This window comes from Oncorhynchus nerka, linkage group LG19 (genome assembly GCF_034236695.1).
Source record: "Oncorhynchus nerka isolate Pitt River linkage group LG19, Oner_Uvic_2.0, whole genome shotgun sequence".
NCBI lineage: Eukaryota > Metazoa > Chordata > Actinopteri > Salmoniformes > Salmonidae > Oncorhynchus > Oncorhynchus nerka.
The window spans coordinates 37,858,704-37,973,330 of record NC_088414.1 but is presented as its reverse complement, the minus strand read 5'-3'; the positions used below and the strand labels follow the sequence as shown (position 1 = coordinate 37,973,330).

The following is a 114,627-nucleotide window of genomic DNA, read 5'->3' as shown; positions in this document are numbered from 1 at the left end:
ACCTGGACAAGGTAAAGGTGATACATGTTGTAAACACCTGGACAAGGTAAAGGTGATACATGTTGTAAACACGTGGACAAGGTAAAGGTAAAGGTGCTACATGTTGTAAACACCTGGACAAGGTAAAGGTGACCTGGACAAGGTAAAGGTGATACATGTTGTAAACACCTGGACAAGGTAAAGGTGATACATGTTGTAAACACCTGGACAAGGTAAAGGTGATACATGTTGTAAACACCTGGACAAGGTAAAGGTGATACATGTTGTAAACACCTGGACAAGGTAAAGGTGATACATGTTGTAAACACCTGGACAAGGTAAAGGTGATACATGTTGTAAACACCTGGACAAGGTAAAGGTGATACGTGTTGTAAACACTTGGACAAGGTAAAGGTGATACAAGGTAAAGGTGATACATGCTGTAAACACCTGGACAAGGTAAAGGTGATACATGTTGTAAACACCTGGACAAGGTAAAGGTGGTGTAAACACCTGGACAAGGTAAAGGTGATACATGTTGTAAACACCTGGACAAGGTAAAGGTGATACATGCTGTAAACACCTGGACAAGGTAAAGGTGATACATGTTGTAAACACCTGGACAAGGTAAAGGTGATACATGCTGTAAACACCTGGACAAGGTAAAGGTGATACATGCTGTAAACACCTGGACAAGGTAAAGGTGATACATGTTGTAAACACCTGGACAAGGTAAAGGTGATACAAGGTAAAGGTGATACAAGGCAAAGGTGCTACATGCTGTAAACACCTGGACAAGGTAAAGGTGATACATGTTGTAAACACCTGGACAAGGTAAAGGTGATACAAGGTAAAGGTGATACATGTTGTAAACACCTGGACAAGGTAAAGGTGATACATGTTGTAAACACCTGGACAAGGTAAAGGTGATACATGCTGTAAACACCTGGACAAGGTAAAGTGATGAGGTGACATGTTGTAAACACCTGGACAAGGTAAATGTGATATGTGTTGTAAACACCTGGACAAGGTAAAGGTGATACAAGGTAAAGGTGATACAAGGTAAAGGTGATACATGCTGTAATCACCTGGACAAGGTAAAGGTGATACATGCTGTAAACACCTGGACAAGGTACAGGTGATACAAGGTAAAGGTGATACATGTTGTAAACACCTGGACAAGGTAAAGGTGATACATGCTGTAAACACCTGGACAAGGTAAAGGTGATACAAGGTAAAGATGATACAGTGATACATGTTGTAAACACCTGGACAAGGTAAAGGTGATACGTGTTGTAAACACCTGGACAAGGTAAAGGTGATACATGTTGTAAACACCTGGACAAGGTAAAGGTGATACATGTTGTAAACACCTGGACAAGGTAAAGGTGATACATGCTGTAAACACCTGGACAAGGTAAAGGTGATACATGCTGTAAACACCTGGACAAGGTAAAGGTGATACATGCTGTAAACACCTGGACAAGGTAAAGGTGATGCATGTTGTAAACACCTGGACAAGGTAAAGGTGATACAAGGTAAAGGTGATACAAGGTAAAGGTGATGCATGTTGTAAACACCTGGACAAGGTAAAGGTGATACATGTTGTAAACACCTGGACAAGGTAAAGGTGATACAAGGTAAAGGTGATACATGTTGTAAACACCTGTGATACAAGGCAAAGGTGATACAAGGCAAAGGTGATACAAGGCAAAGGTGATACAAGGCAAAGGTGCTACATGCTGTAAACACCTGGACAAGGTAAAGGTGATACATGTTGTAAACACCTGGACAAGGTAAAGGTGATACAAGGTAAAGGTGATACATGTTGTAAACACCTGGACAAGGTAAAGGTGATACGTGTTGTAAACACCTGGACAAGGTAAAGGTGATACGTGTTGTAAACACCTGGACAAGGTAAAGGTGATACATGCTGTAAACACCTGGACAAGGTAAAGGTGATACATGCTGTAAACACCTGGACAAGGTAAAGGTGATACAAGGTAAAGGTGATGCATGTTGTAAACACCTGGACAAGGTAAATGTGATATGTGTTGTAAACACCTGGACAAGGTAAAGGTGATACAAGGTAAAGGTGATACATGTTGTAAACACCTGGACAAGGTAAATGTGATATGTGTTGTAAACACCTGGACAAGGTAAAGGTGATACAAGGTAAAGGTGATACAAGGTAAAGGTGATACATGCTGTAATCACCTGGACAAGGTAAAGGTGATACATGCTGTAAACACCTGGACAAGGTGATACATGCTGTAAACACCTGGACAAGGTGATACATGCTGTAAACACCTGGACAAGGTAAAGGTGATACATGCTGTAAACACATGGACAAGGTAAAGGTGATACATGTTGTAAACACCTGGACAAGGTGATAAAGGTGATACATGTTGTAAACACCTGGACAAGGTAAAGGTGATACATGCTGTAAACACCTGGACAAGGTAAAGGTGATACAAGGTAAAGATGATACAGTGATACATGTTGTAAACACCTGGACAAGGTAAAGGTGATACATGTTGTAAACACCTGGACAAGGTAAAGGTGATGCAAGGTAAAGGTGATACATGCTGTAAACACCTGGACAAGGTAAAGGTGATACAAGGTAAAGATGATACATGTTGTAAACACCTGGACAAGGTAAAGGTGATACAAGGTAAAGGTGATACATGTTGTAAACACCTGGACAAGGTAAAGGTGATACATGTTGTAAACACCTGGACAAGGTAAAGGTGATACATGTTGTAAACACCTGGACAAGGTAAAAGTGATACATGTTGTAAACACCTGGACAAGGTAAAGGTGATACATGTTGTAAACACCTGGACAATGTAAAGGTGATACATGTTGTAAACACCTGGACAAGGTAAAGGTGATACAAGGTAAAGGTGATACAAGGTAAAGGTGATACATGCTGTAATCACCTGGACAAGGTAAAGGTGATACAAGGTAAAGGTGATACATGTTGTAAACACCTGGACAAGGTAAAGGTGATACAAGGTAAAGGTGATACTGTGATAACATGCGTCTTGGTGAGAGGTGTAGGAGTCAGGCGCAGGAGAGCAGGGATGTCTGAGAAGCGTGTTTAATAATATAGTCCACCAATACAAAACGGCACAGAAAAAAATCCCAAAACTACGCTCTCGAATAATCAGAAACTCACACAGTTCCGACACTTTACATACACGTGCATAATAGCGAAAAACCAACAAACATCAAACACATTCGAGCGCAATACACACAAGTCTAATCCTGCACGAATATTAGCAGGTAACAGGTGCCCTATATACCTACAGAAATCAAAGCAATTGAAAACCAGGTGTGAAAAGGAACACAGACAAAACAACCAGAAAAAGAAAAAGGGATCGGTAGTGGCTAGTAAACCGGCGACGCCGAGCGCCGAGCGCCGCCCGAACAGGGAGAGGAGTTACCTTCGGTAGAAGTCGTGACAGTACCCCCCACCCCGACGCCGGCCTCGAGGACGACCCGGAGGACGAGGCGCAGGGCGATCCGAATGGAGGCGGTGAAACTCCCTTAGCATAGGTGGATCCAGTACGTCCTCCACCGGCACCCAGCATCTCTCCTCCGGACCGTACCCCTCCCAGTCCACGAGGTACTGAAGACCCCCCACCCGACGCCTCGAGTCCAGTATGGACCGAACTGCATATGCCGGCGCCCCCCCGATGTCCAGGGGGGGGGGCAGAGGGACCTCCCACACCTCATCTTCTTGAAGTGGACCAGCCACCACCGGCCTGAGGAGAGACACATGAAACGAGGGGTTAATACGGTAATAAGGGGAAGCTGTAACCTATAACACACCTCATTTATTCTCCTCGGGACTTTGAATGGCCCCACAAACCACGGACCCAGCTTCCGGCAGGGCAGGTGGAGGGGCAGGTTTCGGGTCGAGAGCCAGACCCGGTCCCCCGGTGTGTACACCGGGGCCTCGCTGCGATAGCGGTCGGCACTGGCCTTCTGCCGCCCTTCGGCCCGTTTAAGGTACCCGTGGACAGCCTCCCAAGTTTCCCTTGAGCGTTTCACCCAATCGTCCACCGCAGGAGCCTCGGTCTGGCTCTGATGCCATGGTACCAGGACCGGCTGATAGCCCAACACACATTGGAAGGGCGACAGGTTCGTAGAGGAGTGGGGGAGTGAGTTCTGGGCCATCTCCGCCCAGGGGATGTACTTCGCCCACTCCCCTGGCTGGTCCTGGCAATACGACCGCAGAAACCTACCCACATCCTGGTTCACTCTTTCCACCTGCCCATTACTCTCGGGGTGAAACCCAGAGGTCAGGCTGACCGAGACCCCCAAACGTTCCATGAACGCCTTCCACACCCTGGACGTGAACTGGGGACCCCGATCAGAAACAATATCCTCAGGCACCCCGTAGTGCCGGAAGACGTGAGTAAACAGGGCCTCCGCCGTCTGTAGGGCCGTAGGGAGACCGGGCAAAGGGAGGAGACGACAGGACTTAGAAAACCGATCCACAACGACCAGGATCGTGATGTTGCCCTGTGACGGTGGCAGATCGGTCAAGAAGTCAACCGACAGGTGTGACCAAGGCCGCTGTGGAACAGGAAGGGGTTGTAACTTCCCTCTGGGCAGGTGCCTAGGAGCCTTACACTGAGCGCACACTGAGCAGGAAGACACAGAAACCCTCACGTCCTTGGCTAAAGTGGGCCACCAGTACTTCCCACTAAGACATCGCACCCTCCTACCGATCCCCGGGTGACCAGAGGAGGGGGATGTGTGAGCCCACCAAATTAACCTGTCTCTAACCTCCAGCGGAACATACACCCGTCCCGCTGGACACTGTGGTGGAGTGGGCTCAACACGCGATGCTCGCTCAATGGTAAACCCTAAGAACCGCTGCACCTCCTTTACCGTGGTTGGAGTCGGCCAATTACTCACGGCTGCAATGCGGTCATCCTCCATCACCAACCCAGATGTGGAAATGCGATATCCAAGGAAGGCCTGTTGGAAGAACGAGCATTTCTCAGCCGTACAGGTCATGCTCCAACAGTCGCCCAAGTACCCTGCGCACCAGAGACACATGCGCGGCCCGTGTAGCGGAATAGACCAGAATATCATCGATGTAAACCACCACACCCTGACCGTGCAGATCCCTGAGAATCTCATCCACAAAAGATTAGAAGACTGCTGGAGCATTCTTCAACCCGTACGGCATGACGAGGTACTCATAATGGCCGGATGTGGTACTAAACGCTGTCTTCCACTCATCTCCCTCCAGGATACGCACCATGTTATATGCACTCCTGAGATCCAGTTTTGTGAAAAGCCGTGCTCTGTGAAATGACTCAATCGCCGTGGCAATGAGAGGTAGCGGGTAACTATACCCCACCGTGATGGAATTTAGACCTCTATAGTCAATGCACGGACGCAGACCACCCTCCTTCTTCAAAAAAGAAACTCGAGGAGGCAGGTGAGATGGAGGGCTGAATGAGCCCCTGCCCCAGAGATTCCGATATGTATGTCTCCATAGCCACCGTCTCCTCCTGTGACAGGGGATACACGTGACTCCTGGGAAGTGCAGCATCTACCAGGAGATTTATGGCACAATCCCCTCGTCGATGAGGTGGTAATTGGGTCGCCTTCTTTTTACAGAAGGCGATAGCCAAATCGGCATATTCTGAGGGAATGTGCACGGTGGAGAATTGGTCTGGACTCTCCACCGTTGTAGCACCGATGGAAACTCCTACACACCTGCCTGAGCACTCCTCTGACCACCCCTGTAGAGCCCTCTGTTGCCACGAAATCTTGGGGTTGTGACGGGCCAACCAGGGGATCCCCAACACCACCGGAAACGCAGGAGAATCAATGAGGAAGAGACTAATTCTCTCCTCATGACCCTCCTGCGTAACCATGCCCAGTGGAGTTGTGGCCTCCCTGACTAGCCCTGACCCTAATGGTCGGCTATCTAAGGCGTGCACTGGGAAGGGTTTGTCCAGCTGAACAAGGGGAATCCCTAACCTGTTCGCTAAACCGCGGTCAATAAAATTCCCCGCCGCGCCTGAATCTACTAGCGCCTTATGCCGGGAAAGAGGGGAAAATTCAGGAAAAACAATCCATACATACATGTGACCAACAGGGGGCTCTGGGTGAGCCTGGTGCCGACTCACCTGAGGTGTCCGGGCAGTGCTCGGCCTGGCGTCTCGACTCCCGGGGGGACCCCCCCAGCACCGGTCAGCAGTGTGCCCTCTGCGACCACAGCTGGCACAGGAAAGGCCCCCTCCTCCGGTCGCCCTCGCTGAAGCACCTCCTAGCTCCATGGGTGTTGGAGTGGTGGTGCTGGGAGATGGAACTGACAGAGCCCGATCTGGACGTCCGCGGGTCGCCAGCAAGTTGTCCAACCGAATGGACATGTCGATCAATTGGTCCAAGGACAGGGTGGTGTCTCTACAGGCCAGCTCCCTACGGACGTCCTCACGCAAACTACACCTATAGTGATCGATCGAGGCCCTGTCGTTCCATCCCGCGCCAGCGGCCAAAGTCCGGAACTCTAGAGCAAAGTCCTGAGCACTCCTCCTCTCCTGCCTCAGATGGAACAGCCGTTCACCCGCCGCTCGACCCTCAGGTGGGTGATCGAACACGGCCCGAAAGCGGCGGGTGAACTCTGGGTAGTGGCCCCTCGCCGAGTCAGGATCGTTCCATACCGCGTTGGCCCACTCCAGGGCTTTACCTGCGAGGCAGGAGACGAGGGCGTTCACGCTCTCACCCCCCGAAGGAGCCGGACGAACGGTCGCCAGGTATAGGCGAGTCGAATTCCACTGTGCTCAGGCAATGAAGGAGAGGGTAGTGGTACTGGTTGGGGTGTAGCTGATAACGGTGTGGGAAGGCCACCTCTCTCCCATCTCTCCATCGTCGCCATCACCTGATCCACGGCGGTCCCCAGTCGGTGTAACACTGCCGTGTGGTGTTGAACTCGCTCCTCCACCGACCCTGGGAGTGCGTCCGCTTCTGCTGACTCCATAATTATATTGGTGCAGGATTCTGTGATAACATGCGTCTTGGTGAGAGGTGTAGGAGTCAGGCGCAGGAGAGCAGGGATGTCTGAGAAGCGTGTTTAATAATATAGTCCACCAATACAAAACGGCACAGAAAAAAATCCCAAAACTACGCTCTCGAATAATCAGAAACTCACACAGTTCCGACACTTTACATACACGTGCATAATAGCGAAAAACCAACAAACATCAAACACATTCGAGCGCAATACACACAAGTCTAATCCTGCACGAATATTAGCAGGTAACAGGTGCCCTATATACCTACAGAAATCAAAGCAATTGAAAACCAGGTGTGAAAAGGAACACAGACAAAACAACCAGAAAAAGAAAAAGGGATCGGTAGTGGCTAGTAAACCGGCGACGCCGAGCGCCGAGCGCCGCCCGAACAGGGAGAGGAGTTACCTTCGGTAGAAGTCGTGACAGATACATGCTGTAAACACCTGGACAAGGTAAAGGTGATACAAGGTAAAGGTGATACATGCTGTAAATGTGATATGTGTTGTATACCACACCATCATGTTCATGGTAAAACCACTGATACATTCAACTACTCCTTCAGAATAAAAATAAACCAAATGATACTGAACAACATGATCAGATGTGACATTTGAACCAAAACGTTGACATAAAGTGCATTCGGAAAGTATTCAGTATGCCTGTTTTGCATGTTTTTTTGGCATTAATAAGTGTCACAAATCAGTTGGCAAACAATGTCAAAAATATTATTAATTGACTTAATAAAGCCGCATACAAACAAGGTCTATTTTTGTTTTCTTGAGCAAGGCATCTCCAAAATGCAGGTGTTTCAGACTAGCTCAGTGCTTTCTGTGTTGGTGGGGCAAGCCAGCAGAAAATACGGAGCAGTGCGCCGTGATTGGCTCAGTGTTCTGTCAGTCATGGGGAAACTACGCCACTGCGAAATCTGAGGGGAGACCTTAGAAAATTCTAGCCCTAGGGTGCTGAGATGGAATTACATAGGAAGTGCCCATCCAAGAAGACTGAAGGTCATTGGCCACAGATAAAATTATGTCAATTCACATTATATGTACAGTAGTTTTGATTGGACTGAGCATGTCAACATCATGAATTAGGAAAAATAGGAAAAATGCCAAGGGGGGTGAATACTTTCACAAGCCAATGTATGTGTACTGTAGCTAAGAAAGTAATACTAAGTATTGTGCAGAGAAAACACTGTGCAGAGAAAACACTGTGCAGAGAAAACACTGTACAGAGAAAACACTGTACAGAGAAAACACTGTGCAGGGAGAACACTGTACAGGGAGAACACTGTGCAGAGAAAACACTGTGCAGAGAAAACACTGTACAGAGAAAACACTGTGCAGGGAGAACACTGTACAGGGAGAACACTGTGCAGAGAAAACACTGTGCAGAGAAAACACTGTACAGAGAAAACACTGTACAGGGAGAACACTGTGCAGGGAGAACACTGTACAGAGAGAACACTGTACAGGGAGAACACTGTGCAGAGAAAACACTGTGCAGAGAAAACACTGTACAGAGAAAACACTGTGCAGGGAGAACACTGTACAGAGAAAACACTGTGCAGAGAAAACACTGTGCAGGGAGAACTCTGTACAGGGAGAACACTGTACAGGGAGAACACTGTACAGAGAAAACACTGTGCAGAGAAAACACTGTACAGAGAAAACACTGTGCAGGGAGAACACTGTACAGGGAGAACACTGTGCAGAGAAAACACTGTGCAGAGAAAACACTGTACAGAGAAAACACTGTACAGAGAAAACACTGTACAGGGAGAACACTGTACAGGGAGAACACTGTACAGAGAGAACACTGTGCAGAGAAAACACTGTGCAGAGAAAACACTGTACAGAGAAAACACTGTGCAGAGAAAACACTGTGCAGGGATAACTCTGTACAGGGAGAACACTGTACAGAGAAAACACTGTGCAGGGAGAACACTGTACAGAGAAAACACTGTGCAGAGAAAACACTGTGCAGGGAGAACTCTGTACAGGGAGAACACTGTACAGGGAGAACACTGTACAGAGAAAACACTGTGCAGAGAAAACACTGTACAGAGAAAACACTGTGCAGGGAGAACACTGTACAGGGAGAACACTGTGCAGAGAAAACACTGTGCAGAGAAAACACTGTACAGAGAAAACACTGTACAGAGAAAACACTGTACAGGGAGAACACTGTACAGGGAGAACACTGTACAGAGAGAACACTGTGCAGAGAAAACACTGTGCAGAGAAAACACTGTACAGAGAAAACACTGTGCAGAGAAAACACTGTGCAGGGAGAACTCTGTACAGGGAGAACACTGTACAGGGAGAACACTGTACAAAGAAAACACTGTGCAGAGAAAACACTGTACAGGGAGAACACTGTACAGGGAGAACTCTGTACAGGGAGAACACTGTACAGGGAAAACACTGTACAGGGAGAAGTCTGTACAGGGAGAACACTGTACAGGGAGAACACTGTACAGGGAGAACACTGTACAGGGAGAATACTGTACAGGGAGAACACTGTACAGGGAGAACTCTGTACAGGGAGAATACTGTACAGGGAGAACACTGTACAGTGAGACTACTGTACAGGGAGAACACTGTACAGGGAGAACTCTGTACAGGGAGAACACTGTACAGGGAAAACACTGTACAGGGAGAAGTCTGTACAGGGAGAACACTGTACAGGGATAACTCTGTACAGGGAGAACACTGTACAGGGAGAACTCTGTACAGGGAGAATACTGTACAGGGAGAACACTGTACAGGGAGAATTCTGTACAGGGAGATCACTGTACAGGGAGAACTCTGTACAGGGAGAATACTGTACAGGGAGAACTCTGTACAGGGAGAATACTGTACAGGGAGAATACTGTACAGGGAGAATACTGTACAGGGAGAACTCTGTACAGGGAGAATACTGTACAGGGAGAATACTGTACAGGGAGAACACTGTACAGGGAGAACTCTGTACAGGGAGAACACTGTACAGGGAGAATTCTGTAGCTGTACATTTCAAAAGTGCTTAACAAATAGTTATATTGACTATGTCCGTCCTAGCTCGCTCATTAATGTCTTAATCCAAATTACGGATTGCCTCTTATCCACTTGTTGTTCTCTTATGCCATAGTTTGTACATCTCAGTTGTCAGTAGAAACCACAAGTCAGCCATATCAGATACATTTTTTTAAAAATAAGTAAATGAGTGAAAACAGGTTTCTAAAAAAAAATATGTAAATACTTTATTTACATAAGTATTCAGACCCTTTGCTATGAAACTCGAAATTGACTTCAGGTGCATCCTGTTTCCATTGATTATCTTTGAGATGTTTCTATAACTTGATTGGAGTCCACCTGTGGTAAATTCAATTGATTGGACGCGATCCACACACCTGTCTATATAAAGGTCCAACAGTTGACAGTGCATCTTAGAGCAAAAACCAAGCCATGAGGTCGAAGGAATTCTCAGAGACATGATTGTGCCGAGGCACGTACCAAAAAATGTCTGCAGCATTGAAGGTCCCCAAGAACACAGGGGCCTCCATCATTCTGACGGAGCTCCAGAGTTCCTCTGTGTAGATGGGAGAACCTTTCAGAAGGACAATCATCCCTGCAGCACTCCACCAATCAGGCCTTTATGGTAGAGTGGCCAGACTGAAGCCACTCCTCAGTAAAAGGTCTATGACAACCCGCTTGGAGTTTGCCAAAAGGCACCTAAAAGACAAGATTCTCTGGCCTGATGAAACCAAGAATGAACTCTTGTTCTGAATGCCAAGCGCCACCTCTGGAGGAAACCAGACACCACAACTTGCATCTTCATCTTCTGCACATTCTACCATTCCAGTGTTTAATTGCTAAATTGTAATTACTTCGCCACCATGGCCTATTTATTGCCTTACCTCTCTTATCTTACCTCATTTACACACACTGTATATAGACTTGTTTCTACTGTATTATTGATTGTATGTTTGTTTATTCCATGTGTAACTCTGTGTTGTTGCAAATATGAACTTGTTCTCAACTAGCCTACCTGGTTAAATAAAAGTGAAATAAATAAAACATCGAATAAATAAAATAATGCCAAGTGTCACATCTGGAGGAAACCTGGCACCATCCCTACGGTGAAGCATGGTGGTGGCAGCATAATGCTGTGGGGATGTTTTTCAGCGGAAGAGACTGGGAGACTAGTCAGGATCAAAGGGAAAGATGAACGGAGTAAAGTACAGAGAGATCCTTGATGAAATCCTGCTCCAGAGAGCTCAGGACATCAGACTGTGGCGAATATTCACCTTCCAGCAGGACAACACCCCTACGCACACAGCCAAGACAATGCAGGAGTGGCTTCGGACAAGTCTCTGAATGTCCTTGAGTGGCCCAGCCAGAGCCCGGACTTGAACCGGATCTGGAGAGACCTAAAAATTGTTCTGCAGTGATGCTCCCCATCCAACCTGAAAGAGCTTAAAAGGATCTGCAGAGAAGAATGGGAGAAATTCCCCAAATACAGGTGAGCCAAGCTCGTAGCCTCATATCCAAGAAGACTTGAGCTGTTATCGCTGCAATGGTGCTTCAACAAAGTACTGACTAAAGGGTCTGAATACTTATGTAAATATAATATTTCAGGTTTTTCATTTTTAATACATTTGCAAAAAATTCTAAAAACCTATTTTTGCTTTGTCATAATGGGATATCGTGTGTAAATTGATGAGGAAAAAACAAACAATTTAATCAATTTTAGAATAAGGCTGTAACGTAACAAAATGTGGAATAAGTCAAGAGGTCTGAATACTTTCTGAAGAATGCCCAGATGACAGCTGGTAGGAGTGAGCTTCTGTCCTAACATAGCCTTTCCACACAACACTTAAGCCCCGTTTATACCTGGTGCCCTTTGTCCTGATTGTGTCCACATTCTGCTAGTGCCCACATTTGAAGACAGGTGTCGACGATTCCAAGACGCTTTGTGATCTGATTGTGATCAGATCTTCTTGACCTCCTCCAAAGGTAGTCAGGAACACATTGTGTCTGGATATCAAGCAAGTGTAAATAGATCTGGATGTTCAAAGAATTTAAATCATAATTTATAGCGGCCTCTTCCAATTTGTAAGTCGCTCTGGATAAGAGCGTCTGCTAAATGACTTAAATGTAAATGTAAATGTAAATCATTGATAGGTAGCACCATTGATTTATGTCATTAGTAATTTTCTTAAAATACATAAATTCATTTTATTTTGAAAGAATATCTGTCAAATAAATTGCAAACTACTTTTACACAGCAGCCCAGTTCTGATATTTTTTCCACTAATTGGTCTTTTGCTCAATCACATCAGATCTTTTTCAGATCTGATTGGTCAAAATACCAATTAGTAAAAAAAAGATCTGAATTGGTTTGGCTGTGTAAACACAGCTATTTTAATACAACATGTAGACTTCGCAAACTTTGATTAGATAGTTATTGAATCATATTTATCAGATCACTAAACTCACATGTTACTGCAACGTGTAAACGCGGCTTAAAACAGGTACAAGTATAATGGTTAATTTATCTATAGCTCTGTCAGATGCAGCCCTCTGCTGCCACACAGTGGCCAAGTTATGAAAGGTACACACGTAAAACATGACTATTGGGAAGTGGTCTATTCATTCCCTGGAAAAACAGAACTGTTTTTTTTGTTTCTATATATATAAAAAAAGATTTTATTGCATAACCACAGGTTGATTATGTTTATACAGACTACATATCTTTATTTGAATGTTACCATCATTAATATTGCTGTTTTTCTTTCTTTTTAGATTTCTCTCTGTGCAATACATAAACATATTTTTTGACATTTATATAATCTCAAACAATGGAGGCTGGTGGGAGGAGCTGTAGGAGGATGGGTTCATTGTAATGGCTTGAATGGAATAAATGTAACGGTATCAAACACATGGAAACCACGTTTGACTCTGTTCCATTTATTCCATTCCAGACATTAAAATGAGCCTGTCCTTCTATAGCTCCTCCCACCAGCCTCCATTGATCGCAAAACAACAGGTCTCCAAACCACCAGTGCTGATTATTATATACGCTCTCTCTTAGCCCAAGTACATCCCCTTTACCAGGTTGAAAAATATATGACAGAAACATTTACAATATTAAAACTATGACTAATATACATACACATTACGATTAGATGCTGGTGTCAGGGACCATAATGGCTTATAACAATCATAGACTAATGCACCAATGGGCCAGAATGTTCCTCTGCAATCACATATAAATATATTTAGATATCTGAGACAGCAAGATGACTTTGAGTGTGAAGAACTACACTACATGGCCAAAAATATCTCTACATTATAGCAGCCTAAACATGTGGTATTGAGAGCGAAAACACTTCAACGATGAAAAGACCTCTGCAAACGAATATACTTTGACTTGAACACGTTACTGTGTGAAGAACAGTATGTATTTCAGAGTAGCAGTACTGATTAGCTCCATCCTGTCCATAGATCAGCCTCTCCTACTCAGAGACGCTTGATGTCCCCAGGCCTCAGTGAGTCATGCAGTCCTATGACAAGCAGTGTAAAAGAGATGAAACAGCTCGGTGGTGATTATGGCCACGTGACCTTGTATTTGCATATTTATGACCAAATATTCCCCTCTGCATTCTGATTTGATTAATAGCTGGAATAAATAGAGAATTCAGTATAAATCTGAAAGTAAAATGTGACAGTAGTTCATACACACAGTACACACATTTAAAATCAAGGCCAAAGGAAAGGTTGAATTGATTTGAACCTTCATCCGCCAAAGGAAAGGAATACTAAAATAGCAGCTACATGCATATTGATGTAGAGGTAATGGAATATATATTTTAGTATAAATATTTGATCTGTCCTGGTCTGAGCGTGTAGTTCATCATAAAAGGTTGCTTCTCTTCCTCTGCCCTATAGCTCGTTCACTCCCCTAGTCCGTCTCACAGATCTAAGACATCTGACTGGGCCCGTATTCAGTCTAGGATCAGCACCCCCTCCCTGTCTATATAAATCTTAATGATTATGATTTAAAAGGGAAAACTGATCCTCGAACAGCCGTCATACTCTGAGATGCTTTGTGAATATGGGCCCTGGTACAGTAGGTGGACTTTCCAAAATGTTGCTTTCATCCATCCAGTCAGATTGGAGATGTTTAATTCATCTATCCAGTCAGATTGGATAGGAGGTGGACTTTCCACCATGTTGCATTCATCCATCCAGTCAGATTGGATATGTTTCTTTCATCCATCCAGTCAGATTGGATAGGAGGTGGACTTTCCACCATGTTGCATTCATCCATCCAGTCAGATTGGATAGGAGGTGGACTTTCCAAAATGTTGCTTTCATCCATCCAGTCAGATTGGATAGGAGGTGGACTTTCCACCATGTTTCATTCATCCATCCAGTCAGATTGGATAGGAGGTGAACTTTCCAAAATGTTGCTTTCATCCATCCAGTCAGATTGGATAGGAGGTGGACTTTCCAAAATGTTGCTTTCATCCATCCAGTCAGATTGGATAGGAGGTGGACTTTCCAAAATGTTTCATTCATCTATCCAGTCAGATTGGACAGGAGGTGGACTTTACACCATGTTGCATTCATCCATCCAGTCAGATTGGAGATGTTTAATTCATCCATCCAGTCAGATTGGATAGGAGGTGGAGATTCCACCATGTTTCATCCATCCATCCAGTCAGATTGGATAGGAGGTGGACTTTCCAAAATGTTGCTTTCATCCATCCAGTCAGATTGGAGATGTTTAATTCATCCATCCAGTCAGATTGGATAGGAGGTGGAGATTCCACCATGTTTCATCCATCCATCCAGTCAGATTGGATAGGAGGTGGACTTTCCAAAATGTTTCATCCATCCATCCATCCAGTCAGATTGGATATGTTTCATTCATCCATCCAGTCAGATTGGATATGTTTCATTCATCCATCCAGTCAGTCCTGTCAGATTGGATATGTTGCATTCATCCATCCATCCAGTCAGATTGGATATGTTGCATTCATCCATCCAGTCAGATTGGATATGTTTCATTCATCCATCCAGTCAGATTGGATATGTTTCATCCATCCAGTCAGTCAGATTGGATATGTTTCATCCATCCAGTCAGATTGGATATGTTGCATTCATCCATCCAGTCAGATTGGATATGTTGCATTCATCCATCCAGTCAGTCCTGTTAGATTGGATATGTTGCATTCATCCATCCAGTCAGATTGGATATGTTTCATTCATCCAACCAGTCAGATTGGATATGTTTCATTCATCCATCCAGTCAGATTGGATATGTTTCATCCATCCAACCAGTCAGATTGGATATGTTTCATTCATCCATCCAGTCAGATTGGATATGTTGCATTCATCCATCCAGTCAGATTGGATATGTTTCATCCATCCAACCAGTCAGATTGGATATGTTTCATTCATCCATCCAGTCAGATTGGATATGTTTCATTCATCCATCCAGTCAGTCCTGTCAGATTGGATATGTTGCATTCATCCATCCATCCAGTCAGATTGGATATGTTGCATTCATCCATCCAGTCAGATTGGATATGTTTCATCCATCCATCCAGTCAGATTGGATATGTTTCATCCATCCATCCAGTCAGATTGGATATGTTGCATTCATCCATCCAGTCAGATTGGATATGTTTCATTCATCCATCCAGTCAGTCCTGTCAGATTGGATATGTTGCATTCATCCATCCATCCAGTCAGATTGGATATGTTTCATCCATCCAGTCAGATTGGATATGTTGCATTCATCCATCCAGTCAGATTGGATATGTTGCATTCATCCATCCAGTCAGATTGGATATGTTTCATCCATCCATCCAGTCAGATTGGATATGTTGCATTCATCCATCCAGTCAGATTGGATATGTTGCATTCATCCATCCAGTCAGATTGGATATGTTTCATTCATCCATCCAGTCAGATTGGATATGTTTCATCCATCCAGTCAGTCAGATTGGATATGTTGCAGTCATCCATCCAGTCAGATTGGATATGTTTCATTCATCCATCCAGTCAGTCCTGTCAGATTGGATATGTTGCATTCATCCATCCATCCAGTCAGATTGGATATGTTTCATCCATCCAGTCAGATTGGATATGTTGCATTCATCCATCCAGTCAGATTGGATATGTTGCATTCATCCATCCAGTCAGATTGGATATGTTGCATTCATCCATCCAGTCAGATTGGATATGTTGCATTCATCCATCCAGTCAGATTGGATATGTTTCATTCATCCATCCAGTCAGATTGGATATGTTTCATCCATCCAGTCAGTCAGATTGGATATGTTGCAGTCATCCATCCAGTCAGATTGGATATGTTGCATTCATCCATCCAGTCAGATTGGATATGTTTCATCCATCCAGTCAGTCAGATTGGATATGTTGCATTCATCCATCCAGTCAGATTGGATATGTTGCATTCATCCAACAAGTCAGATTGGATATGTTGCATTCATCCATCCAGTCAGTCAGATTGGATATGTTTCATCCATCCAGTCAGTCAGATTGGATATGTTGCATTCATCCAACCAGTCAGATTGGATATGTTTCATTCATCCATCCAGTCAGATTGGATATGTTTCATCCATCCAGTCAGTCAGATTGGATATGTTGCATTCATCCATCCAGTCAGTCCTGTCAGATCTGTGAAGGCGAGTGAACGTGGGGCTGAGGGGGGAAAACAACAACTTTCTGGAATGAAAAGCAATTTTACATGACCTGGTCAAAGACATTTCAGACCACAACCTTATTATTCATGGACCAAGAAGGCCAGGTGGTTCATGTTCCTTTGGGGACAGTTGACACAGAACACCGCCCTATGGGCATGACATACGGTAAATACTGTACATACATACAGTTTAAGTCACATGCAGTGCATACAGACAGACATAGAGACAGACAGACAGTCGACTATACTGTAGCAACATTGTGAGGGAGGGAATGTCAGGTGTAGAATGATGCCTATGTGATTTAAGACTATGGAAGTCAGCTGAGCTAAAGCCTAGGGGTTTGTTCTGGGAGCTAACACGAGTTTGTCCTCAAGTCGCGAACCATCTCTGTTACAATGTAAACATACATTGGTATAATGTCCACAGGTGAGTGACTATAACATGTAAATATAAGATAGTAGAATAATAATAAAAAATAACAGATTAACACGTTTAGATACAGTTTAAAACATTAAACAGTAGGAGCGCTAGTCAGGTAATGTTTCCCTCCTGAAGTAAACCCAGAACCAAAAGTTCAGTTAAAAATTAGGAATGGCTCAAAGCACCTGATGCATGTTCAATAGATTGCTTTTGATTAGACAATTGATCTTTTAAATAGGAGGTTAAAAAAAACGTTTATTTTAAAGGGGTGGTTAGAAAATCATTCTTAAAGGGGTGGCCTTCTCTGATACAGAAATGAAAGGAATCCCTTTATGCCCACAACATATAAAAGATTGCTTTGTATCATGTCCGGTCTGTTCATCAAGTCCTCTTAGTGTTTTTGATTTGATTTGTCTTTTTTTCCACTGAAAACGACATTTTCCGTGTGCGTCCTTCAGTACTTGCACTCTCTTGTCTGTTTACTGTTCATGATATAAATCAAAACAAACGTCATTAAAATAACAGATAGTTGTCCTTCACAGAGGTGTTTGGGTTCTGGCTGGTCTGTCTTCCTGTTTTTGCTGCAGAGAGAGGAAGTGAGGTCATTTAAATGTAAGGCCCACTCCCCAGGCTCACAGTGTGATTGGCTTACTCCATGCCGTTTCGCAGCATCTGATTGGCCGCGATGAGCATGACGCTGATGATGAAGGCCATGGCAAAGGCGCAGATCAGGCTCTTCCTCACGCATGTCTGTCTGTTCTTCTTCTTAGGATGGACTGAATAAGAGAAGAGATGAGAGGAGAGAAGAGGAGGGGAAGAGGAGAGAAGAGGAGGGGAAGAGGATGGGAAGAGGAGGGGAAGAGGAGAGAAGAGGAGGGGAAGAGGAGAGAAGAGGAGAGGAAGAAGAGAGAAGAGGAGGGCAAGAGGAGAGAAGAGGAGGGGAAGAGGAGAGAAGAGGAGGGGAAGAGGATAGAAGAGGATGGGAAGAGGAGAGAAGAGGAGAGGAAGAGGAGAGAAGAGGAGGGGAAGAGGAGAGAAAAGGAGGGGAAGAGGAGGGGAAGAGGAGAGAAGAGGAGGGGAAGAGGAGGGGAAGAGGAGAGAAGAGGAGGGGAAGAGGGGAGAAGAGGAGGGGAAGAGGGGAGAAGAGGAGGGAAAGAGGGGAGAAGAGGAGGGGAAGAGGAGAGAAGAGGAGGGGAAGAGGAGAGAAGAGGAGGGGAAGAGGAGAGAAGAGGAGAGGAAAGAGGAGAGAAGAGGAGGGCAAGAGGAGAGAAGAGGAGGGGAAGAGGAAGAGAAGAGGAGGGGAAGAGGATAGAAGAGGATGGGAAGAGGAGAGAAGAGGAGAGGAAGAGGAGAGAAGAGGAGGGGAAGAGGAGAGAAAAGGAGGGGAAGAGGAGGGGAAGAGGAGAGAAGAGGAGGGGAAGAGGAGATGAAGAGGAGGGGAAGAGGAGAGAAGAGGAGGGAAGAGGGGAGAAGAGGAGGGGAAGAGGGGAGAAGAGGAGGGAAGAGGGGAGAAGAGGAGGGGAAGAGGAGAGAAGAGGAGGGGAAGAGGAGATGAAGAGGAGGGGAAGAGGAGAGAAGAGGAGGGGAAGAGGGGAGAAGAGGAGGGGAAGAGGGGAGAAGAGGAGGGAAAGAGGGGAGAAGAGGAGGGGAAGAGGAGAGAAGAGGATGGGAAGAGGGAGAGGAGAGGAGGAGAGAAGAGGAGGGGAAGAGGAGAGAAAAGGAGGGGAAGAGGAGGGAAGAGGAGAGAAGAGGAGGGGAAGAGGAGATGAAGATGAAGAGGAGGGGAAGAGGGAGAAAGAGGGGAAGAGGGGAGAAGAGGAGGGGAAGAGGGGAGAAGAGGAGGGAAGAGGGGAGAAGAGGAGGGGAAGAGGAGAGAAGAGGAGGGGAAGAGGAGAGAAGAGGAGGGAAGAGGAGAGAAGAGGAGGGGAAGAGGAGATGAAGAGGAGGGGAAGAGGAGAGAAGAGGAGGGGAAGAGGGGAGAAGAGGAGGGGAAGAGGGGAGAAGAGGAGGGGAAGAGGAGAGAAGAGGAGGGGAAGGGGAGAGAAGGGGAGGGGAAGAGGAGAGAAGAGGAGGGGAAGAGAGAGGAGAAAAATAGAAGTATAACTTAAGTCACTTATTACATCAAATTATGATAATTTCATATTATGCCTCCCCTCCCATTCCCCATGCTGGTAACATCACAAACTGGTCAAATACACTTTCCGTTCCCCCAGAGACATCAGCCTGGAGCAGCCCAGACATCAGCCTGGAGCAGACCAAACATCAGCTTGGAGCAGCCCAGATAGCAGCCTGGAGCAGACCAGACATCAGCCTGGAGCAGACCAGACATCAGCCTGGAGTAGACCAGACATCAGCCTGGAGCAGCTCAGACACCAGCCTGGAGCAGCCCAGACACCAGCCTGGAGCAGCCCAGACATCAGCATGGAGCAGCCCAGATATCAGCCTGGAGCAGCCCAGACACCAGCCTAGAGCAGCCCAGACACCAGCCTGGAGCAGCCCAGATATCAGCCTGGAGCAGCACAGACACTAGCCTAGAGCAGCCCAGACATCAGCCTGGAGCAGCACAGACACCAGCCTGGAGCAGACCAGACATCAGCCTGGAGCAGCACAGACACTAGCCTGGAGCAGCCCAGACATCAGCCTGGAGCAGCACAGACACCAGCCTGAAGCAGACCAGACATCAGCCTGGAGCAGACCATACCAGACACACAGAGACAGTAACCCAGACACACAGAGATGTGTCTAATGGAGTCCGACAGACTGAATTCTCACAGGGTCGGAGAAAGAGAAGGAAGAAGAAAGGGTAGGAGGATAGAGACATGAGAGGAAGGGAGAGAGAGAGAGATAGGAAGGATTGAGGGAGAGGGCAGAAGGAGAGGAAGATAATCTTTGGTTTAGCTTCCAATTTCACTTTTGGTTTCTTCTCTCTCTCCCTTCCCCTCTTCACTCCACTCCTGTTTCTCTTCCATTATCTTCTCTCCCAGACCCTCCTTTTCTTTCCTTCGCTCATTTACTGGAATCCCTTCATCTCGCTCTCTACATTTACATTTCAACCATTTATCCTATCCAGAGTGACAAGACGAACTACAGTTACATTTCTTGTTCAAGGGCACATCGGCAGATTTCTTACCTAGTTGGATCAGGGATTCGAACCAGCAACCTTTCGGTTACTGGCCCTACACTCTTAACTGCTAGGCTCTCTCTCTGTCTCTGTTTCTGTCTCTGTCTCTGTCTCAATTGTTTTCCTCAAACTTTGTCTGGCAGTGGCAGACTAGCAGTCTTTCTCTCCTTCCTTCCTTCATCATCTCTCACTCTCCTCACTTCCTCTTCTTTCTCTCTGAGAGTTACCTATCTAATAGAACACAGAGGGTTTTCTTTAATGGAAGCTTAACTAATGCAAATTTGGTGAGTGTGGTGTACCGCAAGTCAGCTGGCTAGGGCCATTATTGTTTTCTGTTTTTACTAATGACCTTCCATTGACCTTGAATAAAGTCTGTGTGTCAGTTGGTCCTGAACAGAGCAGCACGTATTGCACTTAGATGTACACGGAGGGCGAATGTCAGCAACTTCGTAAACATTAACATGCATGTCAATCTCTCCTGGCTCAAAGTTGAGGAGAGATTGACTGTATCGCCATTGGTCTTTGTGCGAGGTATTGATGTGTTGAAGGTACAGAACTGTCTGTTCAAACAGTTGACACACAGTTTGGACACTGATCTGTTCAACACAAGACATGTAATCAGAGGTCTCTTCACAGTCCCCAGGTCCAGAAAAGAGGCTGAGAAACAAACAGAGCCATGACTACATGGAACTCTCTGCCACCCCAGGTAACTCAAGAAAGCAATACATCCAGATAAAAAAACAGATAAAGAACACCTTACAACACAACAGGGATTGTGAACAGACACAAACATTTTAATATATCTTGCATTGTAATTTGCACTGTGTTATTGTATCATGTAGGTAAGAGGCCTTGAACGAATCTTTAGCTTGTGTGATCCGGAACGGGTCATCGGGCAGGAGCCATCACCTGTTTCTGAGACGTGAGGCAGAGGCAGAGGCAGAGGCAGGAGATTATGTATATTATGTAGTGTTATGTATATTACGTATATTATGTAGGATTATGTAGTATTATGTATGTTATTTATATTATGTAGTATTATGTATGTTATTTATATTATGTAGTATTATGTATGTTATTTATATTATGTAGTATTATGTATATTATGTATGTTATTTATATTATGTAGTATTATGCATATTATGTAGTATTATGTATATTATGTAGTGTTATGTATATTACGTATACTATGTTGTGTTATGTATATTATGTAGGATTATGTATAATATGTTGGATTATGTAGTATTATGTATGTTATTTATATTATGTAGTATTATCTATATTATGTATATTATTTATATTATGTAGTATTATGTATATTATGTAGAATTATGTAGTATTATGTATATTATGTATTTTATGTAGTGTTATGTATATTATGTTGTGTTATGTAAATTATGTATATTATGTAGGATTATGTAGTATTATGTATATTATGTATTTTATGTAGTGTTATGTATATTACGTATATTATGTTGTGTTATGTAAATTGGGTATATTATGTAGGATTATGTAGTATTATGCATATAATGTATGTTATTTATATTATGTAGTATAATGTTGTGTTATGTATATTATTTATATTATGTAGGATTATGTAGTATTATGTATATTATGTATGTTATTTATATTATGTAGTATTATGTATATTATGTATATTATTTATATTATGTAGTATTATGCATATTATGTATATTATTTATATTATGTAGGATTATGTAGTATTATGTATATTATGTATGTTATTTATATTATGTAGGATTATGTAGAATTATGTATATTATGTATGTTATTTATATTATGTAGGATTATGTAGAATTATGTATATTATGTATGTTATTTATATTATGTAGTATTATGTATATTATGTATATTATGTAGTATTATGTATATTATATTATGTATTTGATTTGTTGTTTTGTTTCCTGTTTGGACCCCAGGAAGAGTAGCGGCTAATCAGGGATCCCAATAAAATACTAAATACTAAACTCTTTGTCTCTCTCTCTCTTCTCTCTCCATTTCTTTCTCTACCATCTCTCTCTTTTAGTATTATCTCTCTCTGTGTGTCTCTCTCTACCCTGCTCTCTGTCACCCCCACCCCCCCAACTCCCTCTCTCACCTCCCTCGTACTCGGGGCAGTTCCCTGTCTCGTTGAGGCTCTCCTCTTCGTTGATGATGATGTTCTCGATGTCCTTCATCGTCAGGTGGTCTCGGAATGCGTGAAACAGAACCTGCTTCAGCTCGTCCAGGGACATCTGCTGGATGTCAAACTGCAGGGGCAGGACACACACACAGATACACACCAAGGTCAAATCATATCATTTTTTCCCCTTCTCATTTTTGTGTGTGTGTGTGTGTTTGTGTATATGTGTGTGTGTATTTGTGTGTGTGTGTGTGTTAGTGTGCGGGCGTGTGTGTGAAAGTGATTTATGACGCTCTGAGCGGAGCAAGTCTCATTCCAATCAAAAGTCAGTCTGAGGTCTCTGAGGTTTTCATTTCTAAATGTATAATTCATTTTACTTTTTGGAGTGTTCTACTCTGCATCTGCCCCTCCCACCTACCCGCCCTCCCTCCCACCCTACCTCCCTCCCTTCCTAATACGGGAGAGGGAAAAAAGGAGAGAGATAGAAAGAAAGACAGGGAGTAGGAGAGAGAGAAAAAGAAAGGGATGGAGTGAGCGAGAGAGAAAAAAGAGAGAGAAAGAGAGAAAAAGGGAAAAACAAAGAGGGAGTAAGAGAGAAAAAGGGAAAAACAAAGAGGGAGTAAGAGAGCGAGAAAGAGAGAGGAGGGAGGGAGGGAGAACTCTTTTGTTCCCCTGCCACTGTGGACAGAATTACCTGAGTAGCAGGTATACCTGTGGAGTGAATGAGAGGAGAGTAACAGGTATACCTGTGGAGTGAATGAGAGGAGAGTAACAGGTATACCTGTGGAGTGAATGAGAGGAGAGTAGCAGGTACACCTGTGGAGTGAATGAGAGGAGAGTAGCAGGTACACCTGTGGAGTGAATGAGAGGAGAGTAACAGGTATACATGTGGAGTGAATGAGAGGAGAGTAGCAGGTACACGTGTGGAGTGAATGAGAGGAGAGTAACAGGTACACCTGTGGAGTGAATGAGAGGAGAGTAACAGGTATACCTGTGGAGTGAATGAGAGGAGAGTAGCAGGTACACCTGTGGAGTGAATGAGAGGAGAGTAGCAGGTACACCTGTGGAGTGAATGAGAGGAGAGTAGCAGGTACACCTGTGGAGTGAATGAGAGGAGAGTAGCAGGTACACCTGTGGAGTGAATGAGAGGAGAGTACCAGGTACACCTGTGGAGTGAATGAGAGGAGAGTACCAGGTACGCCTGTGTAGTGAATGAGAGGAGAGTAGCAGGTACACCTGTGGAGTGAATGAGAGGAGAGTAGCAGGTACACCTGTGGAGTGAATGAGAGGAGAGTAGCAGGTACACCTGTGGAGTGAATGAGAGGCGAGTAGCAGGTACACCTGTGGAGTGAATGAGAGGAGAGTACCAGGTACACCTGTGGAGTGAATGAGAGGAGAGTAGCAGGTACACCTGTGGAGTGAATGAGAGGAGAGTACCAGGTACACCTGTGGAGTGAATGAGAGGAGAGTAGCAGGTGCACCTGTGGACTGAATGAGAGGAGAGTAGCAGGTACACCTGTGGAGTGAATGAGAGGAGAGTAGCAGGTACACCTGTGGAGTGAATGAGAGGAGAGTAGCAGGTACACCTGTGGAGTGAATGAGAGGAGAGTAGCAGGTACACCTGTGGAGTGAATGAGAGGAGAGTAGCAGGTACACCTGTGGAGTGAATGAGAGGAGAGTAACAGGTACACCTGTGGAGTGAATGAGAGGAGAGTAGCAGGTTATCACTCTATCCTGTCTGTCTCTCTGCTGTTATCACTCTATCCTGTCTGTCTCTCTGCTGTTATCACTCTATCCTGTCTGTCTCTCTGCTGTTATCACTCTATCCTGTCTGTCTCTCTGCTGTTTTCACTCTATCCTGTCTGTCTCTCTGCTGTTATCACTCTATCCTGTCTGTCTCTCTGCTGTTATCACTCTATCCTGTCTGTCTCTCTGCTGTTATCACTCTATCCTGTCTGTCTCTCTGCTGTTATCACTATATCCTGTCTGTCTCTCTGCTGTTATCACTCTATCATGTCTGTCTCTCTGCTGTTATCACTCTATCCTGTCTGTCTCTCTGCTGTTATCACTCTATCCTGTCTGTCTCTCTGCTGTTATCACTCTATCCTGTCTGTCTCTCTGCTGTTATCACTCTATCCTGTCTGTCTCTCTGCTGTTATCACTCTATCCTGTCTGTCTCTCTGCTGTTATCACTCTATCCTGTCTGTCTCTCTGCTGTTATCACTCTATCCTGTCTGTCAACATTCTATCCTGTCTGTCTCTCTGCTGTTATCACTCTATCCTGTCTGTCTCTCTGATGTTATCACTCTATCCTGTCTGTCTCTCTGATGTTATCACTCTATCCTGTCTGTCTCTCTGCTGTTATCACTCTATCCTGTCTGTCTCTCTGCTGTTATCACTCTATCCTGTCTGTCTCTCTGCTGTTATCACTCTATCCTGTCTGTCTCTCTGATGTTATCACTCTATCATGTCTGTCCCTCTGATGTTATCACTCTATCCTGTCTGTCTCTCTGATGTTATCACTCTATCCTATCTGTCTCTCTGATGTTATCACTCTATCCTGTCTGTCTCTCTGATGTTATCACTCTATCCTGTCTGTCTCTCTGCTGTTATCACTCTATCCTGTCTGTCTCTCTGCTGTTATCACTCTATCCTGTCTGTCTCTCTGCTGTTATCACTCTATCCTATCTGTCTCTCTGATGTTATCACTCTATCCTGTCTATCTCTCTGATGTTATCACTCTATCCTGTCTGTCTCTCTGCTGTTATCACTCTATCCTGTCTGTCTCTCTGCTGTTATCACTCTATCCTGTCTGTCTCTCTGATGTTATCACTCCATCCTGTCTGTCTCTCTGATGTTATCACTCTATCCTGTCTGTCTCTCTGATGTTATCACTCTATCCTGTCTGTCTATCTGATGTTATCACTCTATGCTGTCTGTCTCTCTGATGTAATCACTCTATGCTGTCTGTCTCTCTGATGTAATCACTCTATCCTGTCTGTCTCGCTGATGTTATCACTCTATCCTGTCTGTCTCTCTGCTGTTATCACTCTATCCTGTCTGTCTCTCTGCTGTTATCACTCTATCCTGTCTGTCTCTCTGCTGTTATCACTCTATCCTGTCTGTCTCTCTGCTGTTATCACTCTATCCTGTCTGTCTCTCTGATGTAATCACTCTATCCTGTCTGTCTCGCTGATGTTATCACTCTATCCTGTCTGTCTCTCTGCTGTTATCACTCTATCCTGTCTGTCTTTCTGCTGTTATCACTCTATCCTGTCTGTCTCTCTGCTGTTATCACTCTATCCTGTCTGTCTCTCTGCTGTTATCATTCTATCCTGTCTGTCTCTCTGATGTTATCACTCTATCCTGTCTGTCTCTCTGATGTTATCACTCTATCCTGTCTGTCTCTCTGATGTTATCACTCTATCCTGTCTGTCTCTCTGCTGTTATAACTCTATCCTGTTTGTCTCTCTGCTGTTATCACTCTATCCTGTCTGTCTCTCTGCTGTTATCACTCTATCCCATCTGTCTCTCTGCTGTTATCACTCTATCCCGTCTGTCTCTCTGCTGTTATCACTCTATCCCATCTGTCTCTCTGCTGTTATCACTCTATCCCGTCTGTCTCTCTGCTGTTATCACTCTATCCTGTCTGTCTCTCTGCTGTTATCACTCTATCCCGTCTGTCTCTCTGCTGTTATCACTCTATCCTGTCTGTCTCTCTGCTGTTATCACTCTATCTCGTCTGTCTCTCTGCTGTTATCACTCTATCCTGTCTGTCTCTCTGATGTTATCACTCTATCCCGTCTGTCTCTCTGCTGCTATCACTCTATCCCGTCTGTCTCTCTGCTGTTATCACTCTATCCCATCTGTCTCTCTGCTGTTATCACTCTATCCTGTCTGTCTCTCTGCTGTTATCACTCTATCCCGTCTGTCTCTCTGCTGTTATCACTCTATCCCGTCTGTCTCTCTGAGGTTATCACTCAATCCCGTCTGTCTCTCTGCTGTTATCACTCTATCCTGTCTGTCTCTCTGATGTTATCACTCTATCCCGTCTGTCTCTCTGCTGTTATCACTCTATCCTGTCTGTCGCTCTGCTGTTATCACTCTATCAAATATCCTGTCTGTCTCTCTGCTGTTATCACTCTATCAAATATCCTGTCTGTCTCTCTGCTGTTATCACTCTATCCTGTCTGTCTCTCTGCTGTTATCCAATATCCTGTCTGTCTCTCTGATGTTATCACTCTATCCTGTCTGTCTCTCTGCTGTTATCACTCTATCCCGTCTGTCTCTCTGCTGTTATCACTCTATCCTGTCTGTCTCTCTGCTGTTATCACTATATCCTGTCTGTCTCTCTGCTGTTATCACTCTATCCTGTCTGTCTCTCTGCTGTTATCACTATATCCTGTCTGTCTCTCTGCTGTTATCACTCTATCCTGTCTGTCTCTCTGCTGTTATCACTCTATCCTGTCTGTCTCTCTGCTGTTATCACTCTATCAAATATCCTGTCTGTCTCTCTGCTGTTATCACTCTATCCTGTTTGTCTCTCTGCTGTTATCACTCTATCAAATATCCTGTCTGTCTCTCTTGTTATCACTCTATCAAATATCCTGTCTGTCTCTCTGCTGTTATCACTCTATCCTGTCTGTTTCTCTGCTGTTATCCAATATCCTGTCTGTCTCTCTGCTGTTATCACTCTATCCTGTCTGTCTCTCTGCTGTTATCAATCTATCCTGTCTGTCTCTCTTCTATTATCACTCTATCTAATATCCTGTCTGTCTCACACAGGCTGTGTTCGAAATTGCACCCTATTCACTCAATGGGCAAAAGTAGTGTATTTTATGTTGAAATGGAGACATTACGGAGTGTCCTGCCAGTGGTATTATAGCAGAATGGAGACATTACGGAGTGTCCTGCCAGTGGTATTATAGCAGAATGGAGACATTACGGAGTGTCCTGCCAGTGGTATTATAGCAGAATGGAGACATTACCGAGTGTCCTGCCAGTGGTATTATAGCAGAATGGAGACATTACGGAGTGTCCTGCCAGTGGTATTATAGCAGAATGGAGACATTACGGAGTGTCCTGCCAGTGGTATTATAGCAGAATGGAGACATTACGGAGTGTCCTGCCAGTGGTATTATAGCAGAATGGAGACATTACGGAGTGTCCTGCCAGTGGTATTATAGCAGAATGGAGACATTACCGAGTGTCCTGGCAGTGGTATTATAGCAGAATGGAGACATTACGGAGTGTCCTGGCAGTGGTATTATAGCAGAATGGAGACATTACCGAGTGTCCTGCCAGTGGTATTATAGCAGAATGGAGACATTACGGAGTGTCCTGCCAGTGGTATTATAGCAGAATGGAGACATTACCGAGTGTTCTGACAGTGGTATTATAGCAGAATGGAGACATTACGGAGTGTCCTGGCAGTGGTATTATAGCAGAATGGAGACATTACCGAGTGTCCTGCCAGTGGTATTATAGCAGAATGGAGACATTACGGAGTGTCCTGCCAGTGGTATTATAGTAGAATGGAGACATTACCGAGTGTCCTGGCAGTGGTATTATAGCAGAATGGAGACATTACGGAGTGTCCTGGCAGTGGTATTATAGCAGAATGGAGACATTATGGAGTGTCCTGCCAGTGGTATTATAGCAGAATGGAGACATTACGGAGTGTCCTGCCAGTGGTATTATAGCAGAATGGAGACATTACCGAGTGTCCTGGCAGTGGTATTATAGCAGAATGGAGACATTACCGAGTGTCCTGCCAGTGGTATTATAGCAGAATGGAGACATTACGGAGTGTCCTGCCAGTGGTATTATAGCAGAATGGAGACATTACGGAGTGTCCTGCCAGTGGTATTATAGCAGAATGGAGACATTACCGAGTGTCCTGCCAGTGGTATTATAGCAGAATGGAGACGACATTACAGAGTGTCCTGCCAGTGGTATTATAGCAGAATGGAGACATTACGGAGTGTCCTGCCAGTGGTATTATAGCAGAATGGAGACATTACAGAGTGTCCTGCCAGTGGTATTATAGCAGAATGGAGACATTACGGAGTGTCCTGCCAGTGGTATTATAGCAGAATGGAGACATTACGGAGTGTCCTGCCAGTGGTATTATAGCAGAATGGAGACATTACCGAGTGTCCTGCCAGTGGTATTATAGCAGAATGGAGACATTACGGAGTGTCCTGCCAGTGGTATTATAGCAGAATGGAGACATTACGGAGTGTCCTGCCAGTGGTATTATAGCAGAATGGAGACATTACGGAGTGTCCTGCCAGTGGTATTATAGCAGAATGGAGACATTACGGAGTGTCCTGCCAGTGGTATTATAGCAGAATGGAGACATTACCGAGTGTCCTGGCAGTGGTATTATAGCAGAATGGAGACATTACGGAGTGTCCTGGCAGTGGTATTATAGCAGAATGGAGACATTACCGAGTGTCCTGCCAGTGGTATTATAGCAGAATGGAGACATTACGGAGTGTCCTGCCAGTGGTATTATAGCAGAATGGAGACATTACCGAGTGTCCTGACAGTGGTATTATAGCAGAATGGAGACATTACGGAGTGTCCTGGCAGTGGTATTATAGCAGAATGGAGACATTACCGAGTGTCCTGCCAGTGGTATTATAGCAGAATGGAGACATTACGGAGTGTCCTGCCAGTGGTATTATAGTAGAATGGAGACATTACCGAGTGTCCTGGCAGTGGTATTATAGCAGAATGGAGACATTACCGAGTGTCCTGGCAGTGGTATTATAGCAGAATGGAGACATTACCGAGTGTCCTGCCAGTGGTATTATAGCAGAATGGAGACATTACGGAGTGTCCTGCCAGTGGTATTATAGCAGAATGGAGACATTACCGAGTGTCCTGGCAGTGGTATTATAGCAGAATGGAGACATTACCGAGTGTCCTGCCAGTGGTATTATAGCAGAATGGAGACATTACGGAGTGTCCTGCCAGTGGTATTATAGCAGAATGGAGACATTACCGAGTGTCCTGCCAGTGGTATTATAGCAGAATGGAGACATTACCGAGTGTCCTGCCAGTGGTATTATAGCAGAATGGAGACGACATTACAGAGTGTCCTGGAATAACAGACAGTTCGATCTCATCAAACATAGACATTTAGGATTCTAAAAGTTTGTCTCATTTGGTCTGATTTACAGTTGTAGCGTGGTGGTGTGTGTGTCTGTATGTGTGTGTGTGTGTGTGTGTGTCTGTGTGTGTGTGTGTGTGTGTGTGTGTGTGTGTGTGTCTGTGTGTGTGTGTGTGTGTCTCTATGTGTGTGTGTGTGTGTGTGTGTGTGTGTCTCTGTGTGTGTGTGTCTCTGTGTGTGTCACATCCTGACCTTAGTTCCTTTTTTATGTCTCTAATTTAGTTTGGTCAGGGTTGGGGTGGGCATTCTATGTTTGTTCTGTGTGTTTATAGTTCTATGTGTTTGGCCTGGTATGGTTCCAGAGGCAGCTGTCAATCGTTGTCTCTGATTGAGAACCATACTTAGGCAGCCTGTTTTCCCACTATGGGTTGTGGGTAGTTGTTTTCTGTGTCTGTGTTTTCAGTTCTGTATGGTGAAACACACACACACACACACACACACACACACACACACACACACACACACACACACACACACACACACACACACACACACACACACACACACACACACACACACACACACACACCGCTAGAATAATACAAGGAATAGAAACATCCCAAGGAGGGGATAGAATGATTCCACCCCCTCACACCCACAGGGTCGATGAGGACAAGTCATAGTGGTAGAAGATGCTGTATATATTAGAAGACTCTCATAGCCTGCATCTGCATTGCTTTGCTCTGAGGGGTTTTAGGCAGCGTTTCTGTAAAGCACTTTGAGACTGCTGATGTAAAAAAGGGCTTTATAAAATACATGTGATTGATTGATAAGACATCCTTATTTAGCGGTTTAAATGAGATATGAAGATAAGGTCAATAATCAATCATCTCCAATCAATAAGTGACGTCGGGGGTCAAGGGTCATGCAGGGTCAGTCTGAAAAAAACACTCAGCATTCAGACTCACTCTACACAGTCTATAAGTAACTGTTGAATACAGTAATACAACACAACACTTCATTCAAACTACAATAAAACACAAAGCTTCCTGTAGTAAACAGTCAGACTGCTGTCATCACCACTATAGATGGCAAGCAAATCAAACAATACTTGGATGTAGCCATCTGTAGGATGTAGCCATCTGTAGGATGTGTAGCCATCTGTAGGATGTAGCCATCTGTATTGAACAAACAAATATGAAATACATTCATTAGGTCCTAATCTATGGATTTCACATGACTGGGAATGTAGACATGCATCTGTTGGTCACAGATACCTTTAAAAAAAAAAATTAGGGGGGTAGATCAGAAAAGCAGTCAGTATCTGGTGTGACAACCATTTGCCTCATGCAGCGCGACACATCTCCTTCACATAGAGTTGAGTCAGGCTGTTGATTGTGGCCTGTGGAATGTTGTCCCACTCCTCTTCAATGGCTGTGTGAAGTTATTGGATATGGGTGGGAACTCGAACACACTGTCGTACACGTCGATCCAGAGCATCCCAAACATGCTCAATGGCTGACATGGTGAGTGTGCAGGCCATGGAAGAACTGGGACATTTTCAGGTTCCAGGAATTGTGTACAGATCCTTCCGTAATGGGGCCGTGCATTATCATGCTGAAACATGAGGTGATGGCGGCGGATGAATGGGCCTCAGGATTTTGACACGGTATCTCTGTGCATTCAAATTGTCATAGATTAAAGGCAATTGTGTACTTTGTCTGTAGCTTATGCATGCCCATACCATTACCCCACCACCATCATGGGGCACTCTGTTCACAACGTTGACATCAGCAAACCGCTCGCCCACACGACGTCATTCACTTGTGAGGCCAGTTGGACGTACTGCCCATTTCTCTACAATGCTGGAGGAGGCTTATGGTAGAGAAATGAACATTAAATGATCTGGAAACAGCTCCTGTAGACATTCCTGCAGTCAACATGCCAATTGCACGCTCCTTCAAAACTTGAGACATCTGTGGCATTTTAGAGTGGCCTTTCATTGTCCCCAGCACAAGGTGCACCTGTGTAAGTATCATGCTGTTTAATCAGCTTCTTGAAATGCCACACCTGTCAGGTGGATGGATTATCTTGGCAAAGGAGAAATGCTCTCTAACAGGGATGTAAACAAATTTGTGCACAAAATTTGAGAGAAATAAGCTGTTTGTCCATTTGGAACATTTCTGGGATATTTTATTTCAGCTCATGAAACATGGGACCAACCCTTTACATGTTGGGTTTATACAACATTTTAATGTACAGACAGTGTCAGTCAGTTGAGGGCAGAGAGATGATGGTATTGTCTGTTTTCTCTCTACGTTGTGATGTCTCAACCACACAGTCTGTCTGTCTGTCTGTCTGTCTGTCGGTCAGTTGGTCAGTCTCATTTCAAAGGCAAGACAAGCCTGTGTTAACACACGCACGCACACACACACAGATTGGAAGAGAGGACGTGGCTGAGACCTGTCAGAGCCTGTTGTCTTCAGTCAACCCTGCTGTGTGATGTAGCATATGTGTGTGTGTGTGTGTGTGTCTGTGTGTGTGTGTGTGTGTGTGTCTGTGTGTGTGTCTGTGTGTGTGTGTGTGTGTCTCTATGTGTGTGTGTGTGTGTGTGTGTGTGTGTCTCTGTGTGTGTGTGTCTCTGTGTGTGTCACATCCTGACCTTAGTTCCTTTTTTATGTCTCTAATTTAGTTTGGTCAGGGTTGGGGTGGGCATTCTATGTTTGTTCTGTGTGTTTATAGTTCTATGTGTTTGGCCTGGTATGGTTCCAGAGGCAGCTGTCAATCGTTGTCTCTGATTGAGAACCATACTTAGGCAGCCTGTTTTCCCACTATGGGTTGTGGGTAGTTGTTTTCTGTGTCTGTGTTTTCAGTTCTGTATGGTGAAAACACACACACACACACACACACACACACACACACACACACACACACACACACACACACACACACACACACACACACCGCTAGAATAATACAAGGAATAGAAACATCCCAAGGAGGGGATAGAATGATTCCACCCCCTCACACCCACAGGGTCGATGAGGACAAGTCATAGTGGTAGAAGATGCTGTATATATTAGAAGACTCTCATAGCCTGCATCTGCATTGCTTTGCTCTGAGGGGTTTTAGGCAGCGTTTCTGTAAAGCACTTTGAGACTGCTGATGTAAAAAAGGGCTTTATAAAATACATGTGATTGATTGATAAGACATCCTTATTTAGCGGTTTAAATGAGATATGAAGATAAGGTCAATAATCAATCATCTCCAATCAATAAGTGACCGGGGGTCAAGGGTCATGCAGGGTCAGTCTGAAAAAAACACTCAGCATTCAGACTCACTCTACACAGTCTATAAGTAACTGTTGAATACAGTAATACAACACAACACTTCATTCAAACTACAATAAAACACAAAGCTTCCTGTAGTAAACAGTCAGACTGCTGTCATCACCACTATAGATGGCAAGCAAATCAAACAATACTTGGATGTAGCCATCTGTAGGATGTAGCCATCTGTAGGATGTGTAGCCATCTGTAGGATGTAGCCATCTGTATTGAACAAACAAATATGAAATACATTCATTAGGTCCTAATCTATGGATTTCACATGACTGGGAATGTAGACATGCATCTGTTGGTCACAGATACCTTTAAAAAAAAAAAAAATTAGGGGGTAGATCAGAAAAGCAGTCAGTATCTGGTGTGACAACCATTTGCCTCATGCAGACACATCTCCTTCACATAGAGTTGAGTCAGGCTGTTGATTGTGGCCTGTGGAATGTTGTCCCACTCCTCTTCAATGGCTGTGTGAAGTTATTGGATATGGGTGGGAACTCGAACACACTGTGAATCGATCCAGAGCATCCCAAACATGCTCAATGGCTGACATGGTGAGTGTGCAGGCCATGGAAGAACTGGGACATTTTCAGGTTCCAGGAATTGTGTACAGATCCTTCCGTAATGGGGCCGTGCATTATCATGCTGAAACATGAGGTGATCGGATGAATGGGCCTCAGGATTTTGACACGGTATCTCTGTGCATTCAAATTGTCATAGATTAAAGGCAATTGTGTACTTTGTCTGTAGCTTATGCATGCCCATACCATTACCCCACCACCATCATGGGGCACTCTGTTCACAACGTTGACATCAGCAAACCGCTCGCCCACACGACGTCATTCACTTGTGAGGCCAGTTGGACGTACTGCCCATTTCTCTACAATGCTGGAGGAGGCTTATGGTAGAGAAATGAACATTAAATGATCTGGAAACAGCTCCTGTAGACATTCCTGCAGTCAACATGCCAATTGCACGCTCCTTCAAAACTTGAGACATCTGTGGCATTTTAGAGTGGCCTTTCATTGTCCCCAGCACAAGGTGCACCTGTGTAAGTATCATGCTGTTTAATCAGCTTCTTGAAATGCCACACCTGTCAGGTGGATGGATTATCTTGGCAAAGGAGAAATGCTCTCTAACAGGGATGTAAACAAATTTGTGCACAAAATTTGAGAGAAATAAGCTGTTTGTCCATTTGGAACATTTCTGGGATATTTTATTTCAGCTCATGAAACATGGGACCAACCCTTTACATGTTGGGTTTATACAACATTTTAATGTACAGACAGTGTCAGTCAGTTGAGGGCAGAGAGATGATGGTATTGTCTGTTTTCTCTCTACGTTGTGATGTCTCAACCACACAGTCTGTCTGTCTGTCTGTCTGTCTGTCGGTCAGTTGGTCAGTCTCATTTCAAAGGCAAGACAAGCCTGTGTTAACACACGCACGCACACACACACAGATTGGAAGAGAGGACGTGGCTGAGACCTGTCAGAGCCTGTTGTCTTCAGTCAACCCTGCTGTGTGATGTAGCATATGTGTGTGTGTGTGTGTGTGTTTGTGTGTGAGTGTGCGCATGTGTGTTTGTTTGTGTGTACTTGTGTGCATGCATTTGTGTGTGTGTACGTGTGTTTGTGTGAGCATGTGTGTGTGTGTGTTAACAGCAATAAGTGACAGACTGAGGGTGTCCAGACACATCAATCACAGCCAGATAGATGTTCGACTCGCTGTCCTTCTCGACTACTTCAACCTCTCACAACTGATAACTCACGGCTGCGTTCAGTGTCCACCAGGCTTTCTTTTACCTCTTCCTGACTTCTCCCAGCGGTACATGTTTGTTTCCGGATCGACAAGCCCAGGGCCCATATTCACATCTTAGAGTAGGAGTGCTGATCTAGGATCAGTTTAGCGTTTTAAATCACAATGAAAACAATGCTATAGACATATTGGACCAACTCTGAGACTCTCTGTGAATACAGGCAACTATCTGTTGTCTCTGGACATGATTTTTATCAGTCGTCAGATTCTCCGCTTTTTTTGTTCTATCATGGGGGGGGGGAAGGGGTTAATTATGCAAATATCAACAGTGTTGCTGCTATGGGCAGTGGTCCACACCCCCCACACACACACACACACACACACACACACACACACACTGATCCCAGAGCTATTAATTTGCGGTGTGGTGGTGTGTTTTGCTGGCGAGGAGGGAGTGCTCCATTTTCCAATCTAATTTGCAGACTCTCAGCAGAAACCTGGCAACCTCACAAAACAGATCTGGCAACTCCAGGCAGAGATTACTCAGCAGATATCAGGACTCTGGGGTTCCATTCAGTCTCTCCAGGCAGAGATTACTCAGCAGATATCAGGACTCTGGGGTTCCATTCAGTCTCTCCAGACAGGGATTACTCAGCAGATATCAGGACTCTGGGGTTCCATTCAGTCTCTCCAGACAGGGATTACTCAGCAGATATCAGGACTCTGGGGTTCCATTCAGTCTCTCCAGACAGGGATTACTCAGCAGATATCAGAAGGACTCTGGGGTTCCATTCAGTCTCTCCAGACAGGGATTACTCAGCAGATATCAGGACTCTGGGGTTCCATTCAGTCTCTCCAGACAGGGATTACTCAGCAGATATCAGGACTCTGGGGTTCCATTCAGTCTCTCCAGGCAGGGATTACTCAGCAGATATCAGGACTCTGGGGTTCCATTCAGTCTCTCCAGACAGGGATTACTCAGCAGATATCAGGACTCTGGGGTTCCATTCAGTCTCTCCAGGCAGGGATTACTCAGCAGATGTCAGGACTCTGGGGTTCTTTTCAGTCTCTCCAGACAGGGATTACACAGCAGATATCAGGACTCTGGGGTTCCATTCAGTCTCTCCAGACATGGATTACTCAACAGATATCAGGACTCTGGGGTTCCATTCAGTCTCTCCAGGCAGGGATTACACAGCAGATATCAGGACTCTAGGGTTCCATTCAGTCTCTCCAGACAGGGATTACACAGCAGATATCAGGACTCTGGGGTTCCATTCAGTCTCTCCAGACAGGTATTACACAGCAGATATCAGAAGGACTCTGGGGTTCCATTCAGTCTCTCCAGACAGGGATTACTCAGCAGATATCAGAAGGACTCTGGGGTTCCATTCAGTCTCTCCAGACAGGGATTACACAGCAGATATCAGGACTCTGGGGTTCCATTCAGTCTCTCCAGACAGGGATTACACAACAGATATCAGGACTCTGGGGTTCCATTCAGTCTCTCCAGAAAGGGATTACACAGCAGATTACAGGACTCTGGGGTTCCTTTCAGTCTCTCCAGACAGGGATTACACAGCAGATTACAGGACGCTGGAGTTCCATTCAGTCTCTCCAGACAGGGATTACACAGCAGATTACAGGACTCTGGGGTTCCTTTCAGTCTCTCCAGACAGGGATTACACAGCAGATTACAGGACTCTGGGGTTCCTTTCAGTCTCTCCAGACAGGGATTACACAGCAGATATCAGAAGGACTCTGGGGTGTCAGCTCGGGGGTTTGAACTTGCAACCTTCCGGTTACTAGTCCAATACTCTAACCACTAGGCTACGCTGCCGCCCATATCAGAAGGACTCTGGGGTTCCATTCAGTCTCTCCAGGCATTCAAGGAACAAACCAATTCCTGGGAACATTGAGCACTGAGGGAGATGATGCACAAAGTTGATATTTCGAAGAGACAGCAATTTACCTAGGCACAAACTCAGAGATGTGAGTCACACACACATTTGTCATCTCCATCCAGCTGATATTATCCGAGTTAAACATCCATAATGACTCATTAGAGCCCATCAAGGTGTGCTCACTCTCCTCCTTTACACCTCTCTCTCTCTCTCTCTCTCTCTCTCTCTCTCTCTCTCTCTCTCTCTCTCTCTCTCTCTCTCTCTCTCAGGGGCTTTATTGGCATGGGAAACATGTGTTAACATTTCCAAAGCAAGTGAGTTAGATAATATACAAAAGTGAAATAAACAATAAAAAAAATTGTAAACATTACACATACAGAAGTTTCAAAACAATAAAGACATTACAAATGTCATATTACGTATATATACAGTGTTGCAACGATGTACAAATGGTTAAGGGTACACAAGGGAAAATAAATAGGCATACATATGGGTTGTATTTACAATGGTGTTTGTTCTTCACTGGTTGCCCTTTTCTCGTGGCAACAGGTCACAAATCTTGCTGCTGTGACGCACACCGTGGAATTTCACCCAGTAGATATGGGAGTTTATCAAAATTGTGTTTGTTTTCAAGTTCTTTGTGGATCTGTGTAATCTGAGGGAAGTATGTGTCTCTAATATGGTCATACATTGGGCAGGAGGTTAGGAAGTGCAGCTCAGTTTCCACCTAATTTTGTGGGCAGTGTGCACATAGCCTGTCTTCTCTTGAGAGCCATGTCTGCCCTACGGCGGCCTTTCTCAATAGCAAGGCTATGCTCACTGAGTCTGTACATAATCAAAGCTTTCCTTAAGTTTGGGTCAGTCACTGTGGTCAGGTATTCTGCTAATGTGTACTCTCTGTTTAGGGCCAAATAGCATTCTAGTTTGCTCTGTTTTTTGTTGATTCTTTCCAATGTGTCAAGTAATTATCTTTTTGTTTTCTCATGATTTGCTTGGGTCTAATTGTGTTGCTGTCCTGGGGCTCTGTGGGGTGTGTTTGTGAACAGAGTCCCAGTACCAGCTTGCTTAGACTCTTCTCCAGGTTCATCTCTCTGTAGGTGATGGCTTTGTTATGGAAGGTTTGGGAATCGCTTCCTTTTAGGTGGTTGTAGAATTTAACGTCTCTTTTCTGGATTTTGATAATTAGTGGGTATCGACCTAATTCTGCTCTGCATGCATAGTTTGGTGTTTTACGTTGTACACTGGGGATATGTTTGCAGAATTCTGCATGCAGAGTCTCAATTTGGTGTTTGTTCCATTTTGTGAAGTCTTGGTTGGTGAGCGGACCTCAGACCTCACAACCATAAAGGGCAATGGGTTCTATAACTGATTCAAGTATTTTTAGCCAGATCCTAATTGGTATGTTGAATTTTATGTTCCTTTTAATGACATAGAATGCCCTTCTTGCCTGGTCTCTCAAATCGTTCACAGCTTTGTGAAAGTTACCTGTGGCGCTGATGTTTAGGCCAAGGTATGTATAATTTTTTGTGTGCTCTAGGGCAATGTTGTCTAGATGGAATTTGCATTTGTGGTCCTGGCGACTGGACCTTTTTTGGAACACCATTATTTTGGTCTTACTGAGATTTACTGTCAGGGCCGAGGTCTGGCAGAATCTGTGCAGAATATCTAGGTGCTGCTGTAGGCCCTCCTTGGTTGGTGACAGAAGCACCAGATCATCAGCAAACAGTAGACATTTGACTTCAGATTCTAGTAGGGTGAGGTCGGGTGCTGCAGACTTTTCTAGTGCCCGCGCCAATTCGTTGATATATATGTTGAAGAGGTTGGGTCTTAAGCTGCATCCCTGTCTCACCCCACGGCCCTGTGGGAATAAATTTGTGTGTTTTTTGCCTATTTTAACTGCACACTTGTTGTTTGTGTACATGGATTTTATGATGTCGTTTGTTTTACGCCCAACACCACTTTCCATCAATTTGTATAGCAGACCCTCATGCCAAATTGAGTCAAAGGCTTTTTTGAAATCAACAAAGCATGAGAAGACTTTGCCTTTGTTTTGGTTTGTGTTGTTGTAAATTAGGGTGTGCAGGGTGAATACATGGTCTGTGGTATGGTAATTTGGTAAAAGGCCAATTTAACATTTGCTCAGTACATTGTTTTCATACGAGTCTGCTGTTAATGATAATGCAGAGGAATTTCCCAAGGTTGTTGTTGACGCATATCCCACGGTAGTTATTGGGGTAAAATTTGTCTCCACTTTTGTGGATTGGGGTGATCAGTCCTTGGTTCCAAATATTGGGGAAGATGCCAGAGCTAAGGATGATGTTAAAGAGTTTTAGTATAGCCAATTGGAATTTGTTGTCTGTATATTTGATCATTTCATTGAGGATACCATCAACACCACAGGCCTTTTTGGGTTGGAGGGTTTTATTTTGTCCTGTAACTCATTCAAGGTAATTGGAGAATCCAGTGGGTTCTGGTCGTCTTTAATAGTTGATTCTAAGATTTGTATTTGATCATGTATATGTTTTTGCTGTTTATTCTTTGTTATAGAGACAAAAAGATTGGAGAAGTGGTTTATTCATACATCTCCATTTTGGATAGATAATTCTTCGTGTTGTTATTTGTTTCGTGTTTTCCAATTTTCCCAGAAGTGGTTAGAGTCTATGGATTCTTCAATTACATTGAGCTGATTTCTGACATGCTGTTCCTTCTTTTTCCGTAGTGTATTTCTATAGTGTTTTAGTGATTCACCATAGTGAAGGCGTAGACTCAGGTTTTCCGGGTCTCTATGTTTTTGGTTGGACAGGTTTCTCAATTTCTTTCTTAGATTTTTGCATTCTTCATCAAACCATTTGTCATTGTTGTTCATTTTCTTCGGTTTTCTATTTGAGATTTTTAGATTTGATAGGGGAGCTGAGAGGTCAAATATACTGTTAAGATTTTCTACTCTCTGTCTCTGTCTCTCTCTCTCTCGCTTCCTCTCTCTCTCTCTCTCTCTCGCTTCTCTCTCTCTCTCTCTCTCTCTCTCTCTCTCTCGCTTCCTCTCTCTCTCTCTGCCTCTCTCTCTCTCTCTCTCTCGCTTCCTCTCTCTCTCTCTCTGCCTCTCTCTCTCTCTCTCTCTCTCTCTCTCCCCTTCCCTCTCTCTCTCTCTCTGCCCTCTCTCTCTCTCTCGCTTCCTCTCTCTCTCTCTCTCTCTCTCTCTGCCTCTCTCTCTCTCTCTCTCTCTCGCTTCCCCTCTCTCTCTCTCTGCCTCTCTCTCTCTCTCTGCCTCTCTCTCTCTCTCGCTCTCTGCCTCTCTCTCTCTCTCTCTCTGCCCTCTCTCTCTCTCTCTGCCCTCTCTCTCTCTCTCTCTCGCTTCCTCTCTCTCTCTGCCTCTCTCTCTCTCTCTCTCTCTGCCTCTCTCTCTCTCTCTCTCCCTCGCTTCCCCTCTCTCTCTCTCTCTCTCTCTCTCTCTGCCTCTCTCTCTCTCGCTCTCTCTCGCTTCCTCTCTCTCTCTCTCGCTTCCTCTCTCTCTCTCTCTCTCTCTCTCTGCCTCTCTCTCTCTCTATAACCCATTGTATCCTGTGAGGTGAGTTTTTAAACCCCCCTCCAGAGACACAGACTGTCTGCCACCACCATGAATCACTTATGGGAATCTGTTATTCCCTTACTCTATTTTACTCCCTTTCTCTTCTATATTACCATTCTCTCTCTATGCCACCTTTTCACTGTGTGTCTGGGTTTCTGTCTCTGCCTGTCAATCAGTTCCTTGTTTTGTCTTCCCCTCTCTGCATCTCTGCCTATTATATCCTAAGAGAACCAGGTTTGGATTGAGAAGAGCCCCTAGGGAGTCTTTGCAGCAAAAACCACTGAGCTATAATTACTTGAGTTGAACTTTGCTTGAGTTCTCCCAAAACACATATTTTTTTCTGATCGGGAGAACATCAAAAATGCATCAGGTCTCCACTCCAAACAGAACCTTCTCCTAAAAGCCTGTCTTTCCTCTGAAGTAGAGACCGTTCTCGTCTTTTTACTTTGAAGCCTGTACATACCCTCCCAGGAACACATACATACCGGCATGTCTATTTTCTTTGAAGTACAAAAATCCTTTACTCCATCATCATGGGACGAGAGGAAAAGGTAGGGGGTCTGTATCTTTGTGTGTGTGTTTGCTTGTGTGTGTCTGTAAGCCAATATCTAGCACGTGTACTGACTGCAGAATAACCTCACAGAGTGAGGGAGAAGAGGAAAGCAAGAAGAAGGAGGGGAGAAGAGAGGAGAGGAGAAGAGAGGAGGGGAGAAGAGAGGAGAGGAGAAGAGAGGAGAAGAGAGGACAGGAGAAGAGAGGAGAAGAGATGACAGGAGAAGAGAGGAGAGGAGAAGCGAAGAGAGGAGAAGGGAAGAGAGGAGAGGCGAGGAGAAGAGAGGATAAGAGAGGAGAGGAGAGAGGAAGAGAGGAGAGGGGAAGAGAGGAAGAGAGGAGAGAGGCAGCGGGGAGAGGAGAGAGGCAGAGACGAGAGGGGAAGAGTGGAGACAGGAAGAGAGAAGAGAGGAAGAAAAGAGGAGAGGGGAAGAGAGGTGAGGAGAGAGGAAGAGAGAAGAGGAGAGAGGAAGAGAGAAGAGGAGAGAGGAAGAGAAGAGAGGAGAGGGGAAGAAGACAGGAGAGGAGAGAAGAGGGGATAAGAGGAGAGGGGAGTGGAAGAGAGGGGAAGAGAGGAGAGGGGATTAGAGGAGAGAGGAAGGGAGAAGAAAAGAGAGGAGAAGAGGAGAGAAGAGAGGAGAGGGGAAGAGAGGAATGGAAAGAGGAAGAGAGGAGAGGAGAGGAAAGGAGAGGAGAGGAAGAGAGAGAAGAGTGTGTTCCTACCTGCCAGAAGATGTTATCGATGGTGCTTCCAAGGAAACCTTCTCTGGTCTCAGACGACAGCAGTTTGGGTCCCAATATCGTCACAAACTCCTCAAAGTCAACCTGACCATCACCTAGACACACACACACACACACACACACACACACACACACACACACACACACACACACACACATTAGTGTGCTTGTCCCACATGAACACTTGACCATATGGCCACATGACAATTAAGTGTTGAAAATACTTTTTCTCTTTTGTACTGAAGCTTTTCTCATGATCTGGTTTAGGATTAAGAGTTTATAGTTGTGTTGTTGGGGTTTGTGTGTTAAACAGAATAGTCTGGATTGATCCCCAGGCTGAGGCGCCAAAATCAATGGCGTTTCCCACACACAATGTCATTGATTCACCTTTCAGAGAGCAACCCGTGTGTGTGTGCGTGTGTGAGTGTGCGCGCAGGCACCCGCAAAGCCATACCTTAAGCTTTGAGTCAAAGCTATCAAGGAGAGCACCTTGTATGGTGCTGATTGGTTTACACAGAGAATCTGGTAATACTGGTGAATACAAACACAGACACAGTGGACATACACTATGAACACCGCCCCTTTAAGATTCTGAGCCTGTCTTGCAGGGTTGGTCCTGCAAAGCCAGAGCCCCCTGATGGGAGAGCATAATATACAAGGAAATGCTCAAAGCTGCTAATGAGAACCTTGATGACCTTATACCTAGCCAGTGTGGATTCCGGTGGGGTGCCCCCACCCAGGCACTGGCAGTGCTGGCAACACTAGCTGCAGTAACCCATGGGGATGGGGGTCACACTCGGACAATCAGAGGCGGGGCATATTATGGTGGCCCTGGTGGCACAAAATCATTAAAGGTCTGACTGCACAGAGATGTTTGACAAAATGGTCACAACGGGGCAATTGCGTGTGTGTGTTTCAGGGGAAGGGGGGTGGATCTAATCTCCATCACCTAGGACTTGACTTTGTTGAATTAAATCTCACATTTTTGACCATTTCTGCTCAATCTTGCATGCTTTCTCAAACAGCTGTAACTGTATATGCATTTATAAATCAGGGCATTTCTTGAGTTGGGCTCTGGGATGTAACAACCGTTCAGCATCTGACTTTATGGTTGATTGTTGGGGAAAGGTGTTGAGTGTGTGTGTGTGTGTGTGTGTGCGCGTGTGTGTGCGTGTGTGTGTGTGTGCGTGTGTGTGTAGGTGTGTGTGTGTGTGTGCGTGCGTGCGTGTGCGTGCGTGTGTGTGTGTGTGTGTATCCCACATCTGATGCTAGGGGGTAATGATGTTAGGGACAATATAGGATTAATCACAAAATAATTGCTTGACAAAAATGTAATGTAATGGCAATCCTGGTTATAGGTAACAATCCTGGTTAGAGGTAACAATCCTGGTTAGAGGTAACAATCCTGGTTATGGGTAACAATCCTGGTTATAGGTAACAATCCTGGTTAGAGGTAACAATCCTGGTTAGAGGTAACAATCCTGGTTATGGGTAACAATCCTGGTTAGAGGTAACAATCCTGGTTATAGGTAACAATCCTGGTTATAGGTAACAATCCTGGTAACAGGTAACAATCCTGGTTATGGGTAACAATCCTGGTAACAGGTAACAATCCTGGTTATAGGTAACAATCCTGGTTATAGGTAACAATCCTGGTTAGAGGTAACAATCCTGGTTATAGGTAACAATCCTGGTTATAGGTAACAATCCTGGTAACGGGTAACAATCCTGGTTATGGGTAACAATCCTGGTTATAGGTAACAATCCTGGTTATAGGTAACAATCCTGGTTATAGGTAACAATCCTGGTAACAGGTAACAATCCTGGTTATGGGTAACAATCCTGGTTAGAGGTAACAATCCTGGTTATAGGTAACAATCCTGGTAACAGGTAACAATCCTGGTTATGGGTAACAATCCTGGTTAGAGGTAACAATCCTGGTTAGAGGTAACAATCCTGGTTATAGGTAACAATCCTGGTTATGGGTAACAATCCTGGTTATAGGTAACAATCATGGTTAGAGGTAACAATCCTGGTTAGAGGTAACAATCCTGGTTATAGGTAACAATCCTGGTTATGGGTAACAATCCTGGTTATAGGTAACAATCCTGGTTAGAGGTAACAATCCTGGTTAGAGGTAACAATCCTGGTTATAGGTAACAATCCTGGTTATGGGTAACAATCCTGGTTATAGGTAACAATCCTGGTTATGGGTAACAATCCTGGTTATAGGTAACAATCCTGGTTATAGGTAACAATCCTGGTTATGGGTAACAATCCTGGTTATAGGTAACAATCCTGGTTATAGGTAACAATCCTGGTTATAGGTAACAATCCTGGTTATGGGTAACAATCCTGGTTATGGGTAACAATCCTGGTTATAGGTAACAATCCTGGTTATAGGTAACAATCCTTTTCATGAACTGTCAACATTATTACGCATATTAATTGTTAATGATGGAGATTAAGATACGTGAGATTTTTGCTAAAAATATAAAGCAAATTGAGGTGAGAGTATTGGAGATGTTTTTGGTGGTTGATCTGCTTCTGCTCTTTTCGAAGGATGGGTCCCAGTCTTTCTCCGGGGGGCCTAGGGATCCTGGGGATGGGTGTGGTCTGCCGGTTGTCGATGACAACCCAACTAGGAATGGGGGAGGGGCTTTAGCGGGTGGAATAGTGGGGACCAATTGGAGGGTTACTTAGTAGCAATGCAAATATCGTGGTAGAGTTACATGGACACTCAATCACTACGGTACTTTTTTAATGGAACATTTACAAACATATATTATGATAAATAGATTTCAAAGTTGTATCTCATTATGGTAAATGGTGAAATAAGTATAGCCAGTTATAATTGTTATAAATATCTCTAAAACAAAAGCAATTTAGATCAAAAGAGTCCATATTAACAAAGGACATTGAAGGACTAACAGTACAGATAGACAGCAATAAAAACGGTCCCATAGAGGCATAGAATAAGTTAGAGGATAAACAAAAAGAAATGGAGGAACTTATTCAAGAAAGATCCAGTGTAATATATTATAAAAATAAAGCGAACTGGATGGAATATGGGGAAAAGTTCACCAAATGATTTTTTAATCTTCAACGTTGAAATGATACCAAAAATAATTTATGGAAACTTGTTACAAATGATGGAGTCACCTGTGATTCACCAAAAAAGAGAGAAAGCAAAGTACTTGAAGCATATGTTTTCGTTTCAGTCTCCATCTTCACTAACCGAAGCTAATTGTATGGATTTTTTTCTATTAATATAAAATGAACATCTGTACAGAAAGACTCATGTGAAGCCAAATTACAGAGGAGGAACTCTGATCACTGTACACAGCCCATCTGTAAATAGCCCACCCGACTAACTCATCCCCATATTATTACTTACCCTCTTGCTCTTTTGCACCCCAGTATCTCTACTTGCACATCATCATCTGCACATCTATCACTCCAGTATTAATGCTAAATTGTAATTATTTTCACCTCTATGGCCTATTTATTGCCTCCCTACTCTTCTACATTTGCACACACTGTACATAGATTTTTCTATTTTTCTTTTCTTTTGTGTTATTGACTGTACATTTGTTTATGTGTAACTGTGTGTTGTTGTTTTTGTCGCACTGCTTTGCTTTATCTTGGCCAGGTCACTTAGAAATGTCCTTGTTTTTGTAAATGACTATTTATAGTGGAATATCTACATAGGCGTACAGAGGCCCATTATCAGCAACCATCACTCCTGTGTTCCAATGGCACGTTGTGTTAGCTAATCCAAGTTTATCATTTTAAATGGCTAATTGATCATTAGAAAAACCTTTTGCAATTATGTTAGCACAGCTGAAGCTGTTGTTCTGATTAAAGAAGCAATAAAACTGGCCTTCTTTAGGCTAGTTGAGATTTTGGAGCATCAGCATTTTTGGGTTCGATTACAGGCTCAGAATGGCCAGAAACAAAGAACTTTCTTCTGAAACTCGTCAGCCTATTCTTGTTCTGAGAAATGAAGGCTATTCCATGCGAGAAATTGCCAAGAAATCAAGCTGTGTACTACTCCCTTCACAGAACAGCACAAACTGGCTCTAACCAGAACAGAAAGAGGAGTTGGAGGCACCGGTGCACAACTGAGCAAGAGGACAAGTACATTAGATTATCTAGTCTGAGAAACAGACGCCTCACAAGTCCTCAACTGGCAGCTTCATTAAATAGTCCCCGCAAAACCCAAGTCTCAATGTCAACAGTGAAGAGGCGAGTCCGGGATGCTGGCCTTCTAGGCAGAGTTCCTCTGTCCAGTGTCTGTGTTCTTTTGCCCATCTTAATCTTTTCTTTTACAGTTTTTTCCAACTGCTTACACACAAAATCTTTTCATGTCACACGATTTTTGAAACCTCTCACTCAAAGTGCAAAACTACACACCAAATATCCAAAACCATAAGCTATTTTCAGCCTTTGACTCAGTTGTCAATTGCATAAAACACTTTTTTCAAAACACTGCACACAATTCTCTACCTAAAACACAAAAATCTAACAGGAAGTGACTTGCTTTCCTTTTCGAAACACAGCCAATACAAAATGCTACACTTATTCACCAGTTCACAGACACACTCCTCACATGTGCAAACACGAATAGCTTAATTCATCACTAACCAATCACTGCTTTACTGTAGTATAGGCCTATAAATGGGTCAAAGGTCAGATTACCTGTTTTGAACAATGGATGCCAACAATGGACAGAGAGCAAGAGGAGTAGGAGTGAGAGGAAGAAGAGGATGAGGGCAAAGAAGAGAAGGAAGGAGAGCCATCTCTGATGAGATTAGGGCAACACTTGTTGATCATGTGATCAACCACGGTTTGACCATGAGAGAGGCTGGACTGAGAGTCCAGCCCAATTTGAGTCGATTTACAGTGGCGTCCATAATTCGAACTTTCAGAAATGACAACAGGTATGCAACTATCTAATGACTATTTTAGCATTACAGTAATGTACTGTAAAATACGTATGACTGCATAGTATTGCATAAACATTTGTAACTCTAAGCCATCCATTTACTGCACTGCATTGAATGAATGAGGTTGGTTATCATGCTGTACTACATTTTTTTGTACATTGTTTACAATTCCTATGCTGAACACATACTGTTTTTGAATTCTGTACAGAGTAGAAAGGCAAAGACATCATGGAGGAGGAGGACGCTTGTTTTCAGATGTACAAGAGACTGCAATTATAAATATGGTTTTGGCCAACAATGCAATTAGGATTCGAGAGATAAGAGAGCATATCTTGAATAACGACACCATATTTTAACAACATCAATGCTGTAAGCCTGTCGACCATACAACGCATCCTCCAATGGCACCGAGTGATGATGAAACAACTTTACAAGGTGCCATTTGAGAGGAACTCTGACAGAGTCAAGAATATGCGACATGACTTTGTAGAGGTATGTATGCAACACTACTTCCAGTACTTCAGACATACCATATTTACTCATCTGTATATCCTTTTGTCTGTTACAGAGAGTATTGGAGCTGGATGCCATGTAATTCGCCATGAATTTATTTATGTGGATGAGGTTGGCTTCAGGTTGGCTTCCATACAACACCGGCCATATGCTCACTTTTCTGGATGCAATTTACACAATGCTTGTCCCTGATCCAGATCAGGAGCCTGCTAGATTTGTGGTTTTATGGGACAATGTTAGTTTTCACCGGGCTGTTCTGGTCCAAAACTGGTTTGCCACTCATCCACAACCTTTTCTAAATCCAATAGAGGAATTCTTCTCAGCCTGGCGCTGGAAAGTGTATGATCGCCAACCCTATGCCCGCATGCCGCTTCTCCAGGCAATGGAGGACACATGTGGGGACATAGAGGTTGCCTCTGTCCAAGGTTGGATACGCCATGCTAGGAGATACTTCCCTCCATGTGGGGACATAGAGGTTGCCTCTGTCCAAGGTTGGATACGCCATGCTAGGAGATACTTCCCTCGATGTTTGGCAAGAGAAAACGTATCTTGTGATGTGGACGAAGTATTGTGGCCAGACCCAGGCCGGAGAAGAGATGAAGCGTAGCTTAGCACTGGTGACTGCCCCCCCCCCCCCCTACCAATTCCTGGACTGCCCCCCCGGGACCCCACACACACAATTGTGTTCTTTACTGTCACGAATCCCGCCAAAGATGGTGCCTCTTCCTGTTCGGGCGGCGCTTGGCGGTCGTCGTCGCCGGCCTACTAGCTGCCACCGATCCCCTTTTCTGTTTCATTTAGTCGTGTCTGATTAGCTGCACCGGTCAGTTCCATCCTGTTGTTTGGACTGGGTCTTTACGCGCCCTTGTGTGTGTGGCTTGACCATCTCTCTGGGTTTTTGCAAAATTAAAAATCTTGTGAACTACCCTGTTCTCTGCGCCTGACTTCTCCACCCACTACTCATAGTACCCTGCTCTCTGCGCCTGACTTCTCCACCCACTACTCATAGTACCCTGCTCTCTGCGCCTGACTTCTCCACCCACTACTCATAGTACCCTGCTCTCTGCGCCTGACTTCTCCACCCACTACTCATAGTACCCTGCCTCTGCGCCTGACTTCTCCACCCACTACTCATAGTACCCTGCTCTCTGCGCCTGACTTCTCCACCCACTACTCATAGTACCCTGCTCTCTGCGCCTGACTTCTCCACCCACTACTCATAGTACCCTGCTCTCTGCGCCTGACTTCTCCACCCACTACTCATAGTACCCTGCTCTCTGCGCCTGACTTCTCCACCCACTACTCATAGTACCCTGCTCTCTGCGCCTGACTTCTCCACCCACTACTCATAGTACCCTGCTCTCTGCGCCTGACTTCTCCACCCACTACTCATAGTACCCTGCTCTCTGCGCCTGACTTCTCCACCCACTACTCATAGTACCCTGTTCTCTGCGCCTGACTTCTCCACCCACTACTCATAGTACCCTGTTCTCTGCGCCTGACTTCTCCACCCACTACTCATAGTACCCTGCTCTCTGCGCCTGACTTCTCCACCCACTACTCATAGTAGCCTGTTCTCTGCGCCTGACTTCTCCACCCACTACTCATAGTACCCTGTTCTCTGCGCCTGACTTCTCCACCAACTACTCATAGTACCCTGCTCTCTGCGCCTGACTTCTCCACCCACTACTCATAGTACCCTGCTCTCTGCGCCTGACTTCTCCACCCACTACTCATAGTACCCTGCTCTCTGCGCCTGACTTCTCCACCCACTACTCATAGAAGCCTTTTTACTGTCTTCTAAAGAATATACTTTTGGTTTACACAAGTTTATGGTTTTGTTGTATGCTACTGTATACAACAGTAATGTTTGGCCTAATAAATATTTTCTGTTTCTACATTGTATTGGTGTTTACAGTGTACTTGTTACCCCTCTCAGCAGATTACTTTCACTGTAGAACATTGTGTTGAAATGTAGATATAAGCCTATGAAAGACCAAAGAGCTTTAGATTTAGAACAACAGTGTTTACATGGTATACCCAAAAATGTACTATTATGAAAGCAGTGTTTGCCATTTGATGCAAATGCTTCATTCTGACGTGTGTTTATGGCATTTTGAATGCAGTGTTACATTATGAAGGAGATGTGAGGCATTTTGCGTTTTGTGTGTGCGGTTTTGGGAATTGTGTGTAGAGTTTTGAAAAAAGGAGACAGTTTTGAAAACGTGTGTAAGCAGTTGGAAAAAACTGTAATTGGCCTGTCTGAGATATGGTTTTTCTTTGCAACTCTGCCAAGAAAGACCAGCATCCCGGAGTCGCCTCTTCACTGTTGACATTGAGACTGGTGTTTTGCGGGTACTATTTAATGAAGCTGTCAGTTGAGGACTTGTGAGGCGTCTGTTTAGACTAGACACTCTAATGCACTTATCCTCTTTGCTCAGTTGTGAATATAATTGTTCTCCTAAAAGATATATGGGGGATTGGAAGTGATGCAGACAATTACATTGATGGAAGCAACAATCGATCTGCAATATTAAAGCTGATCTTCCCCCTATAAAAATAAATAATTAAAGACTCAATGTGTGTCTGTCCCTGTTTCTGTGTTTATGATAAGCCTTTTGAGTGTGTGTGTGTGTGTGTGTGTGTGTGTGTGTGTGTGTGTGTGTGTGAGTGTGTGCGTGTGTGTGTGCGTGTGTGTGTGTGTGTGTGTGCGCATGTGTATGATAAGTGTGTGTGTCTCTGCGTTTCTCTGTATGTGCCTCACCATCCATGTCTAGTCTCTGCATGATGATGGCCAGCTCCACCTCACTGGGCATGTACCCCAGGGATCTCATAGCCATGCCCAGCTCCTGCTTAGAGATAAACCCGTTCCCATCCCGGTCCAGCACCCGGAACGCCTCCCGGATCTCTGCACAGGGACACAGGCATGAACACAGGCATGAACACAGGCATTAACACAGGCATTAACACAGGCATGAACACAGGCATGAACATAGGCATGAACACAGGCATTAACACAGGCATGAACACAGGCATTAACACATGCAAATATACACGCATGAATGTGCACACAGACAGACAGACAGACAGACAGACAGACAGACAGACAGACAGACAGACAGACAGGCAGGCAGGCAGGCAGGCAGGCAGACAGACAGACAGACAGACAGACAGACAGACAGACAGGCAGACAGACAGACAGGCAGGCAGACAAACAACCTTTCCCTCCCCTTTGTTCCATGCTGGCTGAAGACCTAAATAGCCCGTAACTAGCTAACACCTGACACAGATGAAAAGGGAAACATATTTAAGTATCTTTGCCATAGATGAATAGTGTCAACTTGAATTATATTTGCTGACACCTTACAGACAAATTTTGGCACCAGTAGAGTAGCTATCTATCTATATAAACCACGCCCTTCCGCAAAAACACGCCTTCTCCGATGTTGGTTACAAGGCAGTGCTTATTTAAATTATTTAAGAGAATATTATGTTACCATTGGTCTATTAAAATGAGAGTTAGGGTGATGTCACCCTATCCCCTTAATTATCCCGCCTCCTGAATCTAGATGTTTGACATGGGGGAGGGGACCAGTAACTTTATGATCAAACTTTATCAATGTAGAAGCAACAGTCATTTTCATACTTTGGTCGTCATACTTTGATCTGGTTTCATACAAATATCATCCAATTTCATGAAAAACTTGATTTTGACTGTTTGTGACCTTTAAGTATTTTTGTGTGGCCTCACCTAAAGTGTGGGCTATTTACACTTTATAAATACTTAATATATGTAATTTCTCACTAAAAGATAGACATACCATTGGTAAACATTCCAGCAATACCTGATGCTCCTTAAGGTCTAAAAATAGCCTACAACCTATACTTGGTAAAACAATAAGCACACAACACACAATGTTAAAGGAAATATATCAAACATTTTGGATGAGTTTCCTTTTGCGAGGGTGGAGACTTCCCAAACTGGAACTACCAATTTTGAAGACATATGGACCAAGAATTGAATCATGCAGCTGGCTAAATTAGGCAAGATTTTTGTTCTGGGTTAATGAAATTAAACTGCTCTAAGGAGTGACTGCTGCAATCCACACTTTGGTTTCGGTAAAAAAGTAACTGCGAAGAAATGCTTATTTAAGCATTTACGGACAAAAATGTTATTTTACTCAGAATAAGGTGTGTCTGGAGTTACACTATTCAGACCCCTTGACTTTTTCCACATTTTGTTACATTACAGCCTTATTCTAAAATGGTTTAAATTATGGATACATTTTACGTCATCAATCTACACACAATACCCCATAACGACAAAGCTAAAACAGTTGTTTCGAAATCTTTTCAAATGTATCAAGAATAAAAAACAGAAATACCTTATTTAAATAAGTATTCAGACCCTTTGCTATGATACTCGAAAATGAGCTCAGGTACATCCTGTTTCCATTGATCATCCTTGAGATGTTTCTACAACTTCATTGGAGTCCACCTGTGGCAATTTCAATTGATTGGACATGATTTAGAAAGGCACACACTTGTCTATATAAGGTCCCACAGATGACAGTGCATGTCAGAGCAAAATCCAAGCCATGAGGTCGAAGGAATTGTCCGTAGAACTCCGAGACACTATTGTGTCGAGGCACAGATCTAGGGAGGGTACCAAAGAATGTCTGCAGCATTGAAGGTCCTGAAGAATTTTCTTGAATTCTTGAATTTTACCCCCTTTTCTCCCCAATTTCGTGGTATCCAATTGTTAGTAGTTACTATCTTGTGTCATCGCTACAACTCCCGTACGGGCTCGGGAGAGACGAAGGTCGAAAGCCATGCGTCCTCCGAAACACAACCCAACCAAGCCGCACTGCTTCTTTTAACACAGCGCGCATCCAACCCGGAAGCCATCCGCACCAATGTGTCGGAGGAAACACTGTGCACCTGGTGACCTGGTTAGCATGCACTGCGCCCGGCCCGCCACAGGAGTCGCTGGTGCGTGATGAGACAAGGATATCCCTACCGGCCAAGCCCTCCCTAACCCGGACAACGCTAGGCCAGTTGTGTGTCGCCCCACGGACCTCCCGGTAACGGCCGGTTACGACAGAGCCTGGGTGCGAACCCAGAGTCTCTGGTGGCACAGCTAGCACTGCAATGCAGTACCCTAGACCACTGCGCCACCTGGGAGGCCCGCCTCCATCATTCTTAAACGGAATAAATTTGGAACCACCAAGACTCTTCCTAGAGCTGGCCGCCCGGCCAAACTGAGCAATCTGGGGAGAATGGCCTTGGTCAGGGAGGTGACCAAGAACCCAATGGTAACATGACAGAGTTCTAGAGTTCCCCTGTGGGAATGGGAGAACCTTCCAGAAGGACAACCATTTCTGCAGCACTCAACCAAACAAGATTCTCTGGTCTCATGAAACCAAGATTGAACTCTTTGGCCTGAATGCCAAGCGTCACGTCTGGAGGAAACCTGGCACAATCCCTACGTTGAAGCATGGTGGTGGCAGCATCATGCTGTGGTGATGTTTTTCAGCGGCAGGGACTGGGAGACTAGTCAGGATGGAGGCAAAGATGAACGGAGCAAAGTACAGAGTGATCCTTGATGAAAACCTTCTCCGGAGTGCTCAGGACCTCAGATTGGGGTGAAGGTTAATGTTCCAATACAGCCAAGACAACGCAGGAGTGGCATCGGGACAAGTCTCTGAATGTCCTTGAGTGGCCCAGCCAGAGCCAGGACTTAAAACACAATCGAACATCTTTGGAGAGACCTGAAAATAGCTGTGCAGCGACGCTCCTCATCCAACCTGACAGAGCTTGAGAGGAGAGGATCTGCAGAGAAGAATGGGAGAAACTCCCCAAATACAGGTGTGCCAAGCTTGTAGCATCATACCCAAATAAGACTCAACACTGTAATTGCTGCCAAAGGTGCTTCAACAAAGTACTGAGTAAAGGTGTGTAGAGTATTGTATTGTATTGTAAGTATTGTGTGTAGACTGATGAGTAATTTTAAAAAAAATCAATTTTAGAATAAGGCTGTAACATGACAAAATGTTCAAGGGGTCTGAATACTTTCTGAATGCACGTATATATTTTTTATGTATGTGCTTATTGTTTAATCATTTATATTTTTTGAGACCTTAAAGAGCATCAGGTACTGCTGGAATGTCTACCAATGGCATGTCCATCTTTTTTGCAAGACTTTACACTGATCACTCAAAACATTTATAAAGTATTTATAAATGATAAATAGCCCACACGTTCTATGAAGCCACACACAAATACTTAACTAATGATTAGTAAATGGTTTATAAATACCTATATTAAGCATCTTAAGAATGATCTGATGAATCGTTTTTAAATAATTGTAATTTTTAAAATAAAAGTGTAAATAACTAGGTTACATATACAAATGTGGGAGTAATGAGGAATAAAAATTAAGAAACGATTTCTAACTAATTCCAGTGCTACCCAAAAAATATTTATTATCAATAGCTCCCTCCCTCCCTCCCTCCCAAACACTCATTATCAATCCCATTTCTCCCTCCCTCCCAAAACACTCATTATCTCCCCCCAAACACTCATTATCCTCCCTCCCTCCCAAACACTCATTATCAATGGCTCCCTCCCAAACACCATTATCTCCTCCCTCCCCCTCATTATCAATGGCTCCCTCCCTCCCTCCCAAACACTCATTATCAATGGCTCCCTCCCAAACACTCATTATCAATGGCTCCTCCCTCCCAAACACTCATTATCAATGGCTCCCCTCCCTCCCTCCCCTCCAAACTCCTCCTCCCCCCAAACACTCATTATCAATGGCTCTCCCTCCTCCCAAACACTCATTATCAATGGCTCCCTCCCTCCCAAACATTTCTCCTCCTCCCTCCCTCCCTCCCTCCCAAACACTCATTATCAATGGCTCCCTTCATGGCTCCCTCCCAAACCTCATTATCCTGGCTCCCTCCCAAACACTCATTATCAATGGCTCCTCCCTCCCAAACACTCATTATCAATGGCTCCCTCCCTCCCAAACACTCATTATCAATGGCTCCCTCCCAAACACTCATTATCAATTCTCTCCCAAACCTCCAATGGCTCCCTTCATTTCTCCCTCCCTCCCTCCTCCCTCCCAAACACTCATTATCAATGGCTCCGTTCATTTCTCCTCCCTCCCTCCCTCCCTCCCAAACACTCATTTCCCAAACACTCATTATCAATGGCTCCCATTTCTTCCCTCCCTCCCTCCCTCCCTCCCTCCCAAACACTCATTATCAATGGCTCCGTTCATTTCTCCTCCCTCCCTCCCTCCCTCCCTCCCTCCCCTCCCTCATTATCAATGGCTCGTTCATTTCTCCCTCCCTCCCAAACACTCATTATCAATGGCTCCGTTCATTCCTCTCCCTCCCTCTCCCTCCCTCCCTCCCTCCCAAACACTCATTATCAATGGCTCCGTTCATTTCTCCCTCCCTCCTTCCTCCCCCTCCCTCCCAAAACATTATCAATTATCAATGGCTCCGTTCATTTCTCCCTCCCCTCCCTCCCTCCCTCCCCCAAACACTCATTATCAATGGCTCCGTTCATTTCTCCCCTCCCTCCCTCCCTCCCTCCCTCCCTCCCTCCCTCCCTCCCTCCCTCCCAAACACTCATTATCAATGGCTCCGTTCATTTCTCCTCTCCCTCTCCTCCCTCCCTCCCCCTCCCTCCCTCCCCAAACACTCATTATCAATCCGTTCATTTCTCCCTCCCTCCCCCTCCCTCCCTCCCTCCCTCCCCCCTCCCAAACCTCCCTCCCCTCCCCTCCCTCCCTCCCAAACACTCATTACCTCCTCCCTCCTCCCTCTCCTCCCTCCCTCCCTCCCAAACACTCATTATCAATGGCTCCGTTCATTTTCCTCCCCCTCCCTCCCCTCCCTCCCTCCATCCCAAACACTCATTATCAATGGCTCCCTCCCCGTTCTCCTCCCTGGCTCCCTCCCTCCCCAAACACTCATTATCAATGGTTCATTTCTCCCTCCCTCCCTCCTCCCTCCCTCCCTCCCTCCCAAACACTCATTATCAATGGCTCCATTCATTTCCCTCCCTCCCTCCCTCCCTCCCAAACACTCATTATCAATGGCTCCGATTCATTTCTCCTCCCTCCCTCCCAAACACTCCAATCCCCTCCCTCCCTCCCTCCCAAACACTCATTATCAATGGCTCCGTTCATTTCCCCTCCCTCCTCCCTCATCCTCCCTCCCAAACACTCTCCCAAACACTCATTATCAATGGCCTCCCTCCATCCTCCTCCCTCCCTCCCTCCTCCCAAACACTCATTATCTCCCCTCCCCCTCCTCCGTTCCTCCTCCCTCCCTCCCTCCCTCCCAAACACTCATTATCAATGGCTCCCTTCCTTTCTCCCTCCCTCTCCCTCCCTCCCCCTCCTCCCTCCCTCGTTCATTTCTCCCTCCCTCCCCCTCCCCCTCTCCAAACACCATTATCTCCCATTTCTCCTCTCCTCTCCTCCTCCCTCCCTCCCAAACACTCATTATCAATGGCTCCGTTCATTTCTCCCTCCCTCCCAAACACTCATTATCCCTCCTCCTCCCTCTCCCTCCCTGGCTCCGTTCATTTCCTCCCTCCCTCCTCCCTCCTCCCAAACACTCATTATCAATGGCTCCGTTCCCTCCCTCCCTCCTCCCTCCCAAACACTCATTATCAATGGCTCCGTTCATTTCTCCCTCCCTCCCTCCCTCTCCCAAACCTCATTATCAATCCCCTCCCTCCCAATCATTTCTCCCTCCCTCCCTCCCTCCCTCCCAAACACTCATTATCAATGGCTCCCATTTCTCCCTCCCTCCCAAACACTCATTATCAATGGCTCCGTTCATTTCTCTCCTCCTCCTCCCTCCCTCCCTCCCAAACACTCATTATCAACACTCCCTCCCAAACACTCATTATCAATGGCTCCATTATTGGCTCTCCTCTCAATGGCTCCCCTCCCAAACACCTCCCTCCTCCCTCCCCTCCCTCCCTCCCTCCCAAACACTCATTATCAATGGCCCGTTCTCCCTCCTCCCTCTCCCTCCCAAACACTCATTATCAATGGCTCCGTTCATTTCAATGGCTCCTCCCTCTCCTCCCTCCCCTCCCTCCCTCCCAAACACTCATTATCAATGGCTCCGTTCATTTCTCCCTCCCTCCTCCCTCCCTCCCTCCCTCCCTCCTCCCTCCTCCCAAACACTCATTATCAATGGCTCCGTTCATTTCTCCCTCCCCTCAATCCCAAACACTCATTATCCGTTCATTTCTCCCTCCCTCCCTCCCTCCCTCCCAAACCTCATTATCAATGGCTCCCCTCCCTCCCAAACACTCATTATCAATGGCTCCCTCATTTCTCCCTCCCTCCCTCCCCCTCCCTCCCTCCCAAACACTCATTATCAATGGCTCCGTTCATTTCTCCCTCCCTCCTCCCTCCTCCCCCTCCCTCCTCCCAAACACTCATTATCAATGGCTCCGTTCATTTCCCTCCCTCCCTCCCACTCATTATCAATGGCTCCCATCCCTTCCCTCCCTCCCTCCCAAACACTCATTATCAATGGCTCCGTTCATTTCTCCCTCCCTCCCTCCCCTCCCTCCCTCCCAAACACCCTGGCTCCGTTCCTCCCTCCCTCCTCCTCCCTCCCTCCCAAACACTCATTATCAATGGCTCCGTTCATTTCTCCTCCCTCCCAAACACTCATTATCAATCCCTCCCTCCCTCCCTCCCTCCCAAACACTCATTATCAATGGCTCCGTTCATTTTCTCCCTCCCTCCCTCCCTCCCTCCCTCCCTCATCCCTTATCAATGGCTCCATTCATTTCTCCCTCCCTCCCAAACACTCCAAACACTCATTCCCAAACACTCAATGGCTCCGTTCATTTTCCCTCCCTCCCTCCCTCCCTCCCTCCCTCCCTCCCAAACACTCATTATCAATGGCTCCGTTCATTTCTCTCCTCCTCCCTCCCTCCCTCCCCCTCCCTCCCTCCCAAACACTCATTATCAATGGCTCCGTTCATTTCTCCCTCCTCCCCTCCCTCCCTCCCTCCCTCCCTCCCTCCCAAACACTCATTATCCTCATTCCCTCCCTCCTCCTCCTCCCTCCCAAACACTCATTATCAATGGCCGTTCATTTTCTCCTCCCTCCCAAACACATTATCAAAAAAACACTCATTATCAATGGCTCCGTTCATTTCTCCCTCCCTCCCTCCCTCCCCCTCCCAAACACTCATTATCAATGGCTCCGTTCATTTTCCCTCCCTCCCTCCCAAACACTCTCAATGGCTGTTCATTTCTCCCTCCCTCCTCTCCCTCTCCTCCATTTCTCCCTCCCTCCCAAACACTCATTATCAATGGCTCCGTTCATTTCTCCCTCCCTCCTCCCTCCCTCCCCCCAAACACTCATTATCAATGGCTCCGTTCATTTCCCTCCCTCCCTCCCTCCCCCCAAACACTCATTATATCAATGGCTCCGTTCATTTGTCTTCTCCCTCCCAAACCCTCCCTCCCTCCCTCCCTCCCTCCCAAACACTCATTATCAATGGCTCCGTTCATTTCTCTCCTCATTATCAATGGCTCCGTTCCTCCCTCCCTCCCAAACTCCCTCATTATCAATGGCTCCGTTCATTTCTCCCTCCCTCCTCCTCCCTCCCTCCCTCCCTCCCAAACACTCATTATCAATGGCTCCGTTCATCTCCTCCCTCCCTCCCTCCCTCCCTCCCTCCCTCCCAAACACTCATTATCAATGGCCCTCCCTCCCTCCCCCTCCCTCCTCCCTCCCTCCCTCCCTCCCTCTAATTACAAAAAGCAGGAAGAACAGAAGAACAAAACTATAACTGCCATATTTGACCTGCAGCTCCGTTCTTACATTCACCACACAATCAACATCAGACAATCAGACGTGATACAAGGATAAGCCTTATATTGACAACAAGTCTTTTCTCCTGCCGGAGCCTTTGTGTTTAACTCCCAGAAGCTAATCTTCCTCTCACCACCCGTCTCAATATGCTATACACATCTCCCCAAGCTCCTTTGTCTTTGTCAACCTCTCTTCTTCCCTCTCTCTCTGTTGTGGTTTATTTCAGTCACTTCCTGTATTTAACCAACCCTAGGGGGAATCACACTTCTTTCAGAGGGAACCCTTTGACACATAACACCTACAGCCTTTCTACTGATTCCACTCAGTTAAAACCCTTCCAGTTCCCACATCATTTGAGGTACAGAGGATGTTCAATTAAAAACCTTTCTGTTCTCCCACCATTAGAGGTAGAGGGGGTTCTGACTGAAGCTCCACTTCCTGTTCCCCCATCATTAGAGGTACAGAAGGTGTTCTGACTGAAGCTCCACTTCCTGTTCCCCCATCATTAGAGGTACAGAAGGTGTTCTGACTGAAGCTCCACTTCCTGTTCCCCCATCATTAGAGGTACAGAGGGTGTTCTGACTGAAGCTCCACTTCCTGTTCCCCCATCATTAGAGGTACAGAAGGTGTTCTGACTGAAGCTCCACTTCCGGTTCCCCCATCATTAGAGGTACAGAAGGTGTTCTGACTGAAGCTCCACTTCCTGTTCCCCCACCATTAGAGGTAGAGGGGGTTCTGACTGAAGCTCCACTTCCTGTTCCCCCACCATTAGAGGTAGAGGGGGTTCTGACTGAAGCTCCACTTCCTGTTCCCCCATCATTAGAGGTACAGAAGGTGTTCTGACTGAAGCTCCACTTCCTGTTCCCCCATCATTAGAGGTAGAGGGGGTTCTGACTGAAGCTCCACTTCCTGTTCCCCCATCATTAGAGGTAGAGGGGGTTCTGACTGAAGCTCCACTTCCTGTTCCCCCATCATTAGAGGTACAGAATGTGTTCTGACTGAAGCTCCACTTCCTGTTCCCCCATCATTAGAGGTACAGAAGGTGTTCTGACTGAAGCTCCACTTCCTGTTCCCCCATCATTAGAGGTACAGAAGGTGTTCTGACTGAAGCTCCACTTCCTGTTCCCCATCATTAGAGGTACAGAAGGTGTTCTGACTGAAGCTCCACTTCCTGTTCCCCCATCATTAGAGGTACAGAAGGTGTTCTGACTGAAGCTCCACTTCCTGTTCCCCCATCATTAGAGGTACAGAAGGTGTTCTGACTGAAGCTCCACTTCCTGTTCCCCCATCATTAGAGGTACAGAGGGTGTTCTGACTGAAGCTCCACTTCCTGTTCCCCCATCATTAGAGGTACAGAAGGTGTTCTGACTGAAGCTCCACTTCCTGTTCCCCCATCATTAGAGGTACAGAATGTGTTCTGACTGAAGCTCCACTTCCTGTTCCCCCACCATTAGAGGTAGAGGGGGTTCTGACTGAAGCTCCACTTCCTGTTCCCCCACCATTAGAGGTAGAGGGGGTTCTGACTGAAGCTCCACTTCCTGTTCCCCCATCATTAGAGGTACAGAAGGTGTTCTGACTGAAGCTCCACTTCCTGTTCCCCCATCATTAGAGGTAGAGGGGGTTCTGACTGAAGCTCCACTTCCTGTTCCCCCATCATTAGAGGTAGAGGGGGTTCTGACTGAAGCTCCACTTCCTGTTCCCCCATCATTAGAGGTACAGAATGTGTTCTGACTGAAGCTCCACTTCCTGTTCCCCCATCATTAGAGGTACAGAAGGTGTTCTGACTGAAGCTCCACTTCCTGTTCCCCCATCATTAGAGGTACAGAAGGTGTTCTGACTGAAGCTCCACTTCCTGTTCCCCCATCATTAGAGGTACAGAAGGTGTTCTGACTGAAGCTCCACTTCCTGTTCCCCCATCATTAGAGGTACAGAAGGTGTTCTGACTGAAGCTCCACTTCCTGTTCCCCATCATTAGAGGTACAGAAGGTGTTCTGACTGAAGCTCCGCTTCCTGTTCCCCATCATTAGAGGTACAGAAGGTGTTCTGACTGAAGCTCCACTTCCTGTTCCCCATCATTAGAGGTACAGAAGGTGTTCTGACTGAAGCTCCGCTTCCTGTTCCCCATCATTAGAGGTACAGAAGGTGTTCTGACTGAAGCTCCGCTTCCTGTTCCCCCATCATTAGAGGTACAGAAGGTGTTCTGACTGAAGCTCCACTTCCTGTTCCCCCATCATTAGAGGTACAGAAGGTGTTCTGACTGAAGCTCCGCTTCCTGTTCCCCCATCATTAGAGGTACAGAAGGTGTTCTGACTGAAGCTCCACTTCCTGTTCCCCCATCATTAGAGGTACAGAAGGTGTTCTGACTGAAGATATAGACTGGAGTATATCTGCATCTAAAATATGATCCTATTTCTTATATAAGCTAGTGCACTACTTTTGACCAGAGCCCTATATAGTAGTACACGATGTAGAGCCATGTAGAAGCACCTATGTGGTCCTGGTCGAAAGTATTGCACTATGTAGGATCCAGAAGAGAGTATTATTTGGGATTTGTCCTCTAAGTCCATTCCAGCCTCCCTCTCAAAGCAGCCGTTCACTCGCCTAATTACCTGTCAATCAACTGATATCTTAGAGGCCATTTTAACAGACCATCAGGACAATGTCGGTCTGACTTCACCCAGTTAACTTCTATGTGATTCCACCTGTTTCATTGCATGTCTCTCTTATCAATCCCTTTAATAATCTAAATCCTATCAAACTGTTAAAAGAGGAGAACGTCTCGACATTAAAGGAAGAGGTCTTTGTATTTTGTAATGGGGCTCCCAAGTGGCGCAGCGGACTAAGGCATCACAACAGTCCCTGTATCACATCTGGCCGTGATTGGGAGTCCCATAGGGCGATGCAAAATTAGCCCAGTTTTGGCCCGGGTTTGGCCAAGAACACATAATTGTAAATGGGAATGTGTTCTTAACTGGCTTGCCTAGTTAAATAAAAAATAAAAAGGGTATTTAACATATGTAATCATACAGCAGGGGGTAGAGTGCCTCTGTATCGTTCCACCTGTTTATTATGCATCCCAAATAGCACCCTACTCCCTATGTAGTGCAAAACCACTGATCAGGGCCTATAGGGCTCAAGGTCAAAAGTAGTGCACTGTATAGGGAAAGAGAAAGGGGTGCCATTCTTTAATAGATGCTAAGGAGAATGTCCTTTACCTGTCTGATATGTCTACTCGATGAGGTGAGTTAAATGTACTCTTTTGGCAAACTCCAAGTGGGCTGTCATGCGCTTTTTACAGAGGAGTGGCTCCAGCCTGACCACTCGACCATAAAGGCCTGATTGGTGGAGTGCTGCAGAGATGGTTGTCCTTCTGGAAGGTTCTCCCATCTCCACAGAGGAACTCTGGAGCTCTGTCAGAGTGACCATCAGGTTCTTGGTCACCTCCCTGACCAAGGCCTTTCTCCCCTAATTGCTCAGTTTGGCCGGGCGGCTCTAGGAAGAGTCTTGGTGGTTCCAAACTTCTTCCATTTAAGAATGATGGAGGCCACTGTGTACTTGGGGACCTTCAATGCTGCAGACATTTTTTGGTACCCTTCCCCAGATCTGTGCCTCGACACAATCCTGTCTCAGAGCTCTATGGACAATTCCTTCGACCTCATGGCTTGGTTTTGCTTTGACATGCACTGTCAACTGTGGGACCTTATATAGACAGGTTTGTGCCTTTCCAAATCATGTTGTTGTACTTCCACCTCTTTCCCCCCCCCATTTCGTGATATCCAATTGGTAGTTACAGTCTTGTCCCATCGCTGCAACTCCCCTATAGACTTGGGAGAGGCGAAGGTATAGAGCCATGCATCCTCCGAAACACGACCCCGCCAAGCCGCACTGCTTTTTGACACATTGCTCGCTTAACCCGGAATCCACCCGCATCAATGTGTCAGAAGAAACACTTTCAGGCAGCCTGGATTCAAACCCAGGTCTGCAGTGACGCCTCAAGCACTGCAGTGCCTTAGACCGCTGTGCCACTCGGGAGGCCCATGTCCAATCAATTTCATTTAGCACATGTTGACTCCAACCAAGTTGAAGAAACATCTCCAGGATGATCAATGGAAACAGGATGCACCTGAGTACAATTTTTAGTCTCATAGCAAAGGGTCTGAATACTTACATAAATATTATTTATTTTATTTTTGCTAAAATTTCTTAAACCCTGTTTTCGCTTCGTCATTATGGGGTATTGTGAGTAGCTTGATGAGCAAAAACAATAATTTAATCAATTTTAGAATAAGACTGTAATGTAACAAAATATGGAAAATGGGAAGGGGTCTGTATACTTTCCGAATGCACTGTATACCATTGAATTTCTGTCACAAATGAAAAAAGTTTGCATTTGAAACAGTGGCCAGGTAAAGAAAAGCATGGATACCTGGTCCATACCTGGTCCTGTCATACCTGGTCCTGTCATACCTGGTCCATAGACTACTTACAGGGTAAGGAAACCAATATGTCATTTTGTCATTTGGTTGAACCTTCCCTTAAAAGGGTCAATTTCGGTGTCTGCCTTTATACATTTCATATAGGACAATGGCCAGTGTTGGCCGACAATGGAGTCACTGTGTCATTGTGATTTATGTCCAGCTATAGTTGGACCTACCAGTAGCCTGTGTTTCTTACTGAATAGGCATATGATTTGATTGTTGAGTGCCGAAAACTGTTCTGGGTTTTCATTAAGCTAAAAGACTGCCTCTTTATCTCTCCCCTCAAGAGACTGAAGCACTGCCACAAGCCATTATATTTCAGCGGGAATGCAGTTCCTTGGAGGTATTTCGTCCGGAGCGCGCCTGCCTGTGCGCACTTCCCCACCGTTGTGTGTGAAAACACGTGGGCTGGGGCTCGGCAGGGAAACTCGTGTACCTGTCTGAAGGCTGATATAACGTCTAATATAAAGGCTGTAGATGACAATAAAAAACAGCCTCATCGCCTCAGCCTGATTATGGTGATATTTTGCATGTGTTAAATTCCTTTTGGACAGAATAGATAAAACAGGATTGGGCAGAATGACTTGAAAATGTTCATCCATAAACCTACTAACACGAAGTAATAAATAAAACATGAGCACATATTCAATATAAGAAGGTTTAATTAAGAATAAGAATGTTTGTCGACAGCACACTAAATTTTTCCATCAATTGGAGGAGTATTAGGCTATAGTGATTGGTAAACCTAAAACCTTTATCAATAGGCAGTACATTGTTTCGTTATGAAAAGGAGACGGAAATGTGACTGACCTGCATTGCACCGGTAGGAAAGTTTCCAGGCGACTGTGAGCTAAATGACCAGTAGGCTAGGTGTGAATGTTCTGGAAGCTTCATTCTAATCAGTCGTGAATACCTAAAGGAACCCACCGACCCCCTTATGGGCCATCATCGGGGACAAAAGTCTTGCTGAGTCTATGAGATATTTCGTTTTAAGCTATTAAAGGCAGCACCACTTTATTAAATGTTCATGTTGATATTTTAGGCTACGCCTGGAATCAGTTTTCATGGGCACGCAAATCCAAATGGATGTAACCTATGCGATTGCAAAATTGAATGCTTCTAACCAAAAGAGTCACCTAACATGTATGGTTCTTCAATATAGGCTAACAGCCCTAGCTACTGGTTGCGCATTTGGTATCCAGCTGTTTTCACAGGATGGTATATTTACATTTAAGGCCCCCAGTAAAGCCACGTCTCCAATAGTTTCCCAGTGTACCTTGCCTTTTCGATTGAATTGTAGAGTTACTACCCGTGACTGTTTTGTATTAGTGACAGAGACATGGTTGCTGAATTCGATAATGTTCAGTTCTGCGGCCTTCATCAAGTGAGTTCATAGGCAAATATTATCACTATAATTGAACCATTACATATATCATAAGGCCTTACTTATAAAGTGGTCTGAAACTCATGGTTTTACAGGCCACATCAGGCCTGCAAGTGGGGTTGCAAAATGCAGGTACATTTCCCAGGTTTTCCAGAAATACTGGTTGGAAGATACATGGTGGAACAATTGGGAAAGTTTGTGGAATAAATCACATTATTGTGGCTTGCAAAGTGATGTGTAATTCCTATTAGAATCTAGCCAGCATTAGTCTATCCATAATGACTGCCAGGGTTAAGAACAGTGGGAGGAAACTATCTAAGCAATTTAAACTACCATTTCAGTTATTTAAACAACCATTTCGGTAACAGGTGCAAAAATGACATGGATTAGTTTAGAAAACATTTCTCTTTGTGTAGAATAACATTTCATCAATCAATCACTCAATGTACATGCAAAAACACAGATAAAAGCAATTCCCAAAAATTTACCTGCATTAAAGTATGCTGGGAAAAAGTTGATTTGTTATCATAACTTAAAACAATTTAGTTGGTGTGACTATCACATAAACAGTTTAAGTATCAGTGACTTTCATTGACTTTGAGTACAATTTACGAGAAGAATTTGAGTTTTAAAAAATGCTTTGGGGTTTACAGTGTAGGTAGGCCTAGTGATATTGTCTACCATCATCAGCTGATCTAGGAAATATTTTTGTTAATGACAGTCAAGTGACAAACAGCTGTTGTGACAGAGCAGTTGATGTAGAAAATGGGAAAATGGTGTTCGGAAGAATGTCCAGAACATTTTGGAGTCTCGTTCGTTGCGCCAATGAAGACAGTTGTGATCCACGGTGGATCCAATCCAATACCACTATGTTGATTATCTGCTTGATTTACAGCAGAATATTTCATTAACAGAGAAAGCACCATGTCAATGAATGAACTGCATCATTGGTTAAGGACTTGTAACTAAGCATTTCACGGTATTATTCGGCGCATGTGACAAATAAAATTTGATTTGATTTAAGTTTTTTTTATGTTTGGGTTCCTGAGTGGCGCAGCGGTCTAAGGCACTGCATCTCAGCACTAGAGTCGTCACTAGAGACCCTGGTTCGATTCCAGGCTGTATCACAACTGGCCGTGATTGGCCCAGCATCGTCTGGGTTAGGGTTTGGCCCGTGATTGGCCCAGCATTGTCTGGGTTAGGGTTTGGCCCGTGATTGGCCCAGCATCGTCTGGGTTACGGTTTGGCCCGTGATTGGCCCAGCATCGTCTGGGTTAGGGTTTGGCCCGTGATAGGCCCAGCATCGTCTGGGTTACGGTCTGGCCCGTGATTGGCCCAGCATCGTCTGGGTTAGGGTTTGGCCCGTGATTGGCCCAGCATCGTCTGGGTTACGGTTTGGCCCGTGATAGGCTCAGCATCGTCTGGGTTAGGGTTTGGCCCGTGATTGTCCCAGCATCGCCTGGGTTACGGTCTGGCCCGTGATAGGCCCAGCATCGTCTGGGTTACGGTTTGGCCCGTGATAGGCCCAGCATCGTCTGGGTTACGGTTTGGCCCGTGATAGGCCCAGCATCGTCTGGGTTACGGTTTGGCCCGTGATTGGCCCAGCATCGTCTGGGTTACGGTTTGGCCCGTGATAGGCTCAGCATCGTCTGGGTTAGGGTTTGGCCCGTGATTGGCCCAGCATCGTCTGGGTCACGGTCTGGCCCGTGATAGGCCCAGCATCGTCTGGGTTACGGTTTGGCCCGTGATAGGCCCAGCATCGTCTGGGTTACAGTTTGGCCCGTGATTGGCCCAGCATCGTCTGGGTTAGGGTTTGGCCCGTGATTGGCCCAGCATCGTCTGGGTTAGGGTTTGGCCCGTGATGGGCCGTCATTGCAAATAAGAATTTCTTCTTAACTGACTTGCCTCGTGAAATAAAGGTTAAATAAAATAAAAATGTTTCTGTGCATCGGATTGGACACCAAGTCCAGGCTACTGTGCGCAATTTCGTAGGATATGGCGCAAACACCCAATGGGGTTTTGCATTCTATTATTCATTAGATTTAATGACAACAAATGAGTAGCCTAGTGGGCTTATGAACAAAAGGATTTGGTGAATTTCAATGATGTAAATAAATGATAATGATGATGGTGAGAGCCCAGTAACAGATGGACTGAGATCCTTTTAATCACATAGAGGCTATTGTTACTTTGTGTCTCACAATGTTTCCATCACGTTTCCAAAGTATGAGAGGATGGCTAGAGGGTGGTCTGAAGTTGGATAATTTTTCAGCTTCTTCCTGCAATGCTTAGTTGATGTAAAACATATGTTGAATTTTCTGTATCTCGATGCATATCTCTTGAGATGTCTGTATCCTCCTGACTGGTGGTTCTTTTAATTAAGAAATGAAATATGCTTCCTTGCAAATCTGGGTAAAAGGTTGAAAGGAATATACATTTAGTAATTAAAAACCTCTTAGGGCTAGGGGGAAGTGTTCGGAAGTTCGGATGAATGACGTGCCCAAAATAAACTGCCTGTTACTCAGGCCCAGAAGCTAGGATATGCATATAATTGGTAGCATTGGATACAAAACACTCAGAAGTTTCGAGGAAAATCCATCCGGACAAAGTTTTTTTGAAGTCACAGTCCATTTCAATGCTTGTCAATGGTATATTCAAATAAATAGCTCCCAGATTGCAGTTCCTATGGCTTCCACTAGATGTCAACAGTCTTTAGACAGGGTTTCAGAATTGTTGTTTGAAAAATGAGCGAGTTGTTATAGTTTTTCCAAGGTGTCTCTCATTAGAAATGTAGTCTTGCTGCACACGTGAATGAGGTGCGCGCTCTTCGTTATTCATCTTCCCTATTGAACATACTATTCTCCGTCTTGAATTGTATTGTTTATTTAGATATTAGAGTACCTGAGCATTAACTAGAAACATCGTTTGACTTATTTGGGCGAACTTTACAGGTAACTTTTTGGATTCGTTTGTATGCATGGATTACTGAATCAAGCGCGCCAACTAAACTGACATTTTTGGGATATAAAGAAGGACTTTATCGAACAAAACAACCAATCGTTGTGTGGCTGGGACCCTTGGGATTGCAAACAGAGAAAGATCTTCCAAGGTAAGTGATTTATTTTATCGCTATTTGTTACTATTGTGACGCCTGTGCTGGTTTGGAAAAGTATTTTCAGATAATCGCATGGTTAAGCTTTTAAATGATGTTGGACACTTGTATGTTCATGAATGTTTAATATTACAATTTTGTAATTTGAATTTGGCGCGCTCCAGTTTCACCGGATGTTGTCGATTTTGATCCCGGTAGTGGGATCCGTGCGCTAAGAGTTACATTTTAATGGCTTTTTAAAATTCTACCAGCCTTGCCAGCAGGCATGTCAGCTAATATAGTTACACAAGCTAGCTACTCTAATTTTATTGGTAGCCTGAAATGACTTCTGGGTAGCTAGTTATGAGGTTGGGAGATGGGTTCCCAATCTGGGCTAGCTAAAGACAACTTCATAACATTGGTAGGTGGCTAGTCGCCTTATAGAGAAACAACAACAAAAAATTAAGGGTATCATGCCTTTGCTACAATACATAACAGTTTGAAGATACTTATTTGATATCATAACCTAAAAGAACAGACACATGATTTAATGAAAAGCAGCAAACAGACAAAACATTGTTTCACATTCTTTAGTAAAAGAAACAGAAACATGCTACAGCTCGCTTCACAGTTTTCCCGACATATAGGCCTACAGTGCATACGGGAAAGTATTCAGACCCCTTGACTTTTTCCACATTTTGTTACGTCACAGTCTTTTTCTAAAATAGATTACATATATTTTCTCCCTCATCAATCTACACATAATACCGATAATGAAAATCCGTTCAAAAAAATCTAAACTTGTGCAAATGTATTAAAAATAAATAACTGAAATACCTGATTTACAAAAGTATTCAGACCCTTTACTATGAGATTCAAAATGGAGCTGAGGTGCATCCTGTTTCCATTGAGTATCCTTGAGAACTGAAAACTGCTGTTCACAAATGCTCTCCATCCAACCTCACTGAGCTCGAGCTGTTTTGCAAGGAGGAATGGGGAAAAATGTCAGTCTCTCGATGTGCAAAACTGATAGAGACATACCTCAAGCGACTTACAGCTGTAATCGCAGCAAAAGGTGGCGCTACAAAGTATTAACTTAAGGGGGCTGAATAATTTTGCACACCCAATTTTTCAGTTTTTGATTTGTTAAAAAAGTTTGAAATATCCAATAAATGTCGTTCCACTTCATGATTGTGTCCCACTTGTTGTTGATTCTTCACAAAAAAAATACAGTTTTATATCTTTATGTTTGAAGCCTGAAATGTGGCAAAAGGTTGCAAAGTTCAAGGGGGCCGAATACTTTCGCAAGGCACTGGATATATATATATTTTTTTCTTCTGAAAAACAGTTTTTACTTTGTCATCATGGAGTGTGTAGAAACGTAACAAACGTAACAAAATGTGGAAAAAGTCAAGGGGTCTGAATACTTTCCGAATGCACTGTACAAGGAAGCTCGATATAGCTCAATGACGTTGACTGAGCGGGGGTCTGTATGCAGTAAAGACCCTTCCACAAAAAGTTTTGCTCGACAAAAAGACACATAAGCTTCCCCCATCCCTGTTTCTCATCTTTATCAATGAGTCTTCAATGCCCTGGTTTACAGACTCACAGAGCCCCACTTCTGTTGACTTCTCTCTGCTTGTTATTCTCTGACTGACAAATTCTCTCTCTCTCTCTCTCTCTGTCTCTCTTTCTCTCCTCTCCCCATCTCTCTTTCTCCACTCTCTCCACCCGTGTCTCCTCTCCTCTGTGTCAGTGTACTAATCCAGTCTTTGATGTGTCTCCTCTCCTCTCTCTTTCCCCTCTCCTCTCCCCTCTCCCCTCCACTCTCTCCGCCTGTGTCTACTCTCTATTTCCCCTCTCCTCTCCCCTCTCCGCTCCACTCTCTCCACCCGTGTCTCCTCTCCTCTCCCCTCCACTCTCTCCACCCGTGTCTCCTCTCCTCTGTGTCAGTGTACTAATCCAGTCTTTGATGTGTCTCCTCTCCTCTCTCCTCTCCCCTCCCCTCCACTCTCTCCACCTGTCTACTCTCTATTTCCCTCTCCTCCCCTCTCCCCTCCACTCTCTCCACCGTGTCTCCTCTCCCCCTCTCTCTTTCCCCTCTCCTCTCCACTCTGTCCACCCGTGTCTCCTCTCTCTTTCCCCTCTCCCCTCTCCCCTCCACTCTCTCCACCTGTGTCTCCCCTCTCTTTCCCCTCTCCCCTCCATTCTCTCCACCCGTGTCTCCTCTCCCCTCCCCTCCCCTCTCCCCTCCACTCTCTCCACCCATGTCTCCTCTCCTCTCCCCTCCATTCTCTCCACTCGTGTCTCCTCTCCTCTCCCCTCCATTCTCTCCACCGTGCCTCCTCTCCTCTGTGTCAGTGTACTAATCCAGTCTTAGATGTGTCTCCTCTCCCCTCCTCTCCCCTATCCTCTCCTCTCCCCTCCACTCTCTCCACGGTGTCTCCTCTCCTCTGTGTCAGTGTACTAATCCAGTCTTAGATGTGTCTCCTCTCCCCTCCTCTCCTCTCTCCTCTCCTCTCCCCTCCACTCTCTCCACCGTGTCTCCTCTCCTCTGTGTCAGTGTACTAATCCAGTCTTAGATGTGTCTCCTCTCCCCTCCACTCTCTCCACCGTGTCTCCTCCCCCCTCCTCTCCCTCCCCTCTCCTCTCCCCTCCCCTCTCCCCTCCACTCTCTCCACCGTGTCTCCTCTCCTCTGTGTCAGTGTACTAATCCAGTCTTAGATGTGTCTCCTCTCCCCTCCACTCTCTCCACCGTGTCTCCTCCCCTCTCCTCTCCCCTCCACTCTCTCCACCCCGTGTCTCCTCCCTCTCCTCTCCCCTCCACTCTCTCCACCGTGTCTCCTCCCCTCTCCTCTCCCCTCCACTCTCTCCACTGTGTCTCCTCTCCTCTCCCCTCCCCTCTCCCCTCCACTCTCTCCACCCATGTCTCCTCTCATCTCCCCTCCCCTCTCTCTTCCCTCTCTCCACCCATGTCTCCTCTCCTCTGTGTCAGTGTACTAATCCAGTCTTAGATGTGTCTCCTCTCCCCTCCACTCTCTCCACCGTGTCTCCTCCCCTCTCCTCTCCCCTCCACTCTCTCCACCGTATCTCCTCTCCTCTGTGTCAGTGTACTAATCCAGTCTTAGATGTGTCTCCTCTCCCCTCCACTCTCTCCACCGTGTCTCCTCCCCTCTCCTCTCCCCCCCCACTCTCTCCACCGTGTCTCCTCCCCTCTCCTCTCCCCTCCACTCTCTCCACTGTGTCTCCTCTCCTCTCCCCTCCCCTCTCTCCACCTGTGTCTCCTCTCCTCTCCCCTCCCTCTCCCCTCCACTCTCTCCACCCATGTCTCCTCTCCTCTGTGTCAGTGTACTAATCCAGTCTTAGATGTGTCTCCTCTCCCCTCCACTCTCTCCACCGTGTCTCCTCCCCTCTCCTCTCCCCTCCACTCTCTCCACCGTGTCTCCTCCCCTCTCCTCTCCCCTCCACTCTCTCCACCGTGTCTCCTCTCTCCTCCCCTCTCCTCTCCCCTCCACTCTCTCCACTGTGTCTCCTCTCCTCTCCCCTCCCCTCTCCCCTCCACTCTCTCCACCGTGTCTCCTCCCCTCTCCTCTCCCCTCCACTCTCTCCACCGTGTCTCCTCTCTCCTCCCCTCTCCTCTTCCCTCCACTCTCTCCACTGTGTCTCCTCTCCTCTCCCTTCCCCTCTCCCCTCCACTCTCTCCACCCGTGTCTCCTCTCCTCTCCCCTCTCCCTCCACTCTCTCCACCCGTGTCTCCTCTCCTCTCCCCTCCCTCTCCCCTCCCTCTCTCCACCCGTGTCTCCTCTCCTCTCCCCTCCCCTCTCCCCTCCACTCTCTCCACCCATGTCTCCTCTCCTCTCCCCTCCACTCTCTCCACCGTGTCTCCTCTCCTCTCCCCTCCACTCTCTCCACCGTGTCTCCTCCCCTCCCCTCTCCCCTCCACTCTCTCCTCTGTGTCTCCTCTCCTCTGTGTCAGTGTACTAATCCAGTCTTAGATGTGTCTCTCCCGCTTGTCTTTGCTCTGTCAGTTCTCTGAGTGTTTGAGTTAAGTCACAACACCCATCTAAGCCTGTAAACCTCCCATTTCAACAGAAAACAACCCCAGAGCTTTTCTCTCTTTCTCTCTCTACAAACAAAGGGGATGGGATTGACAATGTCTCTCTTTCATCTAAAACAAAATGATTTATCAGTATGCAGCACCATACAGAAGAGACTTTCTCTGCTGATGTCTGTATGAGCCATCACATGTATTACTGCTGTGTGTGTTTGTGTGTGTGTGTGTGTGTGTGTGTGTGTGTGTGTGTGTGTGTGTGTGTGTGTGTTTGTGGCTCACACTGTGATAGATCCTTCAATCTTTATAAACATCAGTACAACAGTACATGAGTACAACAGTACATCAGTACAACAGTACATGAGTACAACAGTACATCAGTACAACAATACATAAGTACATAAGTACATCAGTACAATAGTACATCAGTACAACAGTACATCAGTACAACAGTACATGAGTACAACAGTACATCAGTACAACAGTACATGAGTACAACAGTACATGAGTACAACAGTACATGAGTACAGCAGTACATGAGTACAGCAGTACATGAGTACAGCAGTACATGAGTACAGCAGTACAGCAGTACAACAGTTTGTCAGTACAACAGTACATGAGTCAGTACATAATTGTCAGTACATAATTGTCAGTACATAATTACAGCAGTACATTTTTATTCCGGACAAGCTGAACACCTTTTTCGTCCTCTTTGAGGATCACACAGTGGCACCGACGCGGCCTGCTACCAAGGACTGTGGCCTCTCCTACTCCTTGGCCGATGTGAGTAAGACATTTAAACGTGTTAACCCTCGCTGCCGGACCAGACGGCGTCCTCAGAGCATGCGCAGACCAGCTGGTTGGAGTGTTTACGGACATATTCAATCTCTCCCTATCCCAGTCTGCTTTCCCCACTTGCGTCAAGATGTCCACCATTGTTCAAATCAAATCAAATGTTATTGGTCACATACACATACAGTATTTAGCAGATGTTATTGCGGGTGTAGCGAAATGCTCATGTTCTTAGCCCCAACAGTGCAGCAATATCTAAAAACGATTCACAACAATAAACACAAATCTAAAAGGTAAAAGAATGGAATTAAGAAATATATAAATATTTGATAACCACCTGAGCCCCGGCCTGTTCACCACGCTATCATCCAGTAGGCGAGGTCAGTACAGGTGCACATTTCCTTCGACCTCATGGCTTGGTTTTTGCTCTAAGATGTACTGTCAACTATTAGACCTTATATAGACAGGCGTGTGCCTTTCATAATCATGTCCAATCAATTTAAATTACCCCAGGTGGACTCAATTTCGAAGGGTCTGAATACTTATGTAAATAAGGTATTTCTGTTTTTTATTTTAATAAATTGGCAACACACGCAGTACCACACATACATACACATAAACACGCAAGCATGCACACACACACACATGCACACACACTGACCTCCTAGCTCCTCTGTGGAGATGCTGGTGAGTTGGAAGGTTTCGCTCCCTTCAGACAGTGTCCGGCTCAGGAGACTTCCAGTGTAGAGCAGAGTAGACCTGACGTGGTGGAACGGCATCTTCTCTCTGCAAAGATCACACATATAGTTTGAATGCTGAGGGTCTGTGTGCAAAAATAAGTGTGTGAAGGAGAGTGTACATCCTCCATCTTTCTCTCCCTCCTCCCCTCTAATCCTTACCTCTTCCTCCCTTGCTCCCAAGTCTCCCTCTCTCCCTGCCTACTTGTCCGCATTTCCCTTCCTCCTCCCATTCCCTCCACTCCTCTCCCTCCTCCCATTCCCTCCACTCCTCTCCCTTCCTCCTCCCATTCCCTTCCCTCCACTCCACTCCTCTCCCTTCCTCCTCCCATTCCCTCCACTCATCTCCTCCTTCCCTTCCCTCCACTTACCTCCTCCTCCCCTTCCCTTCCCTCCACTCATCTCCTCCTTCCCTCCACTCATCTCCCTTCCCTCCACTCATCTCCCTTCCCTTCCTTCTCCCATTCCCTCCACTCCTCTCCCTTCCTCCTCCCATTCCCTTCCCTCCAATCCTCTCCCTTCCTCCTCCCATTCCCTCCACTCCTCTCCCTTCCTCCTCCCCTTCCCTTCACTCATCTCCTCCTTCCCTTCCCTCCACTCATCTCCCTTCCTCCTCCCCTTCTCTTCACTCATCTCCTCCTTCCCTCCACTCATCTCCTCCTTCCCTCCACTCATCTCCTCCTTCCCTTCCCTCCACTCATCTCCCTTCCTCCTCCCCTTCCCTTCACTCATCTCCTCCTTCCCTCCACTCATCTCCTCCTTCCCTTCCCTCCACTCATCTCCCTTCCCTCCACTCATCTCCTCCTTCCCTTCCCTCCACTCATCTCCCTTCCCTTCCATTCCTCCTCCCCTTCTCTTCACTCATCTCCCTTCCCTCCACTCATCTCCTCCTTCCCTTCCCTCCACTCATATCCCTTCCCTTCCTCCTCCCCTTCCCTTCACTCATCTCCTCCTTCCCTTCCCTCCACTCATCTCCCTTCCCTTCCTCCTCCCCTTCCCTTCACTCATCTCCTCCTTCCCTCCACTCATCTCCTCCTTCCCTTCCCTCCATTCATCTCCTCCTTCCCTCCTCCTCCCTCAGTTTCGGTCTCAGGCACCTGGCCCATAGAGATAAAAACCTGAATAAAGTCCTGTCACTCTCCATCACTTAATCTAACCCTGCTATCCCTCCCTCCCTCCCTCCCTCCCTCCCTCCCTCCCTCCCTCCCTCCCTCCCTCCCTCCCTCCCTCCATTCCACCTTGCTCCCATCACCTCATTAACCACGCACGTATATTATTATATTATATTACCCCCCCCCCCTTTATTTCATCCCTTTCTCTCACTCTCTCTCCCTCCATCATTTATTCTAACCCTCCTGTCAATGTGTCTGACTTGTTCCCATCCCTCCACTCTGTCCACAGGGACAGAGTGGCTCACTGAGCGACCCCACCAACTGACAGATGCACCGATGCTCACGTCATGACAAAGAGAGTTATCAACCGCAGAGAGAAAGAGAGAGAGATAAAGACAGAGAAAGGGGGAGACTGGCAGACAAAGATCCATGAAAGGGAGCAGAAGATGGAGAAAGAGGAGTGTTTTTATACACGGTACTATGACAGATATCTACAGGCCTGTTGCACAAAGAGACAGAGAGACATGTCTCTTTACTGCTGGGAGAGATTGAGAGGAAGGCCAGTCTACACACTTTCTTCTCTTCCCTTTCCCCCCCTCTGCTTACCTCTCCTCTCCACACAATGAAAAGACTCCTCTGTGGACTTTGAATCCCCTGTATAAAAGCAGAGGATGAAAGGACAGAAGAGGAGAGGAGAAACATATGCAGGGTAAAGGGTAAGAGAACTGGGAAATGTAGAGGTATGCTTTGATGACCTAAACAGAGGACATACAGTGCCTTTGGAAAGTATTCAGACCCCTTGACTTTTTCCGGGTTTGTTACGTTACAGCCTTATTCTAAAATGGATAAAATGTTGTTTTTTTCTCAGCAATCTACACACAATACCCCACAATATAAAAGCCAACACAGGCTGTCATAGATTTTTCCAAATGTATTTAAAATAAAAAACTGAAACACCTAATTTACATAAGTATTCAGACCATTTGCTATGAGACTCGAAATTGAGCTCAGGTGCATCCTGTTTTCATTGGAGTCCACCTGTGGTAAATTCAATTGATTGGACATGATTTGGAAAGGCACACACCTGTCTATATAAGGTCCCACAGTTGACAGTGCATTTTAGAGCAAAAACCAGGCTATCAGGTCAAAGGAATTGTCCGTAGAGCTCTGAGACAGGATTGTGTCGAGGCACAGATCTGGGGAAGGGTGCCAAAAAAATTCTGCCGCATTGAAGGTCCCCAAGAGCACAGTGGCCTCCATCATTCTGCTGCATTGAAGGTCCCCAAGAGCACAGTGGCCTCCATCATTCTGCTGCATTGAAGGTCCCCAAGAGCACAGTGGCCTCCATCATTCTGCCGCATTGAAGGTCCCCAAGAGCACAGTGGCCTCCATCATTCTGCTGCATTGAAGGTCCCCAAGAACACAGTGGCCTCCATCATTCTGCTGCATTGAAGGTCTCCAAGAGCACAGTGGTCTCCATCATTCTGCTGCATTGAAGGTCCCCAAGAACACAGTAGCCTCCATCATTCTGCTGCATTGAAGGTCCCCAAAAACACAGTGGCCTCCATCATTCTGCTGCATTGAAGGTCCCCAAGAGCACAGTGGCCTCCATCATTCTGCTGCATTGAAGGTCCCCAAGAGCACAGTGGCCTCCATCATTCTGCTGCATTGAAGGTCCCCAAGAGCACAGTGGCCTCCATCATTCTGCTGCATTGAAGGTCCCCAAGAACACAGTGGCCTCCATCATTCTGCTGCATTGAAGGTCCCCAAGAGCACAGTGGCCTCCATCATTCTGCAGCATTGAAGGTCCCCAAGAGCACAGTGGCCTCCATCATTCTGCAGCATTGAAGGTCCCCAAGAGCACAGTGGCCTCCATCATTCTGCTGCATTGAAGGTCCCCAAGAGCACAGTGGCCTCCATCATTCTGCTGCATTGAAGGTCCCCAAGAGCACAGTGGCCTCCATCATTCTGCTGCATTGAAGGTCCCCAAGAGCACAGTGGCCTCCATCATTCTGCCGCATTGAAGGTCCCCAAGAGCACAGTGGCCTCAATCATTCTGCTGCATTGAAGGTCCCCAAGAACACAGTGGCCTCCATCATTCTGCTGCATTGAAGGTCCCCAAGAGCACAGTGGCCTCCATCATTCTGCTGCATTGAAGGTCCCCAAGAGCACAGTGGCCTCCATCGTTCTACTGCATTGAAGGTCCCCAAGAGCACAGTGGCCTCCATCATTCTGCTGCATTGAAGGTCCCCAAGAGCACAGTGGCCTCCATCGTTCTGCTGCATTGAAGGTCCCCAAGAGCACAGTGGCCTCCATCGTTCTGCTGCATTGAAGGTCCCCAAGAGCACAGTGGCCTCCATCGTTCTGCTGCATTGAAGGTCCCCAAGAGCACAGTGGCCTCCATCGTTCTGCTGCATTGAAGGTCCCCAAGAGCACAGTGGCCTCCAACATTCTGCTGCATTGAAGGTCCCAAAGAGCACAGTGGCCTCCATCATTCTGCTGCATTGAAGGTCCCCAAGAGCACAGTGGCCTCCATCATTCTGCTGCATTGAAGGTCCCCAAGAGCACAGTGGCCTCCATCATTCTGCTGCATTGAAGGTCCCCAAGAACACAGTGGACTCCATCATTCTGCAGCATTGAAGGTCCCCAAGAGCACAGTGGCCTCCATCATTCTGCTGCATTGAAGGTCCCCAAGAGCACAGTGGCCTCCATCATTCTGCTGCATTGAAGGTCCCCAAGAGCACAGTGGCCTCCATCATTCTGCTGCATTGAAGGTCCCCAAGAGCACAGTGGCCTCCATCGTTCTGCTGAATTGAAGGTCCCCAAGAACACAGTGGCCTCCATCGTTCTGCTGCATTGAAGGTCCCCAAGAGCACAGTGGCCTCCATCATTCTACTGCATTGAAGGTCCCCAAGAGCACAGTGGCCTCCATCATTCTGCTGCATTGAAGGTCCCCAAGAGCACAGTGGCCTCCATCATTCTGCTGCATTGAAGGTCCCCAAGAGCACAGTGGCCTCCATCATTCTGCTGCATTGAAGGTCCCCAAGAGCACAGTGGCCTCCATCATTCTGCTGCATTGAAGGTCCCCAAGAACACAGTGGCCTCCATCATTCTGCAGCATTGAAGGTCCCCAAGAGCACAGTGGCCTCCATCATTCTGCTGCATTGAAGGTCCCCAAGAGCACAGTGGCCTCCATCATTCTGCTGCATTGAAGGTCCCCAAGAGCACAGTGGCCTCCATCGTTCTGCTGCATTGAAGGTCCCCAAGAGCACAGTGGCCTCCATCGTTCTGCTGCATTGAAGGTCCCCAAGAACACAGTGGCCTCCATCGTTCTGCTGCATTGAAGGTCCCCAAGAGCACAGTGGCCTCCATCATTCTGCTGCATTGAAGGTCCCCAAGAACACAGTGGACTCCATCATTCTGCAGCATTGAAGGTCCCCAAGAGCACAGTGGCCTCCATCATTCTGCTGCATTGAAGGTCCCCAAGAGCACAGTGGCCTCCATCATTCTGCTGCATTGAAGGTCCCCAAGAGCACAGTGGCCTCCATCATTCTGCTGCATTGAAGGTCCCCAAGAGCACAGTGGCCTCCATCGTTCTGCTGAATTGAAGGTCCCCAAGAACACAGTGGCCTCCATCGTTCTGCTGCATTGAAGGTCCCCAAGAGCACAGTGGCCTCCATCATTCTACTGCATTGAAGGTCCCCAAGAGCACAGTGGCCTCCATCATTCTGCTGCATTGAAGGTCCCCAAGAGCACAGTGGCCTCCATCATTCTGCTGCATTGAAGGTCCCCAAGAGCACAGTGGCCTCCATCATTCTGCTGCATTGAAGGTCCCCAAGAGCACAGTGGCCTCCATCATTCTGCTGCATTGAAGGTCCCCAAGAACACAGTGGCCTCCATCATTCTGCAGCATTGAAGGTCCCCAAGAGCACAGTGGCCTCCATCATTCTGCTGCATTGAAGGTCCCCAAGAGCACAGTGGCCTCCATCATTCTGCTGCATTGAAGGTCCCCAAGAGCACAGTGGCCTCCATCGTTCTGCTGCATTGAAGGTCCCCAAGAGCACAGTGGCCTCCATCGTTCTGCTGCATTGAAGGTCCCCAAGAACACAGTGGCCTCCATCGTTCTGCTGCATTGAAGGTCCCCAAGAGCACAGTGGCCTCCATCATTCTGCTGCATTGAAGGTCCCCAAGAGCACAGTGGCCTCCATCATTCTGCTGCATTGAAGGTCCCCAAGAGCACAGTGGCCTCCATCATTCTGCTGCATTGAAGGTCCCCAAGAGCACAGTGGCCTCCATCATTCTGCTGCATTGAAGGTCCCCAAGAGCACAGTGGCCTCCATCATTCTGCTGCATTGAAGGTCCCCAAGAGCACAGTGGCCTCCATCATTCTGCTGCATTGAAGGTCCCCAAGAGCACAGTGGCCTCCATCATTCTGCTGCATTGAAGGTCCCCAAGAGCACAGTGGCCTCCATCATTCTGCTGCATTGAAGGTCCCCAAGAACACAGTGGACTCCATCATTCTGCAGCATTGAAGGTCCCCAAGAGCACAGTGGCCTCCATCATTCTGCTGCATTGAAGGTCCCCAAGAGCACAGTGGCCTCCATCATTCTGCTGCATTGAAGGTCCCCAAGAGCACAGTGGCCTCCATCATTCTGCTGCATTGAAGGTCCCCAAGAGCACAGTGGCCTCCATCGTTCTGCTGAATTGAAGGTCCCCAAGAACACAGTGGCCTCCATCGTTCTGCTGCATTGAAGGTCCCCAAGAGCACAGTGGCCTCCATCATTCTACTGCATTGAAGGTCCCCAAGAGCACAGTGGCCTCCATCATTCTGCTGCATTGAAGGTCCCCAAGAGCACAGTGGCCTCCATCATTCTGCTGCATTGAAGGTCCCCAAGAGCACAGTGGCCTCCATCATTCTGCTGCATTGAAGGTCCCCAAGAGCACAGTGGCCTCCATCATTCTGCTGCATTGAAGGTCCCCAAGAACACAGTGGCCTCCATCATTCTGCAGCATTGAAGGTCCCCAAGAGCACAGTGGCCTCCATCATTCTGCTGCATTGAAGGTCCCCAAGAGCACAGTGGCCTCCATCATTCTGCTGCATTGAAGGTCCCCAAGAGCACAGTGGCCTCCATCGTTCTGCTGCATTGAAGGTCCCCAAGAGCACAGTGGCCTCCATCATTCTGCTGCATTGAAGGTCCCCAAGAACACAGTGGCCTCCATCATTCTGCAGCATTGAAGGTCCCCAAGAGCACAGTGGCCTCCATCATTCTGCTGCATTGAAGGTCCCCAAGAGCACAGTGGCCTCCATCATTCTGCTGCATTGAAGGTCCCCAAGAGCACAGTGGCCTCCATCGTTCTGCTGCATTGAAGGTCCCCAAGAGCACAGTGGCCTCCATCGTTCTGCTGCATTGAAGGTCCCCAAGAACACAGTGGCCTCCATCCTTCTGCTGCATTGAAGGTCCCCAAGAGCACAGTGGCCTCCATCATTCTGCTGCATTGAAGGTCCCCAAGAGCACAGTGGCCTCCATCATTCTGCTGCATTGAAGGTCCCCAAGAGCACAGTGGCCTCCATCATTCTGCTGCATTGAAGGTCCCCAAGAGCACAGTGGCCTCCATCATTCTGCTGCATTGAAGGTCCCCAAGAACACAGTGGCCTCCATCATTCTGCAGCATTGAAGGTCCCCAAGAGCACAGTGGCCTCCATCATTCTGCTGCATTGAAGGTCCCCAAGAGCACAGTGGCCTCCATCATTCTGCTGCATTGAAGGTCCCCAAGAGCACAGTGGCCTCCATCATTCTGCTGCATTGAAGGTCCCCAAGGGTACAGTGGCCTCCATCATTCTGCTGCATTGAAGGTCCCCAAGAACACAGTGGCCTCCATCATTCTGCAGCATTGAAGGTCCCCAAGAGCACAGTGGCCTCCATCATTCTGCTGCATTGAAGGTCCCCAAGAGCACAGTGGCCTCCATCATTCTGCTGCATTTAAGGTCCCCCAAGAGCACAGTGGCCTCCATCATTCTGCTGCATTGAAGGTCCCCAAGAGCACAGTGGCCTCCATCATTCTGCTGCATTGAAGGTCCCCAAGAGCACAGTGGCCTCCATCATTCTGCTGCATTGAAGGTCCCCAAGAGCACAGTGGCCTCCATCATTCTGCTGCATTGAAGGTCCCCAAGAGCACAGTGGCCTCCATCATTCTGCTGCATTGAAGGTCCCCAAGAGCACAGTGGCCTCCATCATTCTGCTGCATTGAAGGTCCCCAAGAGCACAGTGGCCTCCATCATTCTGCTGCATTGAAGGTCCCCAAGAACACAGTGGCCTCCATCATTCTGCAGCATTGAAGGTCCCCAAGAGCACAGTGGCCTCCATCATTCTGCTGCATTGAAGGTCCCCAAGAGCACAGTGGCCTCCATCATTCTGCTGCATTGAAGGTCCCCAAGAGCACAGTGGCCTCCATCATTCTGCTGCATTGAAGGTCCCCAAGAACACAGTGGCCTCCATCATTCTGCTGCATTGAAGGTCCCCAAGAGCACAGTGGCCTCCATCATTCTGCTGCATTGAAGGTCCCCAAGAGCACAGTGGCCTCCATCATTCTGCTGCATTGAAGGTCCCCAAGAGCACAGTGGCCTCCATCATTCTGCTGCATTGAAGGTCCCCAAGAGCACAGTGGCCTCCATCATTCTGCTGCATTGAAGGTCCCCAAGAGCACAGTGGCCTCCATCATTCTGCTGCATTGAAGGTCCCCAAGAGCACAGTGGCCTCCATCATTCTGCTGCATTGAAGGTCCCCAAGAGCACAGTGGCCTCCATCATTCTGCTGCATTGAAGGTCCCCAAGAGCACAGTGGCCTCCATCATTCTGCTGCATTGAAGGTCCCCAAGAACACAGTGGACTCCATCATTCTGCAGCATTGAAGGTCCCCAAGAGCACAGTGGCCTCCATCATTCTGCTGCATTGAATGTCCCCAAGAGCACAGTGGCCTCCATCATTCTGCTGCATTGAAGGTCCCCAAGAGCACAGTGGCCTCCATCGTTCTGCTGCATTGAAGGTCCCCAAGAACACAGTGGCCTCCATCGTTCTGCTGCATTGAAGGTCCCCAAGAACACAGTGGCCTCCATCGTTCTGCTGCATTGAAGGTCCCCAAGAGCACAGTGGCCTCCATCATTCTGCTGCATTGAAGGTCCCCAAGAGCACAGTGGCCTCCATCATTCTGCTGCATTGAAGGTCCCCAAGAGCACAGTGGCCTCCATCATTCTGCTGCATTGAAGGTCCCCAAGAGCACAGTGGCCTCCATCATTCTGCTGCATTGAAGGTCCCCAAGAGCACAGTGGCCTCCATCATTCTGCTGCATTGAAGGTCCCCAAGAGCACAGTGGCCTCCATCATTCTGCTGCATTGAAGGTCCCCAAGAGCACAGTGGCCTCCATCATTCTGCTGCATTGAAGGTCCCCAAGAGCACAGTGGCCTCCATCATTCTGCTGCATTGAAGGTCCCCAAGAGCACAGTGGCCTCCATCATTCTGCTGCATTGAAGGTCCCCAAGAGCACAGTGGCCTCCATCATTCTGCTGCATTGAAGGTCCCCAAGAGCACAGTGGCCTCCATCATTCTGCTGCATTGAAGGTCCCCAAGAGCACAGTGGCCTCCATCATTCTGCTGCATTGAAGGTCCCCAAGAGCACAGTGGCCTCCATCATTCTGCTGCATTGAAGGTCCCCAAGAGCACAGTGGCCTCCATCATTCTGCTGCATTGAAGGTCCCCAAGAGCACAGTGGCCTCCATCATTCTGCTGCATTGAAGGTCCCCAAGAGCACAGTGGCCTCCATCATTCTGCTGCATTGAAGGTCCCCAAGAGCACAGTGGCCTCCATCATTCTGCTGCATTGAAGGTCCCCAAGAGCACAGTGGCCTCCATCATTCTGCTGCATTGAAGGTCCCCAAGAGCAAAGTGGCCTCCATCATTCTGCTGCATTGAAGGTCCCCAAGAGCACAGTGGCCTCCATCATTCTGCTGCATTGAAGGTCCCCAAGAACACAGTGGACTCCATCATTCTGCAGCATTGAATGTCCCCAAGAGCACAGTGGCCTCCATCATTCTGCTGCATTGAAGGTCCCCAAGAGCACAGTGGCCTCCATCATTCTGCTGCATTGAAGATCCCCAAGAGCACAGTGGCCTCCATCATTCTGCTGCATTGAAGGTCCCCAAGAGCACAGTGGCCTCTATCGTTCTGCTGCATTGAAGGTCCCCAAGAGCACAGTGGCCTCCATCATTCTGCTGCAGTGACGGTCCCCAAGAACACAGTGGCCTCCATCATTCTGCTGCATTGACGGTCCCCAAGAACACAGTGGCCTCCATCATTCTGCTGCATTGAAGGTCCCCAAGAGCACAGTGGCCTCCATCATTCTGCTGCATTGAAGGTCCCCAAGAGCACAGTGGCCTCCATCATTCTGCTGCATTGAAGGTCCCCAAGAGCACAGTGGCCTCCATCATTCTGCTGCATTGAAGGTCCCCAAGAGCACAGTGGCCTCCATCATTCTGCTGCATTGAAGGTCCCCAAGAGCACAGTGGCCTCCATCATTCTGCTGCATTGAAGGTCCCCAAGAGCACAGTGGCCTCCATCATTCTGCTGCATTGAAGGTCCCCAAGAACACAGTGGCCTCCATCATTCTGCTGCATTGAAGGTCCCCAAGAGCACAGTGGCCTCCATCATTCTGCTGCATTGAATGTCCCCAAGAGCACAGTGGCCTCCATCATTCTGCTGCATTGAAGGTCCCCAAGAGCACAGTGGCCTCCATCATTCGGCTGCATTGAAGGTCCCCAAGAGGACAGTGGCCTCCATCATTCTGCTGCATTGAAGGTCCCCAAGAGCACAGTGGCCTCCATCATTCTGCTGCATTGAAGGTCCCCAAGAGCACAGTGGCCTCCATCATTCTGCTGCATTGAAGGTCCCCAAGAGCACAGTGGCCTCCATCATTCTGCTGCATTGAAGGTCCCCAAGAGCACAGTGGCCTCCATCATTCTGCTGCATTGAAGGTCCCCAAGAGCACAGTGGCCTCCATCATTCTGCTGCATTGAAGGTCCCCAAGAACACAGTGGACTCCATCATTCTGCAGCATTGAAGGTCCCCAAGAGCACAGTGGCCTCCATCATTCTGCTGCATTGAATGTCCACAAGAGCACAGTGGCCTCCATCATTCTGCTGCATTGAAGGTCCCCAAGAGCACAGTGGCCTCCATCATTCTGCTGCATTGAAGGTCCCCAAGAACACAGTGGCCTCCATCATTCTGCAGCATTGATGGTCCCCAAGAGCACAGTGGCCTCCATCATTCTGCTGCATTGAAGGTCCCCAAGAGCACAGTGGCCTCCATCATTCTGCTGCATTGAAGGTCCCCAAGAGCACAGTGGCCTCCATCATTCTGCTGCATTGAAGGTCCCCAAGAGCACAGTGGCCTCCATCATTCTGCTGCATTGAAGGTCCCCAAGAACACAGTGGCCTCCATCATTCTGCTCTATTGAAGGTCCCCAAGAGCACAGTGGCCTCCATCATTCTGCTGCATTGAAGGTCCCCAAGAGCACAGTGGCCTCCATCATTCTGCTGCATTGAAGGTCCCCAAGAGCACAGTGGCCTCCATCGTTCTGCTGCATTGAAGGTCCCCAAGAACACAGTGGCCTCCATCGTTCTGCTGCATTGAAGGTCCCCAAGAGCACAGTGGCCTCCATCATTCTGCTGCATTGAAGGTCCCCAAGAGCACAGTGGCCTCCATCATTCTGCTGCATTGAAGGTCCCCAAGAGCACAGTGGTCTCCATCATTCTGCTGCATTGAAGGTCCCCAAGAGCACAGTGGCCTCCATCATTCTGCTGCATTGAAGGTCCCCAAGAGCACAGTGGCCTCCATCATTCTGCTGCATTGAAGGTCCCCAAGAGCACAGTGGCCTCCATCATTCTGCTGCATTGAAGGTCCCCAAGAGCACAGTGGCCTCCATCATTCTGCTGCATTGAAGGTCCCCAAGAACACAGTGGCCTCCATCATTCTGCAGCATTGAAGGTCCCCAAGAGCACAGTGGCCTCCATCATTCTGCTGCATTGAAGGTCCCCAAGAGCACAGTGGCCTCCATCATTCTGCTGCATTGAAGGTCCCCAAGAGCACAGTGGCCTCCATCATTCTGCTGCATTGAAGGTCCCCAAGATCACAGTGGCCTCCATCATTCTGCTGCATTGAAGGTCCCCAAGATCACAGTGGCCTCCATCATTCTGCTGCATTGAAGGTCCCGATGAGCACAGTGGCCTCCATCATTCTGCTGCATTGAAGGTCCCCAAGAGCACAGTGGCCTCCATCATTCTGCTGCATTGAAGGTCCCCAAGAGCACAGTGGCCTCCATCATTCTGCTGCATTGAAGGTCCCCAAGAGCACAGTGGCCTCCATCATTCTGCTGCATTGAAGGTCCCCAAGAGCACAGTGGCCTCCATCATTCTGCTGCATTGAAGGTCCCCAAGAGCACAGTGGCCTCCATCATTCTGCTGCATTGAAGGTCCCCAAGAACACAGTGGACTCCATCATTCTGCAGCATTGAATGTCCCCAAGAGCACAGTGGCCTCCATCATTCTGCTGCATTGAAGGTCCTCAAGAGCACAGTGGCCTCCATCATTCTGCTGCATTGAAGGTCCCCAAGAGCACAGTGGCCTCCATCGTTCTGCTGCATTGAAGGTCCCCAAGAGCACAGTGGCCTCCATCATTCTGCTGCAGTTACGGTCCCCAAGAACACAGTGGCCTCCATCATTCTGCTGCATTGACGGTCCCCAAGAACACAGTGGCCTCCATCATTCTGCTGCATTGAAGGTCCCCAAGAGCACAGTGGCCTCCATCATTCTGCTGCATTGAAGGTCCCCAAGAGCACAGTGGCCTCCATCATTCTGCTGCATTGAAGGTCCCCAAGAGCACAGTGGCCTCCATCATTCTGCTGCATTGAAGGTCCCCAAGAGCACAGTGGCCTCCATCATTCTGCTGCATTGAAGGTCCCCAAGAGCACAGTGGCCTCCATCATTCTGCTGCATTGAAGGTCCCCAAGAACACAGTGGACTCCATCATTCTGCAGCATTGAAGGTCCCCAAGAGCACAGTGGCCTCCATCATTCTGCTGCATTGAATGTCCCCAAGAGCACAGTGGCCTCCATCATTCTGCTGCATTGAAGGTCCCCAAGAGCACAGTGGCCTCCATCATTCTGCTGCATTGAAGGTCCCCAAGAGCACAGTGGCCTCCATCATTCTGCTGCATTGAAGGTCCCCAAGAACACAGTGGCCTCCATCGTTCTGCTGCATTGAAGGTCCCCAAGAGCACAGTGGCCTCCATCATTCTGCTGCATTGAAGGTCCCCAAGAGCACAGTGGCCTCCATCATTCTGCTGCATTGAAGGTCCCCAAGAGCACAGTGGCCTCCATCATTCTGCTGCATTGAAGGTCCACAAGAGCACAGTGGCCTCCATCATTCTACTGCATTGAAGGTCCCCAAGAGCACAGTGGCCTCCATCATTCTGCTGCATTGAAGGTCCCCAAGAGCACAGTGGCCTCCATCATTCTGCTGCATTGAAGGTCCCCAAGAGCACAGTGGCCTCCATCATTCTGCAGCATTGAAGGTCCCCAAGAGCACAGTGGCCTCCATCATTCTGCTGCATTGAAGGTCCCCAAGATCACAGTGGCCTCCATCCTTCTGCTGCATTGAAGGTCCCCAAGATCACAGTGGCCTCCATCATTCTGCTGCATTGAAGGTCCCGATGAGCACAGTGGCCTCCATCATTCTGCTGCATTGAAGGTCCCCAAGAGCACAGTGGCCTCCATCATTCTGCTGCATTGAAGGTCCCCAAGAGCACAGTGGCCTCCATCATTCTGCTGCATTGAAGGTCCCCAAGAGCACAGTGGCCTCCATCATTCTGCTGCATTGAAGGTCCCCAAGAGCACAGTGGCCTCCATCATTCTGCTGCATTGAAGGTCCCCAAGAGCACAGTGGCCTCCATCATTCTGCTGCATTGAAGGTCCACAAGAGCACAGTGGCCTCCATCATTCTACTGCATTGAAGGTCCCCAAGAGCACAGTGGCCTCCATCATTCTGCTGCATTGAAGGTCCCCAAGAGCACAGTGGCCTCCATCATTCTGCTGCATTGAAGGTCCCCAAGAGCACAGTGGCCTCCATCATTCTGCTGCATTGAAGGTCCCCAAGAACACAGTGGCCTCCATCATTCTGCAGCATTGAAGGTCCCCAAGAGCACAGTGGCCTCCATCATTCTGCTGCATTGAAGGTCCCCAAGGGCACAGTGGCCTCCATCATTCTGCTGCATTGAAGGTCCCCAAGAGCACAGTGGCCTCCATCATTCTGCTGCATTGAAGGTCCCCAAGAGCACAGTGGCCTCCATCATTCTGCTGCATTGAAGATCCCCAAGAACACAGTGGCCTCCATCATTCTGCAGCATTGAAGGTCCCCAAGAGCACAGTGGCCTCCATCATTCTGCTGCATTGAAGGTCCCCAAGAGCACAGTGGCCTCCATCATTCTGCTGCATTGAAGGTCCCCAAGATCACAGTGGCCTCCATCATTCTGCTGCATTGAAGGTCCCCAAGAGCACAGTGGCCTCCATCATTCTGCTGCATTGAAGGTCCCCAAGAGCACAGTGGCCTCCATCATTCTGCTGCATTGAAGGTCCCCAAGAGCACAGTGGCCTCCATCATTCTGCTGCATTGACGGTCCCCAAGAGCACAGTGGCCTCCATCATTCTGCTGCATTGAAGGTCCCCAAGAGCACAGTGGCCTCCATCATTCTGCTGCATTGAAGGTCCCCAAGAGCACAGTGGCCTCCATCATTCTGCTGCATTGACGGTCCCCAAGAACACAGTGGCCTCCATTATTCTGCTGCATTGAAGGTCCCCAAGAGCACAGTGGCCTCCATCATTCTGCTGCATTGAAGGTCCCCAAGAACACAGTGGCCTCCATCGTTCTTAAATGGAAGAAGTTTGGAAACAAGATTCTCTGGACTGATGAAACCAAGATTGAACTCTTTGGCCTGAATGCCAAGTATCATGTCTGGAGGAAACCTGGCACCATCCCTGGTGGTGGCAGCATCATGCTGTGGGGATGTTTTTCAGCTGCAGGGACTGGGAGACTAGTCAGGATGGAGGCAAAGATGAACGGAGCAAAGTACAGAGTGATCCTTGATGAAAACCTGCTCCAGAGCGCTCAGGACCTCAGATTGGGGCGAAGGTTCACCTTCCAACAGGACAATGACCTTAAGCACACAGCCAAGACAACGCAGGAGTGGCTTCGGGACAAGTCTCTGAAGCCGATTGAACATCTCTGGAGAGACCTGAAAATAGCTATGGAGCAACGCTTCCCATCCAACATGACAGAGCTTGAGAAGATCTGCAGAGAGGAATGGGAGAAACTCCCCAAATACAGGTGTGCCAAGCGTCATACCCAAGAAGACTCAATTTTTCTGTTGCCAGTTCAACTTTTTTTGTCAAGTCAGCCAATGTTTTTCGTCTCAGCTCTTGCTTCTCCCCAGTCTCTCTTTTCGCTCGCCCTCCTGGTTTTGACCCTTGCCTGTATTGTCTCTGAGCCCGCCTGCCTGTCCACTCTGCCTGCCCCTGACCCTGCCTGCCATCCTGTACCTTTGCCCCACCATTACCGACCCTTGCCTGCCTTGACCTGTCGTTTGCCTGCCTTGTTGCCATAATAAACATTGTTACTCCGACACAGTCTGCATCTGGTTCTTACCTTAAAACCTGATAGTACGAACTGGCCATGACCGACCCAGCAGACCCGAGCCAGCTGCTCGAAGCCATCTCCTCCCATGGGGCCACCATTGGGAGCCCCGTTTATCTCCCTCCTGAACGCTTCAATGGAGAGTTGAGCACCTGTCGGGCGTTTCTAGCTCAGTGTACCCTCATTTTTGAGCTTCAGCCCTCCTCCTTCCCCTCAGATTGCTCCAAGATAGCCTATCTCATCACGCTAATGTCTGGGAGGGCTCTCACCTGGATTACTGCTGTATGGGAACAGCAGCCGGCCATATGTGTTAGTCTGGAGGGGTTCGTGGGAGAGGTGAAGAAGGTTTTTTACGCCCTGTTCTCCGGGAGAGAAGCTTCCCGGAAACTAATCCAGCTCTGGCCGGACTCCTGCAGTGTGGCTGACTCTGCAGTGGCCGGACTCCTGCAGTGTGGCTGACTCTGCAGTGGCAGGACTCCTGCAGTGTGGCTGACTCTGCAGTGGCAGGACTCCTGCAGTGTGGCTGACTCTGCAGTGGCAGGACTCCTGCAGTGTGGCTGACTCTGCAGTGGCAGGACTCCTGCAGTGTGGCAGACTCTGCAGTGGCAGGACTCCTGCAGTGTGGCTGACTATGCAGTGGCAGGACTCCTGCAGTGTGGCTGACTATGCGGTTGATTTCCACACGTTGGCAGCGGAGAGTGCTTGGAACCAGGAAGCACTGTTCGATATGTTCCTGCACGGCATCTCGGATTTCTATTCCCTCATCGCTTTGACCATCCAAATCGATGGGCGATTAAGGGAACGACAGTGGGAGAGGAAATTCGACTTTGCTCACACGTCCAGGGATTCCACCTTGTCTCCGAGTCATCCCAGAAGTCCTCGACAATCCCGATCTTCCCCGAGAGTCGCCGAAGACGGCTGAGTCACCGCTCCTTGAGCCTTTGCAACTAGGTAGAGCTGGGCTATCGCCAGTGGAACGGCAATACAGGATCAACATGAAGAGTTGCCTGTATTGCGGGACTCTTGGTCATTTTGTGTCCTCTTGTCCTTTAAAGAGACCAGCCTCACTGGTAGGAGCGAGTACTCTAGTGGGCCATATGGAGAACTTTCCTGCTTCCCCTGCTCGCACCCCTGTTTATGCCATTCTGCTGTGGGGAAGGCTGTCTAAATCTCTCTGGGTCCTCATTGACTCTGGGGCTGATGAGAGTTTTTTGGACGCTACCCTGCTTCCCGAGCTGAACATCCACACTCAGCCCTTCTCCACTCCCATGGATGTTAGTGTGCTTGACGTGTACTCTTTAGGTCGGGTCACTCATATTACCACTCCCCTCAACCTACGGGTGTCAGGGAATCACAGCGAGACTATTCAATTCCTGCTCGTCAAGTCTCCTCAGATTCCCATGGTATTGGGATTCTTCTGGTTCAAGCGACACAATCCCCTCATAAACTGGTCTACTGTTGCCATCATGGGCTGGAGTTTGTTCTGCCACACCCAGTGTCTGAAGTCAGCGCAACCTGCCCCGGGACATCTTCCTGGGGAGTCGGAAGGTGCCCCGGACCTCTCCGCCATTACTGTGGAGAACCAGGACCTTCGGGAGGTGTTCAACAAGGCCCGGGCCACTTCGCTTCCGCACCGACCATATGACTGCAGGATTGACCTTTTCCCTAGCACCACTCCGCCACCGGGGATGACTGTACTCACTGTCGGGAACGGAGACCAAGGCTATGTACACCTACATTGAGGACTCCCTAGCTGCAGGATTTATACATCCTTTGTCCTCTCCCTCCAGCGCAGGATTCTTCTTTGTGGAGAAGAAGGACAAGATCCTGTGACCGTGCATTGACTACCGGGGACTCAACGGCATAACGGTGAAGAACCGCTACCCGCTACCACTCATCACCTCTGCCTTTGAGCTACTCCAAGAGGCCACCGTGTTTTCCAAGTTGGATCTATGGAATGCCTACCATCTGGTGCGGACAAGGGAGGGGGTTGAGTGGAAGACCGCCTTCAACATGGCCAGCGGCCACTACAAGTATTTGGTCATGCCATTTGGCCTCACCAACACCCCAACTGTGTTCCAGGCTCTGGTAAATGATGTTCTCTTTAACATGTTGAACCGGTTCGTCTTCGTCTACATTGATGACATCCTCATCTTCTCCCGCTCCCCTCAAGAACAGGTTCTCCACGTCCGAAAGGTTCTTCAATGCCTCCTAGATAACCAGCTGTTTGTTAAGGCAGAGAAGAGAGAGAAGAGCGAGTTCCATCGCGCCACCATCCCCTTTCTGGGGTACATAATCTCCGCTGGGAGTGTCCAGAGGGATCCTGGGAAGGTGAGAGCGGTGGTGAATTGGCCTCAGCCTTCGTCCAGTGTGCAGCAGCAACGTTTCCTGGGGTTTCGCCAACTTATGGGCACCGCTTCATCTGGGGTTACAGCACCCTGTCAGCACTCACTTCACCCAAGGTTCCGTTCACGTGGTCCTCTGTCGCTGACCGGGCGTTCCAGGACCTTAAACACCGCTTCACCACTGCTCCTATCCTGGTTCATCCTGACCCGTCCCGTCAGTTCGTGGTGGAGGCCGATGTGTCGGATGTAGGAGTGGGGGCGGTCCTGTCCCAGCGTTCTGCTCTGGACCTGGAGCTACATCTTCTTCTCCCATCGCCTCAACACAGCGGAGATAAAAAAAACAATGTGGGAAATCGTGAGCTTCTCGCAGTGAAGATGGCATTGGAGGAATGGAGGCACTGGCTGGAAGGGGCAGAACATCTGTTCATCGTACGGACCAACCACAAAAATCTGGAGTATTTCTGAACCACCAAACAACTCAACTTCAGGCAAGCTAGATGGGCCCTGCTGTTCATACGGATCAACTTCTCCATCTCATATCGACTGGGAGACCATAGCCCCACGGCTATTACCCCGGAGACCATCCTTCCCACCTCGTGCCTGGCAACGGCACTCAGCTGGGTTATAGGGAAACAGGTCCGGGAGGCACAGTGTTCCCACCGGACCCTAGCTTTTGTGCGACGACACTTTTGGTGGCCCACCATGGTCCCTGACGTCTCTGCATTCATCGTTGCTTGCACAGTGTGTGCTCAGAACAAGAGACATCGGCAAGCTCCGGCTGGCCTCCTGCAACCTCTGCCTGTCCCTTACCGTCCCTGGTCCCACATATCCCTGTATTTCATCACGGGTCTCCCCCCGTCTGAGGGCAACACTGCCATCCTGACTGTGGTCGATCGGTTTTCCAAGGCCACCCACTTCATTCCTCTCCCCAAACTACCCTTGGCCAAGGAGATGGCCCAGCTCATGGTGCAGCACGTCTTCCGTGCTGCACGTCTCCGACCGGGGTCCCAGTTCTCGTCCCAGTTCTGGAAGGCGTTCTGCACCCTCATTGAGCTGTCGGGCAACCTGTCCTCTGGGTTCCACCCCCAGTCCAATGGCCAGTCAGAGCGAGCCAACCAGGACCTTGAGACAACACTGCGCTGCCTGGTCTTGCCAACCCCACCACCTGGGGCCAGCAGCTTGTGTGGGTGGAATACTCACGCAACACCCTTCCCTGCTCTGCCACAGGCCTATCGCCTTTTGAATGTTCCCTGGGGTATCAGCACCCGCTCTTCCCCGAGCAGGAGGAAGAGGTCGGCGTACCTTCTGCCCAGATGTTTGTCCGCCGCTGTTGTTGTACCTGGAGGAGAGCCCGGTCGGCCCTCCTCAAGACCACCTCCAGGTATCGACAACAAGCGGATCGCCATCAGACCCCAGCTCCCGGTATCGTCTTGGGCAGGAGGTATGGCTATCCATCTGGGATCTGCCCTCCGGGTGGAATCGCGCAAACTCTCCCCATGGTTTATTGGCCCATTTCCCATCTCTAAAATTATTAGTCCCACTGCTGTTCGTCTTCTGTTGTCCCATACCCTTTGTATACACTCCACCTTTCATGTGTCCCGAGTTAAACCCATGTCTCACAGCCCTTTGCCCCAGCTCTTTATCCCTACTCTGGTTATCGACCCCTGCCTGCCTTGACCTGTCGTTTGCCTGCCCTGTTGCCGTAACAAACATTGTTACTCTGACACCATCTGCATCTTGGTCTTACCTTCAAACTTGATCAATTGAATCAATTTTAGAATAAGGCTGTAATGTAGCAACATGTGTAAAAAGACAAGGGGTCTGAATCCTTTCCGAATGCACTGTAGGTTTAAAATGTTTCATTTGAATATGTCTATGTGAGGGCTGCAGGTTAATGTGTGTGTGTTCTATGGGGGAGGTACTTAGCCCATCTGCTCTTGGTTCTAATCCTGTCCCACTTGCTCAGGTGCACTGAGAAGGCCCTCAGGTCGCCACAGCAACTAGATGTTCCACATTCCTCTAACGAGCCACACACAAACACAGTGAACTATAACCTTACACACAGTGAACTACAACCCCCACAAACCACCTTAAACAATGTTCTCTGTATCTGTCTATCTGTCTCTGTCTGCATGTCTCTATATATATCTTTATCCGTTTCTCTCTCTTTCTTTCTCTGTCTCACTCTCTCCCTGTCTCTATATCTGTCTTTCCCCCTCTCTCGCTCCCTCTATCTCTTGTCTCTGCTTAGAGCAATAAAAATATGCTAAAATAACCTCTGAATTAGCTGTGGGATGAAAAGAAGGACACATTAACTCTGTTGCTTGGAATCAGACAGACTCAGACGTGAGGTGACAGGTTGAGACTGCAGCGGGAAACCTCTGTGTCATGTATTATAGAATTGTTGTCTGGATACAGACTGCCAACACAGGTTTAGAACAGGGGCGGAGAGTGACAGTCAGGATAGGATGAGTGTCTCTGTCTCTCTCTGTGTGTGTGTGTGTGTGTGTGTGTGTGTGTGTGTGTGTGTGTGTGTGTGTGTGTGTGTGTGTGTGTGTGTGTGTGTGTGTGTGTGAGTGCAGAGGCCCCATAGGATGGAGAGAAAAAAAGACAGAAGAGGTTGGGGAGAGAAGAGAGGGGGCAGAGCAGCCACACAGATTGAAGGGAGAGAAGAGAGGGGGGAGGGAGAGAGATGTGTTGCTCACACCTTAGTCGTTCCCGGTGGACAAAGATGCATTAGTGGTGGAGGAGAGGTCAAGGTCGGTACAATATCTATCACACGCCATTACACACACACACACACACACACACACACACACACACACACACACACACACACACACACACACACACACACAAAAATCTTTGATTATACACCTACACACCGTGACATAACCATTGACGCAGCCTGCAGGTTGGTCAAGTCTTCTCTTGCTGGACATCTAACATAATTTGACGATAGTCCAATATCCAAACATGTTGTCTAAATGTGATCAATAGACGTTGAACTGACACCTGTGTCCAGTGGGAAACATGTTGTCTAAATGTGATCAATAGACGTTGAACTGATGCCTGTGTCCAGTGGGAAACATGTTGTATAAATGTGATCAATAGACGTTGAACTGATGCCTGTGTCCAGTGGGAAACATGTTGTATAAATGTGATCATACTCAAGAAATATCCTGTGCCTGAGGTTGGTCGAGTTGTTAAGGCCACCGCCCTCTGTACATATACGGTCCTCAGCCTGCATGGAATGGAATCCTGGCCCTTTGGTCTTCTCCCTATCTTCCTACTATCCTCCTACTGTCCTGTCTGTCTGTCTATACTGTCCTGTCTGTCTGTCTGTCTGTCTATACTGTCCTGTCTGTCTGTACTTTCCTGTCCTGTCCTGCCTGCCTGCCTGCCTGCCTGCCTGCCTGCCTGTCTGCCCTGTCCTGCCTGCCTGTCTGTCTGTCTGTCTGTCTATACTGTCCCGACCTGTCTGTCTGTCTGTCTATACTGTCCCGACCTGTCTGTCTGTCTGTCTGTCTGTCTGCCTGTCTGTCTGTACTGTCTGTCTGTCTGTACTTTCCTGTCCTGCCGGCCTGTCTGTCTGTCTGTCTGTCTGTACTGTCTGTCTATACTGTCCCGACCTGTCTGTCTGTCTGTCTGTCTGTCTGTCTGTCTGTCTGTCTGTCTGTCTGTCTGTCTGTCTGTCTGTCTGTCTGTCTGTCTGTCTGCCTGCCTGTGTGTCTGCCTCCTTGCTCAGTTCATCTTCATCTCCTTGCTCAGTTCATCTATCCCTGTCAATAATACTGGAAAAATACTTTAAAATATATTTTTTTCAATAAAAAAGGTGGCCTGTGGGCCTGTTAAGATTTCAGTGTTACGATTTTTGGGCAATTTCTGTTAAACTAATATATAACGATGAGCTTTTGGCTGATCAGTGGGCAACAGCCGGCCCAAGACGGGCAGGCCCGGTTTTCTGAATGGCTGAGCTGAGGTCATACAAACTCACATTCCATTTCAAACGCGGCATCAGCCTAGAGACAGGGTCCGACTCTATCATCAGTTAGACAGCCCAAAAAAAAAAAGGGTGACTATATGTTCTACGTTGTCACTTCACTCAAAACGTCTTCATTTTGTTGACGGCTCGCACAGTGATGTTGGGTGGTGTGGATAAAATGCCAGGGCCAAATTCTTGTCCCAGTCTGCCCCTGTTTCCCTGGTCCCTTTACCTGCAATTGAATTCTTAACAGCTGACCTGGACAGGCAGGGAGGGCAAAACAGCTGGACTGACAATATAAACTTTCATCTCCTTTATCAGCATACTCAGCCCTGTTATTCAACACATTTCCAAAATATCATGTTATCTGTAGTCTATGTTATTATGACCCAACACAAAATCCGCATGTGGAAACTAACTCTATAAGGCTCAAACAGAGCCATATATATATATCTCCAGACACAACATTCACGTTCTTCTCAGACACAACAGTGGTGGATACAGTGAGTTCCATCTAGTGACTGTCAACTACTTCCGGTAAAAATGCAGAAGACCTGGCTGAATTTTTTGTATCACTATCAGAACATAGGCCTACAGAACTAGGTCTCTACCTGTTCACCGGAAATAACAACAGGATCAAAGCCCGTGTTGTTTTTCTTTGGAAAACACCCTGATTAAGAATAACAGGCTACTGCAAATTGTGATATATTTCTATACTGTCACTATGCTGACACCCAGTCATTGTAGACATGTTGTCAAACCAGCGGTCATGATGAAGTAGCCGAGTAGCCAAAAACCAAAGTCACCTTGCGCAGTGACAGGACTAGTACAGCAGCCTAGGTTTCACACAGCACCAGTGAGTATAGCCCGCTTGTTGATGTTTCTTACCCCCACGGACTGCAGTTTACATTCACCGGCACCTCAACCGAGGCTAGAGCCAGGCTCTCAATTCCGTGATGGTCACCCGTTGCGCGCGGATCCTCTCCCGCCAACTCCCGGGGAGGTGAACCGGCGACGTCTACCGGGCGCAGCGGTAACTCCACGAGCCCGAATCTCTCCGGTCCCATCATCACCAGCCTGACTGTGCCTCCGGGCGGGAAAAGGTCTGTTACCGTCTCCGTTACACAAAGCAGGATTTAAGCAGGAGCGTGTATGAGTGCCCTTGGTCTTCTGACAGTGTGATTTGAAAGAAGCACAGAGAACCCTAATAGTCCTACAAGGACAATCAGTGTCTGTGTCTTTGTCCTACACTACACTTGGCTACTACTGTACTACGGTCCAAGCAACTAAACACACCGACTGTCCGATGGAGAGAGCAGCCCGCGAAAATCATTTCCTTTGTTACCATGACTTGCGCCATCCTGCCAAGACGACCCAAGAGACCTGAGTGTGACAAGAAAATAGCGAATTTTCTCCATCCGTTACAATCGTTGTGTCGCACGCACGCACACACACACAAACACACACACACCAGAGAGATGTGTGCAGTTTTACGGCAATTCTACCCATTTTGCCATGGGGTAGAGGGAAATCATTTTCTTTTTAAAGCACATTTCCTGCAGTTCTTTACCTTTTTCCAAGACTTATGCCATATGAATGATATCTGAGTGAGAGTGATTAACAAAATCAATGGGGGCCCTCTGGAAGTCAGGGCCCCTGAGCACCTGCCCTGCGAGCCTGTCGGTATTCAGTCGTGATTACTACAAGTTTAGATAGCTGGCTAGTGGCTAGACTAACTTACCAATCTAAAAATGGTTATATGGCATGGCTAATTGAGTGACTATCAGTGACTGACATAACAAGAGAAGAACTGCTGATGCACAACCACATTTGGAAATTGCACCTTGTGTATTCTGCTATTCTAACAGTTAGTTGAGACCCCAATGGAGTTCCTAAAAAAATACATATATATATTCTGGGTGGGGGCCCCCCTCACTTATGTCGCTTATGCCAGGAACCGGCCCTGCACACACACATGCGCGCGCGCACTCTCTCCAGCCATTATCATACTCACAGTTCATCTGTCTTGTGATGATTGTGCGCATGACAGGTGACATATTTGGCCATGATGGTTTATGACCGGTTTATGGTTTCTGACACGATATTGCCCCAATTTATCAGAGAGAGAAACATGGACTGGAGAGGTGAGAATGTTAAACCACACAGTGGTGAATTAGCCTACGCCTGGAGTTGTAGCTTGTGCTTTTACCTGATAGTGGACAACAATTCAGGTGCTCCCCACTGAATACTACGCAACACATGCTGCAATAAATAGAAGCAATGGTGTCTCTCTCTCTCTTTCACTATCTTATTCACACACACACACACACACACACACACACACACACACACACACACACACACACACACACACACACACACACACCATTATCATGTAGGCTATGAACGTTAGATTCATTTGAATTATTAGGTGACATTTTCGGTAGCCTTAAAATAAATTGAGCTGAATTATGCAGAATTAAATTCAGCCCATAGCTAAATTACAATCTTAATGAAGATATCTCATTCTTCAACAAAGAAAAACAGTTCCGTTGTAGAATGCGATGACAGCGGCCGGATGTAGTCGACGTTCTACCAATGACACATACACAGTCTATAATTTGGATATGTCCCCTGCGGGTGAAAACTACGCATCCCGTTTCTTTCCCATTTGCACCAATTACAACAGGTGCAGCAGGCTGGCGGCAAGCGTAACGGTGTGACCGCGCGTGAGTCACCCAAACGGTATCCACGTTAACGGTGGCACATACTCACACCCCATACATGTTTTAATCAGTGGCAACGGCAAGAGCCCATATCACCGAACACTCTCAACTAAATTGAATGATCGGTTAAGTGCCTACCTGTTAAGACGCTGATCCGGTCAATTAAGATTCAATCCGTTTTTATCAGGCTAGGGGGGTCACCCAGACTCGACTCTGTTTACACTCATATCACACAGCTATTTTCTGGAAGTGATTGGGATCCCCCCCAAAATGTAATGATCTTCAAATCTTTTCTTTTCACTCTTCAAGATCACCTGATATGGCAAACGTCAAAACGTCACTGATCCAAGTCTCCAGTGAGACGTGTAGTGCCTTTTTAAAAACCCATTTAAAATCCTATAGGGCAGGCTACTTGATAGGTGCACATACGATATCAGCTTAGCTGTAATCTATTTGAATTGGCTCACTTATCCGTCTCTATCTCCAAATACCATCAGAGACCTCCGGGAGTTGGAGTGGTGATAAGCGGGGTGTCTAATCTTCCGAGCCCCGACGCAATGATTCACTCCTGCAGCAGACAGACCGACAGACACCTCCCTGCCCAGTCGCCCACGGATCTGGAGTGCCGGTGATACCAGTCCGCTTCTCAGTCTCAATAAAGCTTGCAGATCAAATATTTTCCGAATCTCAAAAAACAAATGAAGGAGAATGTTTCTTCTCAATCGATAAAGCAGCAACGGCGAGTGAAGAGGGGTTAGTTCGGGAGAAAGGGATCTCCTGTTGTGTGTGCTCGGTTCATTTGTCTTCTCCTGGTGACAGCATTAACCCATTTATCGGTGTGGACCGGGAGAGGGAGGGGCTCTGAGCAGAGGTGTAGGTGAGACCGTGATGCCGATCCGCTCAATGGGCGCTGTCTCAGAGGCGCACCGAGATTTATAGGGTAGCAGGTGTGTGTGTGTGTGTGTGTGTGTGTGTGTGTGTGTGCAAACAATAACCAGAATGTAGTGGTCTACTTATACAATACTAGAACAACAGAAAGCCAATCTCCCTGGATCAAGTCTGTTGTAAACTTACTTCTCACCTGTAACAGTTTTGGACTGGACTCATTGATCTTCTAAAATGGTGCTTAGGGAAATTAAATAAATTCCCTCAGCTCATAAATTATACATTTATACCATCACTCTGTCAATATTTAATGTAGCTTACCAAGCTTTATCGAGCCCCTTATACCAATTGTGATTTTAGCACTTGGGGAAGGAGAGGGTGAGCTCTCTTTATGTTTCCCCCTTCATATCTGATACTGAATGTGATCAACCCTGAATACCAGCTGGACACACCAAATATAAACATACATTGCCTTCAGAAAGTGTTCACACCCCTTGACATTTCCCACAGTTTGTTGTGTTACAAAGAGGGATTGAAATTGATTAAATTGTCTTTTTTTGTGTGTCAACGATCTACATAAAATACTCTGTAATGTCAAAGTGGAAGAAAAACTCTAACATTTGAAAAAATATATATGAAAAATAAAACACCAATATATGTTGATTAGATAAGTATTCAACCCCTGAGTCAATTAGATTCACCTTTGGCAACTATTACAGCTGTGAGTTTTGTCCTATCACAGCCATTAACCTCTGTAACTGTTTTGACGTCACCTTTGGCCTCATGGTAAAATCCCTGAGTGGTTTCCTTCCTCTCCGGCAACTGAGTTAGGAAGGACGCCTGTATCTTTGTTTATTTGTGGTTGAATCTGTTCTTGAAATTCACTACTCGATTGAAGGACCTCACAGATAATTGTATGTGTGGGGTACAGAGATGGGGTACAGAGATGTGTGGGGTGTGTGGGGTACAGAGATGGGGTAGTCATTAAAAAATCATGTCAACCACTATTATTGAACACGGAATGAGTCCATGCTACTTATTATGGGATTTGTTAAGCACAGTTTTACTACTGAACGTATTTGGGCTTGCCATAACCAAGAGGTGGAATGCTTATTGACTCAAGACATTTCAGCTTGTCATTTTGTATTAATGTAGAACATTTTCTTCAAACAGAATTCCACTTCAACGATATGGGGTATTGTGTGTAGATCGGTGACGTAACAAATGTAAATGAAACACATTTTAAATTCAGGTTGTAACACAAAAATGTGGAAAAGGTATAAAGATGTGAATGTGTTCTGAAGACACTGAATATTTACACCACATTTAGCAGACACTTTTATACAAAGCCACTTACAGTCAAGCGTAAATGTTACCTGCAAGCTCATCTCTCTACCAACTGAACTACAGAGGACCACTGTAACGGTTTTCTTCTGGTGAAAGAGAGGCGGACCAAAATGCAGCGTGGTTGTTATTCATTGTACTTTAATAAAGAAACTGTACATGAATAAACTAACAAAACAACAAACGTAGAAAACCTAAAACAGTCCTATCTGGTGCAAAACACAGAGACAGGAACAATCACCCACAAACACACAGTGAAACCCAGGCTAACTAAATATGGTTCCCAATCAGAGACAATGACTAACACCTGCCTCTGATTGAGAACCATATCAGGCCAGACATAGAAATAGACAAACAAGACATCCAACATAGAATGCCCACTCAGATCACACCCTGACCAACCAAAACATAGAAACATACAAAGCAAACTATGGTCAGGGTGTGACAACCACACTGAGTAACAGAGAACCACACTGAGTTACAGAGGACCACACTGAGTTACAGAGAACCACACTGAGTAACAGAGAACCACACTGAGTAACAGAGGACCACACTGAGTAACAGAGGAACACACTGAGTAACAGAGAACCACACTGAGTTACAGAGGACCACACTGAGCTACAGAGGACCACACTGAGTAACAGAGAACCACACTGAGTTACAGAGGACCACAATGAGCTACAGAGGACCACACTGAGTAACAGAGAACCACACTGAGTAACAGAGGACCACACTGAGTAACAGAGAACCACACTGAGTTACAGAGGACCACACTGAGTAACAGAGAATCACACTGAGTAACAGAGAACCACACTGAGTTACAGAGAACCACACTGAGTTACAGAGGACCACACTGAGTAACAGAGGCCCACACTGAGCTACAGAGGACCAGACTGAGTTACAGAGGACCACACTGAGTAACAGAGGCCCACACTCAGCTACAGAGGACCACACTGAGTAACAGAGAACCACAATGAGTAACAGAGAACCACAATGAGTAACAGAGAACCACACTGAGCTACAGAGGCCCACACTGAGCTACAGAGGACCACATACAAGATACACTGAGTTACAGAGGCCCACACTGAGCTACAGAGGACCACAATGAGTAACAGAGGACCACACTGAGTAACAGAGGACCACACTGAGTAACAGAGGACCACACTGACTTACAGAGGACCACACTGAGCTACAGAGGACCACACTGAGCTACAGAGGACCACATACAAGCTACACTGAGTTACAGAGGACCACACTGAGCTACAGCGGACCACATACAAGCTACACTGAGTTACAGAGGAACACACTGAGCTACAGAGGACCACACTGAGCTACAGAGGACCACATACAAGCTACACTGAGTTACAGAGGACCACACTGAGCTACAGCGGACCACATACAAGCTACACTGAGTTACAGAGGAACACACTGAGCTACAGAGGACCACACTGAGCTACAGCGGACCACATACAAGCTACACTGAGTTACAGAGGAACACACTGAGTTACAGAGGACCACACTGAGTTACAGAGGACCACACTGAGTTACAGAGGACCACACTGAGTTACAGAGGACCACACTGAGCTACAGAGGACCACACTGAGTAACAGAGGACCACACTGAGTAACAGAGGACCACACTGAGCTACAGAGGACCACACTGAATAACAGAGGACCACACTGAGCTACAGAGGACCACACTGAGTTACAGAGGACCACACTGAGCTACAGAGGACCACACTGAGTAACAGAGGACCACACTGAGTAACAGAGAACCACACTGAGTTACAGAGAACCACACTGAGTAACAGAGGACCACACTGAGTAACAGAGAACCACACTGAGCTACAGAGAACCACACTGAGTAACAGAGAACCACACTGAGCTACAGAGAACCACACTGAGTTACAGAGGACCACACTGAGTAACAGAGAACCACACTGAGGTACAGAGGACCACACTGAGTTACAGAGAACCACACTGAGTAACAGGGAACCACACTGAGTTACAGAGGACAACACTGAGTAACAGAGGACCACACTGAGTAACAGAGAACACACGGAGTAACAGAGAACCACACTGAGTAACAGAGAACCACACGGAGTAACAGAGAACCACACTGAGTAACAGAGAACCACACTGAGTAACAGAGAACCACACGGAGTAACAGAGAACCACACTGAGTTACAGAGAACCACACTGAGTAACAGAGAACCACACTGAGTTACAGAGAACCACACTGAGGTACAGAGGACCACACTGAGTAACAGAGAACCACACTGAGTTACAGAGAACCACACTGAGTAACAGAGGACCACACTGAGTTACAGAGGACCACACTGAGCTACAGAGGACCACACTGAGTAACAGAGAACTACACCGAGTAACAGAGAACGACAATGAGTAACAGAGGACCACAATGAGTTACAGAGGACCACATACAAGCTACACTGAGTTACAGAGGACCACACTGAGTTACAGAGGACCACACTGAGCTAACAGAGGACCACACTGAGTTACAGAGGACCACACTGAGTAACAGAGGACCACACTGAGTAACAGAGGACCACACTGAGTTACAGAGAACTACACTGAGTAACAGAGAACCACACTGAGTTACAGAGAACCACATACAAGCTACACTGAGTTACAGAGGACCACACTGAGTAACAGAGAACCACACTGAGTAACAGAGAACCACACGGAGTAACAGAGAACCACACTGAGTTACAGAGAACCACACTGAGTAACAGAGAACCACACTGAGTTACAGAGAACCACACTGAGGTACAGAGGACCACACTGAGTAACAGAGAACCACACTGAGTTACAGAGAACCACACTGAGTAACAGAGGACCACACTGAGTTACAGAGGACCACACTGAGCTACAGAGGACCACACTGAGTAACAGAGAACTACACCGAGTAACAGAGAACGACAATGAGTAACAGAGGACCACAATGAGTTACAGAGGACCACATACAAGCTACACTGAGTTACAGAGGACCACACTGAGTTACAGAGGACCACACTGAGCTACAGAGAACCACACTGAGGTACAGAGGACCACACTGAGTAACAGAGGACCACACTGAGTAACAGAGGACCACACTGAGTTACAGAGAACCACACTGAGTAACAGAGAACCACACTGAGTTACAGAGAACCACATACAAGCTACACTGAGTTACAGAGGACCACACTGAGTAACAGAGAACCACACTGAGTTACAGAGGACCCGACTGAGTAACAGAGAACCACACTGAGTAACAGAGAACCACACTGAGCTACAGAGAAACACACTGAGTAACAGAGAACCACACTGAGTTACAGAGAACCACACTGAGTTACAGAGGACCACACTGAGTTACAACATACAAGCTACACTGAGTTACAGAGGACCACACTGAGTAACAGAGGACCACACTGAGTTACAGAGAACCACATACAAGCTACACTGAGTTACAGAGGACCACACTGAGTAACAGAGAACCACACTGAGTAACAGAGAACCACACTGAGCTACAGAGAACCACACTGAGTAACAGAGAACCACACTGAGTTACAGAGAACCACGCTGAGTAACAGAGGACCACACTGAGTTACAGAGGACCACATACAAGCTACACTGAGTTACAGAGGACCACACTGAGTAACAGAGGACCACAATGAGTTACAGAGAACCACATACAAGCTACACTGAGTTACAGAGGACCACACTGAGTAACAGAGAACCACACTGAGTTACAGAGGACCAGACTGAGTAACAGAGAACCACACTGAGTAACAGAGAACCACACTGAGCTACAGAGAACCACACTGAGTAACAGAGAACCACACTGAGTTACAGAGAACCACGCTGAGTAACAGAGGACCACACTGAGTTACAGAGGACCACATACAAGCTACACTGAGTTACAGAGGACCACACTGAGTAACAGAGAACCACACTGAGTTACAGAGAACCACACTGAGTTACAGAGAACCACGCTGAGTAACAGAGGACCACACTGAGTTACAGAGGACCACATACAATCTACACTGAGTTACAGAGGACCACACTGAGTTACAGAGAACCACACTGAGTTACAGAGAACCACATACAAGCTACACTGAGTTACAGAGGACCACACTGAGTTACAGAGAACCACACTGAGTTACAGAGAACCACACTGAGGTACAGAGGACCACACTGAGTAACAGAGAACCACACTGAGTAACAGAGGACCACACTGAGTAACAGAGGACCACACTGAGTTACAGAGGACCACACTGAGCTACAGAGGACCACACTGAGTAACAGAGAACTACACAGAGTAACAGAGAACGACAATGAGTAACAGAGGACCACAATGAGTTACAGAGGACCACATACAAGCTACACTGAGTTACAGAGGACCACACTGAGTTACAGAGGACCACACTGAGCTACAGAGAACCACACTGAGGTACAGAGGACCACACTGAGTAACAGAGGACCACACTGAGTAACAGAGGACCACACTGAGTTACAGAGAACCACACTGAGTAACAGAGAACCACACTGAGTTACAGAGAACCACATACAAGCTACACTGAGTTACAGAGGACCACACTGAGTAACAGAGAACCACACTGAGTTACAGAGGACCAGACTGAGTAACAGAGAACCACACTGAGTTACAGAGAACCACACTGAGTAACAGAGAACCACACTGAGTTACAGAGAACCACATACAAGCTACACTGAGTTACAGAGGACCACACTGAGTAACAGAGAACCACACTGAGTTACAGAGGACCAGACTGAGTAACAGAGAACCACACTGAGTAACAGAGAACCACACTGAGCTACAGAGAACCACACTGAGTAACAGAGAACCACACTGAGTTACAGAGAACCACGCTGAGTAACAGAGGACCACACTGAGTTACAGAGGACCACATACAAGCTACACTGAGTTACAGAGGACCACACTGAGTAACAGAGAACCACACTGAGTTACAGAGAACCACACTGAGTTACAGAGAACCACGCTGAGTAACAGAGGACCACACTGAGTTACAGAGGACCACATACAAGCTACACTGAGTTACAGAGGACCACACTGAGTTACAGAGAACCACACTGAGTAACAGAGAACCACACTGAGTTACAGAGAACCACATACAAGCTACACTGAGTTACAGAGGACCACACTGAGTAACAGAGAACCACACTGAGTTACAGAGGACCAGACTGAGTAACAGAGAACCACACTGAGTAACAGAGAACCACACTGAGCTACAGAGAACCACACTGAGTAACAGAGGACCACACTGAGTTACAGAGGACCACATACAAGCTACACTGAGTTACAGAGGACCACACTGAGTTACAGAGAACCACACTGAGTAACAGAGAACCACACTGAGTTACAGAGAACCACATACAAGCTACACTGAGTTACAGAGGACCACACTGAGTAACAGAGGACCACACTGAGTTACAGAGGACCAGACTGAGTAACAGAGAACCACACTGAGTAACAGAGAACCACACTGAGCTACAGAGAACCACACTGAGTAACAGAGGACCACACTGAGTTACAGAGGACCACATACAAGCTACACTGAGTTACAGAGAACCACACTGAGTTACAGAGGACCAGACTGAGTAACAGAGAACCACACTGAGTAACAGAGAACCACACTGAGTTACAGAGAACCACACTGAGTAACAGAGAACCACACTGAGTTACAGAGAACCACACTGAGGTACAGAGGACCACACTGAGTAACAGAGAACCACACTGAGTTACAGAGAACCACACTGAGTAACAGAGGATCACACTGAGTTACAGAGGACCACACTGAGCTACAGAGGACCACACTGAGTAACAGAGAACTACACTGAGTAACAGAGAACCACAATGAGTAACAGAGGACCACAATGAGTTACAGAGGACCACATACAAGCTACACTGAGTTACAGAGGACCACACTGAGTTACAGAGGACCACACTGAGTAACAGAGGACCACACTGAGTTACAGAGGACCACACTGAGCTACAGAGAACCACACTGAGGTACAGAGGACCACACTGAGTAACAGAGGACCACACTGAGTAACAGAGGACCACACTGAGTTACAGAGAACCACACTGAGTAACAGAGAACCACACTGAGCTACAGAGAACCACACTGAGTAACAGAGAACCACACTGAGTTACAGAGAACCACGATGAGTAACAGAGGACCACACTGAGTTACAGAGGACCACATACAAGCTACACTGAGTTACAGAGGACCACACTGAGTAACAGAGAACCACACTGAGTTACAGAGAACCACACTGAGTTACAGAGAACCACGCTGAGTAACAGAGGACCACACTGAGTTACAGAGGACCACATACAAGCTACACTGAGTTACAGAGGACCAGACTGAGTAACAGAGAACCACACTGAGTAACAGAGAACCACACTGAGCTACAGAGAACCACACTGAGTAACAGAGGACCACACTGAGTTACAGAGGACCACATACAAGCTACACTGAGTTACAGAGAACCACACTGAGTTACAGAGGACCAGACTGAGTAACAGAGAACCACACTGAGTAACAGAGAACCACACTGAGTTACAGAGAACCACACTGAGTAACAGAGAACCACACTGAGTTACAGAGAACCACACTGAGGTACAGAGGACCACACTGAGTAACAGAGAACCACACTGAGTTACAGAGAACCACACTGAGTAACAGAGGACCACACTGAGTTACAGAGGACCACACTGAGCTACAGAGGACCACACTGAGTAACAGAGAACTACACTGAGTAACAGAGAACCACAATGAGTAACAGAGGACCACAATGAGTTACAGAGGACCACATACAAGCTACACTGAGTTACAGAGGACCACACTGAGTTACAGAGGACCACACTGAGTAACAGAGGACCACACTGAGTTACAGAGGACCACACTGAGCTACAGAGAACCACACTGAGGTACAGAGGACCACACTGAGTAACAGAGGACCACACTGAGTAACAGAGGACCACACTGAGTTACAGAGAACCACACTGAGTTACAGTGAACCACATACAAGCTACACTGAGTTTACAGAGGACCACACTGAGTAACAGAGAACCACACTGAGTTACAGAGGACCAGACTGAGTAACAGAGAACCACACTGAGTAACAGAGAACCACACTGAGCTACAGAGAACCACACTGAGTAACAGAGAACCACACTGAGTTACAGAGAACCACGCTGAGTAACAGAGGACCACACTGAGTTACAGAGGACCACATACAAGCTACACTGAGTTACAGAGGACCACACTGAGTAACAGAGAACCACACTGAGTTACAGAGAACCACACTGAGTTACAGAGAACCACGCTGAGTAACAGAGGACCACACTGAGTTACAGAGGACCACATACAAGCTACACTGAGTTACAGAGGACCACACTGAGTTACAGAGAACCACACTGAGTAACAGAGAACCACACTGAGTTACAGAGAACCACATACAAGCTACACTGAGTTACAGAGGACCACACTGAGTAACAGAGAACCACACTGAGTTACAGAGGACCAGACTGAGTAACAGAGAACCACACTGAGTAACAGAGAACCACACTTAGTTACAGAGGACCAGACTGAGTAACAAAGAACCACACTGAGTAACAGAGGACCACACTGAGTAACAGAGAACCACACTGAGTAACAGAGAACCACACTGAGCTACAGAGAACCACACTGAGTAACAGAGGACCACACTGAGTTACAGAGGACCACATACAAGCTACACTGAGTTACAGAGGACCACACTGAGTTACAGAGAACCACACTGAGTAACAGAGAACCACACTGAGTTACAGAGAACCACATACAAGCTACACTGAGTTACAGAGGACCACACTGAGTAACAGAGGACCACACTGAGTTACAGAGGACCAGACTGAGTAACAGAGAACCACACTGAGTAACAGAGAACCACACTGAGCTACAGAGAACCACACTGAGTTACAGAGGACCAGACTGAGTAACAGAGAACCACACTGAGTAACAGAGAACCACACTGAGTTACAGAGGACCAGACTGAGTAACAAAGAACCACACTGAGTAACAGAGGACCACACTGAGTAACAGAGGACCACACTGAGTTAGAGAGAACCACACTGAGTAACAGAGAACCACACTGAGCTACAGAGAACCACACTGAGTTACAGAGGACCACACTGAGTAACAGAGGACCACACTGAGTTACAGAGGACCAGACTGAGTAACAGAGAACCACACTGAGTAACAGAGAACCACACTGAGTTACAGAGGACCACACTGAGTTACAGAGGACCACACTGAGTTACAGAGAACCACACTGAGTAACAGAGGACCACACTGAGTTACAGAGAACCACACTGAGTTACAGAGGACCACACTGAGTTACAGAGAACCACACAGAGTTACAGAGGACCACACTGAGTTACAGAGAACCACACTGAGTAACAGAGGACCACACTGAGTTACAGAGGACCACACTGAGTAACAGAGGACCACACTGAGTTACAGAGGACCACACTGAGTTACAGAGAACCACACTGAGTTACAGAGGACCACACTGAGTTACAGAGTACCACACTGAGTTACAGAGGACCACACTGAGTTACAGAGAACCACACTGAGTTACAGAGAACCACACTGAGTTACAGAGGACCACACTGAGTAACAGAGGACCACACTGAGTTACAGAGAACCACACTGAGTTACAGAGGACCACACTGAGTTACAGAGGACCACACTGAGTTACAGAGGACCACACTGAGTAACAGAGAACCACACTGAGTAACAGAGGACCACACTGAGTTACAGAGAACCACACTGAGTAACAGAGGACCACACTGAGTAACAGAGGACCACACTGAGTTACAGAGAACCACACTGAGTTACAGAGAACCACACTGAGTAACAGAGGACCACACTGAGTAACAGAGGACCACACTGAGTAACAGAGGACCACACTGAGTAACAGAGGACCACACTGAGTAACAGAGAACCACACTGAGTAACAGAGGACCACACTGAGTAACAGAGAACCACACTGAGTTACAGAGAACCACACTGAGTAACAGAGGACCACACTGAGTTACAGAGAACCACACTGAGTTACAGAGAACCACACTGAGTACAGAGGACCACACTGAGTTACAGAGAACCACACTGAATTACAGAGAACCACACTGAGTTACAGAGGACCACACTGAGTAACAGAGGACCACACTGAGTAACAGAGGACCACACTGAGTTACAGAGGACCACACTGAGTAACAGAGAACCACACTGAGTAACAGAGGACCACACTGAGTAACAGAGAACCACACTGAGTTACAGAGGACCACACAGTAACAGAGGACCACACTGAGTTACAGAGAACCACACTGAGTAACAGAGGACCACACTGAGTTACAGAGAACCACACTGAGTTACAGAGAACCACACTGAGTGACAGAGAACCACACTGAGTTACAGAGAACCACACTGAGTAACAGAGGACCACACTGAGTTACAGAGAACCACACTGAGTTACAGAGAACCACACTGAGTAACAGAGGACCACACTGAGTAACAGAGGACCACACTCAGTTACAGAGAACCACACTGAGTTACAGAGAACCACACTGAGTAACAGAGGACCACACTGAGTTACAGAGAACCACACTGAGTTACAGAGAACCACACTGAGTAACAGAGGACCACACTGAGTTACAGATAACCACACTGAGTAACAGAGGACCACACTGAGTAACAGAGAACCACACTGAGTTACAGAGGACCACACTGAGTTACAGAGGACCACACTGAGTTACAGAGGACCACACTGAGTTACAGAAAACCACACTGAGCTACAGAGGACCACATTGAGTAACAGAGAACCACACTGAGTTACAGAGAACCACACTGAGTTACAGAGACCACACTGAGTTACAGAGGACCACACTGAGTTACAGAGAACCACACTGAGTTACAGAGAACCACACTGAGTTACAGAGTACCACACTGAGTTACAGAGGACCACACTGAGGACCACACTGAGTTACAGAGAACCACACTGAGTTACAGAGGACCACACTGAGTAACAGAGGACCACACTGAGTTACAGAGAACCACACTGAGTTACAGAGGACACCCTGAGAGGACCACACTGAGTAACAGAGAACCACACTGAGTTACAGAGGACCACACTGAGTAACAGAGAACCACACTGAGTTACAGAGAACCACACTGAGTAACAGAGGACCACACTGAGTTACAGAGAACCACACTGAGTTACAGAGAACCACACTGAGTTACAGAGGACCACACTGAGTTACAGAGAACCACACTGAGTTACAGAGAACCACACTGAGTTACAGAGGACCACACTGAGTAACAGAGGACCACACTGAGTAACAGAGGACCACACTGAGTTACAGAGGACCACACTGAGTAACAGAGAACCACACTGAGTAACAGAGGACCACACTGAGTAACAGAGAACCACACTGAGTTACAGAGGACCACACTGAGTAACAGAGAACCACACTGAGTTACAGAGAACCACACTGAGTAACAGAGGACCACACTGAGTTACAGAGAACCACACTGAGTTACAGAGAACCACACTGAGTGACAGAGAACCACACTGAGTTACAGAGAACCACACTGAGTAACAGAGAGGACCACACTGAGTTACAGAGAACCACACTGAGTTACAGAGAACCACACTGAGTAACAGAGGACCACACTGAGTAACAGAGGACCACACTCAGTTACAGATAACCACACTGAGTAACAGAGGACCACACTGAGTAACAGAGAACCACACTGAGTAACAGAGAACCACACTGAGTTACAGAGGACCACACTGAGTAACAGAGGACCACACTGAGTTACAGAAAACCACACTGAGCTACAGAGGACCACATTGAGTAACAGAGAACCACACTGAGTTACAGAGAACCACACTGAGTTACAGACGACCACACTGAGTTACAGAGGACCACACTGAGTTACAGAGAACCACACTGAGTAACAGAGAACCACACTGAGTTACAGAGGACCAGACTGAGTAACAGAGAACCACACTGAGTAACAGAGAACCACACTTAGTTACAGAGGACCAGACTGAGTAACAAAGAACCACACTGAGTAACAGAGGACCACACTGAGTAACAGAGAACCACACTGAGTAACAGAGAACCACACTGAGCTACAGAGAACCACACTGAGTAACAGAGGACCACACTGAGTTACAGAGGACCACATACAAGCTACACTGAGTTACAGAGGACCACACTGAGTTACAGAGAACCACACTGAGTAACAGAGAACCACACTGAGTTACAGAGAACCACATACAAGCTACACTGAGTTACAGAGGACCACACTGAGTAACAGAGGACCACACTGAGTTACAGAGGACCAGACTGAGTAACAGAGAACCACACTGAGTAACAGAGAACCACACTGAGCTACAGAGAACCACACTGAGTTACAGAGGACCAGACTGAGTAACAGAGAACCACACTGAGTAACAGAGAACCACACTGAGTTACAGAGGACCAGACTGAGTTACAGAGAACCACACTGAGTAACAGAGGACCACACTGAGTAACAGAGGACCACACTGAGTTACAGAGAACCACACTGAGTAACAGAGAACCACACTGAGCTACAGAGAACCACACTGAGTTACAGAGGACCACACTGAGTAACAGAGGACCACACTGAGTTACAGAGGACCAGACTGAGTAACAGAGAACCACACTGAGTAACAGAGAACCACACTGAGTTACAGAGGACCACACTGAGTTACAGAGGACCACACTGAGTTACAGAGAACCACACTGAGTAACAGAGGACCACACTGAGTTACAGAGAACCACACTGAGTTACAGAGGACCACACTGAGTTACAGAGAACCACACAGAGTTACAGAGGACCACACTGAGTTACAGAGAACCACACTGAGTAACAGAGGACCACACTGAGTTACAGAGGACCACACTGAGTAACAGAGGACCACACTGAGTTACAGAGGACCACACTGAGTTACAGAGAACCACACTGAGTTACAGAGGACCACACTGAGTTACAGAGTACCACACTGAGTTACAGAGGACCACACTGAGTTACAGAGAACCACACTGAGTTACAGAGAACCACACTGAGTTACAGAGGACCACACTGAGTAACAGAGGACCACACTGAGTTACAGAGAACCACACTGAGTTACAGAGGACCACACTGAGTTACAGAGGAGTTACAGAGGACCACACTGAGTAACAGAGAACCACACTGAGTAACAGAGGACCACACTGAGTTACAGAGAACCACACTGAGTAACAGAGAACACTGAGTAACAGAGGACCACACTGAGTTACAGAGAACCACACTGAGTTACAGAGAACCACACTGAGTAACAGAGGACCACACTGAGTAACAGAGGACCACACTGAGTAACAGAGGACCACACTGAGTAACAGAGGACCACACTGAGTAACAGAGAACCACACTGAGTAACAGAGGACCACACTGAGTAACAGAGAACCACACTGAGTTACAGAGAACCACACTGAGTAACAGAGGACCACACTGAGTTACAGAGAACCACACTGAGTTACAGAGAACCACACTGAGTTACAGAGGACCACACTGAGTTACAGAGAACCACACTGAGTTACAGAGAACCACACTGAGTTACAGAGGACCACACTGAGTAACAGAGGACCACACTGAGTAACAGAGGACCACACTGAGTTACAGAGGACCACACTGAGTAACAGAGAACCACACTGAGTAACAGAGGACCACACTGAGTACAGTTACAGAGGACCACACTGAGTTACAGAGAACCACACTGAGTTACAGGACCACACTGAGTTACAGAGGACCACTGAGTTACAGAAAACCACACTGAGCTACAGAGAACCACACTGAGTTACAGAGAACCACACTGAGTTACAGAGACCACACTGAGTTACAGAGGACCACACTGAGTTACAGAGAACCACACTGAGTAACAGAGAACCACACTGAGTTACAGAGGACCAGACTGAGTAACAGAGAACCACACTGAGTAACAGAGAACCACACTTAGTTACAGAGGACCAGACTGAGTAACAAAGAACCACACTGAGTAACAGAGGACCACACTGAGTAACAGAGAACCACACTGAGTAACAGAGAACCACACTGAGCTACAGAGAACCACACTGAGTAACAGAGGACCACACTGAGTTACAGAGGACCACATACAAGCTACACTGAGTTACAGAGGACCACACTGAGTTACAGAGAACCACACTGAGTAACAGAGAACCACACTGAGTTACAGAGAACCACATACAAGCTACACTGAGTTACAGAGGACCACACTGAGTAACAGAGGACCACACTGAGTTACAGAGGACCAGACTGAGTAACAGAGAACCACACTGAGTAACAGAGAACCACACTGAGCTACAGAGAACCACACTGAGTTACAGAGGACCAGACTGAGTAACAGAGAACCACACTGAGTAACAGAGAACCACACTGAGTTACAGAGGACCAGACTGAGTAACAAAGAACCACACTGAGTAACAGAGGACCACACTGAGTAACAGAGGACCACACTGAGTTAGAGAGAACCACACTGAGTAACAGAGAACCACACTGAGCTACAGAGAACCACACTGAGTTACAGAGGACCACACTGAGTAACAGAGGACCACACTGAGTTACAGAGGACCAGACTGAGTAACAGAGAACCACACTGAGTAACAGAGAACCACACTGAGTTACAGAGGACCACACTGAGTTACAGAGGACCACACTGAGTTACAGAGAACCACACTGAGTAACAGAGGACCACACTGAGTTACAGAGAACCACACTGAGTTACAGAGGACCACACTGAGTTACAGAGAACCACACAGAGTTACAGAGGACCACACTGAGTTACAGAGAACCACACTGAGTAACAGAGGACCACACTGAGTTACAGAGGACCACACTGAGTAACAGAGGACCACACTGAGTTACAGAGGACCACACTGAGTTACAGAGAACCACACTGAGTTACAGAGGACCACACTGAGTTACAGAGTACCACACTGAGTTACAGAGGACCACACTGAGTTACAGAGAACCACACTGAGTTACAGAGAACCACACTGAGTTACAGAGGACCACACTGAGTAACAGAGGACCACACTGAGTTACAGAGAACCACACTGAGTTACAGAGGACCACACTGAGTTACAGAGGACCACACTGAGTTACAGAGGACCACACTGAGTAACAGAGAACCACACTGAGTAACAGAGGACCACACTGAGTTACAGAGAACCACACTGAGTAACAGAGAACCACACTGAGTAACAGAGGACCACACTGAGTTACAGAGAACCACACTGAGTTACAGAGAACCACACTGAGTAACAGAGGACCACACTGAGTAACAGAGGACCACACTGAGTAACAGAGGACCACACTGAGTAACAGAGGACCACACTGAGTAACAGAGAACCACACTGAGTAACAGAGGACCACACTGAGTAACAGAGAACCACACTGAGTTACAGAGAACCACACTGAGTAACAGAGGACCACACTGAGTTACAGAGAACCACACTGAGTTACAGAGAACCACACTGAGTAAGAGAGGACCACACTGAGTTACAGAGAACCACACTGAATTACAGAGAACCACACTGAGTTACAGAGGACCACACTGAGTAACAGAGGACCACACTGAGTAACAGAGGACCACACTGAGTTACAGAGGACCACACTGAGTAACAGAGAACCACACTGAGTAACAGAGGACCACACTGAGTAACAGAGAACCACACTGAGTTACAGAGGACCACACTGAGTAACAGAGGACCACACTGAGTTACAGAGAACCACACTGAGTAAGAGAGGACCACACTGAGTTACAGAGAACCACACTGAGTTACAGAGAACCACACTGAGTGACAGAGAACCACACTGAGTTACAGAGAACCACACTGAGTAACAGAGGACCACACTGAGTTACAGAGAACCACACTGAGTTACAGAGAACCACACTGAGTAACAGAGGACCACACTGAGTAACAGAGGACCACACTCAGTTACAGAGAACCACACTGAGTTACAGAGAACCACACTGAGTAACAGAGGACCACACTGAGTTACAGAGAACCACACTGAGTTACAGAGAACCACACTGAGTAACAGAGGACCACACTGAGTTACAGATAACCACACTGAGTAACAGAGGACCACACTGAGTAACAGAGAACCACACTGAGTAACAGAGAACCACACTGAGTTACAGAGGACCACACTGAGTAACAGAGGACCACACTGAGTTACAGAAAACCACACTGAGCTACAGAGGACCACATTGAGTAACAGAGAACCACACTGAGTTACAGAGAACCACACTGAGTTACAGACGACCACACTGAGTTACAGAGGACCACACTGAGTTACAGAGAACCACACTGAGTTACAGAGAACCACACTGAGTTACAGAGTACCACACTGAGTTACAGAGGACCACACTGAGTTACAGAGAACCACACTGAGTAACAGAGAACCACACTGAGTTACAGAGGACCACACTGAGTAACAGAGGACCACACTGAGTTACAGAGAACCACACTGAGTTACAGAGGACCACCCTGAGTTACAGAGGACCACACTGAGTAACAGAGAACCACACTGAGTTACAGAGGACCACACTGAGTAACAGAGAACCACACTGAGTTACAGAGAACCACACTGAGTAACAGAGGACCACACTGAGTTACAGAGAACCACACTGAGTTACAGAGAACCACACTGAGTAAGAGAGGACCACACTGAGTTACAGAGAACCACACTGAATTACAGAGAACCACACTGAGTTACAGAGGACCACACTGAGTAACAGAGGACCACACTGAGTAACAGAGGACCACACTGAGTTACAGAGGACCACACTGAGTAACAGAGAACCACACTGAGTAACAGAGGACCACACTGAGTAACAGAGAACCACACTGAGTTACAGAGGACCACACTGAGTAACAGAGGACCACACTGAGTTACAGAGAACCACACTGAGTAAGAGAGGACCACACTGAGTTACAGAGAACCACACTGAGTTACAGAGAACCACACTGAGTGACAGAGAACCACACTGAGTTACAGAGAACCACACTGAGTAACAGAGGACCACACTGAGTTACA

At 46.9% G+C, this 114,627-nt stretch overlaps 1 protein-coding gene across 1 annotated transcript; it reads right to left on the bottom strand.

Moving 5' to 3' along the window:
* Positions 1 to 17,439: 17,439 nt before the first annotated feature.
* caln2 (calneuron 2) lies at positions 17,440 to 72,353 on the bottom strand. The gene is made up of 5 exons (XM_065004581.1): positions 72,203 to 72,353; positions 49,633 to 49,776; positions 41,389 to 41,501; positions 22,407 to 22,557; positions 17,440 to 17,942 (listed from the first exon to the last, which is right to left on the bottom strand). Exons 1-5 carry the CDS (start codon positions 72,342 to 72,344, stop codon positions 17,815 to 17,817), a joined length of 678 nt encoding a protein of 225 aa, XP_064860653.1. The 5' UTR covers positions 72,345 to 72,353; the 3' UTR covers positions 17,440 to 17,814.
* Positions 72,354 to 114,627: the final 42,274 nt, after the last annotated feature.

Bases quoted from the DNA above. Each gene is read 5' to 3' on its own strand.
- caln2 (XM_065004581.1), bottom strand. From the start codon at position 72,344: ATGTGTGATCTTTGCAGAGAGAAGATGCCGTTCCACCACGTCAGGTCT. The intron at 41,502-49,632 runs GTGAGGCACATA...GTGTGTGTCTAG, and splicing joins GCAGAGACTAGACATGGATG to GTGATGGTCAGGTTGACTTT. The intron at 22,558-41,388 runs GTAGGAACACAC...CTGCCCCTGCAG, and splicing joins TCGATAACATCTTCTGGCAG to TTTGACATCCAGCAGATGTC.